Below are 121,896 nucleotides of genomic sequence, written 5' to 3' on the forward strand. Positions count from 1 at the left end.
TCACATTAACAAACGTATCTAAATCTATGAGGCTCAGACCTATGTCCTAACTCCTAACTAAAAGGATATAGAGCTACTCTTTTTTTTTTCTTTCCCTCCAAATAAAAACAGCTCGACAAAATGTATCTGTATTTCCTTTTCAAAAAAAAAATATATGTATTTGATATATTCAAATTTCTTCTTTACCTTTGTTATTTGTCACACTTATCAGCAATCATATAAGTATCAGTCGAATCAATGATATTGATATGCACACCTAATCTCAAAAGCTATTCGCAAGTTGAGTCAAAGATCCAGAAATACGTACATATTGAAATCTACGGCCTTTATATAACTAACAAACCCAACAGTAATATATAGAAGAACAAAGAATGGTGATGATCAAAATCTAAATCCCGCTGATTGTGGAAAAGGTAAAAACCAACTTTCAAAAATATTAAATTTTCAAGAAGATCGCAAAATTGAATGATTTTGTTTTTGCCTTTTGTGCACATAAGAAAAAGAAAGAGAAAACAGAGAGGTGTTGGGTTGGGGGATCACCGTGGGGAGCTTGACGGGGTCAGAGAAGTTGGGGACCTTCGAGAAAGAGAAAAGAGCCAATAGCGCTATTGAGCATATGGCGCACGTTAGCACTTTCCTCACTGCCGCCAAAGTTCTCCATCTCTTCTTCTGCATCTGGGGATCTAAAGCTCAGTCATTCATTCAGAGCCATCACCCACAAATCCAAATGAAGAGAATGCGAGTAAAGATTGCGTCTGTCGGTTGTGGGCTTTTGTGGGTTTGTGGGTTTGTCCGCTGAGCTGAAGCGGTTCAGCGGAACACGCCCGTTTAATTTTTAGGTTTATAATGTTTTGCTCTGTGCTTTCTGGGTTTTTGCCGCGTTGCTCGTTAGTTTGGTCTGTTTATTACCAATGGCCACCGGCAGAGAGATAGTATTGGCATAAATAAAAAAATTCGATTCAAGAATGCTAGAGTGAATCACTCATACCTCATATGTATCAACCATTAAAAATCGACTACACGCGTCTAATCTTGAGATCATATTTAACTACAAATCATACTTCGAATGCATCAACGGTCAGAAATCACTGAATCACGGATATGAGAAATAAGAATGAGAAGAAAAGACAGAAAGAAACGTAGACATGTTTTGCGATGGGCGGACAATAAACGAAAAAAAAGGAAAAATAAGAATGAGAAGAAAAGACAGAAAGAAACGTAGACATGTTTTGCGATGGGCGGACAATAAACGAAAAAAAAGGAATGAAAACGATAACAGAAATAACAAAGCAATTCTTTCACTTTTATTGCATCGAGTGACTATGAATACATGAAGACTTCATGTTACTTTCGAGACAAACAATAAACTATTTTCGTATCCCCAATGAATCATTTTATCCAATTCTAGAAAGTGGAAACCAGGCCAACTTCGCAAAGCACATGCCTTGGTCATAAATGGAAGGCCCTGTCTCCGGCAATTCATTCCCTGACCTGCATACTCTTGCATTTTGCTCTTCTTCAACACTATGATATACCACCACCAGCAGCTATCTAAACTCAGGATATACATACTCCGCGTTCCTATCCGTACAATGGCAACACCAGCTTGTAAAGTTGGAATAAATTTCAAAGAACGATTAGTGTCACCACACTTCCGGCACAGGAATCTTTTTCAAGAGGAACAATCTTGCAAATATCTGAGGCGATTAGAGAGTTGTTTGCATTGGCAATTCCTTTTTACACAAACAATCTGGTAATGGGTTCACATAAAAGGGTTCTTCTGAACGAAACCTTTCTGAGCCCCTAGTTCCTGAAATAGGACCTTTTCTCTTCCGCGGGGAGCCTTGCCTGTGTAACCACATTGCAGACCGTTAATTATACAACGAATTTGAGAAAACTAGAAGTTGTGGATGTTTTGCAGTTACCAATAGCCAGAAATGATATATGTTGGGCTAAAAGTGATTCTCATGGAACTTTAAAGCTTTTGGTGAGAAATTGAGAAATCACATACCGTTTCCTGTGCATTTCAATAACTCTATTTGATAAATTTTTGCCATCCTTCAGAGTTCCATGCTCAAGTTTGTCAAACAGGCGAACAAGGGCTTTCCTGATGAACACACAGAAGCATAAAAACAGATTCAGTTTGCAGCATTTTATGACCATAGAATGGTATTGGGAGTAGTTCAACTCTACATATATCCAGAAATGAAATCGGCTTGCCTGTCAGGAGATATTGTTTTCCTGTGTCCAAGAAAGCGACGATGGCCTTCAACTGCCCTCGCCATGTTTCCGGAGTATGAAGGTATAAATACATCACTTTCAACTGAAACAATGTAGTCAAGGGCGGCCATTTGAGATGCATGATTGGTAAAAGGTTCAAGCTTCTCAACGGGTGCCAACGTTTCCTGAAAGTTAAGATCAATAAATGGACAAATCATCACAGCAGTATTGATAAATTAATCCATATGTTTGGATTATAGCAACCCATCCATCCCCAGAAACCATGCATATACAAATGAATTAAATATTCAAAATGGTTTTTTTTTTTAGTAACCCTCAACATTCCTCATAAATATGAATTACATAGACTAATAGATGGATGATTTGTACTTCCACAATTTTCCAAATAATTATTTGAATCTATGCTGACTTTGTCCTCATGATACTTTTAAGTAAGGATATCTCACCCTCTTCCCCTTGAAAATAACATAATCTAAATACAGTAGCAGAAGAAAGACAGCACTCACTTTCTTCATCCGTTAGCCCAGTCATACAGATCCATCACAGTCAAAAACTAACTTAAATGCCTCGTACTTATAAATGACTGACAAGCATAACACAAAGCAAAAGATCACTTAAGATTTTACGTACACTCAGCAACACCACAACCCATCACAGTTTCTTTCAGAAATGAGGTTCCTGCCGGTATTGACACCCAAAAGAAAGGCGGTGAATTTTGAAAAGATAACTTTGACTTGAAGCTTAAATTTCCACCTTCATCCTAGAGAATTGCTGCTCTGATGTCATTTCTTACATTTCTGAAAGAAATTGAGGAGTTGTGCATGTTGATCCACATGTCTCTCGATTCATATCTGTCTTATCTTTGATAACCTTCAGTGCTATATCAGCAGGTTCATACTAACATGCTACCAGTGCTCACCCCAAGAAACCCTAATCTTGAAGCCCTCACAACTTTATACATAAATTCTACTTTGGTGGTCTTTTTTCTTAATGATGTACGGCCAGAGAAAATCCTTTCATTGTACCCAGCTTTTATTAAATAATTAAAAATGTACATGAATGCTATTATGTCGGATATTATAATTGTAAGTAATTTTGGCTCCAAAGAGATTAATTGGTCCAATCAGGCCTGCCCATTATCAGATTAAAATTATAATAATGTATGTGGTCAATATATTCAATTAAATATTGTGCATGATACTTTTCCATCTATAATCTCTGTAAATTTGAATGTCGTTCAATGTTCACTTCAAGCCCAACCCCGGACATTTCAAACTTCTTATAATATTCCATTTGTCGCTCAGTTACTCAACAAAATGAAGAACATCAAGCATAAGCATCAACCATACCTTGCTCATCAGTATTGGATAACGGGATCGCAGAGCAGCCATATGAGAATCGCCCCCATATATCTTTCCAGCAGCAATATATATTGGTGTCTTTGATGGGTACCCAAGAGCGCTAAGAAAAATCCCAACCTCCTTTGGAGTTAAGGGGCAAAACCCTTTGGATCTCCGTTCTATGGGATCAATTTCCTTTTCTTTCCAGTATGAGGTGTTTTCTCTACAAGTTCCAAATGAGAAAGTCAGGCATCAAAAAAGCAAGAACTATCAATAAAATAACAGAACTCCTCGCCATATCAGCATTTCCTACCGAATGATCCTTAGTTCATCAGCTTCAGCTGGAGATAAATCCTGTGTGCATCCACTAAAGGCAAGCATGTCCTCCTCAAATCGTAAATGCAGAGCAATATAAGAACCAAAGGACCTCATCCGATCGACTAACAACTACAACATTAATGAAATAAGAAAAAACTTTAATAATGGCTATGGAGCATGACAAAAAGTTACACAAGACACTCCAGAAATCAAATGAGTGTTTGGAATTAAGTATTTACTTTTCCCATTGCTTCAATTTGAGGTGCAAAGCGTAGAGCTTCATAACAAGCACGACAGCGAAGCTTCTGTATATCTAGAGGTAGGTTGTTATTTGCCAAGCGAGAATCAGATTTGGCAGCTCGAATAACCTTAGGAAAAGAATAATGTGTTTAACAAGATGATTTTCAAAAAAGAACTTAGAAAATAGATTGCATAAACCAGAGTGTTCCAGAAACCACACCTCATATTCTTCCCAGAGGCTAGCTATCTCCTCTTGGTAATAATCCATACCAGACCAGCTTCTAAAATGCTTAACCGCTCTGGTACCAGTGGCCAGTTCCTTAGGTAGCTTTGTTATAATTTTGACATCATTAGCTAGAGCATTGATAAAATGATCTTCATCGAAAACGTCTGAGAAGTTGCTGTGTAACAAAGAAATGAAACAAGTTTTTGCATCACTGACATAAAAGCTAAGAAAAAAGAAAGAAAGAAAGACTCAGAAAGTAAAACAAACCACAATGCTACCTAGAGTCTTTCCAAAATGATCGTTTATCAAGTTCCGGAATTACAAGAGTGGCATTTATGATACGGGCTACAGCTACCATGTCACATATCTGCAATTCAAGGACAACACATTTTAGCTCCATGCAACTGTAAGATGATGATATTCATCAAATAATGGATAATTCATAATAAACTTTTCATATACATATAGTCAAACGAAACATTCTATGGCTTCTTTGTGTAGACTGAAACACACCAATCAGTTAGGCAAATACATTGGTGGCATAAAGTGTTGCTGCTACACCACAGCGCTAAAAATTGGGCGGTTTCAAGGTTTTCTGTCTGTTAAATCATGCACTTTATCTAAATATTACATAGGTACAAACATAACCTCACAAAAGTCCACCTCTGTTCAGCCAAGTCAAAAGTGTGCACCCATGAACTCCATATTTATTTTTACTACATGCACTTACAGAAAGCTATCTTAAGTGCCTCAGCCAATTAATTAATGCAATTATTTATTCTGCATAAAAATAATGGGAGAGGAGCTTAAGTGCCTTATGTGGTACGGAGAAAGAGACGAGGACAAAGGCTTATTCCAACGCTTATGGAATAAATGATAAATTGGGAACTCTACGTGACAGATTAGAGAGGACGGCTGTTGTCCAAGTTCTCTTTCCCCTATGATCTACCAATGAGAAAACCAATATAAAAGAACTTCTGTTTCCAAAACCTAAATTTTGACAGAATCAATATCTAGCTAGAAATATTCAATGAAGTAATCAATCAACATATATTTCACAGAACAAGACATATAAGAAAGGAGTGTTTACAGACCCCAGCACGCATCTGGTTGAGCCCACCATTTGTATGAACTAGCAGGTAACCACGTGACTCTGTAGGAGCTGAATAAACAACAGCAAAATAGATATTAGCAACACCAGGGATATGCCTTGGCTACATAATAGAGCTGAATTAGTGACTTACATGTATAATTGGGACTTGGCTCTACACATGGCACAAAATCTCGATTTGGTGGAGGCTTCCATAGCTTGTCAGTTTCCACAGTCCCACTTGAACCATCCAACTGTCAAGTCTAAAGGAGTGAAAACATGAAAGATGCATAACTTTTTCATATGAACAAATGTATCTAAATCTATAAGAGTCAGAACTAAGTCCTCAGTCCCAACTAAAGGGATATAGAGCATTTTCTTCCCTCCAAAAAAAATCAGCATACACAAATTAATTTATATCCTTGTTTCTTAGTATTTTATTCCCACTTGAAGTTGAGATTTTCAAAACTGTTCTTCTTTATCTTTTCTCATTCGTCACAATTATCAGTCATCAAACGCAACACATAAAGAAATCATCAATTATATAAGTTACGATCAAAAGACAAAACCTTGCGAGAAGGCAGAGGTGCTTTCAACAGATGGGGCGGGGCGAGCTCCAGTGTCCAGCTTTGCTCAGCGCTCAACTTCTGGTATTTAATATCATGTTGCTACAAAATCAGTAAAAACATATAATACAAACAAATTCAGATCAACCCACAAAATATTTTCCGGAAACAAAATGTAAAAGGCAAAAAAAAAACAGACTTTATTTTCCTCTTTCTTTTTAAGAAACAAAAACACTTATGAAAGAAACTCCCCATATGGGAATTCAATCTTAGTCAATGAGTATCCACACCTAATCCCCAATAAACATAACAAAATGAAACTAAAAACAAAAACCACTGGGATATTGAGTCAAAGATCCAGAAACACATACATGGTAATAATAAAAAAGATGATTGAAATCTACAGCCTTTAAAATAAATAAAAAAAAGAGCAAACCCAACAGTATTTTCAGCAGTACAAACAAATGGTGATGATCAAAATCTAAATCCCACTGATTGTGGAAGAGGGTACAAAGAAATTCTCAACAACAACAAGAGGAAAAAGAATTTAAAAGATCATGAAATTGAATTTTTTGCCTTTGCTTTTTCCGAAAATAAGAGAAGAAAGAAAATGAAAGAAAAAACAGAGAGGGGTTGGGTTTGGGGATCACCGTGGGGAGCTTGAAGGGGTCAGAGAAGTTAGGGACCTTTGAAGACGGGAAGACAGGTACGTGGACAGAGAAGAGAGCCACTAGCGCTATTGAGCATATGGCGCACGTTAGCACCTTCCTCAGTGCGGCCAATGCTATCCACCTTTTCTTCTGCATCTGGGTATCTAAAGCTCAGGCATTCAGAGCCATTTTTGCACACAAATCCAAACGAAGAGAAGAATGTGAATAAAAGACTGCGCCTTTGGTTTGTGGGTTTTTGTGGGGTTCGTGGGTTTGTGGGTTTTTGTGGGGTTCGTGGGTTCGTGGGTTTGTGCACTGAGCTGAAGCCGGTTCGGCTGAACTCAGCCGATTGTGTTTGGGTTTATGCTGCTTTTGCTTTGTGCTTTTCTGGGTTTTTGCCGCTTTGCTTGCTCCTGGTAGTTTGGTCTGTTTATTAGCAATGGCAAGCGGCAGAGAGAGTATCCACTCGGTTATATAAACCAAAACGAATTTAAAGAAGGAGGACAGAAACAGATGGTAATTTGAATTACTTTCAAGAAAAGATTGTTCCCCATCTAAACTTCTTCTTCTACTCTCTCTCTCTCTCTCTCTCTCTCTCTCTTTTTCTTTTTCTTTTTTCTTTTCTATAATTTATGAAAAAGAAAGGGAAGAATCTAGTAAAAGAAATTTTTTTTAAATGTTATACCACTTAAATCATAAACCCCACAAAGATTATTTCTATTTCAAATTTGATAACTTTCCCCTCAGAAATTAAATGTTTCTAATTCAAAATTAACAATTTATTTGAATTTGAGTTAAATTTTTGTTGATAGAAATTTAAATATTCTCTAATACTTTTTTCGCTAAAATATTCTCTAAGCCTTAACCACAACCAGACTAATCCCCGCTCACACCGGGTCGGCCCGTAAGTGTTGGCCAAAGTGATGACTCCATACGAGAGCGGGGATCGAACCCCTGACCTCTCTTAAGAAATGAAAGTGCCGAACCACTCATACCAACCACCTTGGTTTATTGTGTTCTATTTGAACCAACGCATACACTATTAAATTAGCCTCAAAACATTAGTTAAGTTTTAGATGATGAATATGACAATTAAAGAAATGCATACATATAGGCTAAGCAAAATTTATCTATTAACTGCAAAGGATTTGTAGATCAAGTGATTAATAGAACTACATCTAAGATATGTGTTGGGTCACTTTATTGCAAATTCATCATATTATAAGGTAAAATTGAATGCAAATGAACCACTAATGTAGTGGTTTGGAGCAATTGGTTCCCTCATAAGAAAGGTCTTGGGTTCGAGTTGTGTAGTGTGTGTGTGTGAGTTTAGTATATTATTGCTCATCTTAATAGAAAAGATCCTTAAAAAAAGAAGGTAAAATTGAGTCGAAAATAAATAAAACATAAAGAATATATAATTTAGGTGGACAATGAATTAAAATTTAATATTAATAAATATATGTGTTATAATATAAGTGGATTGTAACACTATGTGACGGAATTTCTTGAACACTAAAGTTTAAAATTAAATTTTAGACTCCAATTATATTTGGAGTGATTTATGTACGTACAAAAGTTTTTTTAACTCATATTAGTTAAGACGGCCTCAGCTAGGAATGATATGCATGTGGCATTAAAAGTGATCGCAACCAGAAAGCCATGTGTACAAGTGCTCATTGTACAAATGTTTACAAGTGATCACAAGTTCACAACTCAATCAGCAACTCCGGTAAATGCGAAAATTTGGTTATTTATAAATTACAAAAATACAAATTTGCAGCTCCAAAATTCATCCTCACCTATGTTTTTAATAATAAATAAAAATCCAGAATTAGAGACGTGCTAGTATGAAGCTTCTCTGTTTTTTCTCTTCCTAATTAGGATATTAACCGATTAAAATCATTTTAAAATTAAGTAACTCTCCCTCACCTTTGACCTGATTCTATGATATTATGCATGTACATAATTTAATCAAGATAAATATGAAAATAATTGCGTTAATTAGGTACGTTGTGAGTTTCCCCAGGTTATATAGCAAAGTCGTCTACCGACCTCAGAAAGCTGCAGGAGTGGTGGTGGGGGGGGGGGGGTGAAGTAGCGTGGCCTTGTGGATCTCAAGACGATTGAGTCAAGAGATGAGTTGCATTGATGGAGAGGATGGTCTGCATGTGCTCCCAGACACTCATAAATTATTATTTTCTCTCTCTCTCTCTCTCTCTCTCTCTCTCTCTCTAGTTGCGTGCATTGCACTCGGATCCACAACTTAACATGTAAGTATGGTTTTCACATCAAAACCTAATGCACCATAAAACTCTTTCAAGTAACGCGTTATTGTTTTGATAGAGATGTGTAGTTCATATTCACAGTCTAACTACGGTAGTATGAAAATGTGAGAAATGTCTCACATTTGAAAATTGAAAAATCTATATCAAGAATTTAAAAGGAATTGAACTTCCCCAATTGCCAATTGATTCTAGCGTAACACCTTAACTTTCTTTATGATATCATGTCAGGTTTTTTCACATGTTAGACTTGAAATGTCTTCACACATGCAAGGTCGTGTGAGAATATGAAAACAAATGCTATATATTGAAAAGTTAAGAACCCTAATAAAATCTTATAAGGAGCTATAGATATTCTACTTGTATCACATTCACGTATTTGTTTTCTTTTCCCTTTGAATTAGATTTGAAAAAAGAAAAAAATTGTGTGTACGAACATACCCACGAGACGAGAGAAGCCAAAATACATGGGTTTTTTGGCGTCTCACATGAAAATTGATGAAAAGGACTCCTCCATCCATGATTGCAGAAATATTACAAGTTATATATAGGTCGATCACAAATGTACAAAGAAAATTCATTGTCTTCACACCACGACAGGACATATCCAGAACAGGAGCCAGTACTGGATGGCGATAAAACTAGCAAAAAAGACAAAAGTCATATTTGGAAAAGCAATTTCGCATTAATCTTCGAGGCACTTTCTTTGTTCCCGTGAGTCTGACCCCCACTCCTCTCTTTCTTCACTTTGTATAATACGGTAGCTGATGAGGGGCCCTCTCATGTGACATTTTTCCATGTATAGACAAAGAATACAGTAGCTGGAAAGAAGAAGAAAATTAATTTTCCCAAAAAGGAGACATCTCACGCTCCTTTCATGCATTTTCCATTTTAGATTTTTCTGCATAAGGAAAGAAATAAACTAAAAAAAATCTTTAGTTAGAGATATCTTTCTTTTTAATAATAAATGACATGCAAATTTACGTATAGATGTACAATTTATGTCACATTCTTTCCGTATTATATATAATTCTTAAACCATATTATATATATGTTTGTGTATGTATATGGACAATACTAGTTTTTGAAACTATATGTGTGTGTATGTATATCGACCATTTTTAAATCCTCATCTCATATAGTTTAGATTATCGTTTATATTAAAAAAAATTATCTATTTATATGTGATGAGTCCATATACTAATTGTGTTTACACAAAAAATACTTTATATAGCCGATGGATATATCTATCTAGTGACGATCAAAAAATGTCATGATCTAATAAAATACATCGTAGTAGGCATCATTTTTCTGAGAATTTTTTTTTCGAGTGAACTAACTTTAGAAGCAAGATTCTTCCTCAACATTAATAATTTAATACGTGTGGTTAACCAATTGATCGAGGAAAATTACATTACGTCTCATACATATTAATCGAAAACACAAGAATTTGTTAATCAGTTTGATTACGTTGCTTAAATAAATGCATAAACATAATTTGGTAAATAAGTCCATCTCAAAGTAAATAAAAACCAAAAGATAAGTTGCAAATGCAATGCCCAAAAAAAAAGTAAATGAAAATACGCACACTGAGAAAGTAAAAACTTTGGAAATATTCACTTAAAAAGATGTGATAAAAAATCAAAACGACATAATTAAAGATAACACGTGATTAGAAATCACTTTGTAGTGTTTAGTGTTTGCGTTGCTTCCTCTTTTCGTTATTCTTTTTTGTTGCTGTGGTGGTCGGTAGAGTTCTTTTCAAAACGACCCACTTTCAACGTGGTTCCAAGGTAAGGCATCACATCTGATTACAAGGCTACGTGTCATGTGGAGACTGGTCAAGAAAAATCTATGATTTTGAATGTATTGTTTAATTTTGAAGAAAGCAACAACTTTGGTCCGAGTTCAATAATTAAAAATACAAATGGAATAATCGTACAAATACGTGGCAGAAGATCCTTGCATGAAGAATTGAAGAGCAAGTGGGTCCCTTCAATTGAAGAAGCATTTGACGTCAAGAAAAGAACCATAGCCACAAGATCTAAAACATTTTATTTTGATTTGATTAATAAACAACAACAATAATGAGCAAATGTTGTGGAGTGAACATCGATCGCCAATCTAGGCACTGATTTTATTTATCTTTTTATAATTAGTTACAGGTTTGAATTAAGTTACCCGAGTTTAATTCATCTTTTCATACATTAAAATAGTAACACATTTTTAATAGTCACAGGTATTAAATTTGAGTTATTTAAAAATTAAATCAACACATTTTTAAAAATATATATAAATATTTTGTTTGTCCTAAAGTAACACTTATTTATTTAGAATCGGCAGGATATCATATTTTAATAGTTCTTAGTGTGAACGATTAAAATAGGCTTATTAGTACTGGCGGGACATCAGAAGCTGCTTAGCATATTCGTATGAAAAACTAAAGGACAAAATTATGACCTTGGGGCATTTGTTTAACCTATGAATAAGCACATTTGGATTGATGATTAGTATAATTTACACTACATAATTAGCAGAACTGACAAAAAAAAAAGTGTATATTTTCTATAAAAAAAACAACTCCATATATACTTATTTTTTAAGTAAATTACTAAGAAGAATGTTATATATGTGTGTATTAAATTATTTTTGTAACTATATTGAAAGTTTCGTCAAACTCCGCTTCTGCTTTTGTATGTATAGATTAAACATTGTATTTTCGAAACAATTTTAACAAGAAAAGTATCAAAACTATGCAACACTGTATAATGATTTAAGAATTACTAATACCACATAATTTTTTTTAAGTAAAAACACTTCATTCTCTCGCACTTACAATTAGAATATTGACTCTAGAATAAAAGGATATACGAATGCCAAAAAGTTTTTGGTCCAAATCAATCCCCACAAGTCACGTAATGCACAGCATCATGACCAATGAAAACGAAAACATCAACATAAGAAGTGCCATTTAAATTAAGGCGTATACAAGCTTCTAAAATATTTGATTGGATAGATATATGAATATATAATATATATGGCATACGTATGAGGTACACCGTATATTGTACTCTTATACACATGCGTGTGTGTCAGTATGTGTACTTTTCAACCGTTGATTGATATGAATTTCATGTTAATAAAAAGTTAAAGAAATTGGTAAAAGTTTAGTTGAAAAACTTGATTTGGAAGTTGAGAGTTGAAAACATCTCTTTAAATGAGAATTATAACAGTATAAGTTTATCATCATAACACAAATCATCTCTATTAAAATTTCATAAATTGACTAAAAAGAAGCTCAAAAAGAAATTGTCACAATCCGTGCCCATTTTACGCTTGAACAATGACGACACAATACCTAACGAAGTGGTCTTTGTATCCATCCAAAACCTACGAGTCCACAACTAGTCTTCGACTTTCGCCCTCTTATTTTTCCAAATTAAAAAACCAAAAGGAATTAAAAATTTCTTTTATGATAGGACACACGACTTTGGATCAGGACAGAGACGCATAACAAGAAGTTAACTAGTCAAGTGTACGCGAGGTAGGAGTTGATGGCTTAGAACTCGGAAGTGGCAATCAAATCCATTAAAAAAGCTTATGATTACAGACCAAAACCAATGTTTTTTGTGCCAAAAACTTGTTGGTTTTCTTCCGAATCATAATTAGTGGTTTTTTTAAAATGGTATAACTGTTGAAGAACTCATAAATTCAAAGTCACCTACCACTATTACTCAATACAAGGAGAAAAACAAAAAGGGTTTCATTGCCAGATGGAGCATATATATAGGTGGTCTGTGGGGCTTGGTTCCTTTTCATGAAAGCTCGACATCCACTTTCTATGGGGTTGGCTGGCTGTATGCCTTGTGGATTCAATTGAAAGATCAACAAACACACTGCACTAACCCTATTTTCCGCAAGCGACAGCCAAAAAAATTACTAGGGCAACTCTCCCTCTTTATCTGATAACATAATTTTTTTCATCCCAAAAAAATTTACAAACATCTGTTTACTCAATTCATCTATCATATTATTCTCAAACTCTATGTCACCTTTTTTTCTTTTGGATTAAACTTTGTAGTAACTAGAGAGATAGGGTGTTGGTGGATATTGCCATGGGCGACAACGCCTTGTATGGCAAGCTTGTCACCCAGAGTGATCTTTTGTTTTTGTTCTTGAGAGTGATTTAACCTAAATTCAATTTGTAATAAAAATAATTTGTCTATCATCTCCTTCTCTGCTTTATAGCAAGAGAAATTATTAAAAGAGTGAGATAAGCCATTCTTATGTCGTGATGTGAGTGGAAGAGAATCTAGTGTATCTCACAATATCCACAGAAAACAATGGATGATTGTGAGCTTGACTGTGTTTATAGTTCTATGTGTCCATCAGGCTTAGTGGGCTGTCCCAAAGCATGAAATTATCCAAATGCACTCAACCATTTGATTACTACACTTCAGTAGCCAATTTTTATATATTCTATATGTGTTAGTAGGCACATGAAAAATAAAAGATCTAAATAATTCTAATACACATTCAAATTAGGTAAACATGTTAGGGATTTTTAGCTCAAGTGATTAAGAGCAGTTATCTCTGCACTTGAAGTCTTGTATTCAAATCCCCCCCTCTATTGGAACCGCTAGTTGGAAAATTAAATAAAGTCTCTCGATGAGGAACTCTGGAATGTCTTGGTGGAAGCTGTGTGGTAAATGCCCTCTACTTGAAGGTGTTTCCGGTCCCAAATTGATTGAGAGATTGTTCATTGGCATGGTCTTCTTATATGTGAAATTTTTATGCTCACTGTCGTACATTGGTTGTGCCTTATTGCAAAAAGGAGAACCCTCCTGTGAGGCTGTATTCTTGTTGTATGTATCTTGTACTTGTCCTATTCTCAATGAATTTGAAATACAATTAGGCAGGTTGTTTGCCCACAATTGATGGGCCTAACCATCTATCAAAGTGTTCAAGAATTAAAATGAATTATCGCGGACCCAGTGGGCTTTCACTATAAGACCACCTCAAGCAGCCGCTATTCATCCAGGACTTTACTTCCGCTGTCACAGAATGAAATGAAGGAACATTTTTTGACTTCAATCAAAACAATCAACTGAAATTAGAAGCAACAATAGAACAACCAGCCAGCCGCCCACCAGAATACATACTAGAATCATAGATTCATCACCCTCAGACGATATATACAGTGTCTTGACTGCATGCATCCTCCTACATGATAATAATATAAGAGATATTCATCAAAAAACAACAGACTAAATCTACCGTGGATGATGGTGGAATATTGGGTGGAACATGCAGCTCTGGCAATTTATTAATTATTTTTTACATATATACAGATATGTATATAAAAGTGCTCTCGACAAGTAACACTTGAGCGCTTTTATATATATATATATATATCATTACTATTTGGCTTTTTCAAGGAAAAAGGAAGGAAATCCATTTTCTTATTCATGTGGTATATAATGGGTAGTTTATCTGCTCCATCATTAGGGTCACCATGTTTCCTTGTTGGGGCTTCTCTCTCTCTTTCTACTTTCTGCGATCTTTCTTCGTTTTTTTAAAATTGATCAATTATGTGACAGAAGATGAAAATATGATTTGCTTTATTCGATTTTTTATTGGTGTTATACAAAGTCTACATTAATACATACACTCTATATCTGTGAGATCCCACATCGACAAATGGAGAGTGGGTGATGTGCCTTATATGTACACACCCGTATCCATATAGCACGAGGTCTTTTGGGAGCTCACTGGCTTCGGAGTCGTAGGGACTCCGAAGTTAAGCGAGTTGGGGGCCAGAGCAATCCCAGGGGTAGTGAGCTCCCAAAAACAAAACCGTGAGGGCCAGAGAGGGGGGGCTCAAAGCGGACAATATCGTGCTACGGCGGAGCCGATCCGGGATGTGACAATATTTGCCCGCCTTGAATAATTTCCTCGAGTTTTGACCAAGACAAAAAAAATTCTCGAATAAAAAACAACAGAAGAAAATTAAAATAAACCACCAATTTCTAACACACACACAATTGATCGAGTGGTAAGAGTACTATTAGGAAATTGCCGAGTGGTAAGAGTACTATTAGGAATCCTTAAATTTAAATACAATTTGTTAATAATGTCCTCTTGCTGCCAGCTTAACAATTTGAACTTTACAACCCACTGTGGAATTTGGAAATTGCCACGAATTTGGACCGCCGCAGGTCATGCTTTACTCGCGAAGGCTTTTCCATTTGCGCTTTTTTTTATTTATTAAAGGAGAAGGAAAATATGGATCAAATCAACCCTAAAGAGTAAAGACCGTGGGCAGCTGACTGTTGAATTTATAACCTGAGGAAATTTCTTGGATGGAGTTTCTGTGAACTAACAACCAAAAGTCATGCCAGTTTGTTTCTTTGTTGTTTTGTTACATATGAAATTTGTCTTATCTTTATGCTGCAGACACAACACAATATTCACCAACTTCGATATGAACTGCATAACAACAAAATAGAAATATTATGGAGAATCAGATCTAAAATACTTGCATCAATACAAAATTAAAGTCATATAATATATACAAAAATGATCTTTTGCCAGATTATGTGACTAATAAGATGCTTATGTTGCAAGTCCTGTGAATATTAACATTTACCAAGTTGATTTTCATTCGAACGTATATATGATTTATGTATTTATGAAACTATAAACTTCCGTCTCACAACACAAATTTCTCAAGAGAATGTTGCTATATGTAAATGTTAAATGAGCATCCCAAACCTTCTAGTGTTTGAAATTCAAGTCATCTTACGTCTTTCTGTTATATGTTTTTTGGGATAAAAGAATAATAATATTTTATTGATAAAATAAACAAAAATAAGTACAAAGACAATGTTTATTCTGCGAATTAAATCTTAAATCCTAAACCTAAACAATAGCGTTTCGATAAAAATTGAAGCACTGTTAATGTCCTGTAGTTGGATTCAAATGACCTGTATGTATGATTGCAGGATACATAGTTGTACAAAAACACTGGTATTACACAAATAGTACAAATCTTTAATTTCCTTTTGTCAGTTTTCTGATGTAAAATTGTGATCAGAAATCTGCTACGTACACTCTAATCTATATCAAGAACAACTACAAAAAATAATAATAATAAAAATATTAACAACTTGGCCTTCAAAACACCCGATTAGGCACCCTGATCTCTCTCACAGTCCTAGAATGCACCAAACTCTCTTCCCTCCGCTTACTTCTAGGACGAAGCAACTTCGACCAAAACCTACTTTTCTTCTTCTCCTCGTTGCCTTCCTTCCCTCTCATTCTCCTCGGAAAATAATTAACCAGCGACCTACTTTTAGTGAGCACATTATTGTCACCACTCAGAAACCAAGAAATGGAGCCCTTTTGCTCATATCCCGGTCCCGGAGACGACAAAGAAGAACCCGAAGAGGATGAGTAATACGAAGATAAAGACGACGTCGTCGAAGGAGAAGTGTTAGACAAGGTTCTACGTAGTAGAAGTGGCGAGCCAGAATAAGTTGACAGCTTTTGAGCAAGCCGTTCTAGCTTTTCTCTCAAGCACAAGCTGCAAACGCCGGGCGTTTGTTGGTGCTTTGGGTGCTTCTTGCACCGGGCAATATCGGGCTTGCTTTTTTTGGATGATCTCCTCAGCTTCTCCATTTTTGGTCATGTGAGCTGCTGTTTGGGCTTGTTTGTGTCAAAATATATAGAGAGATATTATGGTTTGGTGTGTTTCCATGTTAGTTCATGCGAGCTTCTTTGGGTTTTCTTTAAAATACCTTTTTTGACGGGTTGGAGAAATTGAAAAAAGTTGGATACGGAGGACCAAGTGGAGGGCTGTGATTTGATGGGAGGGTGTGTGGGGTCCACTTGGGATTAGAAGTCGGTGGCTGTGATGCTTGTGCGGAGGATAACTGAGTGTGGAAATGGCCATTGGGGATAAAAAATAAAGAGTGGAAATTTCCAAGCATTCTCTCTGGGGGCGGCGTGGAAAAAGGATAAAGCGCGAGCGTGGACGGGATCAAAGTAGGAGACGACGACGTTTCGATGTAGGGAATGTGCGGAAGTATATTAAAAGGACGTTGGTCGTGACGTATATATGGTTTGTTTTTTTTATAAGAAAAGGAAAATTCTTGTTTACAATTTTGTTTTTCCATTACAAAATTCGTGTTTGTTACTCAAATGTCAAAACACATGCCATTGACCAAATGATAATGTTGGAAATGTATATGGCAAAAAGATTAGCAGTAATAGTATAAGTAAATAAATAAGTGCTAGTTATTTATAATTAATCTTAATGGTTGGTTCAGGTTGGTGATCCCTAAAGACTAACACATGGGTTCAAATGAGGTGGTTGTTGTATGTAATTTCACAAGAATAAAAGAAAGAAAAATCCATCTATTCTCGTGCATTTGGACATATTAAAAATGTGATCAACAAAACAATAGTGGTTAGTTGGTCTTTTGGTTGGGTTTTGTTTTCTTTTTTCTTGTGGTACAATTAAAAGGTGTAATCTGAGCAAGTTTTGTGAGCTTTTCCAACTCCATCTATGTCGTCAAATGTTCCAACTCCATCCAATCGCTTGTACTAAAAAATATTGCCTAGCTAATAGTAGCTACTAGCAAAGGTTCTTTGATCCCTTTTTCCATGTCCACTTCAGTCCCAAGTGGAAACGCAGCACTAGAAACCAGCTTGGCAGATTGACAACCCCCCCAAAAAAAGAAAAAAAAAGTTATATATATATATATATATATATATAAAATAAAAAAAGCTTAGCTGTTGCTCGGAAAATAATATAACATGTGCATATTGGTTGAGAGTTGAGAGACTAGAAATAATGACAATAATATTGAAAAAGTGGGCCAAGAATGAATATGAACAGTGTGAACCGAAGTATGACAAAATGGTCAAACAAGGCTATAAATACAACCAAGGTTTGGCGCGTTGGTGTGTTGGCGAGGGCATCAGTTTTTGGTCTACCAATCTGATGACAGTGATTTTTCTTTCATTAAATAGCACGCGGAAAACCAGGTCCTTGACAGTGGGATTGGATTCCTTCCAGCGCGTTGGTGTGTTATGCTTCTTCTTCATCCACACCTTTTTTTAAAAAATAAACATGCAATGCAAGCAGAAGCTCTCATCTCATCTCTCTCACGGCATTGGCTTTAGGGAAATAAACTTGTATATTTTGTCTGTCCTTTACACTCCCAGCTGGTCCCTGCAATTCCTGCAATTCATTATTCAGCCAAATGACCACTTTGCTGGCATCTGGCACTGGCAAGGGCTCTTCTTAACGCGCATGCCTCAGAATTTGATTATTTATATCTGTCATTCTTTCTGTTTGCTCTAAATTCAAGCAATCGAGGTCAAAATAGCCCTTTAAAATATGGTTCATTGGGCCAACCTTTTGTTTTATTGCAGAGTAAAAGTGGAAGGCCCAATGGGAAACACAAGTTAACGAGAATGAACGACATTGGGCCCAAAAAAACAAGAATCGGTTGCAACATAAGTGGTGTGAAAATCCCTTGGTGAACGTGAATGTTCACTTTAAGATAAATCATTAGAAATCTTGTTGGAATCTTACAAATTACAGAATGTAAATTTTAGCCCAACCCATTTTGAAATCCTGAATCCGTTCATGAAAGAGAAGATAGTAGAGGGGAGTAGTAAAGGGATGAAGGCCACTGACCCTGAATGGGGGCGTCTGTGGCTGAAACTTTTCTCACCTTAGGGTTTTCTCTCGAGGCTGGTGGCTAAAACTTTTCTCAAGGTCTCCCCAATGGGGTTTGTATCTAAGGCACAACCACCATAGGGCTGGACAAAATAGAGCCCATGCACAAAAACCCATCCCCAATAAAACATTTTGGGTCTCTAAAACCCCCAGTCCACCGGAGTGCTGCATTCATGTCCATAAATATATGGACTCGGCTACAGCTCACCTTGATGCAATAGGGCACCCCACTTCAGCTCCAGGCACCAGCAACTTGTTTTTAATTTTTTTTGAGCTAGTATTTATAGGAGTCTCCAGTCAAGTACCTTCGAATTAAACTGTAGAGGGAAATTGCAATAGTTAATATTAATTCAAATAATACTCGAGTATATATTCTGCAATCCAATCCGATGAAGTTATGGTTATTAGTTGAGTCAATATAAAGCAATGCTTAAACCAAGAAGAAAGGTTTATCATCAACTTACAGTCTTCCATCCTAACTCACAGTTCAAGGTATGAAACTGCCAAACAAGAACCTCACCAACTCAGTCTTACATCCTACTCAAAAATATATGAACACGAACTTAATTCGCAATTACAACAATAAACGAACAGATCTGATGCTTGTCGTTTAGCCTGGTTATTTAATTGATTCAGCAGACTCACTAGTCTTGACCTCTCTGGGGCACTGGGATACATACGGTTTGAGCTGCAAGCAAGAAGAAGAAAAGTAATTCAGAACTACATGTATGCTTATAAGAGTGAGGGGTAGTTTGCTTAGTTAAAACTTCAAATGCATCAATTTAAGTAAGAATAGTTTGAAGTGTGCGATAGCAGAGCCGCAGCATGCATCTTCCAATTTCCATTTGGAACCTCTAATTTACAGATAAAAACTATAAACGCTAAATGCAACAAAAGAATGAAGAAGAAAGAAACAAAGAAATATGTTCACCTTGAAGTCAGTTAAATCAGGGACTACATAGTTAGGTAATTTCTCCTGCTGCACAACATACTTAGCTGCAAAAAATTTGGGCAATTTGGATATCATGTCAAGTAGTAATTCCTACCCTAAAAAAATTTGATTGAGACCCTTGTCAAAATTGCAAAAATGGAAATTGGGCAAACCTTTTCGGGTGTGGAAACCAATGGGCTTGCAATTCTTCCCCTTGTAGTAATCCCTTGGGGCACGTTTGGAGGAAAGAATGTCAAGCGATGATGTGCGCTTTCGACGAAATGCCCTTCCTAACCCTAGTATTAGTCCCAATGCCATTTCTTCACTTCTTCTAACAATGAATTAAATTAAAACCAATTATAAAACATGCTTGAAACCATAAATACATGCTATATAATCAACAAAGATATCAGCGAGAGCGAGAGAGAGGCATTTCCTATTCAAAAAGGGCCAAGAAAACTGTGGTGAAACCAAGAATTTATCTCAAGACAATAAACGCCACGGTTTTAACATTGATACTTTCATTAAGGATGAAGACAATATTACCAAGTCATAACTACATTCAACAAGTTTTTATACCTCATTGTCTATACAATCCAGGTATGTTAGATTCTAAGAAAATATTAGCAGCATAGCATTTCTATGACATAACAAACTAATAAATATATAAATATATCCTAAGTTTTAACAAATTCACTCGATTTAACTAACACACTAATCCTATGGGAATAGGAAAAAGACATATGATTGCAATATCCTTGTCTTCATACTAATTCTTTAGCTATAACAATTACACAGTAAGTTAAACGTAACTCTCTGCTCGGGCATAACCTGTATCACTCAAACAGACACACAGACAAACACCTTCAGCTCATCCCCACAAGCAAGTAAACTTGTCCTGTTGATTTTATTTTTGATTCATGTCACTACGTACTGGCAATCAAATTACTGATAACATTCAAAGTTCTAACCAAGCCTGGACCCAATTCAAAAAAAACTTTGGTTTCCAAGGAAAAAAATCCAAAAAAGCTATGAGATTCAAGCATTTTCATTCCTAAGGGCAAGACCCAGTTCATGATTTTGGCTTAGGCTAAAGAAAGCCTCTTCATTTTCCCTCAAAGATTCATAGAGTAAACAATATTATTCAACAAATTTCACGAATCATGAGCAGATTAAACGAAAAAAATATAGAAAAAATGGCAATGATAGATAGCAGATGATACCTGAACAATGAGAAGTGAGGTTCTGATGTCGACGATGTCGTGCAGATGATGATTCTGGGTTTTGGGGTCTGGCTCTGTCACTGCAGAGGGTTTAGGGCTTTTCTGCTGAAAAATAATTGGGTAAAGCGAGCAAGTACATATGGGCCAAGGCCCATAACCCAGGTGGGTTGGGTTTGTTGGACTAAATGATTATACTATCAAAGAGACTTTCTTTTTCTTTTACTGTTTTTTTAATGGAAAAAAGATAAGGAGACTTTTAATGTCCTAATTTCAATTTTAAAAAAATACTAATGATGTTTTATTTTCTAAATGTAATGATTTTTTTGGTCGACAAAAATATAAAGGAAGTTTAGGAATCCAGCTTTTTCACAACAAATTTTGAATTCTTTGACATTCCAACTCATTTGAGAGAGCTGAAAGGGAAAAACAAATTCAAAAGGGTCAAATATTGAAGTCTTTTTCCAAAAATAAAAGAAGGTAAGAAAATAAGAGTGAATATGAAAATAAAATAAAAAGAATGTTATTGGCATATCATTTTCTGAGTTCGTTAGTTTAGAAGTAAACAATTTACTTCACATTCACGACAAGAGTTTGGCTCTCGCTCTTCTCAACTTTTTATTATTTAAATTCAACAATTGATATCTAACTTCTGATAAAACCCCATTATTATTTTTTGTTGTTATAACAGGTTTGTGATAGATTAGAACCCATGATTATTCATACATCTTCTTTCCAAGGAAAAGGAAGAAGGCCTATAATCCTTTTTATTTTCATTCAATCACCAACTTCGAGAAAGCTAAGCTTTTTCAAAAGTGAAGTAAAATTTCTGGTTCCTTTTTCACCGGTTTTCCAACGGGCACATCTCCCCAGACAGTAGTGACTGTGAATCAGATGGCAACACTGTTTTTCAACAGCAGACTCATTCAGAGGACAAAAACCAGAGGACCACTTAACGAATTGCAGAGAAATGAAAGAGGCTTTAAGTGCTTTCAGTCTTAATGATGACTTGATCTTGAAGACAACAGGGCTTGTTTTGTTCCTAAAACATCCTTCTCTTCCTGCGTGGCCATAGTTCATTGTTGTGGACATCTTCCTCAATGTTCCAGAACAAAAAAATTTCCCCTAGATAGGAACCTCTGATGTTTTGTTATCGTTAACCCCCATCACAAGCTTTCAGTTTTTCCACCCCATGTCACATCTTCAAGCTCATCCAATTTAGCAATTAATCTTCCAACCCCACAGAGAAAAGGCCCTTAACTTTCACCCAACCAATAGGGTTCTTTTTGAAATTGAATGGCATTACCTAAACTAAAGTAATAAATTAATGAAAATAATAATCTAACTGTTCTGGAAAAAAAGTAGATATACTTCGGCTTTAAAGATTAAGTTAGTGTATGGACTCCTTGCCATTACCACAACTCATCTGCCTTTAAGCTCTCTTTCAAGACCAAAATTCTCGTCAAGTTCTTTGCAAGTACAAGCAGTTTATACCCGTGAACAAAAAAAAACACTTACATGTTCTCCGGTTCTCTTTTAAAGCCAAAATTCTCGTCAAGTTGTTTCCAAGTATGTGTATTCTAAAATCATGAACACAAAAAGCTTGTAATCATGAATTCATTATTCAATTAGTGATAAAGCATTTGGAAATTCCATCAAGTGCACCAATTTAGCAACAATTTATATCTCAAAGCAAAGATTTCAAAAGGATAATGCAAGTGAAAATGAGGATTACGAGGCTCGAATTGTTCCAATGGTGGGGTGCCCCATTTGCATGATTAATTTACATGGGACCCTTTTCTATTGCATGTCACAGCTGCACAGAAATCAAGGAAAGGTTTTTGGTGGTTTTATAGGGATCACCACACACTACTGTCATATGGGAAGGGAAAGGGCTTTTGGCTAGATTCCATAGGGCATTAACAGTCAAAGATGGATGACGCATAGGGCCCACCTCTGACATGAGCGAGACATGGAGGAGGAGCTAAGAGTCGCTGCAGCTTTTTGGTCTGTCTCTTTCCCACCTAAAGTGAGAGCAAAAGTGGAAAACGACTTGTGTATTCTCCACCTCCATGAGTTTTTGAAATGAAAAACCTACTCTCCAAAGGAAAATCAAATCTACCATTCAATGAACTTTGTTGCATGCTTGGAGTATGGCCCTTGTAAATTAAATTCCGTCATGCGCTCTCATTTGGTTTGAGTTTGTACAAAAGTACAGATTTTTTTACGCAAGAAGAGTGACTAGTGGACATGGGACTAAATATCTGGGTCAGGAAAGTGAGCTTACATGTATCAACGATGAAATGATCATTACTCACAATAAACTCACATACACCAACGACTAGAAATTAATTCTGGGCGCAGTTCACTAGCATTTTCTTGAATGATAATACATTTTTGTCAATGTTCTGAGAAGTCTCCTCTCTCTTTAGGAAGTGGTACCACTTGTAGAAACCTAGAGAGAGGGGCTCTTGTTGCACTAGTCTTGCAGTTCCATGTGTTAGCTATTGATCAGGATAATACTTTTTCACCAACCACATGGGGGTTGATAGTTTCCCATCAGAAATCCAAACAGAGAAAAAGAGAGAGAGCTTGAAAGATGGGGCCATCTAGATAGAACATATTGCTGTTTTACACACCACTAAATGGAACCTACAAGTTTTCTCTGCTGCAAAAAAGAAAGAAAGAAAAAGAAGGGGTTGGAGGGGAGCTATCAGTATCAGCTATATCTATAGAGACCCAACTTTGTGCTTTGGCTCCTACTTTAAAAAGCTCTTGTCAAATCCTAAAGTTAGTGAGCTGCAGAAGCATATTGAAATGAAAAATTGACAACTGAATGCGTAGTTTGTAAAACCTCCTTGTATGATGCATCATATTGCAAATAGTTTGTGCTTTGTAGCTTTGTGACTTGTTTTTACAGTCACACAGTTGCAAGCTCCTGTGAGGAACTTTTAGCTTTTCGTAAAATTAACCAGAAAATACCATGATATTTATGATGTGGCCAACAAAGCTTAGATTTTTGACATTCTTGCTTCTAGATTACAAAATTCAATAAGATCCATTTTTATTAGATCATTCAAAAAAACTTAGAAAAGTCCAACTAGTTATTTTTACTGCTCAGCAGAGTACCAATGGAGAGAGGGAGCTTGATCAACTGAGAAGAAATTGCAGGATTCTTCTGTGCTAAACAAACTTTGCTCTTCCATCCTCACAGGCTGAGTCTGGAACCCTTTACCAGCTACTGATCTAGAGTCTGATAATTGAAACCAGTTTACCATTGAATTTGAAGACAATGATGAATGGCCATTGTTATAGCCAAGAGAAGAATTTCCATTGCTCTCTTCCTTCATAACTCCATTTGAGTCACTATCTGATGATCCATCTTTGGATTTCAAATTCTTAAACAAATTCACCTCTGCATTGTCTCCATTGTCACTGAAATCTTGGTGTCTGCTTTGCTCCATGACACTGCTCTTGCACATTGAAATTGGTGATTCTTCTTTAGCTGAACCATTGCTTTCTGCACTATCTCTGCACAGCTTTGCTTTTAAGTGCCTTAGCTGCAATTGTCACAAAGAAACAGACTCAATTACAAAGGAGAAAAAAAAAGACCCCATCTAGAAAAAGATGCAAACAAAAAATGTTTCACCAATATGAACCTTTTCAGCCAGAGCTTTATTCTGCCTCTCAAGACTATCAAAGTTGAGCTTTAAGCCATCATAATCAGCTTTGAGAATGCCGTAGTCTCTCTCCAATTGCTTAGTCTTCCACCGGGCGCGGCGGTTTTGGAACCAAATAGCTACTTGTCTTGGTTGCAGGCCTAACTCCTCAGCTAATTTGGCCTTCCTCTCTGGCTCTAACTTGTTCTCAACCTCAAAGTTTCTCTCCAAGGCCTTGACCTGCTCTGAGCTTAAGCGCCTTTTCTTCCCTGTCATTTCTTCCCCACAGTCTTCTTGGTCTAAAGAATCTAACATTGCCTGAAACTCCTTGCTATAACCGTAGTTGTCCTTTCCATGCTTCTCCTCCTCTGCATTAACAAGTAGTGAAAGAAATTTGAGTCTCAGCTGAGGAACTAAACTAATCTTTGAGATATAAAAACCCATCAACAAAAATACCAAAACTTGACAAATACCAAGTTGGATTTGTTTTTTCTGTTTTGTTTACCTTTTGGTGGGAAATTGGACACCAACACACCCAATGAATCTGAGCTGCTGCTGAACCTCTTCATAATTCAAAAGAACACCCCCAAGAACCTTCAATGTATTTGCTTCAAATCTTTCTGAGATTTGTGCAAGCTCTCAAAGAGGGTTCAAAGGAAAGCTTTTGGGTTGAATTACCAAAGTGGGAAATGCTGTGAGACTATGCTACAAAACAGCTAGAGGTTCACTTGCCTTTAAATTGTAAAGACTATGGTTTGTAGCAGAAAACCAGACCCCTTCAAAGAAACAAAAAAAGTGCCAAGTACACCTCATAAACAAAAACCCTTTCTCCTACTTAATCATTATATAATCATCAACATATATATATCTAGCTAGAGTTAGAGAGAGAGAGGGAGAGAGAGCTTTACTGCAACTGGATGGAAGCAGCTCTCAACCACAGCTAGATTGCATTGCTTTACTACACTCTGCTGCAATATATACATTGAATTGATGTGAATGGTCTGATTTGACTCACAATTCTTTTTTCCTTTTTCACTTTTTTGGATGAAGGATACTGAGTCACGGTATGGGACTCAAAAAAGCTGGATTCACTTTGTTACATTTTTCTCTGCCCAAGTGGAGGCTGCATTCAACCATTTTTTTCACACCCTGCAAAGATTGCTTTTTTTCACTTTGACAAGAAAGGATTTTCTATTTTTGTCCTATGCTTCAAATTTTAGAACAATATTTGGCTCTCGTTTCTCACGTGTTAACATTTCCCTTTCTTTTTTGTTTTTTTTTCACAAAGGGAAGTTGGACTTTCAGTACATTAATTTTTGTTTTCAATTTGTAAAATAAGTAGAGATAACTTATATCACTTGATGATGTTAAACAATTGTCGTTAATAACAATTTAATTTGGTCCTACCACTTTTATTAATTCATGTCATACATCAACACGAGCAGAACGTTAATAAATTCTTGAGAGAAATCAAGCAATGTACAGCATTTCTCATCATACCACATTGATATCAAATCTTTGAACTTTAAACGACATTCATCTATACAAGTGAGTCTTACTTCTATTATAAATGTGATACAAACAATGACCCGAAAATTTAATCGTGCGAGTTGACCCACTAATTTTCATGTGGGTTTTAAGTCGTGTTGGAAATTGTCACCCTAGGACTCAAATTCGATATGGAATTTGAATGAATCATGTTCTATTTAGGGGTAAAGTTCATACTCCCGCATCTCTCACAGGTAATGTTCTTTTCACTCTCAAAACAGGACTAAAAGTACTGTTCTTGTTGTTCCTAAGCATCCTTGAAGCTCTTCTCTATATTCACAGCCATTGGCGGACCCAATGAAGGACTACTGTGGGTACTTGCCCACACTTACAGAAAAGTTGCAGATGTACAATCCCACCCAAACTCATATTTTTTAATTTTTTTAAGGTCCTTTTTAGGTGGAGCCCCCACATGGCCTATCAAATACGTACACTTTAAGCCCAAAGCTTATATTAAAAGGAAAAACCCTATGTTATAAAAGAATAATAGAGATCCCAGCAAGTGCACTCATTCTGTAATTTTGTGGAGAATTCAGCCACCAAGTTCACTTTAAGCCAAAATATTTTTTTTTTGGCTATACATCGTTTGGATTTTTTTTAAGCCCCCAGATGAACGAAAGTCTGGGTTCGCCACTGTTCACAACTAACCAGGAGTATCATAAGGTCATTAAAAGACGCAACAATGGTAGCACACACCCAATGCTCAAAATATTTCTACATTTAAGTGTAGGGATTAAAAAAAAAAATCTCATAAAATTAAGGACAAGCAAGGGACTTGTAGCTCATGTGGTTAAAAGTAGTTAATCCGAGATCTTGTGTTGTGTTCGAATTACCCATCCCTCAATATAGTTTAAAATAAAAATAAAAATAAAAATAATTAAGGCCAAACGACGGGGAGGGCAGCTATGACTTTCTCAAAATAGTTCCTCATACTTTTGCTGGCCATAGAGGCACCCATTTATAGCAAATGGAATCACATTCTATCTCTTAGTTTCAATGGATTTAGGTAGGAGTGTAGGTAGTTTTTTTTATTTTTTCACAGCTAAAATCAAAGGCTCAAATAGACCTCACCTTTCCCTTTAAGGAGTCTGGTTTTGTTTGCCTTGCAAGATTGGAGTTGCCCTAACATGCCAACAAGAAAGAACAGGTTACTTGTGGGACTCTATTTGTGTGACTCTACCACAGGTCTTGAGATGAAGGGCATTTGGTCTCCATGCCTCATGTCCACTTACCTAACTTTGCATATAACTTTGCCTTTTTTTTTTTCTTTTTTTTCGTACTTTTATCTTTCTCTTTCGGTGAACCCAAAGTTAATAGTGAGAAAGGAACATGAACCCTAGAGAGAAGCTAGCTTTTATTTGTATGCTCTCATACGTTCGTTTCAGAAAAGGGTAATTTATTGAAACGAAAGGGCATAGGATCATCGTACGGATGGTTTGAAAAGAAGGTTTGGATAAAGACTACAAAGGGTAGGCTAGGATTGAAATGTGCTTGCACTATTTTGAACTTCAATGTTGGATTTCAACATTTCACAATTTGTACATGCCACAGAGTCAAGTTAGCAAAACTCAATCTAGAATTTATATGAAGTCTGCCCTTATTGTGTTTTAAATATCTCTACTTTGCAAGAGGCTTGTAGCTCAAGTAGTTAAGAGCATTTACCTATGCTTGAGGTCCTAAGTTCGATTCTCCCCTCCTCAATATCACTTATATACAAATATATATATATATATATATATATATCTCCACTCTATGTCCGACACGGAAGAACACTACATAACATCTGAAATGAAATTCTAAAAAAATATATAAAAAATTGAGCAATAAATCCACCTGATAATGTGTATGTATGTCAATGGGTCAGACAACAGTACACGAAAGAAGAATTTTAAATTTCACAATACAAGCTATAGTAATTTGTTAACTGCATTTGATTTTGTATTGTTTAAGTTACAAGCAGTGAAGACAGGGAACATAAATCGAAAGATAATCTTTGTTGGATCCTATTCTAAAGCAAATTGATAAAACTGGAGGATAAGATCATCCTAAAATTGATAACACTCTATCTCTTGCAGCTAAAGCTGCAATGTGTTTAATCAATCAATAGAGACAAAACTGGCGGATAAGATCATCCTATAATTTCTAGTGATACAAAATAAGGACAACAAAAATTTATGTTGCCCTTACCTAGTCTACATTTCCTCAATGTCAACCTCTTGTGTCAAAATTTGTATAAGCCAAACCTGTGTTGGGTGTACATTCGTATTTCCTAATCTTGGGGTGATGAAAATGGAGTGCAGCAGGAAGAGATATCGATTCCAGCAACCTCCATGGCATTGCAGACCCATTCAGGGACATCACCTTTCGGAAACTACAAGACAATAAGAATGTGAAGCATTTCAAAGCTAAGTTGTAGATACTGCACCAAGTCGCTCCTTAAAGAATCGAAAAGCTTACAAAGCAAACAACAGCAAAAAGGAAAGAAAGAATCATTTAAGGCACATATCTCTCTAATTTACGATGGCAGTCAAATTTGTTAGCGGCAGTGGTACCAGTTGCTAATGGCACAGCAGACAACTAGAAGATCTTACTAATGTAGTAATTTTTGATAAGAGGCAAATTTGTCAGTGGCCAAACATTTTTATTTTAAAGATGTAGCAGAAGACCAAAAGAGACTCTAATAGCATAATAGTTTTCTCCTTTTCCTTTAAGATCACTCATATGAACATTGCATTGTGTTAAAAGTTGGGTGCACTGTGGATATGCATGATTTAGATTGCAGTACTGTCCACCCAACCGCAACCATTTATTTCCCCCCCACCCCAGAGAGAGAGAAAGAGAGAGGTCACACAGCCATAATAGAACTTCAGACGCACAGAGAGAAAAGGAGGAAGGGCATCTAAAGGAAATACCATGGTTTGCAGAAATTCACGTACAAACCTGCAACAAGATTAACAAAATGTTACATGAGTAACAACCAGAACAAGTGAGAAAATCACTTGAAAAAGCAATGTCAACAGGATAAAGTCCCTACAGTTACCCATAATAACATGTTTTTCTGGAAAGAACTTCGTTAAAAAACAAAAATAATAACAGCATGTATATCACATAATCACACAAACAATACAAGACTAAGGTTGAGAAGGGTAAAGCAGAGGCAAACATACTCTGGAAACCTTCCCTTGATTATTGATGAGTGCAGATTTCTACTTAGCTGCATTTAAGGGGAAAAAAGAGAGATTTTTGGTTATATAATATATACGAAAACAATATAGGGAAAATAATTTAATAACTTTTGTGTTAGAACCTTCAACATGTAATACAAATTGTGATATGACAGAAGCTGAGATCCCATAGCATCTTTTGTAACCAGGCAATGAATGTAAGCTCTAGTATAATTTTTGCAGACCTGCATTTGAAGATAGAATGAAGCAGTTATACATCCTTGCACCACCTTATGCATTGATATTTCAAGCTAAAAATTAGTCCATTTATACGTACAATACAATCACATGTAGGATCAATGGGACGGGTATCATCAGCCATCGCTTTGTGTTTGAGTTTGAGCACTCCCTGAAATATATAAACATCACACCGAAAATGAGAGGGAATCTTTTTCCTCTGGTTGAATTATGCATCCACATGTAAAAAGAATATTGGGACCCCTTTTTATAAAAACCGTATGAAGGCACCCAATAAAAGTGCAACTGCACTGGCTATATCCACATAAATATTGCACGACAGTAGGCGCATCCAAACATGAAACATCAACTGGAAAATTTGAAGAAACCCCAACTCATTTCAAGTATGAGCACTATGAAGAAAAGAGATGATTGAGAAGCTATGAAAAGAAACAACCGTATTTGTGACATTCGTATATCAACAAATTTAATGAGGACAACTAGCTTAGCAGCTGATAGAAGAAGCAAGCCCAAAATTTGTATCTGATAATAAATTATTCCCCCCATTCAAATTAAAAAAGACACAAGAGTGATAAATGAAGTTCAAAGTTCAAACAAATAACCTGATCAAATAACACAATTAATTGCAAACTGTTTTGGAACTTACAGAGGTGCCAAGTTGAATACTAAAGAAGGACATGAGGCTTTATCAGAAATCTAATTTTATCATTCAAGCGTTCAAATATAGGACTTGATGCAAGAAAAGTGATTTCAAATTGATTACTCCAAGTGATAACTATACAAGAAACCCTCTTTTGAAATGGGATTAATTTAGTAACTTTGAGGCAGTGTCAGAAAATTTGGCCACTACATGTGTATTTCTAATGCATATGTATATAACCATTCATATAAAAATCTTTAGTACACAGTAGTTCACACAAAAAGAAATGATAAATACATACACGCAGAGAGGGACTCTCGTAAGCAACTAAAAAAAATAAACAATCATTCAAATGTTTTCATCCTAACGAAAGTAGTGTTACAATCATAGATGTAATGATTCAAGATTAGCTGCTTGAGATGCTAACCAATGGCCTGCATACATAGATATATTCAATAAAGATGTAAAAGTGTCGATCACATTGTTGAAGTCATCACCTCGGGTACAAGAGCTGTACCAAAGCGAGCAGTACGTGTAGGATAAACACAGTCATACATGTCAGCACCTAGAGCACTGCAAACTACAATATCCAGTGGATAACCAACACCCTGAAAGAAGTGCAAGCAAATATCATGACTGAGAAAAAATAAAAAGAAGATCTAAAGGAGATTAGTTAAAATGGTAAGTCTCTAGCACCATAACATATCGTGGTTTCTCTTCAGGCAATGAAGCAGTGCACTGTGCAACAACACGCCAAAATGAATCCTTACTTTCACCACCAGCAAGACCACCAATAGCATAGCTGTCACAGAAGTAAAATTTGTTAACTGAACTCCTTCAGTGGAAACTTTCCAAATCCCCTTGAATATTAGAACTGTAAACAAGTTGCTAATTCTGCAGAGAGTACGAATCAATAAACTTGAAGTTAAGGAATACAGAGAAAAGCTTGTTTTAAGTTTTAACCCTTCAGGGGAGAAAAGGATAGTTTTAAATGCTTTCTTCCACACTTTTAGAACACTATTGACCAAAAATAAATGATTGGCAGTATTGTCTCAGCTATTAAAAGGGGAAAATTGAAATAAGCTTTAGCTTTCAAAGACACTAATATAAATGAGCAGAAATTTTAAATATGCAGAGCACATTTATGATGTTTTTGTGACATAGGCTACACTTATTGTCTAAGTGATTCATCACAGTTCATGTGTGCAACTATTTATTATAAAATACATTGAAACCCAACAACTATCTTTACTGGTTAACTTCAAAATCTAGAAAATGAAGTATTAATGTGTTAAATAAAGTGTTTTAAGTGTTTAATCTAGAATGAATCAGCCAGAAAAGAAAACACATACCCAGGTAAATTCCGATCCACCAAGCCTCTAACACATATATCTCTGTTCCCCACAAGTTATGACATAAAGCAATGTGTTATTACAAAGATATTAGTATGAGGAGCAGAAGAACAATAAAAAAAATGCATAAAACAATCAACACAAAGCAGGAAGAATACACGTTCAGTTGAAATTCACCTTAGTACAGGATCTAAGCCACCTTGTACAATACCAAATAAGTTCTGCTCATTTGGTCTCTTATGAGCTGTTTATAAAAGTCAAAGCAATAAGAACGTTGCTAAGCAGCCAACTCAAGAGCATTAAAACTGATAAGATAAAAGAATATAAGAAATGGCATGGAAGTTGCCAAATGAAGCTAGCTTAATAACAGGAAAAAGGTATATGCCAATCAAAGAATCTATAGGACTATTATGGATGACTTGGGGATCTAGGGCAAGAAGGAACAGCTCAATACATATGCATAATGAAACAGTTGGCATCTTGATGTTGTAAATGTAAGAAACTCGCTAGTTAACCATTATTGGACCTTCAAAACAGGCTTTCACCTAATCAAACAAATTTAGAAGTGCACAGTAGCCGAAGCTCTAAAGCCTGAGGAATGATCTTCTACGTAATCTAGGCACTTATGGCAGATTGTCAGCATGGCTTTATCAAATCTTGAGTTGATTATATATCAGTACACATACATACATACATACATACATATACATATATCTACTTAGAAGTATATATTCAAGAAACTTCAGTGAGAATCACTGCTACATATCCTAGATTACCTTCAATACATCTGTCTATCCATCGTATAGTGCGATACGTGGCCTCCTCAATTCTTGGACCAGTTATGGTGGTTTTGACTACATCATCAAGGGCCATAATAATATCTGCTCCAATTCTGTTCTGCACAAGTCATTGACAGTACAGAAGGGAAGATAGAGGGGAAGCACATGGTCAGAAAATTAATGCTTCATCTGGACTCAATATCTTGAAAGCTTTACTCTATGCTATGAGTGCACTACTTTATATTGCAAATAAATTATGGAAATTTACAGTGACCAGGAAAAGTTGGAACGAGTCATTCTTTTTTATTTAGACAAAAAGAGAGGTGCAGATCTAAGGAACTAATCATTCTGCATTGAGCATATATTTTGCTCCTATGAATGCCATTATGCAATTATCTTGCTGAACACATATATTTTTAATGTATTCTTTTATTGCTTATAAAATTTTAATTATATTTTGGTTCGCCTAGATAATGGGCTTTGTTTTAAGAGTTCAGACTTTGATACTCCATTTTTCTTTCCTTTCTCTCTCTTTCTTCTATAATTCCATATCTCCCAGTGCTACATCAGCATCGTTATAACATCTTGATGTAGGGGGCACTCAATGACATAGTATAACTCAAACAAATCCAGTCAAAGACCTCGGTAACTAACAGAAAAAAAAATGCCCCTAGATTACCAAAAACGAAATGAAATAGATGTACGTACTTGGATTTGAATTGACTCTTCAGGTGTCAAGAGCATTGGCTTCCCATCAACTGGTGACTGATGTAGGAGAATAATCATTTATGAACACCCAAATAACAATATTCTTCAATAGTCATAAAAGAAACAGCATGAATCAACGAAGTACTAAATGAAAAAGTTATATAGCATTGACAATAAATAAAGCATCAACTTCTATATAGAAGAAATGACATCACTCGAATATGTTTGTCAACATGAGATCAAAAGATATAAGAAAAATTATTTTTAATTTTTAAAAAGCTTAGATTACAACAGCTTTCAAAATTTTGAAACAATAATCTTAGGATAAATTGTGTTCACTGGCAACACAAAATGATACCAAAAGTAACACTTATCTGTTTACTACCCTATAGCATCATGGACCGAACAAAATAGTTCTCTCTCTTTTCCTAAAACCCAAATCTTTAGGAAGTTTATTATGAGTATGACATATAGGCCCTTAAAAATGAGGACAAAATAGTCAACTGATTAACAATTAAGGACAAAACAGATTAAGCATAGGGGTATCTCCATCCCCTCTTCTGTTCTATTCACTTCTCTCCCAGTACACCACATCAAACATGAAGCCACGTCACCCTTCCAGCCTTCCCATGTCCATCGATTCCTACTTTTTATTTCAACTTAACCAAATTTGGTGCTTTAATCTTTTTCCCTTATTTCATAGAAGAAGAGTATTGGAGACAACTTGCTTGTGATGTTGAAAAATTTCCACAGCTTCATCCGGTGATGAATAATAGCTCAACATGAGGTGAACTAAACAATAATGATTCAACAACACCTAAACAACAATATGCTTTGCCAAAATAAGATATTACCTGAAATGTTACACCCTCTTCAGTGATGTCAGCTAAATGCAATAATGAAACCTGAAAAACATTAACGAAATGAATTTTAAGATTTAACTAGATGTATTATTATTAAACCAGAAAAACAATGTCCATGCAAGGAACATTAAGGAACTAACCAACAAAACAACCACAAAGTCAATAGCATGAGTTCATCAATCAAAGCTAACAAATAATTATCAAAACTAGGCTAGAAGTTTCTGAAAGAAAACCCCTTTAACTTCTACCTTAGCATATATTAGAAAGTAAGCTGGTTAGTAACCACATCACCGTTAGCACACCATATTTGATATGGCATTTAGTATGTTAGTAATTGAATGCAGTAAGAAAGCAAGTCACTGGAACAGTAGATACAGTAGACTTGTTCCCTTGCCTCCTAGACAAACGCGGCATACTTAAATGAGGGAAAGCTTAACTCTATTAACATATATTACAAGTTAACTAGTAAGAATGCATAGATACACAAATTACGACAACTTGGATAATCAATATGTAAAATGGATGGGCAGGAGGTGGAGGGATTGAGGACAAGAAAATTCACCAAAATGCCCAATTATTGGTTGGATTTGTTGCATAAATAGTTCCAAACGAGAAAATATGAATTCATGTTTGGTGGAATTATGTAAATAGCAGTCTATGCAAGCAATAAGGACATCAACCAAACCCCTAGAGATGAAAACAATTTAAAAGGAAAAACAACAATAATCTGATCAAATTTAGCACATAGTGCAGTATTGAGGGAAAATAACCATCTGAAAGCCACCAGAATCAGTAAGCAATGCTCTTGGCCAGTTCATAAATTTGTGGAGACCTCCCAAATCATCAATAAGCTCAGAGGTAGGACGAAGTGCCAAATGATATGTATTCCCCAGTATTATTTGGCAACCAATCTCTTCAAGCTGTTCAGTTGTCAACCCTTTTATAGTTCCTGAAACCGTGAAAACCTTATCCATATCATCGATGACTAAATACAACAAAGCCTAGGGCATTATGGTTTTACACATGTGCACATGAACATCTATATGAACCCAGAAAACGTTATCAACACATAGAATATTGGATAAAATATAAGTGAAATGAGTGTGCACGCTTGCACGATTCTGCCAGCCAACCTTACCCATGAGCAATTAAAGCTAGCCCCAAGAATATGTATTCTCTCAATGCCTAAGTTGACATATCACATATCCCACATCAATTGAATTGAAAGCAAATTAGCAACAGAGCTTGTGGTTCTCCAAAACAAATAACATTGATATTTGACAGGTAGAATCTGATAATCTATATAGTTATATTTATAGATTGAATTTGGTGGGCTAGTTAAAGCAACAACCTTGTGTTCCCACTGGCATGAAAAGAGGCGTCTGACACACGAAGTGAGGGAGGGTCAGTCTAGCTGCTCGAGCACGGTTAAACCTCCCTAAAACCTGAATTACAAAACACAAAACCAACTTCCCATATCAGTAAACATAAAAAAAAACCCAAAAAAAGGAAAACATAAACAATAACACTCCATTGGTTCATGAGCTTATGAATCTTTCATGCATATTCTTATGCAAAAATAAGAACAAAATAAAAAATATATATATTGGCATGAGAAAGTTTGGCCTAGAGTTCAAAACCCTACCTCAAAACGAAGTGCCATTCGAAAAAGTTTATCTATGACTGCAGCAGCCTTAGCCTGTATGCCAAAACCTTAACTTGTAATGTAATGGGTTTACAGGGTACCAACTATAATATATGTAAAAAGCAAAGGCAAAGAGAAGAAGAAGAAGGAGAAGGTTGTAATATGAGCCAATGATTCAATGAAGAAGAGTGGGTGGCGGCTGAGTTTTGTGTGTGCCGCCGCTGCCGGCTACGAAGCCTTTGTGTTGTGTTCTGTTATGTTTGGTTTCCACTCTTGGAAAGCCGCGGATTAGGGGATTCTCGGTTTTACATAGGATTGAATTTTGGGAAATTGGCGGCTATGTCCCCGGAAACAATGTTTTATTCAATAATGTCCCTATTTTTGAAACTCATTCAAAAACATCCCCTCTAAAAGCTCCCTATTGCCCGCTTATCGCCCCTACTTCACTTTGTTTTTTGGTCGTTCTGATCTTGAGCTCTCTCAAATCATCTTCTCTCTGGTCTTCTTCTCTTCTTCTTCCTTCTGCAAAACATCAGAGAAAATCCACATCAACCATCGACCTCATCTCGCCTAATTCCCCTCTCTCCTCCTTCTGCATCTTGTGCGTTTCATTGGTCTCTCCCTCTCACCCACATCGGCGACGGCAACTGTCACCTCCTCAGAAACCCTAACCCACATCAGCGACGGCGACCTCACCCTCTCTCTCTCGGTCGCCGTTCTCCACCTTCATCTCTCACTCTCCATCACCTCTTTCGACCACCGTTCTTCCTCTCCGTTTCAACAAATTTCTCAATTTTCCTCAGCTTTCCTGAAATCCATATACCCAGAGATGGCGTCGCAGGTATCCAGCTCAGCTTTTCTCCTTTACTTTCATACCCATCTGTTATTTGGGTTTTCTTCTGCTTGTTTCAATTTCATATCTGGTTTGGGATTTTTGGTGCTAGTCAAATTTGAGTGAGATTGTACATAAATTTGTTGAAACATAATTGTGGGTTTAATTTAAAATTTTACTCTCTCTCTTTACAAATAATATTTTCAGCTTATGTAGAGAATGTTATTTCAGTTCGATTATACAAAAACTTTTTGAACCAAAATTTTGGGATTGTGCAACAAATATTTCTCAGTTTGTCTTGAGGAATATTATGCTTGAAGCTTGAAGCTTGTCCAGGCTACAATGATTTTGAAGTTTTTCTTCTGTTTATTGAATTTTATCACTGAGTTAGGTTTTTATTATGACCAAAAACAATTGAAGAAACACAGCTATTTGGTTCAATGGTCTCTTGGTTTTATTGAATTTTATCACTTGAAAGCGTTCTGCACCTTCAAGAATCTATTATGGTATGAATTTGTTTTGTTCTGTTTTGGGATGTGTTTTTTGAATGAATTGCATAAATTGAGAGAAAGAACAGAAATTGATTATGTCTTGAGGTGGAGGACACCTCCAAAAGTGATTGGAGAGTTTGTAATTTTCATGAGAATGCCAATATTTTAAAATAAGTTTGATACTGTGAAGGCTGTGTTGGTGCCGTGAAAAGGGTTCTTGGAAAACTTGAAGGTTTGTTGAGAGCTCCTGCATTTATCTAGTTCAATTGTCTTGTTCTTCTTCTTCTCTGAGACTTTGCTTCTTTTATCGTTTGTAATATACTATAAGAATAGTAGAGTCCATACTTAAGTTGATTTCATATTATCTTGATAATTATGGGATATGTTCTTTCTTATCATCTTCAGGCGTAGAATCATATGACATTGATTTTGATGCACAGAAAAGTGACGGTGAAAAGCAATTTACCACCTGAGACAGTCCTTCAAACCGTTTCCAAAACTGGCAAGAAGACTGCCTATTAGGAAGCAGAAGCACCAACAAAGCCTGAAGCAAAGCCTGCAGAAGCGGTGGCTGCTGCTTAGTCTTGGCCTATTTAACGTGGAAGTAGTCTTTACCAGGTATGGTGTCTTGTAAACAATCAAGTACTCGTTCAACTTTTCCTTTTCTTTCTAAAAAAGAATAAATAAATAGTATACCCGAGCGGCTATACCCGGGACTCCTTTTAAATTTTTTAAAAATAAATAGTATAGCCGCGCGGCTCTACTATTTATATATTTGAATATTTTAACAGTACAGCCGTTCGGCTATACTCGTGGAAAAAAAGGGCAACCAGACGCAAGACGGGTCCTTTTCTTAAAAAAATAATAAATAGTATAGCCGAGTGGCTATAGTGGGGTCACTCTTAAAATGTTTTTAACAAATTGTATAGCCGGGCTATACTCTTTAAATATATTTGAATATTTTAAACGTACAGCCGGGCGGCTATACTCCTGGCAAAAAAACTGCCACCCAGGCGCAAGACGGGTCCTTTTCTTTTTTTAAAACCCAAATACTATAGCCGCGCGGCTATACTGCGGTCCCTTGCTTAATTTTTTGGGTATACTAGTGATTTGTCTCCTGAACTTGTACCCAACTTTTGATTGACCCCTTATCATTTTTTTAAAGAAAATTAAGGATGTGAACTTTTTGTTTTTGTCAATTTCCCCCCTACTGTCTAAATTCTCAACATTTCATCCAATTTTCAGTTAAATTTTTTTTTTTTTTTTTCTGTGGAAACAATTGAAGAAAAAGAGTAAACCTGATGCCAACCCCTTCCATCTCCTCCCTTCCTCCTCCCATTCCTCCATGACCACCATCCTTTACTCCCAGACCAATCCCCCACCTCCCGCTTCTGAATTTTCATCCCCCAAACCCAGCCCACCCCTCCTCTCCTCCGGGTTTTTCTTCTCCTCCCATTGCCCCATGAGCTCACGGGCCAAATGATGAGGCCTAACCACCCTCCACTCCCAAACCAATCCCCCACAAACCCCTGCCCTCGCCTCCTCCCTTCTATTTTTGTACCCCTTCCCCCAGTCCACCACCCCCCTCCCCATTGGGTTTTCTTCATCTACACCTGCAAAAGAGAGAGAGAGAGAGAGAGAGAGAGAGAAAGTATTGTTTTAATTTTATGGTTTTTACTTTATTTTTCATTTATTTTTAATGTATAAAATGACCATTTTGGCCTCATATTTAACGGCAAATTGGATGAAATATTGCAATTTAGACGGCAGGGGGCAAATTGGCGAAAACAATAAGTTTATATCTTTAATTTTTTTTTTAAAAAAAGGGGGTCAATAGAAAGTTAGGTATAAGTTCAGGGGGCAAATCACTATTATACCCTTTTTTATTAAAAAAAAACGTATAGCCGGGCGGCTAAACTCTTTAAATATATACTAATATTTTAAATATTTACACGTCTTAAATACTCGATAAAATACATATTTTTTTAAATTCAAACATACAATACACGTATTGTACACTTAAAAATAAAATAAATATTATCGCTTCGCCACTCGGCTATACCTGGGAACCTTTTTTAAATATTTTTTAATAAATAGTGTAGCCGCACTCGCCGGAAAAAAAGGCACGATAAATACATAAATAGTATAGCCGCTCGGCTATACACATTAAATATATTTGAATATTTTAAAAGTATAGACGAGCGGCGATACTCTTTGAATATATACTAATATTTTAACAGTATAGACAAGCGGCTATACTGTTTAAATGTTCAAATATTTAAACAGTATAGCCGCTTGTCTATACTGTTAAGTTATATCTTAACCTTTTTCAATTACTTAAATTAGTAATTATCTTTAAATTTTTATTTATTTAGTGAATAATTAGTATTTAAATGTTTACTAATTTCATAAATTACTTAATAAATAGTAATTAATTATTTTATGGACTTTGTTTTTTAATTTGTTTTATACGAAATTAATTTGTTTAGCTTAATATTTCCAATTAAGTAATATCTTAGCCTTATTTAATTATAATAATTATTATTTATGTTTTAATTATTCCTTATTTAATGTATAATTGGTATTTAAGTATTTTTATTAATTTCATAAATTACGTAATAAATACTAATTAATTATATTTACTTGTCTTAAATAATTTTGTGGACTTTCAAATTATTTTAATTTCCTAATGTATTTTAGAAAGAGTTTCAATTATTATAAAATTATTTTAGTATTCCAAAAATGGATTTAAGCCTCCAAATGCTAAATCCAAGTCTCAAACCCTAACCACAAGACTACTATGGGGCACTTATGACTCAATTAGGTTTGGATACTCACATAACTCGACCTAGGATTTTACGATTACAGTTTCGATCTCAATATACTGTTAGTACGATATAACTGGACCTAACCCTAGTTAGTTGAGTGCACCTTGATGTAGATTTTACCAAATGCATTTGGTCAGTTAAACATTGAAGAGTATATTTAAAGAGCTTTTCCTCATTTTAAGAACGTTTTTGGTGTTTGGATTTTGAATTTCGTATTGGGTTCACATTGGGTCAAATATTTTGTTAGGGCGGATAAATGAGTGAGGATTCTAATAGGTTAAAGATCGATTATTTTCAATGCAAAATCAAAATTAAAAAAATTGTCTTCATTTGCAAATTTTCAACTTCTCTTATCTCCTATGGAATATATGGAAAGAAAATCAGTCCAAAGGTACAAAATTGTCCATTGAGTATGAGCAGGAAAGAAAATCCTCGCCTAGTCAGCTATTAATTAGGTGCAGATGATGTCGAATCATGTGGCCAATAACGCTATGATAAGTGTTTTCGGTGTTTGGATTTTGAATTTCGTATTGGGTTCACATTGGGTCAAATATTCGAGTAGGTGGATAAATGAGTGAGGATCCTAATAGGTTAAAGATCTTATTATTTTCAATGCAAAAAAGAAAAAAAAAAATTGTCTTCACTAGCAAATTTTCAACTTCTCTTCTCTCTTATGGAATATGTGAAGCAGTTATTCAAGCCCCAATAATACGTGGACGTAAACCGGTCCAAATGAACAAAATTGTCCCTTGGGTATGAGCGGGAGAGAAAATCCTCGCCTAATTAAGCATTAATTAGGTGCAGATGATATCGAATCATGTGGCCAATAACGCTATGACAAACGTGATAACACTTCCACTTAGCATATCATTATTAGTTGGGATAGCAAACTATCCCCATTGTAACTAAGTTTTTCTCCGCTGGCGAGGGATGCTTCCCCTACTAGGGTAAAGTGAGGCTTAGGCCCATCACATGTCCAAAAGCCTAGAAAGGTAAAAGGTCAAACAAGACTAACTAAGGGAAGTCTAGTAGGATCCATTCTTGGTCAATAAGCATCCGATAAGTTAGTTACAATCACATATTTCCATATCCATCACGACTAGTGAACCAAAGATCACACATATCCAAATTAAGTGATTAGCCTACGTTCCTAAGTTAAACAAGTAATTGACTTGATGTGTGGTCTTAATATACCAAATCAACGCACGACAAGTTGTCTCTCACGGCAATAAATCAACTAAGTTAACATCCATCTCATGGAGAAGGTTACTGTTCCTTGAACTAAGAACCCTACTACTTGCTTAGACTGCTTTTGCAAAGACTTGCGCATAAAATGTTTTTTTGACTCACACCACACCGTTGTGTTCAAATACTTTGAACGTATTTTCTTCTTGGTTTCAGGGCGCAAAGGTCCATTCAAATGACCAGAAAATTTATGTCCTTCATAATATTATAGTCTGGGTGATGAGAAATTGGATTGAAGATGAGTCAAAATCTGGATTTACATTGACGTTGTTTACTAAACTATATAAGTAAAAATGATATTGATTTCATGTAAGGTGGTGTTTCCTAATTTACTTGAATCGAAATTGAAATGAATTGAGTTACTAAAATTTCATTGTTGTTCAAAATTATATAGGGAGGGGATGGAGGAGGCAAAGCCGACCCAGTCCTTGTCCCATTGCCAACTCTTCTACTTACTATAATAACCTTAATCTTAAATAAATTATTTAAATAGTTTAGTATAATAATAGTTAACATTTTCCTATTTGTTTTTTTTTTTTTTTCACAAATAGGTTCATTCTAATATAACATTTTATACCAAAATCCTTGATGTGTTACTTATCATTTTCTAATTGGTTTTTAATATGTTATAATTTTATAAGAACCATTATAAAATGACAAGTCGCTAATTGGCTTCAGACAACTAAATAGCAAGGGAATACAGAAAGTTTAATTTTCCTTTTTTACATAGAAATTAGAGTTGCATGATTACATCATATGCGGAATACGACGCCGTGCTGCGTTTCTGTAGAAAAAGAAAACCAGATATTGGCCCGACCCGCATCAGCCCAACATTCATTTCCAGCGTAGCGAGACATGAAATCCGGGTCAGCTGTTCCGGGTCGGTAACCCAACGTGAGTAACGACCACAGTAATGAAAACAGGTCATACCTGTCATAATGGAGAGTGAAATTTCAGAAAATTGGACATCGCAATTTCCTCAGATCTTCGCAGCTGAACGCAGCAAATTGAAACCCTAGTTTTACTAATCCACCATAGTCATCTTCATCAGGTACCTACAATCTTCATTTTTCAGTTAATTCACTTTTAGAATCCACTAATCCGTCACTGGCATTACTAATTTCCATTCTCTAATCCGAAGCTCCGAAATGTGATTCGTTTTATGTTTACCAAATACCGACTTGTTCTACTTATTGTCGCCATTGTTGATTTCAACAGCATGATGTTAAGAAATTCTTAAAAAACAACTTAATTTGTGAAAAATAGCTGAATTTGATTTTCCTGGATCTATTTTTTATTTGTTTGTTTATTATAGTTTGGGGTTTATTGCATGGTATGGCAGGGTTTTGATGATTTGAATTGTTTGAATATGTTAGTGATTAATTTTCACTTGATTAGGAAATTGAGTGGAAATGCAGCACGCTCCAGCGACGATCGAGGAACAGTTGTTACTAAAAGCAATCAAAGAAGAATGTCCGTGGGAGAATCTCCCAAAACGGCTTCAAGTGACATTGTCTTCGAAAGAAGAATGGCATAGAAGGTTAGAGTAGCTGTTGTTTTTGCCACTGCTCTCTTTATTTGTTTAGTTCTACTTCTCAAAGAAATGTCTATAGAGGGTGGTTAAGTACTTCGGACTGTGAATGGATCGATATTCAGTTTCATGGTTTAATTTTATGTACTGGAAATGGAAGGACTTAAATTCATGCTTCATTGAAAAGTTTTGAATAATGTCTTAGAAGACAAATAAAAGTTAGATTAATGGGGTTTCATCCTTGGTTTCTGATGTTGGTTTGAATATGCTAACTCCGTGCAGGGTAATTGAGCATTGCATAAAGAAAAGACTCCCATGGAGCACTTGTTTTGCTCGAAAAGTATGCAAAGAAAGTGAATATTATGAAGACATGATGCGGTACTTGAGAAAGAATTTAGCGGTTCGTTTCTTACTTGGGAAGTTCATCAGAAGTCCTTTCCTTGAATTAGTCTGTGTTGCAGTGCATTGATAGTTTACATTCTACGGGAAGCCTCTTTCTTCTTGATAAGGAAAGAAGTACGCTAACTTTAGTTTTTTGGAGGCCAACTGGAGAAGCTGAACATTTTTAATATTCTTACTCTCTTCTCACTGTTTTGCATTTAATTTGGTAAAACTGTATTTGGGATATAACACCGTGAATTGGTAAGATTGTTCTTGTTGAACAACTAGGGTGACATCGCTGCTTAGCTTCATCCTTTCATTTTCATATGAAGTGAATTCAGCCATCTAAGCAATACAGCTTTTTTGACTTACAGCCTTATGTCATCTTATACCTCATATAGGTTTCTTATGTCATCTAAGCAATACATGTTAATTTCATTACTTGCAGCTATTTCCCTATCACCTTGCGGAGTATGTTTGCCGTGTAATGCGGGTATCGCCTTTCAGATATTACTGTGATATGATTTTTGAGGTTATGAAAAATGGTAATTTACCAAATCCTTTCTGCATATGTTGAAATCTGCTGCTATTTTACTGTTCTTACTGTGATTAGTATGAAAGTTTCTCTTAGAAAGTAGGCATGTTAGCTATTTTTCAATTTGCAACACTCTTATTAGTTAGAATAATTGTCTGATTGAAGGTATAGTTTGCGGACTCGGTCTGCAGGAGGAACGATGTGTATAAGTTTGTATTGGAACTACAAATTATTCTCTAATAATGCTTTCAAAGATTTAACATCCTGCATGTGCTGCTTATGTAGCATCAACTTAAATTATTGGAGAACTGAGGTTCAAACCTAACACAAGTTATAGGTCCCTTTTTAATGCATACTGGTTGTACTTTTTAGCTTCTATGTTGGAAAATTAAAAGCAGAAACTTGTCGTAAGGGTGTGAATTCGGCTGGAAGATGCTGCTTAAATGTGTATTAAGATCGTTTGTTCACTTGTTTTAATTAAATTACAAGTCTATGTATATGTAATTATATAGGTATATGAAAGGAATGGTATTACTTTAGTAACTAGGATTTGAAGTATCGGATACGTATCCAGAAAGTATCTGGGGGAGTATCTGTGCCTCATAGGGAATCAGATGAGGGAAAGTTGTCCGGAGATGATTGCAGTAGAGATGTAAAAAATGCAGTGGATGAGTTAAGATACGTTGAAAGAATGAAAGGTTCTTAGGGCCGATTGCATGGTATGTGGGTAAAAGTTGCAACAAAACATTAATATATTTTCTTATTAGAAGTCCAGGATTTCACTGTGAATATACCCTTCAATTACATTGAATTGAAAAAAAAAAGAAAAAAGGAAAAGAGATTCTGAACAATTACATTAAGAGTTTCTTTTCTGTAAACAAATTATGCATTGAGACGCTCACATATACTTTTAGCAGCTTATCCTCATTCTCATGCATATCACATTATTTGCAGAACAACCTTATGACAGCATCCCCAATTTTAGCGCTGCAGATGCCTTGCGGCTTACAGGGATAGGGAGAAACGAATTTATTGATATAATGAATAAGTGCAGATCTAAGGTATTAATCAAATTTGCTTGTTTCTTTATGGGTCATTTACTTGTTTATGGGCCACATTAAGGTGCACACATACCTGGTATGTGGATACAAATATTGCATGGCTACCTAGATACCCATAGAAGGTATCATGGTTTTCTAACAAATATCTGGAAAAGATTCCATACAAAGTCAAAATTTATGAATTCTTTGGCATATTTTAGAGCAACTACAGCCGGTAATTTAAGTCCTATTTATGCTAGACATACTGCTTCTTGGATTCTGTTTTATAACCTTATGATGGAAATGCAAATCCTTTACCTTCAAGATTGCTTTAAGGCCATGGTTAAGCTTACTTTATAAAGGGTAACTTTGTATTGTCTTACCTGCTGTTTACTTTATTTTGAGCTATCCAGAAAATTATGTGGAAGCTGAACAAGTCAATTGCAAAAGAGCTTTTACCTACACAACCCGTGGATTTTGCAATTGATCCATGGTGGGGAATTTGTCTTGTGAATTTCACACTGGAAGAATTTAAGGTGAGATTTGAGAACCCAAATTACAGTGAATGCTTAACAGTGTCATCCTATTGAAAAATTGCCAAACGGCAAATAACACTAGTGATGTGCTTTTTGGCCAACCTTACAGTAACTCACTGTCTTTGTAGAAACTCTCGGAGGAAGAAATGGCAACAATAGATAAAATATGTAAAGAGGAAGCAAATTCATATATCCTGTTCGATCCTGATATTGTCAAGGGTCTTCACCAACGAGGATTAATATACTTTGATGTCCCTGTTTATCCTGATGATCGTTTCAAAGGTGAGTTGTATGGATGAACAGTTGACTTGCAAATTCTAGTGTCTCTGATTTTATCTTTGTTTACTGCCTTGTTTCAAATGCTTTTGAGCCCCCTGTTTCAAACACTTTTACCTTCTGAAACATACACCGATGGTTTATGGTCATGGATCAACTTTTTTTTTTTAAACTTTTAAATTTTGTGTTGCCATTATATTCTTCGTTTTTCGAGTCTCTTTACAATCATATATACTAATTGTTGTGTCTGTTTGAAGTTCATATAAATCCTGCACTTCTCCGATACTTACATTTTATCTTTACAAGTACTTGGTGAAGCCCAAAATTTTGACCAAATCTAATTCAAGTTTTACCAACATTTTTACAAGTACTAGATGAAATATTAACAATTTTTGTGGTCCAGTTTCCAGGCTTGAAGGGTTTGTTTCCAACAGGGAGCAGTCTTACGAAGATCCTATAGAGGAGTAAGGCAGTTGTTTAGTACGAAGATGCCTTTTAATTGTCAATTTGTTATTTGAATTTTGTTTACTGGCTGTGAAACCAGGATCTTAATACTCTAAATTCTATTATTCAGGTTACTATATGCAGTTTTTGTTGTTTCAAGTGAGCATGCAACTGTTGCCGAACTGGCAACAACATTACAGGCTGACCTTGCACAACTGCAGGCTGCTGCGTCTTTTGCATGTCGATTGGGATGGGCAGTAAAAGTATTTGATCCAGCATCTGTTCTTCGAGATACAAGTTTACCTGGATCTCCTAGAAACAGTCTCAGTGATGAAGATGCTTCTCGTCGTAGTATAAGCTCAGCAAATATGTTTGCTGATGGTGATGCTAGTCTACAAGGAGATGTTTCAGGGACAGAAAACTATGGCCTAAGTTCTTTGCATGATCGCGTTGCGTTTGTTGTTGATGCTAACATAACATCCTATCTTATGATGGGGTCTGTTTCACCAGGTTTGTTTCTTCTTCTGAAGGCCAAATTTGTTTATTATGTTGCATATCATCAACTTCTGATCTGCAACCTGAATCTTGCTGACATAGTAGTCACTTGGATGAAATAGATAAGGAGGCTTGTATCTGCAGTTGTTATTGAAACTTTACCTTAAGACAGATATCAATGTCAAGAAGAAGTACCGGCATATTGGATGCAGTAGGCCACAAATACATAAAATAACGAGAATATGATCTAGAACCTCTTCTTTACAGATGCTCTACCAGTTCCATAGGAGCTCTCAGCCGCTACAGTGCCCCTTACAATTTCTCTTTTATGTACTGGTTTACCTTGCAGTGGCACTACAACTTTCACAAAATCCTTTTTTTTGGGTCCTAAACTTTATTGAAAAATTACCATAGAGGTGATAGTCTTTCACAAGCTCCAATAATCTGGTCGGCTTCTCAAGCAAAAGAGGTGGAGGTTATTCTCCTTTAGATGGACTGTGCTTAAGTTAGGAAGTGATATAGACTTCTCCCAGAACCTGCTTACACATGGGGAGACAGGCTTTCTGGAACTTAACTATAATTTTTGCTCGATCAGCTTCCTAAAAGTATTTATATACTGTTCAGATCGATGCTTGAACATTTTAGCAGCATTCTGCAATTGTTTCAAACTTGAATCTTTTACATGAGTCTTATATTTATTTTGTTTTCTCAAATTTTCTTCTAGGTTTGAAATCTCATGCTGTAACGCTTTATGAAGCGGGAAAGTTGGGTCATGCTAGCATTACGGATCTTTGTAAGGATCTGAGTACACTAGAGGGAACAAAATTTGAAGGAGAACTACAGGAATTTGCAAATCATGCATTTAGCCTCCGTTGTGTTCTGGAATGCCTTCAATCAGGAGGAGTTGCAACTGATGTGAAAACAGATGAAGTTTGCAATAACATGGATATGATAGCTTCAAACAACGATGAGGCCACACTCATAGCTGATGTAACTTTGACTGAAAAATCAGGTCACTTGACTGGGCAAGAAGTTGGGTTCGATGATGATGTTTCTGTGAAATCAGGGATGCCCCAGGAAGGTTCTGTTTTGGCTGAACCTGTTAGTGATAGAAGTGATGAAATAATAATTGGTACTTCATCAGAAGATAGCACCAGCTTAACTGAAGTCCCTAAATCAGACTTGAATCCGCAGAGTAATGAGAAACAGGTGCGTGATGAAGGGTCAGATGTTGGAAAAGAAATGTTAAAGAGGAAAAATAAATTCCGAGTGGATATCCTTCGCTGTGAAAGCTTGGCGTCTCTTGCACCAGCAACTTTAGATCGGTTGTTTCGTCGCGACTATGATATTGTTGTGTCTATGATTCCTCTTCCACCTTTGTCAGTACTTCCTGGACCAGCAGGTCCTTTTAATTTTGGTCCTCCCTCTTATTCATGCATGACACCTTGGATGAAATTAGTATTGTACTCAACTGTGGCCTGTGGACCTCTATCAGTTATTCTGATGAAAGGACAATGTTTACGCTTGCTTCCTGCCCCACTGGCTGGTTGTGAGAAAGCCCTTTTGTGGTCTTGGGATGGTTCTACAATTGGAGGTTTGGGAGGCAAGTTTGAAGGAAATCTGGTAAAGGGAAGCATACTTTTACATTGTTTAAATTCACTTCTTAAATACTCTGCCGTACTAGTGCAGCCCCTCAGTAAGTATGACCTTGATGAATCTGGAAGAATCATCACTATGGATATTCCATTACCCCTAAAGAACTCTGATGGTTCAGTTGCTTGCATAGGGAAGGAATTGGACATGTGCGAGAAGGAAAGTTCAAAACTGAATTCTCTGTTAGTTGATTTGACAAGCAAGATAGAGTTGTGGACAGTTGGCTATATTCGCTTGTTGAAACTTTTTAAAGAAAGAGATTCAGAGCACTTTGCACCTGATGATGAGAAGTTTGAATGGGTCCCATTGAGTGTAGAATTTGGGATGCCACTGTTTAGTCCAAAATTATGCAATAATATATGTAAAAGAGTGGTCTCATCGCAATTACTTCAAAAAGATTTACTCACTGAACATCACGATGCAATGCAAAGCTTACGGAAAAGGTTGCGTGATGTTTGTGCAGAGTACCAAGCAACAGGTCCTGCTGCTAAACTTATTTACCAGAAAGAGCAATCAAAGGACTTTTCACGACATCTCATGAATTATGCAAGTGGAAGGTGGAATCCACTTGTCGATTCTTCTTCTCCCATTTCAGGAGCCTCGAGTGAGCATCAGAGACTCAAACTTGCTAACCGACATCGTTCCCGAACTGAAGTTTTGAGCTTTGATGGAAGCATTCTAAGGTCTATGTCAAGCTTCTCTATTCTCCTTTTGCATCCCATTTCCTTTCCCTAACATCTATTTGTTTACTATTTCAACCAGATTTTTGTTTTTACAGTATTTACTTTTTACTATATGAACAATGTAACTTTCACTGGATAATGCATTTTTATGTTTGTGTGTTTTTTTGGACACATAGATGCTTCTCACTTACACGTCTCTTAAAAGTAATGGATTTACCCTTATAAGGAATAATAAATTATCTACTTGTTTATTAATAGTATTCAGATGATATTCTCTATCTTCTTTGTATATGATTGTGTTCAATTTGTTGGCTTTAAATTCTTAATTACTGCTGTTCAGATCATATGCTCTAGCTTCTTTGTATATGATGGTATTCACAGAACTTGCTCTAATCCCTTTGTATTTACTGGTATTTAGATCATATGCTCTATCTCCTGTTTATGAGGCTGCCACAAGGCCTGTTGAAGAAGCCCCTCCAGTTAGCACTACAAAAGTTGAGCAAGAAGAAGCTGACAGCAGAGAAGTAGTCCTTCCTGGTGTTAATCTTGTTTTTGATGCCTCTGAGTTGCACCCCTTCGAGATAGGTGCTTGTCTACAGGCTCGTCAACCAGTCTCATTAATAGCAGAGGCAGCAGCTGCCTCTGCAGTTATTCAACAAAGTAGGGCTTCATGATAGAATCTTGCTTGGATGGCATATATAGAAGAATTCATCACGTTACTAGTGAGTAACAATTAGGAATTGTCATGTCCTTCACGCTTGTTTTATTCTGATTAGTTGGCTCGTCTGCTCATCTTTGAGGTTGGTCAATGCGCATCAGCTACAGCTTTGTTCAAAGGTAAATACCAGGAGTTTCTTATTGATTAATGTAATTAATTTAATGACTAGTAATCTTTCCAGATGAGTTCCAATAAAATAAAATAAAATAAAAATCTCTGCAGGTATCTCTTTAATTCCTGATTGTGCTTGACATAACTGTCACAAATGACCTGTGTAGTTAGTATTCTTGTAGAATCACGATTTTATTTTCAAACCTTAAATTACTTTTTTTTCTTCTTTTGGGACAAAATGACAGCTTCAGTAGTCAAATCTGATCTATCTTCAATCTACTTGGATTGCTTTGACAAGGACCATTTTTTGTTTTGCTTTTTAAAAGAAGTTAAAGGCGTTGACCTGTGCTACTTTAAAGATACAGGCTTTAAAATTAGTTTCCTGATTCCATGTTCTGGCTCTTTTTAGCTGCCTAGTAAAAGACCTAAACTGAGTAGTTTGGTGATGAGGTAAGAACATCTGATTGTATTGCCCCTCAAATTTATTTGCAGACTTTGTGAGACTTTGTGAGACAACTTTATGTTGAAGTGCATGGGCCCTCATTTGAAAAAAAAGAAGATTAAATTAAAATTCTTTGCTGTCATCAAGTGCAAAGCTCTTGAGTTGAGCATCTGAAAACATTATTTTTTGTCTATGAAGTAGTACTGACTGGAAAGGTTTTCCTTTCTGAAACTGACTACCTCTGTAAGTTTTCCCCTCTTGCTTTGCCCAATATTGATTCATATTTTATTACGTCTCATAAATCCTCCTTTCCTAGGTCTATTGTCTTTTTGTTTCTATTATAATTTCACTTTCTTGATACCTGTTATATTAATGCAGGAAGGCGTTTTCGTACAAAACTTTGTCAGATTATGGATACACCCCGGGTTTGTAACTACAGTGAAAAGAATATATGGTTTTGCTTAAATATATACTTAATTGGACATGGTGCTTAGATCCTGGTGATTTATACCCACCAATTAAACAATACACACTTTTGTTTCATATTACTTTCCTTTATTCTTTGTTCTTTTAGGGAGGTGGGGATAAAAAATGATGCACATTTATTTCTGCAATTTTCATTAATACATGAAAGTATTCTTGAGGAAAGAAAAGAAAAAGGCATTGTGTGGTAAAATTGCTCTCGACTTCTTATGTGAGTTTTTCACTGTGATAAGTTCACACAAGTCACACTTGTAGACAAAATGATGTGGTGAAAAATGATGAAGAATGTCTTTTCCTTTTTTATTTTTGGAAGAAGTTCACTCATGGACCTCTTCTTTCAAGTGGGGCGAAAATGGAAAATTGATGTTAGCTAATTATGGTTGGAAAAATGTTTATTTATTTGGATGAATTCGTGGTAGAAATAAATGTATATATTTTATTGTTATGCTTGTAAGTAACACCAAATAATACCAGCCTGTGTGTTTTGTTTATTTTGGAAAGATGACAATTAAGCAGAAAAATTGTTTCTTAAGGTTATTTCTAGGGTGATTTATAGTTTGTAATAGTTCAACTCATCATACGATTTAGCATCTATTTTTGTTTTTATTATTTTCTTATGTTTTTCTAGATGGCTTCAATTTCCTGCAAAAAGGTATTGTCAAGTGAGTAGGGTCTGAGTCCTCTTCCAAGAACATGGTGTTCTGTTCTTACCGTAACATGTTCAATTGTCTTCTATGGAGGTTCTATAGTTTGAAGTCTAAAAGATTGACATCCCACGCTAAACAGCGTTTTGTAGACAATGAGCTTGAGCTACATGTTTCGTTTTTGCTCCCGATTGCCTTGCCATTGATCCATTATGCCATGCATCAAAGAAGATGAGGATGATCATATGTTAGGCTTCAATTGTTGATTAGCAAATCCGAAAGAATCTGTTTTAGTGCTTGATGAGGGAGCTTGTATAACGAGGGGCTATGTTGAGGGGTTACAATGAGGGGTTTAATCCAATAGTCCAATAATAACTCTGCATTGGATTGGATGGCTATTAAGGACCCCCTCATTCTAACCTTTCTAGCTTATTCTAACCTTTCTAGCTTAATGATTACATCATTACGCATGAGGGAAAGCTCTTTAATTTTAGTCATCAAATGAAACGATAGGGTATTACTTGGACATAAATGAGGTTAACAGAGAGACTAAATGTGAATAAATGAAAGGTGACATCTTTTTGGTATCCGTACTTTTGAGATTTGTTTGGGCATTTCTAGCATTAAGCAGTTCAATAATTCTCTTTTTAACGTGAAAAGATGTCACAAATCCGAATTCCTTGGTGTCGGTAAGTACTTTTCAATCGCATAACTAGCTAATCAGCACAAACAAACAAGAAGATATTAAGAAGAAAGACCATCAAATCACAGTGGCAGGGCCGTCGATCGAACCAGATCCACGAGGGGGATGTGATATCTTAACTAAAGATTATGAAACACGTGTCCCGCGCAGCATCAAACTTGACCCAACTCTCTCGTATCCGTTCACGTGGCAGACGTGAAAAGGCATCGCGCTTCTATGCCGCACTTGGTAGTTGTACTTTATCCCCATACACTCCTCATTAACCAGAAAGCGTAAAAATACAAACTCTCACTTTCGCTTCCAGACTTTCCACTCTTCCACTTCCAGCTTCCATTCCATGTAGCTGAAAAAACGCTTAAAGGTCCTCCCTTTTTGGTTCTTACCTTCTCAAGCCACCATCTTTCTCTGGAATTCGATTCCCTTTGGGTTCAATATTCTTTCAGAATTTCAGAACTTTTATCATCATCAGTCCATAAAGATCACAAAATGCTTAGAACCCCACATTGGTACGATTCACATGTTGCTAAGTTCCCTCTCTTTGCATCACCCTTCTCATCGCACAATGGCTCTTCATGTACTGTAGCTTCTCCTGTCCCTGACATGGGGTAATTTTTCTCTACATCTCTGTTTTCTTCTTTTTGTGTATTGTTTCCTCTCATTGTAGTCTAACAGGTTCTTAATGATGCACATGATTGAATTTTCAGTTTAATGGTTTGGATTTCCATTTCTGCTCCTTATTAAGTTCTTGGAGTCCGTTTTAAGGAATAAACTTTGGTGGGTTTTTGTTTTAACTTAATAAATTTGAGTACTTTCAATTTTCAAGTTTAAAAATATCATGGAATTCTACCAAAATGTATTTGCAGCAGTGAAACTCTGCGTATTTTAGTAGTATACTGTATAGTGATAATAAATGATAGGACATGGTGAAAGTGTTGTCTTCTAAGCTGGAATGACTAGTTTGATGTTATGGTGCTATTTTGATTTGTGAAGAACCAATTGGATTATTGTTGATTTGTTTGTTAATGTTTTATTAGATTGAAGTTGAGTAAACAAGTATCGGGTAGCAATCAGCAAGGAATTGCCAGAAAGGCACGTTTATCTTTCTATAATGCAATGAAATCAACCTTCATATTTTAGTTTTTCACTCTTATTGATTATATGGTTGTACTTTTGGCATAGGTTAGACCCGGGATTGTGTCAATCATAGAACAGCTAATGCTTACGGTCAGCGTGCTCAAGAACGTGTACTTGAGGTAATTCTTATCATGTAGGATCATATGTTTTACCTTATTTATTTTCTGACTGAAACTTCCAGATTATGTAAGAAATTAGTAGACTGTAGACATAATTAATTACATTCACAAACGCCATAAGACCTCTACCATTCAGTGGTGGTTTCCATCTAAATGTCAGATCAAGAAAATGATCAATGATTTATTCCGTAATCTCCTTTTTCTTACCATACCGGAATGGGAGCATTCAACGTTTTCATGTGTTCACCATTTGTGATTATAGGACGAGGCCCCCCAAATGTCAGAGACTAGTCCATCATGGAAAACTTTTCCAGGTCAAGCTTTTCCGCTGGGTGTATCAGAAGTTGACAGTGGGACTAATTTTGCTATATTTTCACAGCATGCAACTGCTGTCACACTTTGCTTATCACTTCCAGAGAGGTGACACTGTATTTCCATTTAGTTAATTGGTTAATATTCAATTGTTGACAGTCATATATGTGTGTGTGTGTGTGTGTGTGTGTATAAATGTATTCAGGGCATATTCTCTTGTCATAGATCAGGTATGCTATTGTAGAGAAAGGTTTTTTAGGCGCCCTTGAAAATACTTATCTTTGGATATTTCTTCTCTCTCTCAGTTTCCAAAATTTGTGGTTTGGACTGGGGCTAAAATAGGACTGGGAGGTGTTTGGTACTGTGAATCATCATCTCTCTTAAACGAAAAAAAAAGTACAGAATCATCTTTTCAATCTTTGCCCTCCTTATTTATATGGATTTAGCTCTGATTCATAAGGCAGCCATTTCTTCCCTTGCTTCCTGTTCAAATCATTGAGACATTTCTTAAATTAACTTTTTGAAGGAACTAGAGTGATGGAGATTCTGAAAAATTTTCAGATGATTTTTCACAAAACGACAAATTCTCCTTGAATCTGAGCCAGTCTGATACAAGATATTCGTCTGTTCATGCTTTTGGGACATTTTCTGTGAATCCTTTTTTCATTATATGGTAGAAGATACTTCTTCTCAAGTTTTCGAGTCATATAAGATGATTTGAAAGGTTGGTGTACTCAACAAAGGGCCAATTCTTGCATGGTTGGTGGCTACTTGTGAGTCTGTGACCTGCTCCAAAAATGAAGACCCTTTCTGTATCTCCACGTTGTGTTGTGTAAAGCAGAGGAGGAGAGTGCTCTTCATTATATATATTGTATACTGTTTTTTTGTGCATTGTCCATCAACTTCGTCCACAACGAAAATCTGGGTTAGGTTCATGCATATTTGTAGTGGTCTGGCTTTGGCCTAGAAATTTGTTGGTGGAATATTACTTAATATAGGGGCTAACAAAAGGACAATCATCGTTCGGTGTAGTTCGGAGTCAGTCACAATGTGGGTGTTTGGTGAAGAAAAAAAATAGTGCAATTGATAATAAGGTGGATGAAGTTTGCCTTTATTTGGAACTAACATGTTTTTTTTAAACTTCACCTGGGCATCTTTGTCTTGATTAGAGGGAGCTTTGACCTGAGTGCAATTTAGTTTCTTGTTTAAGTTCAGACTGTAGTTTCGTTTTAGATGGACATCATCTCCACCCTTTTTGTAGACACTCTTTCTTTATTTTTAATAAAGTTTTGTTTCATATAAAAGAAAGTCTGTCTTTCTAATGCTCAATTTGTTGTACTAGCTATACTTCAGTACTAGCTGTAAATACTACTTGTCAATTCTCATACCTGTAATTAATTGATGTGAAGGTTTTCAAGTTTATTGTTCTTGTGATCTTTTCATTTTTTTTGTTTGAAGTTTTCCCCAGACTCATGCTCTCATGAATATAATTTTTGTCAAGGAAAGGCTTGGAAGGGTGGATGGTGGAATGATGGAGTTCTCTTTGGATCGTAATGTAAACAAGACAGGTGATATTTGGCACATATGTATCAAGGTAATATTTGATTTGGGTTGTAACTGATTTTTTATTTATAATTTTTTATTTATTTATTTAGGTTGCTCAAATCACTACCTTTCATTGTGCTGTCTTTTGTTTAAAGATCTCTTTTTACTCTACATGCTAGCAACTTTGTGCGTGTCATCATTGCTCAATCCTTCTTTGAGATGGTCTCCAAGAGCTGAAGCTAAATCAGACCTGCATATGGACTTTTACTTCCCGTACTGTCACATTCTCAAGCCTTCATAATAACCTGCATGGTTCAAAACACATCATAATTTTGAATTAAAACTACTAGAAATAAGAACCCAAGATTATTAAGTTAAAGAAACTGAATGAGGACAACTAAATCCTTTAGAGGCCAAAAGCCTAGCTGCCTATCATTCACCAATGATCAAAAGACGGCATGTCTGAACTTTCCTTTCTGGGACAAAATCTTTCTTTGTCTCCCTCTCCCTCTCTCTCTTCTTTGAAAATGGCAATATATCTCCTGATGTAGTTGTCATCACTCATGATAATGAAATTATATCTTTACAGGATTTGCCCCGGAGCAATGTTCTCTATGGTTATTGTATGGATGGGCCACGAGGTTGGCATGAGGGGCATCGATTTGACAGCAGAGTTGTGCTTATAGATCCGTACGCGAAGCTAGTTGATGGCCGCCGGTTTTTTGGAGATAGCAGCAAAAAGTTTTCTAAGTTTCTTGGAACTTATGATTTCGATAGCTTGCCTTTTGCTTGGGGAGACAACTACAAGCTCCCAAATATACCTGAGGTAAATAAGTTTCTATATATGTTTGTCATGCAGTAAATAGGATAAATTGTTGTCTTGACACATTTGTTCAATCAGATTGGAATTCTCTCTCTCTCTCTCTCTCTCTCTTCGACATCACATCTTATGGTTGATACGAAAACTCATAACTGAATATATAAATATATTGTGTTATTTTTACCATATGCGTCCATGTACTCATGGGTGATAGGAGTTAATTCTCGTTTTTAAAATTATTTTCCTTTGTTTTTTTGGGCCAAATAAAAATTTGATGCTTTATCTTGTTACATCTTAACCTGTATGTTTCCTGCTGCATTTTTCAGAAGGATCTTGTTATATATGAAATGAACGTTCGTGCATTTACGGCCTCTGAATCCAGTGGTCTGGATCCAGATATTCGTGGTAGCTACCTTGGTGTCATTGAGAAGGTAATAGTAGATTCTAGCAAGATGAATGACAATATAGCATCTGCTGATACAAAAGTCCAATATTTTTGGTCAATTATCTGAATACTCCCTTCAACTCTATTCTTCTTTATCTTGGTTTTATAACAATTTTGGATGTGTTTCTAGCAATTTCAATTGTTTTTATTTTATTTTCAAGCAACACTTCAGAATTGTCAGAAAACTAGAACCGGTTGATGGTAGGGAGCTACCTCTGGAAACACATATATGGATTTCTTAGGTTTTTATTTACTACCTCATAACTGCTTGTTTAATCATTAGGGTAACTGCTCTTTTAATCATCAAAAACTTAGGATTTGGTTTAAATATTATAGTTGATTGAAGTGATGCCCAATTACCCATAGGTGCAGGCAATAAAAATTTAGTTTCTTGCTAAATTGTTCTGGCTGGACACAGTTTCCATGAGACAAGACTAGTGAACTTCTATCCCTTCAGATGAAATGGTCTAAGGGGGCTTGGACTCTAATGTTCTGAAAGAAATAATTTACAATGTGAATGCATCTAGTGCTTTCTCACATGAAATGATGTGTGGCAAGTTGAAGACAAATCATGAATAATGACAATCATTTAACATTCTTTGAATAGAATAATAGCTATTTAATTGTTTTGATATGATGGACTTCTCTGACGTTTTTCCCTCCATTTTAATTCTAAGATTCCACACCTTCAAGAGCTTGGCATAAATGCAGTGGAGTTGCTGCCTGTCTTTGAATTTGATGAGTTTGAGTTTCAGAGGCGACCAAATCCTAGAGATCACATGGTAACTAAACCAATTGCTCCTGTTTTCAACTGAAATGTTTATATAAAACACGTAACAGTAATTATTTCGATTGAGCTCTGAAAAAGCCGAGTGATCTAATTTACCAATGTCTCTGAAGATAAATACATGGGGCTACTCAACAATAAATTTCTTTGCTCCTATGAGCCGCTATGCAAGTGATGGTGGAGGACCCCTTAAAGCTTCCCAGGAATTTAAACAAATGGTTAAAGCCTTGCATGGTGCTGGGATAGAGGTAAATTACATCTTTTTACAAGGTTCCTGTTATTGCAGTTTTGAAACCATATTCTTTATTGTACAGGTCATTTTGGATGTTGTCTATAATCATACTAATGAAGCTGATGACGCCAACCCTTATACCACTTCATTTCGTGGCATAGATAATAAGGTGATGCTTAATTATTGTGCTTTTTAGGGCAGAGTTTAGTATGGCTTTAAATCTTTTATTTAATTACAACTTCTTTAAAACACTGGGATTTTATTTTTCAAAATAAAATTTTGTATGAATAAATATTAGATTTTTCTTTATAAATGACGCATCCTGCATCTACAGGTTTATTACATGCTGGACCTAAACAACAATGGCCAATTACTGAACTTCTCTGGTTGTGGTAATTCAATCGTCTTTCCTGACTGTCTTCTCACCCCTTATCTCTTCTTCTAAAGATATATATTAAGTGAATTTCCTACTCCCTTCTATCAATTGTCTATCTTGTATGAAAATGCTGATGGTGCTTTCCATCCATTTCTTACAAATGAAGTATGTTTCGTCTTTTATTGCTGGTATGTTTATTTTGCATGAAGTGAGGAAAAGTTTATGGGATGGTTATATAAGCTGTACTGGTATGTTTATTTCTTATATGATATGAAAATGGATATGTCAATGAAGAAGGGAAGGTATATGTATTTTACTATAAATGAAACTTAATAGAGAACAAACTTTTTGGACTTTACTGCTGGATTCTGGAAGCAAAACAGGATTGGTTTTTCTCTAAAATGAAGGTTAAAACTATTATTGTTAGCATATGAAGGTCTAAGGTTTTTTCTGCTGGTTTTCAGGGAACACATTAAACTGTAACCATCCTGTTGTCATGGAGCTCATAATGGATAGCTTAAGACACTGGTAAGGACACGATTCATACATTGTCTTTATTTGTTAATTTAAGTGATGAATAGATAGTTCATATCAAGCTTCATACTTCCTCTTTTGTTACCATTTTCAGGGTCACTGAATATCATGTGGATGGATTTAGATTTGACCTTGCCAGTGTTCTTTGTCGAGGAGCGGATGGAAGTCCGCTTAGTGCACCACCAGTTATTAGGGTAAGCTAAGAAGCATGGATACGCCAATTTAGTGGCGTATCCCGTATCGGATACTTGTTTGGATACGATAGTCCGATACGCATTGGATACGTATCGCAGTCAACGGATACGTTAGTTGACTAACGGATACGCGTATCTGACATTCCAGACACGAGTATCTGACTTTTCGGACACGTTCCTCCGGGCGAAGTTTGCCGTTGAGGGGCTGGGCGCTGAGTGTGAAGAGGGAGAGAGAGAGAGAGAGAGAGAGAGAGAGAGAGAGCGGTGCGCACGAGGAAGAAGAAGATGTCGACTGACCTAATTTCTATTGTCTCAAGTGACGACGTCGTTTGCTAATACAGGATTTGTAATATATATATTTTTCATAGATCTGTTTATGGGTTTGGGTCTTAAGCAATAGGATTAAAATGGGCTTTGGGTGGGTGAAAAAAGCTATACATGCCTAAAAATATAAAGAATCAGTAAAGAGCCCAAAATGCTACACTATATTTATAATTTATAATTTTTTATTTATTTAAAATTTTGTTTTAAGTTATATATATTTATTAATATATATTTTTAATAACCGTATCCATGACGTATCGTATCCTAGTTTTTGGAAATTTACCATATCCCCGTGTCGTATCGTATCGCCGTATCCGTATCTGTGTCCGTGCTTCTTAGAGGGTAAGTCATTAATGTTTTTGTTTGGATGGTTGACAGTAGTTTGATTTATCTAGCGTAGTGTGCATACATTCTCTCTATGTATCTAATTGCAAAATCAAGATCTTGGTTATTATGAATTTCTAAAGATATCCGTTGTTACTCATACACTTACAAGTTTGTGGTCAATGGTCATTGATATGATGCATTACCTGTGAGTTGTGAATTATGTTCTCGCGTAAAGATTCTAGAAGTTCAGTTGTGTGAGGATTGACTTAGTGTTCTTTGTTGGACCAGGCTATTGCAAAAGATTCCATCCTATCAAGATGTAAAATTATTTCCGAACCTTGGGACTGTGGGGGCCTTTATCTCGTTGGAAGATTTCCAAATTGGGACAGGTAATCTATGCTACAAGTTTACATTTCATCGTAGTGATATGGGAGAGACTGTTAGCCTGTTATTGAATGATATTTATCGTTAATAAAAGTTATTTCCCTTCTAAAAGAAAAGGGGACATGCCGCTATTCTAGCCTCTTTTAGACTTAACCTCTGATTTTGTGCTTTTTGTCTTCCTGTCTCTTTTGGGAATTATCTGACTTGTCAGGAAAGAGTTATAATTCATCATCTCCATCAAAAGGATGATTCTTATTGAACAATATGACAATCTAATATAATTAAAAGAAAATAAGGATACTCGTTGCATCACTTAACAAGTCTGTAAAACTGGATGGGAGCATATGATTCTATAAATAAAGTTCTTGTTTTTTATCTGACTGATTTTATAAATAAACTAGGATTCTAAGTAATGGAGTAGTTAAAAGATGACATGTAATCAAGTAACATTGGAAGGCTTGCTCCTGTGGAAGTTTGGATTGTTCAACTCCATTACTTATGAGATTCCTTTAAATGCAGGTGGGCAGAATGGAATGGGAAATACCGTGATGACTTAAGGAGATTTATAAAGGTATTTCCATGAGATGATAATTGTATTGCTTAGATGGGTCTATAACTTATTCACACTGTTAACCTTAATGCAAAGTAAAAGAACCGATGTAAAAGCAAACATTGAAGTCTGTGTATAGACTATGGTTCACAGGAATCTCCTCTGTATCCAAAAAAGGGCTGAATTTGATGATGAAGGGTGTGCATAAATGTGAATAGGTTTTCAGTTAATTAGGTCAATGGATATTGTTTGAAGCTTTGTTATAAACTGATGCAATTGGATGAATTTCGGTAAGATAAAATTCTATTCAGTGTCTTGATATTTCAATAAGACGAGGTTGTTAGTTGATTCTTTCTCTCGAGTCTTGACTAATATCAACTTTCTTTGAGCATTGCATTTATAGCGTGCCTCTTTTTCCTGGCATGATCTTAACCTTTTTATTATTGTTATTATTTCAACCTTCTCAGTTCCACTTTCTTGATTCTAATTGTGTGGTTTAGCGGAACTAAAGCACATTTAGATTTTAAATTCCATAAATGCACACAGATATACGTATATGTACGTCTATATAATATATATAAATATGTATTCCTGTTTTTCAGATCTTTGGTTAAATTTTCTTTATACAGGGCGACTCTGGTATGAAAGGAAGTTTTGCAACTCGTGTTTCTGGATCTGCTGATCTTTTCAAAGTAAGCATTAGTTTTTTCATTAATATGGCTGTATCGTGACTATTGACCATTTAATCCCATTTCCGTGTTTTTTGACTATCAATTTGGTATTATTGATGTCCGCCATGCAAACTTGTTAAGCAGGCCTCATTGTACATATTTTTATTTCCAACTGGGTTAATACTCCCAGCTTAGAAAATAAACTAAGTTGAACTTGGAGATGGTTTACTTGGTTTGAGAACTTATTGCTCAAGTTCGACTGGAATAACCCAATTACAATCAAAAGGATCGAATGCCTTATATTTCATGTTTAGGTAGCCCTGCATCTTTCTTGTTTGTACAGTAACCCAAAACCCTCATGTCTTATGATGGTACCTGTCAATATCATAATCTGGATCTTGAATTATTTTACTTGGTCCTGATCAAAATCTGTGAAATATTTTTGGCTTCTCTTGAATGTACTATTATCCGGTAACAAACATCTAGCTTCCATCTTATTCTTTATTATTAGCAATATGTTTGGCTGAAAGTCTGTATCAGTGTTTTACCTCTTTTTTGGTAAATACAATTTGTTGTTCTTAGTAATCTGTGCTGCTGCTACATTCAATGGAAGCTCTAGTTTCATGCTCTCATAATTTTCACTCACTCCACAGGTGAATAAGCGCAAGCCTTATCACAGTGTTAATTTTGTTATCGCGCATGATGGGTTCACACTATATGATCTTGTTTCATACAATTTCAAGGTACTTTAACATTTTTAAGCCATCAGTTTGTCATTTATTGAAGCCTGTGTCATGCAGTCTTTCCCTTGATTGTTGGTTTTGTAGCACAACGATGCTAATGGAGAAGGAGGAAATGATGGAAGTAATGATAATTTGAGCTGGAATTGTGGTTACGAAGGTAGGGCTAAACTTTGATGCTTGCTCCTTGATATATTTTGTAATAATTCTAGCTTTAATGTACAAATTACAAGCACTGTATTGCATGAGATAACAGTTCTTTCAGACATGCTATCAAGGATCCTTACTGAATAACTTATGTGTTATCTCTTAGTCTGTTACATCATACTGTTCTCCACTTTGTCATCTTGACTCCTTACTGAATAACTTATGTGTTATCTCTTAGTCTGTTACATCATACTGTTCTCCACTTTGTCATCTTGACTAATATGGTGTATCAAGTTGTGAAAATCAAGTAAATGCACAAAACTGTTAGTGTCTTTCTATTTCTATCTGCAAAGACTTGTAGTGCTGGTTCTACATCTGACAAAAAGTCTGTGTGCTATCTCTTTGGTCTATCAAAGCCCTAGATCTGCTGTTGTTTGTCATCTTCGCTAACTTCCTGAATTCCTAGGTAGTGTAAGTTTTAGTGTCATAACTCGGAAATGAAATAAAATTTATACGAACTACAGTGATAGTATCAAGTAGTGATGAACTTTCCATGTTTATGTATATTTATGTAAAACCACAGCAAACAAAAGATGGTGCAAGTGCAATATCAAGTGTTGTGCATTTATTGTTCAAGTGGAGACAAACTTACTCCTGCAGATGGGACATGGACAGTTCTTTAGCACAATTTGCCATGTAGGATATGAATGGGTACAGCTTAAGTAAAGAAAAATCTGCCATATGCTCTCTCTCTCTCTCTCTCTCTCTCCCTGCCATTTGATCTTATCTACACTTATTCGACAGGAGAAACTGATGATTCTACTGTTAAAGCTATACGCTCCCGACAAATGAAAAATTTTCATTTGGCATTAATGATATCTCAGGTACACTCATTAAAAATTTAATTTCATGTGTCATATCATCATATCCATGCATACTTTTCATGTGAGCTATTATAGTTAAGAAATTATATTGAACTTGTTGAGTTCAGATATATGGTTTCAAAGTTCAGGTTTTACTTGAGATTATCCATGAGTCTTCTTTCTTTGTGTTGACTGACAGTAAATAGTTTTTGACCCTTCTGTCTGATAAGTACTCTTGCTAGAACATTACTTTTGGAATTCTGACTGCATTTGATATCCCCAAAAGACTTCACTTGTAATATAACACTAGTGAACATTTAGTGCTGATGAATTTTTTTGAATGTATATATAACCAGGGGACACCAATGATGCTGATGGGGGATGAATATGGGCATAGTCGAAATGGAAATAACAACAGCTATGGACATGATACCGCTATTAACCATTTCCAGTGGGGACTGGTAAATTACTTTTTGTTATGGCTTTCATTCAGCTTTAATCTAGATGACTAGCATGGAATAATCTTTTGTCCTGGCAGTTGGAGGCACGCAACAGCAATCACTTCAGGTTTTTCAAAGAGGTGATAAAATTTCGACGAACACGTCGTGTATTTGGTCGTGATACATTTCTTGAGAAAGTAATCTCCTTTTGCCTTTGTCCTATTTCCACTTCTTTCATGCTTTAAATTTAACTTTAAGCATCCACTTCTTCTAAGACTCATTGGACACTTGTGCAGAATGACGTGACATGGCATGAAGACAACTGGCACAATTTTGAAAGCAAATTCCTTGCATTTACGTAAGGAATTACACCTATCTTCTTAGTATAATATAGATATTTGAGATACCATAAATCTGAATTTTCTTTCAAGATATTGCAAGTGGGGGCTGCGACAGTATTTTTAGTGTTCAGTGGCCTCGACATCATGATCTTGCTCATTGAATTACAAAAACAAATTCTTGAGTAATTTAGCAAGTGATCATGCTTGCTTTAAGTAGTCCATGCTTTACTTAGATGGCCATTGGTTACTGATATGGTTTGGACTTGTATGGCTGTTCCTTTTCATGATCATACATGTTTGTCTGAGCATGGGTACTTACCACATAGAAAAGCATCTGATCCTTTTCCCCTTTCTGCCAACAACACAGTGTTGGGCGTTTTTACATGACAGCTGCATAACATTTCGTGTTTTTAGCTTTTGTTGTTACAATTTCTTTTTATTTTTCTTTTCTTTCTTCCTTTGGATAAAGGCTTTTTATAATGTCCTTAAGGCAGTGAGATGCTACTTTTGCTTTTCCCTGGATTAGTTCCATACAACAATTATGAGCAGGTTTCAACAAGTGTCCTGCCATAAGATGGTGTTGAAGACCACCTTGATTGGAACTGAGGGGATACATGAAATTAGCTATGGTTTAATTGGAGTAGCCTATTATTATATTAGATTATCGATTGTCAGTCCTTATGTTCTTAGGCTTCCTTGTTGATCCAGAATCTCACTGGGATGGATCACTTTCATGCTAATTTAATTAGATCAAAATCTGTATGATTTTGTTCACAGAAGTTGACTGGCAAAAAAAATATATATATTATGATAAATCTTTGGAGATGCAGTAAGAGAAGAGGATACAAATTGACTCAACGATACTAAAAAAAGTTGGATCGATTAGAAACATGGACCTGAACTGCAAGGTTTTGAATTTGAACATGTGAAACGGATCTAAAATACGTCTGCTGAAATATTTGTTTTGCAGGTTTCATGACAATAATGGAGGAGACGTCTATATGGCATTCAATGCTCATGACTATTTTATTAAAGTTCCAATACCCGCAGCACCAGTAAAGAGGAGATGGTTTCGTGTGGTTAGTTCTTTCCCACTTCTATAGTACATAATCCCTTGTTTGCTAGATTTTGTTCACTGATAACCTGCATAGTTTGCAATGTAGAGCTTTTAAAAATCACTATAGATTGGCATTTCCGTTCAATTGAATGGAGCATATCTGTTCATTTCTTCAACTCCATCATTGTTACCCATTTCCAAACAACTCCACTAACAACAAGCCTTGTTGAATTGCAGGTGGACACTAATCTTGAGTCTCCCAATGACTTCGTGCTTGATGGCGTCCCAGGCATCAAAAGCACATATAACATGGCCCCCTACTCCTCAATTCTTCTTGAAGCAAAATGATGACATAACTTCAGAAGCTGCTTTTTTCAGATGGCTTGGATTATCTGGAAGATGACTGAAAGATCCGGCTGGTTTCAAACTAAAACAAGATTTATATTTATATTTTTGAAGTCCTTGAGCTGTACAAATGCATGTTCATGTCAATGGGACTAGTAAAGTAGTTTTGAATTTAGAGTAGATCACCATGATTCCCCACCAATAAGAACAGCCAGCCTCAACCATGTATATGCAGGGAGCTATGAAAGCATGTAATTACTTCAATAATTGCAGAGAGCCCCTATGCTTAACAAACATGCTAAAGGGATCATAATATTTCTTAAGTTGTAGTCTGATATGACAGATTACATGATGATAGTGACTTACTAGAAATAAATGAGGTTCATAGTGAAACTAAATATGAACAAAATGAAGTACTTGTAACTCATTATCCGAAACTTTTTCGAATTTATTTTGGTGTATATGTAGATTACTCTAATTATCAAAGTATTGGAATAAAAGCATCTTTTTATTATTGCACCTCCCTGCTTAACTGTTGCTGACAAAAAATGAAATTTTTTTGTTTTTTTTAAGCATTATTATTATTTTGGGTTCATATATGTGATATAAGTTTGGTCTTCCACGTTGGTTTCAGATAAGAAATAATGGTGGAGGTATTTTACTGCTTCTCCTTTTTCATGATTGTAATTGATATGCATGGTGATATTGGTGGATAAAGTACCAGACAATTAGACAAGCCATCTTCATCAAGAACACTGAAGAGAGAGAATTGTCTGCTTATATTCAGAGCCAAGAATTCACTCACTCTCAGATTATGATGACAAGGTGACCATATCACCATAACGGAAACTTCTTTGTTACAGTCTACAGATACATACACTCGGCATTTTATGTGTTAATCGCTCTTATAACGTGTAATTTCTTTTTTTTTCGATGAAGAATATATACCGTGTTTCATAAGAGAGATATAGAATATACACTCTGTTTACAGCTCTCATCACGTGTATTACATAATATGAGAGAGAGAGAGAGAGAGAGAGAGAGAGAGAGAGAGAGAGAGAGAGAGAGAGGCAAAGCCAAAGGTTTGTAAGTTTCCCATTTGCACCATTGATCAAATTAGTCCGTAAAACTTACATTGACGTGTAAGGCTCGTAAAGATGAGTCTTCAGTCCTGCTCTCCTGCCTTAGTAAAATATTTGATCTTTCACGAAAATCTCAAAAAAGTACACAAATTTGGGTCCACATTGTGACATGCCAACTAAGCTTTTTGACGATGATGTGCCTCCTTTGGTCCCCTACTTACCTTATACCCAAAAAAAATAATTAATTAAAAAAAATATATCAAACCCTACTTCCATGAACTTCTTTTCATGTAGCTAAAGCAGCTACTAGGGTTCTATACTTTTTGTTTTTTATAGAAAAAAAGGTCACCAAAGCCTTTTTCTACGTTTTAAAAGCGTCATATGACAGATTGACATGGGCTACAGCTCCAAATTATGTTGTTGCCAGACAAGCTTATTTTCGATGAGTGGCTCTTCTTCTTTGGCTAAGAATGATTCTTCATATATACTACTACCTTTTGATGCGCCGATGTAAATATTAGTTGCTTGCTAAGCTTAAATAGTTAATAATTTCAATTCAAAATGTTTGCATTAACTAAGGGTATTTTACGGTATTTTGAATATTTTATCATTCTCTACCTTTTTATGAACTGATGGGACATTGGGGGCGTTTCATTTTCCAAATCGGAATGTTGCTTTAGTTGTTAATTAGTGTGATACGTGGATGCCGGAAACCATCAAACCTTTCTAATTGGGAATCTAATGGAACATGTACGAGGATGGTGGCCACGTACTCAAAACCCAAACAAAGCAGTTTGGTTGCATTATTGTTAGTTGCCTCGCGACATTATCATATCATGCATAATGGCATACGTTGAAATGAAACCATATTTATACAAATTGTGAACTTTATGAGACGACGACCATAGAAGGAAATTAACTAGGGTTTACAAGACTTTGCTTTGGTTTGCCCGGGCCGTCCCATTTTATAGACCTACAATTTGGTAAAACATGATTAACATAAATACTTAAGTTGTTTTTATTCTTTAATTGATCTTAATTTGATTGTAATTAATTAGATAAGGGTTTTGAGTTGAGTGTTTACGCTATGTCTCATGCATAGTTTGGTCCAAAGTCCATATAAAGTTACCAAGGTTTGACATTACTTAATCCTCATACGAATTATTCCTCCTCTTTCTTTTTAATCTCTCAACCATAAAACTCTTTTTGCCCAAAAAAAAAACCAAAGACAAAGAACCAAAAAAACTCTCTTGGATGGCGAACACTTTAAAGAGCGGAAATAATGCTCCTCCAAAAATTAATTAAGAAGTTGAAGGAAGCCTAAAAAAGAAAAGAAAAGGAAATTGTATCGCCATTTTCAGCTAATAAAAGTAAGGTGAAAAACATAGTTACATAATGATTTGGGATTGGCATCGCCATTTTTAACAAACGGTTTTCTAAAAATTCCTGAATGTGGACGGCTGGGATTTGAGCTCCCCCATAATTTGGGCAGAAGCCCGTTTTTCGTTACACATGTACGGTGGCGCTTACACCGTCAACCGACTAACCACAAACCCCAAACCAAACCCTCCCTATATATACTCCTACTCCTCTCTTTCCCTTTCAACCCGTCTTTGTCCAAATCCCAAACCCTCCTCTCTCTCTCTCTCTCTCTATCTCTCTCTCTCTCCTTCTCACCAGCTTCACAATGGCCATGGCTCGCTCTGCTTTCGTCTTGTTCATGGTCCTGGCTCTCGTCGCCGGCTCGGCTCTGGCTCAGCAGCAGCCGCAGAACCAGGCTCAGGCTCCAACCCCAGCTAAGAACCAGGCTCAGGCTCCAACCCCAGCTAAGAACCAGGCTCAGGCTCAGGCTCCCTCGGCCACCCCAACCTCCTCTACTACCCAACCACCAACCTCTGCCAACGCCCAGTCACCAACCGCCAAGTCCCCAACCGCCACCCCACCAACCTCCACCCCACCCCCAGCTGCCAAGACCCCAACCGCCACCCCCGCCGCCACTCCCTCGGCTTCCACCCAGGCGCCTAAGGCCTCCTCTCCTTCCTCCTCTCCAACCACCTCATCCTCCGCCCCCACCACCTCCTCCTCCGCCCCCACCACCTCGACCTCCGCCCCATCCTCCGACTCTCCATCCGGAGGCTCTCCCCCGGCACCACCCACTTCCTCGACATCGGCTTCCAGTCCGACCACCACCGACGCCACCGCCCCGGCCGGCGCGGCTACCACTCCGGCTGAGGCCCCGGCATCGCCCTCTGGAGCAGTCATGAACAGAGTCTACGCTGCCGGATATGTGGCCGCGGCCGTCATTGCGACGTCGTTTTTGGTCTAGAGAGAAAGGCCTTTTTTCACGTAACCGGGAGAGAGTTGCGGCGGGCGGATCTTGAGCTTCGTTTATATTAGCGGGTAGAAAAAGAAATTTATCTAATTTTACTATTTTTGGTTTTTGATTCGAGGATGATGGTTTCATTGGTGATATTGGACGGTGTTGATTGGATGGGATGGTGGATCTAACGGCTGATTGTGATGTGATCGGCCTTATTAATCATTATTATTAATTATTAATTACTATCATTGTCATGATTGTTGTTGATGATGATGATTATGGATCAAATTCTTTTGTTATGATCTGATTCTAATCATATATATTTAATTACAGTTCGTGACTTTTTAATGTTTTCAATTAATGATTCTTGTTTTTATTCATTTGATTACGGACACCTGGAGTCAAACAGCGTTGACTCGTTAATTATTATTTTTCTGGCATTGGTTTGGTTTTGTCGTTTGGTGAACCAAAAGTAGAGCAAAGCTTCGTAGACCCACCCAACCCAAGTGCTTTGCGACATAGAGCTTTTTAAAAAGTAGAAAGAGAAAGTAGTGTTTGTCAAAAAAAATTTGCAAACAAAAGATACTTGTAGTTTGCTAGGGTTTTTTATTTGGTTCATTTAGTTTTAAACGCTCAATTAAGCCAAATTCTTGTTCAAATTCTATGAAATTTAAATTTTTATTTATTTATTTATTTAGGGTTTTGATACGTTGCATGTTTTTAGTTATAGGAAAAATTTGTAACCCTAGCAAATTACATGGACAAAACATGTTCTTCCTCATTCTTAGGATCTTAATTGCGGGTTTGATCCTAATTTTGTTGCTTAAATTTAGACCCATGCCATAAAAATTTCCACCAAATTCTGGAAAGCAAACCACAATGGGGTTTTTGTTTTGAGTAATGCTATTTAGACACACAACATAAACAGCACAAAGAATTTATTTCTTCTTTTTTGGTCAAAAGAAAAAAATCCTCAAAGATTCATTGATGGGTGAAAAAGGACAACAGGTGTTGTACCAGAACAAAAGAAAAATCAGCTCAAGAAAAACAGAAACAAGAAAAAAAGGCAATGGGTGAAATAACAAGACAACTGGACCCACGTACAATTTGGAGAGGACAGGAAAACACAAGATTGAGCTACAAAAGCGAAAGGGATAAAGATCCGGCTTTTTCCTTTGGCACTGAAACATCAGTTCCATCCAACTTCCGTCCACATCCCAAACTCTCAGTTTGGGGGACCACCATCAGACCAACGAAAACCTTGTCCAGCGAAAAGATGGAGGTAGGTGTCTTCCACCGATTTGAGATGTGAAAGTAAGAGACTTAATTAATCCCAATTGGGTTCAAACCAGAAAAAGAAAATCTCAATTGGGTCTATGGGTCCATTGGGCTTTAGCTCGAGCTTGGTGAGTTACAATTGGGTCCGGCCCACTTGGGTCGTGTTAGCTTTCCTAATATGACAGCCGGCACCTAATATGATGATTGTTAATGTTAGTGAAAAACACTTGAGGATGTTGTGTTGGGTACGAAAGCTTGGTGGTAATTGGAATGTTATCCTAAATTGGGCCAATAATGTCTGGTCCAATGAAGAAAGGCCTCGATTTGCAGACAACTCCCATGACACTTTGACAGTGTGAAAAAACTCCATCCCCATTCCTAATAGACAGGTTTTTAGGGGCAAGTTACTGATTTTTTTTTCTTCTTCTTCAAAACGGTTTAGACTAGGAAATAGAGTTTTTTTATTATTGGAAAAGATGCTTTATTAAAACACCATAAGAGTATACAATGGAGATGATGAAAACATCCAAAATCCAACGTGAAAGCCAAGAACCAGAGTGTGATTTTAAAAAGATTCGCGGCCTGAAATAATCACGACGAAACAAATAAAAAGAAAAAAAGAAGACTACTGCCCAAAACAATACATGAGGGACAAAAAGAACGGCTTATTTGTGAAGAATCGATCCATTCAGCCTATTTTTCTGTACTCAATCTTTTGTTATTTTTCTTTTCTTTTTCTCTTATACCCTCATGCAAAGTACAAACTAATTTAATCGACCCACAGTAATTTCAAATGCAAAGTGCATATTATTAACATCAATCAGGCTACATATATATATATATTATGAACCCTAATTTTTTTTTGGTCTTTTTAAAATTGGAAAAAATAATTATAACATAAGAAACTCAAATCACCGCTAATAAAACAGGGAGAAAATAGCACTGCCTCTATCCTGGCAATATTTAGAGCAATCACCAGCCTGCCAAACTTATGAAAGAACCAACACACAAATAGCAACCCAAGTAACACAAATGCTCCACAAAGCCACAACCGGAGAGGTAGATAGACTGTTGTCTACGCCTGTTGATGAGGGTGTGGTAACTGCAGGGCTGGTAACTGCAGGGCTGGTAACTGTAGAGTTACTGCCGGAAGTAGCCGGTGAGGGTGAACCCTTGGTAGATGGTGCTGCTGTTGATCCTGACCCTACTACATTCACAGAAAGCTTCATCCCCATCCCACAATGCCCAACCACAGCACAAATGAAGTAACGAGTCCCAGCAGCCTTGAGAGGGATGGTGGTGGCTCCACTGCTATCACTTGTGATTGAATTGCCCACTGTGCATGTCTTGTAGTCACTTCCACTCACTTCATCCACTGTGTGCCCACTTCCATAGTTGAACGCTACCATGTAAAGAGAATTTGGGAAATTAGATGCGAGTCCAAAATATAAATCGAAGTAGCCAGGTAATTCTGTTTTTCCGGATATGTGACATGTTGTGTTACTAGATTGTACACATCGATCGAAACAAGAATTCACATAATCAATAAGTTACATTGACCATTTTTAATTCTCACAGCACAAATAAAAACAAGAATTCACTTGATTAATTGTCAAAAGTGACAATCTAACAACATATACATTGAAACAAGAGCTCACCTAATGAATAGACTAAATTGACCGTCTAACAAGAATTCACTTAATCAGTGATCTAGATTCACAATCTGGCAACACCAACATATGTGTTGTCTAACAAAAATTCATTTAATTAGTGATATAGATCCACAATCTGGCAACACCAACATATGTGTTGTCTAACAAGAATTCATTTAATCAGTGATCTAGATTCACAATCTGGCAACACCAACATATGTGTTGTTGATGAAGCATGTACACATGACAATTATTCTATTTTATTTTTGTTAAATGTGCATCTACAATACATGGAAGAAAATAATTAAAAGATAATTAGGATTTACCTAGGCTATCACCAACTGCAAAGGTCTTGCCACTAGTCCAAGTGCTATAATCAACACCACTAGTCCAGCCAGAGGAGTCTCCAACAGTGTAGACAGTGGCTAAGCAGCTTGGCATCATGACCATGGAAAGTACAAGGAACATGCCCACAATTGCAGCCCATGTGCCTGCCATTTTGATGAGCTAGCAACTATGAGAGATAGAGAGAGAAGAAGAAGCCTTTTGTGATAATAAAACTATAGAGTTGGAATTGCCTTATATAATGGCATGAAGGGGTTGGAGTAAGTAGAGTTTGGTCCACTTAATTCCATTGAAATGCAAAACTTCTCTCAAGAAACTCATTGCATACGGATGACTTCGGTTAGACTTCATACCTAATATGCTTGTGATAATGTGACCTTTTTTCTCTTTTCCTTCTTTTTGAATTTTTAATCTCTCCTAATAAATTAAGCTTCAAAAGTAAGAAATATGATAAATAAGGCTATCATGTAGGTAGTTATGATAGTGTTCTGTCTTTCAAACCATTGTTTAAGCACAAAGTGGACCAAATTAAAGACATGATCAAAAGGGTTGGCTTGTGAATTAAGAAAGAAGCAAAATTATACTTATAAGAGATTTTGTTTCCTCATAATCTTAGCACTATCTTTGGTTGGTTGCTCTTACATTTTGTTGTTTAGGTTAGAAAATTAGACTTTAGATTGATGCCAAAGGGAATCCAATGACCATCATAATTAGTCACCAAATGTAAACATGAAAATCTAACCCATCTTTGAATCTTTTGTTTTTCCCTTTTCAATCTTCAAGTAGAGTCCCTGTATTCATGTAGAGAGAGGATGCAATCACAATGCCACAAGCCAAAGTTAAATTGTAAAATTTTTGTGAAGTTTGAAAATTACATCAAAAGTTTCAACAAAGAAAACATTAAAGACATTTTTTTTAGTTCAATTTCATGCGTTCTCCCTTATTTCATTCTTCTCATATCATGATATATTTTTCTCTCAAACTGAAAACTACAAATAAAAAGGTTACCAAATGAAATTACAACTAGGCGGGCTTATAAAAGCTTTTTTTCAGGCAATTATCGGCTGAGTGGTGACATGAAGTGTAATATGACCTTATAAGTGAAAAATAAAGTGATCATTAATTTTTACCAATGCAAATTTACTTCGGTGACATTTGGCCTTTATTTTGTTAGAGAAGGCTTCGAAATAATATTTGATGAACGAAAACTTGTTGAGTGGTTCGATTGATGATAAAGAAAGAGAATTTTTGATACACAGAAGTGAAACATTAATTTCATTTTTAAAGGAAAAAGAAGTTGTACATACATACATGCCACATTTTAGTTAACATGAAAAGAACGTAGACCTTATTAATGTTCTTTACTTATGTTTTGTCTTTTTAATTCTTCTAGAACTGTGCAAGTACAAATAAATTCTCAAGTGAGAATGAGACCCCTGGATAGTTTAAAGTGGGTGTGGAGATGGGAAGTCACATTCTATGAGCAAAACGGGTCACCTAACAACTGAGTAGAAGTCGTCATGTGCATGATTTTCTGTTTCTTCATGACTCATGACCCAAATGAACCCTGTGGGACCGTCTCACCACACCCCATACTTTTCCAGAGGCATGGCTTCGCAGTCTATCAGTTTGGATCTGGGTTTTGAATTGATGACTTTGGGTTTGGTAAGGGTTGTTGGGGTCCTTTGGGTTCCAACAACTGCCCTTGACAGGCACACAACTTTCGATCTGGCAAGTTCCATTCCTCACTGGAAAAGGTTAGCAAGTTCAAGAGGATCTAATCAAAGGCCTGCCATGTTTTAGTAGTTGGGACTAAACTAGAATATTTTAATTAAATTATGCAAGTTTTTGTCTGCTGTTTGGTGAATTTATAAATGCCGAAATTAAATTTATTAAATTGGATAATAATTCAACATATTATGTCTTACAAGTCTTATTTAGAGGATTAAGACTCATAAAGACGGGTTTGGACTCAACCTCAATCCAGTTCAAGCCGAGCCACAAGACGAAATCTAAAACTCTAAAATCCATATCATTCCACACAGATCCGTAAACTCTTAAATCTTAGACTCGAAGAAAGAGTGAGTCATCTGCTTTTCTTTGTTACAAACTTCAGACCTCAGTTCTGGAGAACAGTTGCCCTTAGCCAAACTTATTTATTTATTTATTTCTAGAATCACGTTGCAAGTATACTTTCAGCATGGCGTAAGAAATAGAGTAAAGTGGACAAATTCCAAAACACATCCAGAAAATTCTCTTCAGTTCAATGGCATCATTCATGGATACCTAATTCTTTGGTAAAATCTCAACGTCAATAGCACTCAGCCCTTCATTTGGTTTTTAACCTTTTCATTTTTACCACAAGGCCCATTGGATAGCTCACACTGTAATAATGTCTGCAAAAATTACACAATTCCTTTTATAGGCAAGAGGGAATTTTTTTTTTTTTTTGTGTGTGGTGATCATTCGCCTAAGTTTTTGTATATGGATAATCTACTGCCTAAAAGCCATTTTCTTTTCTAACCAAGACTACATAAGAAATAAGATCCCAAAAAGGACAAAAATTAGCACTTAACCTAAAGTTTTAAACCATTCGGTGACAAGAAACAAATGATAATTACATCAAAATCATTAAGATTAACTCTAACTCAAGTTGCACTGGCATTAAAGATGAAATGACAAGGAATAAAACTAAGGTCTAAACCGTCTAATATAACTTCCACGCACGAAAAATTCATCGATCCGTATTCCATTCCTGAATTTTTTTTTTTTTTGTGATTTTAATTTTCCATTTGCATGCAAGCACTTTCATATTGTATCATAGTCAAGACATTGAAATAAATTTGTAATACATTTAGCTCAATTTATCCAAACTTGTAGCCTACGTACATAACCAGCCTCTAGAACCCCAGCAACCTTGTACAAGTACCAAAGTCATGGAATGCCCCTAAATATTAGCCCCTCAAAAGAAGGTGAGAATCTCACCAAGTGTGCATGGAAAGGAAAGTCGAAGTGAGCATACACAAATGTTCCTGCAAATGAGAGGGAGGTAGAGAGAGAATATTTAAATACTACGATGGTATCACAAAGCACAGATATCTGTTTAACAAAAATGAATGTTGCAGCTAACAAGTACTAGCATATATCATGACTGATCCTAATTATTGCAAGTTAACTGCCAAAGAATTCGACACCACTCTCCAGGTAAATCTACGAAGTTCACAAAATCATTCTTCACCCTTGTTTTCATAAGTTTGTCTACCACTATCTAGCAAGCAAATTCTTTTAGAAGATCAAGGAAATCCTATTTCTTAACTTCACTTTTCCTGAATTGCTCACCAGAGGTCCAGAACATGTCACAGCTTTCCTGTTGGTGTGGTTAACAGTTTGGAAATCCAAAGCAGAGGGATATTCTGATCTAATAAGCTTTAAGATGCACAGAGGAAGGGTAAGATGAGGTTAGCTAATATATGGCTTGGACCAGTGCAGCACTGAAGATCAACAACTAAACCAGTCAAGATGTCCTCAGATAACCTATGAAAACGTGAGAAATGCCCAAGAAAATAAAGTAATGGCATTGATAAAGGCTAAATGCGACGACCTCCATTCAACTTTGGGTCATTTACAAGTATACAATTTTACTTTCAATCTATGCAATTAAACTTTGTGGATGAAAACATTTGTTTGTTAGAGCTATCAATTTACAGTACATGTGTAATTTGTGGTAGTTTAAAGTATGCAGCAGTTACTGCAGAAATTGGGAAACATATTACAATGCATATTCTTGTGAACCAACAACTAACGCTCCAGATCACCCAAAGACCTAATTGTCCGACTAACAAAATGTTTATTAAAAAGTTACAAAATTAAAATTAAAACAGACATACCACATAAATAGCTATATTAGTTTCAAACATGAACATGACTTTAAGAGAGGACATACCTAGACAAACATGATGTGAAGAAAACACAGAAATTTCACTGTGCCCTACATTCACTTTGTATCATTGACATCTGTGTTCACTTGCTCGACAGTAGAATTCAATTCAGTAGATTCATCACCCAACTGTGAACTCTCTTCTTTTGGTACTTTAACAAATTGTTTACCACGTGCCACACGAATTCGTCTTCCCATAAGCAACTGCAGGACAAAAACATTTCTAAGGGAAATCTTCATTTCAAAATAGCCTACTGTAAATCTGTACAGAATGCAGTTGAGAAAATTACCTTCCCATGGAAAGCAGAAAGGGCTGCCTCAGCCTCTTTCTTGGATTTGAAGCCCACAAATCCATATCCTGCGGACCTTCTCGGATTACCTTGGAATACAACTTCCGCGGTAACAACACTACAATCCTCTGAATTAAAAAGCTCCTTCAGATCTTTAGACCTTGCTTCGTATGGCAAATTTTCCACATACAAATTGAAAGTTACTGGCTTGGGTTGCGAAGAAGGAGGGGGAATCTTTGTCTTTTTCGGCTTGGCATAAGCCATCTTTATAATACGACCCTCCATTTCCTATGAAGCATTCCAAATATGAGGAGATCCTTTACAATACAATATGGAAAGGAAGCAACACAAGTAATCATACATTTTCTTGCTCAAATTATAGTTGAAAAAATATAAAATTAACTTTTGTTTTCTTTATCTAGCACATTTCCAAAATTGAAAAGGCCAACATATTAACTTTTGTTTTACGTTGGTTCTTGAACTTCAAAGCTAGACACTTAACCCCTTAAACTATGATTGGTCCTTATTGTAACTTCTGTAATTTTGATTTTTTTTAAACAGTAGTGAAGAGAGTACTCACTCAGTAGCATAATGGTCAAGGGCATTATGGTCATCTTGTTCTCTAAGATTGAGCCAACAGTGGCAGCACTACCACCACTGCCTTCTTCCCTCTCCCTTTCCCTAAACCTCTTCTCACCTGCACCACTGCTATCGCTCCATTCAAACACATACCTCTTTTCATCTCCCCAAAACCTCATACAAATCTCTCCCCTTCCCTTTCTTTGCTCCTCTCTTGCTTTCTCCTCTTTTGACAATGTTCCACTCTTCATCACTCTCCTCCTAGCACTAAAGGCTCTTTACAAAAAGAAGAACAAACCCAATGGGTACCTATTTTTTATAAGGATGCAATTGACAACCAACAAGCTTCTCAGTATTTATTCATTACATTCTTTTATAAAGATTCTGGTTGTTAAGTCCATATCCATTTCTGGTTTTTACCACTCGGCAATATGCATGTCTTATGTGGTGATTACTCATAACAAACAAAAATTTTACACGAATTTTCCCCGACCAAATATAAATTTTCTTCCAATTCCAAGCCCAAACAGTTGCTAGTGCCCCCCAATAAGTTCATATTGTCATTTGACAGGGCACCTTCACAGCCTCCGGAACAACTACAAAATTAAAATTTGCATGGTAGAAGTACAGTATACCATAGTTTCAGCTCAACCCCTTGTTCCATCAAGGCCTCCACAACTCCAACCCTTAAGCTAGAGTAGCTCTGCTTGTCAAACAAAATTTAAGGAATGTCCAACAAAAGTATGAAGATCACAAACCAATGGCAGAGGTGGAAGAAGGAAAATAAGAAAGTGAGTGAATGAGAGGCTATGGTGCTAAAGCATGCTGCCATGAGAAAGAATGATGGCACATAGATGTTTTGGCATGATGATGATAATGGAGTTAAATGGGTGTTTCCAGATGCACTAGAAGCCTCTAAGGCATTGCCATTTATGTTCTCTTGGTGACTGATTGAATGACTTTTATCCTTTACAAAGGGAGATAAGAAACAACAGATCACAATCTCAAGGAATAGGATAACAATTATGCCCTTAAATAAGTAGTCATGTTCTACTCCCATAAGATGACAGTTTAAAGTCATGCACTCAGGATACTAGTGAGTTTCTCCAATAAATTCAGCTCCAAAGCTCATACACACGGGAAATGCAATAAACATACACAAAACAAAGAACAAAATTGTTCTCTTTATAGTTTTAGAAAGCAATAAACTTTCAACACCAACAAAGCAACACAAAACAGTCATGTAGATAAGTAGAATACTAGGTCTCACTTCAGAAGAAGTACTTAATTTACTCAGGTCTTATATAGTGATAAATTTATAAAATTCACAAATTTGAACTGCTTTACCAATTAGTAGTCTTTCTCATGGACGAAACCAAGCATAAAACTCAACTTACAACAATACAAACATTCACAGAAGATAACAGAACCCAATATACTCACAGAAGATTCGAGATTGTTGAGAGCCGCAAGAGCCTCCTCCGGTGAACCCATTGTTACAAATGCCAAACCCCTGTTTCTGGTCTTGTTATACATGGCAAGCTTATCCACCACAGCAAAGAACAAACAAAAATAATCAAAACCCATCAAATAAAATCACAAATTATTAATACTCAATAACAAACAGAGGCTTCAAAGTAAAGAACAATGGAAAATGAAAACCTCAACGTCAACGACGGTGCCGTACTTCTCGAACAGAGTACGAATGTCTTCTGGAGTACAAGTCCAAGGCACATTTTGGGCAAGCAATCTTGTATCAGAGAACTCTTCGGGCTCTGCCTCCAGCACTGGGCTTTCATCAAGAGCTTGTTCTTGAGCAGTAGAGGAGAATTGTAAAACGAAGTTGCCCAGCCTTTTGGTCCGAGTTATGGAAGATGAGCGAGTGTGGTTGTGCGGGAGAGAAAGAGAGAGTGAGGAAAGAGACCCAGAAAGAGAGAGAGTGGTTGGTGTGTGCTTGGAGAGATGTTGTGGGTTTTGCAGAGAAAGTAGAGGCGTTAGATGGACTTGTTCTGTGAGGAAACAAGGATAACGAAGCAAAGCCATTGCTGTTGAGCTTTGTGACTGTTGAGCCCGAACTTTGAAGTAGGGGGGGAGTGTGCGTGTGAGTGGGGTTTTGGATAAGCGCAGTCTTTGGATTGTCAAGTGAGGAAAAAATCTGGCAGGGTGGGTGAGAACGGTGTCGTTTTAGTATCATATGATGTGTTATTTCTTTTTATTTTTTTAGGTTAAACTGTAGCAATGATCTCTCAAGTATTACCCTATTGACATTTTTCAAATTGAATTTCAATATTATGCGGTCCTTAGATTAGGATCTCCCAAGTATTATCCTATTGACATTATGCTAAATTCTTTATACGGATAATAACTCTGAAAAAGTAAAAACTCAAAAGGGGACAATAGAGACCCGGGTAGTGGCCTAATAGTAATGGATAATGCTCTAAACTACTCTTATCGATAAACAAAAATCGAAGAAAAACAATTATAAAAAAAAAAGATCACAATATCCATAAAAAGAGTATAGTCGCGCGACTATACTATTTAAAACAGAAGAATTAAAAAACGACCCCAGTAAAGCCGCCCGGCTATACTATTTTTAAATAAAAAAATCCGGAGTATAGCCGCACGGCTATACTATTTACAAAAGAATTAAAAAGACCCCAGTAAAGCCGTGCGGCTATACTCGTTTTTATTTAAAAAAATCCGAAGAATGGCCGCACGGCTGTACTATTTATTTTTAAAAAAACCCGCCTCGCCCCTAGCGCATGTTTTGCTGAAAAGAGTATAGCCGCGGCTACACTCTATAAATAGAATATTGCAACAGTATAGCCGCTCGGCTATACCCATTGAATAGCATAATCTGAATTTCTCTTTTTTAATTACTTTAATTAGTAGTTATGTTTTGATTATTATTTACTTAATGCATAATTAGTATTTAAATATGACTGGATTTGTTAGGAAATCGAGCGATTGATATCTTATAACAACTGCAAATAATATAATATAAACGCGATTGAGAACATGAAAACAAACAATCGCACACGAGTCACCGGATTTAACGTTGTTCTCGCAATTTTGAGCTACGTTTGGAAGTTGCAGAGCCGCCTAATCTCCACTTGTATCTCGCTTGAAAGTAGAAAACACCTAACCTGTTACTTCAAGCGAGAATACCAATGTCCTGACTCCTGAGTCAAATCCCATCTTCTTTGTTGAATCTTCTCCACAATTCAAACAATTCCCACTTGGAGATTGATCCGACACATAAAAAAAACCAACCAACTTTCAAGCGCTTCAAACAGAATGGAAATACGTCCAAAGCAACCTCCGTCGCCATTTTCAAGCTAGGAGACCAAACTGAAGTTGAAAACAACTTCAGTTTGTCAATAGTTGCATGATTATGAGTTCCTTGGATCTTTGTGGATCCTCTGTCTTTACGTCTCTTTCAGTCTCTCATCAAGTCCCAAAGAATCCAACTGTTATACCCATTTCTTTTGAGCAACAACACAACTAGTTCACTGGTTGTTCCTCATCAACCACTCCAATTAACCTCTCAAAACCTTTCACACTCACACCTCCATTGTCGTCTTTGTTACTTTTCCAAATCCTAGATATTTTTTTTGTTTTTCCTTCTTACATTCCTTCATACATGTTTTGCTATTTTGCTTGTTCGTTTCTAATTTATTTTATTTTATTGTTGATGATGTACATGTTAAAGAGGCACTAAGAGCATCTCCAGCGCAGGAGAAGAACCGGGCAAAAGGCCCCCCTTGCAAGCCCAAGCAGCTCCAGCGCTGCAGCCTGCAGCCTGGTTTGGCGTGGGTCCCACCAGCCCGGGCAAGCCCAAGGGCAGGTTTTGCCTGGGCTTCAAACCGAGTTTTGTGACGTCATGCTGACGTCACGCTGACGTCAGCGACCAAAAAAATATTTAAAAAAATTCAAAAAATATCCAAAAAATTTTCAAATTTTTTTTTAAAAATACCAAAAAATTATAGATGCTTTCCCTATAAATACATAACAATTTTATTTACTTTCTAAATTGTTTATATTTTGTTGCATAATATTTTTTTCCTTTCTTGCCTTAGACTTGCCCTAGACTTAGCCCTTGTGGGTGGAACCACAAATGCAAAGGCTGACACTATTCACGTGAATAGTGGCAGCCCTTGCTTGCCATTGCCTTAGACTTAGCCCTTGTGGGTGGAGATGCTCTAATGCCTAACAAAACGCCAGTCATAGATGTTTTACTGTCGTCAATATACCCGTCATGCTCTTAAAGCATATATTCTTTCTAGTTTAGAATTTGGCAATAACCAAAAAGCTACCCTGTATACATGCTTGTGTCTGTGTGTATTCTCTCTTGCTAGTGTAGAAGGATGCCAATAACCAAAATGGTAAAATATATGTGTGTATGTGGGTAACTATATTGGATTCCAGAACAAGATGAAGCCAAGACACAAACAACCATATAACAAGTTAGAAAACAACTGATATTTGCCACTTCATAGTATAGTTATAAATCTCTTTCCACAATCACTTCACAAAAGGAAACCATTCCTATTTCTGTTTTCTATGCAGTAGAAAAACAACACAAAAAAGAAAAAGAAAAAGGAAACTTGTCTTGTCTACTTTATATCCAAGCGGCAAGTCTTAAAACGATGATGGAAGCTTTCCAGAGTACTGTGGCAATGAGCATGGGAAGAACCTGTACATCTTTCCCCACTTCAACTCCTCAATGGAAATATGTTGTCTTCCCAAGTTTTCAAGGTGATCATACCAGAAAGCATTTCACAGCTTCCCATACATCTTTCCCCCCTTCATTACAATAGACAGAGGAACAAAAGTTGTGCATACTGTCATTACAATAGACAGAGGAACATCCCCTTGAGCAATTAAGGTAGGCTATTTCATAAAAAGCATTGAATGGAGTTGAATAAATGGGCTAGGCGGTCTAGGCGGTGCTGGCGCCTAGAAGAAAAAAAGGTCATTTTGGAACGCCGAGGTCTGAGATGACGATGGTGCTATGAGGCGAGAGAGAGAGAGAAACGAAGATTGAAGAAGAAGGGAGGTTATGTTTAGGGTTTAGAAAAGGGCCTGGGCGAGAGAAAACCGAGTACAGCCGACCGGCTATACTATTTTTACCTAAAAAATCAGAAAAAACCGAATATTGTCGTGTGGTTATACTGTTTAAATTTTTTTTGTAACAATCCCCAGTTGGATTGTTTTCCCTAGTACATGATGTGCATCATCATATGTATCTCCCCTTGGATACTGATACATGGACACAGTGGATATGGATAAGTGGATATGACGGAACCTGGGGCATACCTTAACGGGGTGTCGCTGTAGACCCTTAATTGGGTAGTCTGCGCGCGTAGGGCTGTTCCAAGCGTACGGGTCTTGATTCTTCGTTCGTATGTGCTGGGTTAGAGTGTCAGTCCCCCAGTTGGACGGCTCATCCCTAGCCACATGGTCTTTGAGGGCGGTTTACATGTGGTTAGTCAACAATCCCCTGTTGGATTGTTGTCCCATGGTACATGATGATATATATACAGTCCCGATCTCTTGGACCACAGGAGTCCAAGAGATTGTGGTCATCCACCGTTGGATATTAATCCAATGGTTTAAAAAAGTTTCTTAAAAGGAGTGCAAGAGTGAGTGAACCGTTGAATTTATATCCAACGGTGAGTGACCACAAATCTCTTGGACCCCTGTAGTCCAAGAGATCAGGACTGTATATATATTCATTTATAGGCATACATATTTCGTATATGTGTAGGTGGTTTTGATTCTGGATTGAGATTCGTGAGATTGTACTTTGTGAGTACCCTGTACTTGTATGAACGTTTAAGTCGTGGATTGGAAAGTGTTACAGCAACATACGCCTTGGATAGGGTATGGTTGCGAGATTGAACGGTTATAAAGGGAAGAAATTGATAATGTGTTCAATGCACATACGCCTTGGATATGGTATGGTTGCGGGATTGAACTGATATAAAGGAAGAGATTGAGAATGTGTTCATTGTGTTTTGTCGAATTGGAATTGTGATAGATCTGAAATGTATCGTTGGTTGTATTTTAAATAATTTGTATATTATCGGGGTTGTGACTGTTGAGATAAGAACTACGTGTGGCTTGATCCCTTGTCCTAGGGTACGTAGGTAGCCTGGGGTCTCACCTAGGTGCAGCTACGAAATATACTATGTTTACAAAGTTTGATCAATTCTGAGTTTGAGTATTGATTTTGAGGTGGTTATTGGATGTGAGTCCTAATTATTATTGTTGGGTTCGGTTTTGAAAATGTTGGTATGCCTGAAGCTTGATTTAAGCTTGAGTGAGATCAAATGCTTGTTTATTCCTCATTTATCACTTGAATGAATTCTATTAAACAGTGTACATGGTTCTGACAGGTCTAAGGACCTTTTCGAAGTAAACGATTTGATTTTTAGGTTCGGGTATTTTGTATAACTGCTAGTGGTTTTGCCTTGATTTTATTTGGAGGTTGGATGCCTATTCCGTAACTGTGTGCATTACTTTGTGTGTGCTGCCTGTTGGGATATAAACTGTGATTCTTTTTTAGGTTAAAAATTTGGGAAAAGTCAAATTTACAGGGGAGACTCTGCCAAATTTTTGGCAGAAAGTCTCGGTTCTTAGTAAGTGGGTCCGGAATCAGTATGATGTCGGAATTTCCACAGGACTCGTCTCGGGTTCCGAGGAATTCGGGGCGGGTCCTGTCATAAATAAATAAGAAAAAACTGTCTATAGCCACAAAAAGAGGCCCTCTTTACAACTTAAAAGTTAGATCACTATATTCTCTCAAAAAAAAGTTAGATCACTATATAATATTTTAATATTTATTATTTGTATAATACGTTAATTTTGTGTCTTATTGAAACTTTTGTTAAAAATACGTGTATTCCATATAAAAATGCGTACGTACATGCACACTATTAAACGTAAAAGTGCTAAATTCTTTGTATGGATAATTACTCTGGATGTCTAAACTACTCTTATCGATAAATGAAAATTGGGGAAAAATATTCAAAAGAAAAAAAGGATCCCAGTAAAGTACTTATTATCGTTTGGGCGTCTTAACTAAATTTCTCCACATCCCAAGAGCCCCAAGGAAAAAAGGAATGCCTTGCGCCCAATCAGAAGGGTATAGCCGCCCGGCTGTACTAGTTTTTTATAATAAAAAACCGTAGTATAGCCGTGTGGCTATACCATTTATTAAAAAAACACCTTTCTATTTGCATTAGTTTATACTTCATAGATATTAATTTGCTAGCTTCGATATATATACTTTATAGATTTAAATTTTTTAATATATTTTTCCCATACATCTTTCCCCCCTTCAACTCAATGGAAATATGATGTCTTTTTGAGTTTTAGAGGTCATGACACCCCGAAGTGTCTCAGAGCTTCCTGTACATCTTCCTTCCCTTCCAATCATCAATGGAAATATGATGTCTTTGTTGCGTAGATACAGCTGCACCAAAATGGATTCAGCTGCATCCTCAACTTGTGATACTCGCAAGTGCACGAGCCGTTCGGTAGTATAGCGTATGTAAGTGCGAGGTCGATCCCACGAGGATTGGTGATTGAATGATTCAATTCATTTTCCCTACACAAAACAGAAATGAAAAAGAAGGGAAATAAATAAAACAAGGAAGAAAGAAAATAACTAACTCAAGCAGATAAGTTTCCAAGTTCAATTAGATTAACGGATTGATTCTAGCTAATGTATGATTAAGCCATGGTGTGTGGTCATAACCTTGTGTTCCTAATTCCCTAATTTGATCATTTGTTGTCTAACCTAAAATTAAGCATTAGGAACCCATTAAGCATAGAAGAACAATTTAAACAACCAAGCATGTATCTAATCCCTGTTGTCGAATGTCCATACATACTCTTCCTATTCATAGTTCAATTCGAATTAAAGCATGGTGTATACTCTTAATTCAAACCAAGATAGCTAACATGCAAGCCTTAATGGTGATCAATCATTCAAACTAGCATATTAACTTATAAGCATAATGAATAAGAACATGAACCATAATTGAAACTTGGAAACTAATCAAACTTGAGACTAAAGAAAAGAATTTACATAATGAAAAGTAAAGTGGAACTAAGAAAAACTTAAGGAAAATTTCAACACAAAAGATTTCATTACAACAATTGAAAACTAGAAAGAGAAACTAAGAGAATTTGAGGGAGAGAAGGGAAGGGAGCTCTAGAGAAGTGTTTGAGAGCTCCCCCCCTTGGGGTGTGTTTACAAGCTTGGGAAACCTCACTATATATAGGCCTAAGGAAGCTGAAAATCTGAATTAAGTATGGCTAATGCATACAACACTTGTTTTATAAAATCTGAAATGGTTGATGCACTTCACTAATGCATACAACACTTCCATTATAAAATCTGAAATGGTTGATGCACTTCACTAATAAATCCCACCAGCAGCCCTAGCTCATCTTCATGTCACCATGACCAAGCTTCCAACCAGAAATAATAGCTCATCCTGAGGTCAGCATGACCAACAACTTCAAGGGCTTACGAATTGGGCTTCCCTTAAGCAAATTAAGACTTTAAGCACTCAAACTTGAAGTTCAGAATGTCTTCTTTCCAGCCATATATCATTTGGGCCAATCCAAGGTCGGAGGAGGAAGTTAAGGCCAAAACAAATTGCTAACTCATTTTGCGCGCTGATAAAATCCATCCTGAGCATGGCTCTGTGTTTGCTAGGTAACAGACTCCATATTTATCCAATGGGGCTGAATTTTGGATATGTTATATTACACACCCATTGGAACAACTTTCATGAAGAATGTGGCCTCATCCGAGCTATGTAGGTTGCTGAAACAAAGCTTGCAATATGACCTACGAAACTGGGCTGGCAGGGGACTGTAGCCAAAATTGAGTTTGTCTTTAAGCTCTTCATCCATTCATCCAAATTAGGCCCTAACATGCATGGATTGCATCATTTACTATCCAAAGCCCTCATTATTACCTAAAGCTCAATGAACTGAAAGATAAACACAAAAAGGATTAAAAGCACAAGTTTAACTCAAAAACATAACCAAATCATAAGCTAGAAGGGTACAAAATGATATGTAAATATGCACCGATCAAATACCCCCAAACCTAGATTTTGCTAGTCCTCGAGCAAAACAAAAGGAAAACAGAGATAAAAACAAACAAGAAGTTAACTAGACCACTTTCGTAGGTAACTCGATTGCATTGAGCATATGCAACAAGCCTTTAAACCTCTAGGCATCCCTAGTAGGAGGAGTTGTGTCTCCTGAGGGTTTAACAGATACGATACCCACAAACGTTTTACTGACTCTGTAAAACAAGGTAATTAGAAAACTTAAAAGATTGTTAGTCCTTAAGCAAAATAAAAAACAAAAACAAAAAAAAATAATTACATTAACAAAAACAAAACAAAAAAAACAAAAAAAAACAAAACAAAACAAAAAAAATTACAAAAATAAAAAGAACTCAAAACAATCTTTCCGAACATTTTCTGAAGAGAAATGACTCATGCACATGACTCAAAAGTTTTAACAATAAAAGCTCAATTTTAAACATTATTCACAAAGCGGCAAAGTTCAAAACATAATATGCTCAAAGTGTGGTAGTGTGATAGCCAAATGCAACAAATTCCCCAATCTTAGTTTTCACACAATTTCAAAAATCATACAAAGCACAAGTTCAACTTCAAATCTCACCAAAGTTGTCCTCTCACAAAGGAATCACTCGGAAGAGGGCTATAATGCAACACTCAGTTATAAACATGAGATTAGAGTTAAACCATAAAGACTTAACTCGAAATAGAAAGATGAAGAACTTGCATTAATATGATCTCAAGAAGGATGCCAAACACTTAAAAGTAGAAAAATGAATGCAATTCAACCACATGACATTTAAGATCAATTTAGGTCTTTAACATAGGTTGTAATGGGGCCAAGGGTGTAAGGTGAGTAAGAAATGAAAGGTATGGATAAAACAAAGTCCAAGGAACTCAAAATATAAGAGCATAAAACAATTGTTTACAAGACTTCGAATCATCACAATGAGAATTTATTTTTCTTTTACATGATCAAAACTCCTTATACCTTCATTTACATTGATTCACTCCTTTCCTTAAACACCAATTTATTTTGAAGGCCCAAAAATGAAACCCAAAAATGAAATTTCATTCAACCACCACTTAATCACAACTTTTCTCTTTTCTTTCACCAATTGTGTGATTTTTTTTTTTCCTTCAAAATGTAACACCAATTCCGAAACTTAGTATGAAAAACACATCCCAATTAAAGCTCATGAGTTCCTTAGAAAGGTAAATATTTGTTTTTCAGGCTAAGGCGAGGAAATATAATTGGTAAATGAAAGAAAAGGTTTACATGTAGGCTCAAAATGGTTAACAATGGAAAATCATGCTTAAGCATGCATAAGGTTAGCTTGAAAGGTACAAACGATCCAAAGAGGGCCTAATATCATTTCTTAAATGTCATGAAATCGAATTGCAAAAGAATGAATGACTTTTAAGTATTCAACCAAATCAATGAATAATGAGATCAAACAACAACTTTGATGACAAGAAAATAAGAGTATGTGTATAACACTCATGAAATGAAGCACAAGGCTCAAAAGCTCACATTTATGGTTATATAAGTCTAATTTATGCTTGATACAATTCTTTGGGTCATGCAAATCCTTTAATTGGAGAATTATGAAACAAATGGCAAGTGCAAAGAAGGTTTCGAACATATCATGCTAGAACGATGCCAAATTAATCAATTAATTAAATTTTTTTTTTTTACAATAAAAATTTACAAGGAAAAAAAATAAATAATAAATAAAATTCAATTTTCATTTAAGTCATGCAAACATTTATCACAATCTCATCAAATGTGTTCGGAAAGTGAATAAAATCAAAATCAAAATAAAAGCAAGACTTAACAAAATAAAATAAAAATAAAAACAAGCAAATAAAAAAAAATTAAATAAAATTAAGGAAAAACCAATTTTACATGCTAAACTCCAATACCCCCAAACCTAGAAATGAACATTGTCCTCAATGTTTAAAAATTAGGAACAAGCAATGTCATAATAAGAAATGAAATGTACTAAAGTAAATATAAACCACACAAAAAAAAAAAAAAAACACAAATAAAATAATTACAAAAATAAAAATTACAAAACAAACAAACAAATAAATAAAAAAGAAAAAAAATGAAACAGTAAAACACTCGAAACAGAAAGCCCTAAACAGACAAAACAGTAAGCCCTAAACAGACAGTCTTACGCAAACCAAAACCCAAACAATTGAAAGCCCAACCCAAAAGAAAGTTAACCCACCTTGAAACCTAAACAACGGTGAAAACCCGACCCACAATGAAATCCGAAGCCCACACGTTTTTTTATTATTATTTTTTATTTTTAAGAGAACATGGGTCATGATGTCTCGGTTTAGTGTAAGGGACCAACTGACAGGGCGAGACACGTGTTGACGCGTAGAGGCGCCGCAGACTCCACAAGCAAAAATTACGGGCTCATGGAAAGGCGCGAAGACTTTACTGAACGCGTTCGTTCAGAAAAGACACGTCGTGATAAATGAGTTGGGTATGGTTGGAAGGCGAGAAGGTTGTGGGACTCAAGGAATGCTGGAGATTCAGAAAATGCTCAGATGCTGTAATGGCTAGGGTTTGTCAAAGACTAAGTCTATAAGAAAGGGTGAAAAAAAAACGAAAACTCAGAAACACACAAAAGAGAAAAGAAAGAAAGAAGAAAAGAGAGTGAGAAATCAAATGGCCTCTAACTACCCATTTTCGTTGGATCTCAACCTAGCTCCACCGACTCAGACACGAGGCCAAGCAGCGGCACCAGTATGGATGCCCTACTTTGCTTCCGCACGGGGGCCTGTGACAGTAACTGACTCAATACTCCTGGACAACGATGTTGCCATTGGAGTGGCTAGAAATTTAGTGACTCCTAAAGATATACGTGTTCTGGGGACAAGGGATGACAACCGGGTCGTGAGCGATGCCCTGGCACTGAGCGTGCAGAGTACAGCAACAGTCGCAAGTTTGGGTCATCGCCTACTTGCGAAGTCCCATGAGGTAGAGGTGCTCAAAGCTCAGTTGGCGGCGGAGCGAAGTATGGTTGAAGATTGTCAGAGTGCTATAAAAAGCTTGAAAAGGGAAAGGTCAAGGATAGTGGAGGTGAATCGACACCAGCTAGAAGTATTGCGGGACGAGAATAAAAACCTATCAAAGATGGTAGAGTTGTATTCTCGCGACATGCGAAAGCAGCTGGAGGACCTAGACCGACCGGGTAAACGCAAACAAGCAGATCGCGAGAGTAGTTACGCTCAAGCTAAGATTGCGATCTTTGGGAGCTCAAGTGATGAGCCCCAAGAAGCTGTGCGTGAAGCCCCGGAAGAGGACAGCCAGAGGGCCAAACTCAAAGCTCCAATGGTCGAGACACCAAGCATCGAGAAGAAATGATTTCCTACTGCATTATTGTTGTTTTTATTTTATTTTGTTGTTTTTGTATTTTCGTTATTTTGTTTCGGAAATAAAAGAGTAAGGTTGCAGAAAGAAAAAGAAAAAGAAAAAGAAAAAAGAAAAAAAAACGACAAACGGAAAAGAAAACACATTTCCCTAACTAAAATAAGATAAAGATGATAGCCGAAAGGGAAAAGCAAAAACACAAAGCTCTAGAAAATGAAAGTAACGGGCAAAAACATTAAACACCAGAAAACACGGAAAAAAGAAAAGTAAAGTAAAAGTAAAGGTGCTGCCTCTTGAAGCGATTAGGTCGAGCATGCCCGGGAAATCCGAAATGGTGTTGGCTCTCTCTCATCAGCATATGTCTATTTAAACCACACCTCTGCAAGCGGATGATACCCAGCATTTCTTCCTGCAAACTCAAGGAAAAACATCAAAAAATTTAGAAGCAAAACAAATGGCATCCTCATGCACTCACCTTGATGATCTCAACCTTGATCTCTCACTTGCACCACCAAATGCCCAGACAAGGGCTCCTCCAACTCCTGTCTTCCCAAACTCCACATATCATCACGGTACGGCCTCAAACTTTGCTGAGATAATACCGAACTTTTCTGAGGCAATGCCGAACAGAGCAGCGCTGCTGGGAGGCATGATTGGTAACAAGCTCACACCGACAGATCATCTGCATGTGGCACAGAGGTCTGACAAGGCAGCGGTGGAGGAGTCCCACAATTTAACTGTACTCCACGCGGTCTCGGCTACCAATTTGGGCATGCGATTGCTGGCGAGAACACGGGAGTGTGCCGCGATGAGCGAGGAAATAACTTCCTTGAAGGCTATGGTGGCGGACTTGCAGAAGCGGCTCTATTGTGCCAATCAGCACGTGGAAGCACTGCAGAGAAAAAATGAGGACCATGTGGAGCTGCTGCAGATTCTGCAAGTAAGAGAAAACAGAGGCATGCCATGAAGATGAAGATGAAGATGAAGAAGTTGTTTTTATTTTTAATTTACTTGAATGTTTTTTTTTTTTGGTTTTGTTTTTTGTTTTTGTTTTTTTTTAAAACTTTTTATCTTTTTGAATGCAATGTTTGAATAAAAATGTGTTTTTAACACTCAGAAATAAACTAATTAACCACACCACGTAAATAAATAAACTAACCTAATAAAACAACAAAAAAAACATAAAAGAAAACAAAGAAGTTCCAAATTGCAATTTACAAGGAAAAATAAAAACCCAAATTTCAATTTTCAATTTTTTTTTATTTTTATATTTATTATTATTGTTTTTAAAACACACAAATATACAAGCAACTCACGGATGACCAGTTAAGGGCCTCAGAAAACACAGCCAGGGGATCCGGGAAGGTTGGAGGGGTCACAATGGTCCCGCTTAAAACCCAAACTTCTTAGACACCGAAGGTGTCGCCTATAGAACTCCTAGACACTGTATTGACGGAAGTGCTCACTGGAGTTACCATAAGTCAGCTCATATGAAAAATCTTTTTAAAATTTTTAAGATAAGAAACAAAAACAAATTAAGATAAAATGGAACAACAAACCATAAACGAAAATGAACTAAGTACTCTAAACAAATTCAAACAAACAACATAAATTGTTGTACTAAAAGAAACAAACCAAGAAACCAAAGAAAAAAAAAACAAACAGCACTTTCTATCACCCGTTTATCACAATTTGGACAGATTCGTTTCTATGTTTTTCAGCTTCGACCTCTGTTCAGTTTTTAGGCTATAACTTTCCAACCGTAAGTCCAAATTTCACGTTCTTTATATGGTTGGATTCAGCACAGAAAAACAAAGAACTCAACGCGTACCAAAAGGTAAAAACAATGACGGAAATAAACATAATTCCACAGGACTCGTCTCGGGTTCCGAGGAATTCGGGGCGGGTCCTGTCATAAATAAATAAGAAAAAACTGTCTATAGCCACAAAAAGAGGCCCTCTTTACAACTTAAAAGTTAGATCACTATATTCTCTCAAAAAAAAGTTAGATCACTATATAATATTTTAATATTTATTATTTGTATAATACGTTAATTTTGTGTCTTATTGAAACTTTTGTTAAAAATACGTGTATTCCATATAAAAATGCGTACGTACATGCACACTATTAAACGTAAAAGTGCTAAATTCTTTGTATGGATAATTACTCTGGGTGTCTAAACTACTCTTATCGATAAATGAAAATTGGGGAAAAATATTCAAAAGAAAAAAAGGATCCCAGTAAAGTACTTATTATCGTTTGGGCGTCTTAACTAAATTTCTCCACATCCCAAGAGCCCCAAGGAAAAAAGGAATGCCTTGTGCCCAATCAGAAGGGTATAGCCGCCCGGCTGTACTAGTTTTTTATAATAAAAAACCGTAGTATAGCCGTGTGGCTATACCATTTATTAAAAAAACACCTTTCTATTTGCATTAGTTTATACTTCATAGATATTAATTTGCTAGCTTCGATATATATACTTTATAGATTTAAATTTTTTAATATATTTTTCCCATACATCTTTCCCCCCTTCAACTCAATGGAAATATGATGTCTTTTTGAGTTTTAGAGGTCATGACACCCCGAAGTGTCTCAGAGCTTCCTGTACATCTTCCTTCCCTTCCAATCATCAATGGAAATATGATGTCTTTGTTGCGTAGATACAGCTGCACCAAAATGGATTCAGCTGCATCCTCAACTTGTGATACTCGCAAGTGCACGAGCCGTTCGGTAGTATAGCGTATGTAAGTGCGAGGTCGATCCCACGAGGATTGGTGATTGAATGATTCAATTCATTTTCCCTACACAAAACAGAAATGAAAAAGAAGGGAAATAAATAAAACAAGGAAGAAAGAAAATAACTAACTCAAGCAGATAAGTTTCCAAGTTCAATTAGATTAACGGATTGATTCTAGCTAATGTATGATTAAGCCATGGTGTGTGGTCATAACCTTGTGTTCCTAATTCCCTAATTTGATCATTTGTTGTCTAACCTAAAATTAAGCATTAGGAACCCATTAAGCATAGAAGAACAATTTAAACAACCAAGCATGTATCTAATCCCTGTTGTCGAATGTCCATACATACTCTTCCTATTCATAGTTCAATTCGAATTAAAGCATGGTGTATACTCTTAATTCAAACCAAGATAGCTAACATGCAAGCCTTAATGGTGATCAATCATTCAAACTAGCATATTAACTTATAAGCATAATGAATAAGAACATGAACCATAATTGAAACTTGGAAACTAATCAAACTTGAGACTAAAGAAAAGAATTTACATAATGAAAAGTAAAGTGGAACTAAGAAAAACTTAAGGAAAATTTCAACACAAAAGATTTCATTACAACAATTGAAAACTAGAAAGAGAAACTAAGAGAATTTGAGGGAGAGAAGGGAAGGGAGCTCTAGAGAAGTGTTTGAGAGCTCCCCCCCTTGGGGTGTGTTTACAAGCTTGGGAAACCTCACTATATATAGGCCTAAGGAAGCTGAAAATCTGAATTAAGTATGGCTAATGCATACAACACTTGTTTTATAAAATCTGAAATGGTTGATGCACTTCACTAATGCATACAACACTTCCATTATAAAATCTGAAATGGTTGATGCACTTCACTAATAAATCCCACCAGCAGCCCTAGCTCATCTTCATGTCACCATGACCAAGCTTCCAACCAGAAATAATAGCTCATCCTGAGGTCAGCATGACCAACAACTTCAAGGGCTTACGAATTGGGCTTCCCTTAAGCAAATTAAGACTTTAAGCACTCAAACTTGAAGTTCAGAATGTCTTCTTTCCAGCCATATATCATTTGGGCCAATCCAAGGTCGGAGGAGGAAGTTAAGGCCAAAACAAATTGCTAACTCATTTTGCGCGCTGATAAAATCCATCCTGAGCATGGCTCTGTGTTTGCTAGGTAACAGACTCCATATTTATCCAATGGGGCTGAATTTTGGATATGTTATATTACACACCCATTGGAACAACTTTCATGAAGAATGTGGCCTCATCCGAGCTATGTAGGTTGCTGAAACAAAGCTTGCAATATGACCTACGAAACTGGGCTGGCAGGGGACTGTAGCCAAAATTGAGTTTGTCTTTAAGCTCTTCATCCATTCATCCAAATTAGGCCCTAACATGCATGGATTGCATCATTTACTATCCAAAGCCCTCATTATTACCTAAAGCTCAATGAACTGAAAGATAAACACAAAAAGGATTAAAAGCACAAGTTTAACTCAAAAACATAACCAAATCATAAGCTAGAAGGGTACAAAATGATATGTAAATATGCACCGATCAGTCTTTCAATCATCAATGGAAATATGATGTCTTTCTGAGTTTTTAGAGGTGATGACACCCGGAAGCGATTCACAAACCACTTATATACTGCATTGGAAAGTCATGGAATAATAACTTTCAAGGATGACCCTGAACTTCAAAAAAGGAAACCTATTTCTCCACAACTGTTTAGTGCAATTGAAGAATCGAGGTTTGCACTCATTGTTCTATCAGAAAATTATGCATCGTCAACATGGTGTTTGGATGAACTTTTGCATATTCTTGAATTCATGGAAGCAAGAGAAACAGTGCTACCAATTTTCTACAATGTCGATCCCTCTGATGTGCGAAAGCAAACAGGGAGTTTGACACAAGCCTTCATTACACATGAAGAAAAATTTAAGGATGACAAAAAGAAGGTGCAAAGATAGAGATATGGTTTAACAAAAGTGGCAAATTTTTCTGGATGGGATTCAAAGGGCTGGTAACATTTCACGTTTTGATTTTGTTTTCAACGTCCGTTTTCTTATTTGATGATTTATATATACACATAGTTAGTGTGACTTCTGTTTGAGGAAAGGAAATAGACCCAATTATATTTGCAAGTTTAAGTGCAAGAACTACGAATGGTTGCTAAATTGCATAACTTAACAATAGCTGTTTTTCTTTTTGGTAAATATTATAATACAAGTAACAAGGGACATAGGAAATATGACCCACCTGCAGCTATAAATGCCATTCGAAACAATTCAAACTCTAGCTTCATATTAAAATGCACAGCATACATTGATGTGTAATTAATGAGCTTTGGCTTGATTAAGGTCCCATGAGATAACTAGTGAAATGTATCACATATTTTGTTTTGGGAACTGTTATTGGCACTCCAGAAAGGTCATCGTGCAGTCATCCCTTATATTTTTAGAAAGGAGGAAAATGAGTGCATGTTGAATTTTTCGCCCAACATTATTAAGTCTTGTGGATGACTTTGTTGGAATTGATTCAAGATTGAAACCAATTATCAATTTGTGTTTAGATGCAAGGGTGGATGACGTTTGCTTCATTGGGATATGGGGGATGGGCGGTATTGGCAAGACAACTATTGTGAGATCTATTTACGAGAGAATCTCTTATGAATTTGAATTCAAAATATTTCTTGCCAATGTTAACCACACTTACCAAACCATTATAGTGCTTTGTTTATAAACACCTTTATAAGAGTGAATTTTCAATGTGGGATTTTCACAAAGGGCACCTCAGAAGATAAGCCTACAGAGAAATCCATATTTTTTTATTTTTTATTTTTTGGATGAAAAGAGAAATCCATATTTTGATTGTTGGTGCAATGTGGAAATATGTTTAAAGAGTATAGCCGCATGACTATACTGTTTGAATAGAAAATTTTAATTACTATTTATTGAGTAATATAATTCACGTGTTATATAACTAAGGGAAAATTGTAGAGAGAATTGGAAAGAAGAGAAAGACAATATAAATTGTTCAATCAACTTGTATCTCTCATCTTGATAAGACCTCTTATTTATAGGCTTATAATGGTAAGACCTTAACAACTCATAAGTTACAAGCCCATTACTATGGTATTTAGTATATAGGTTACATAGAATTAGAAAGGGTGAATGCTAAGAGGTATGGTGGTCATCCACCAACTCATGCATTTACAACACTCCCCCTTGGATGTCTACCATACAATTGACATAGTTGCCTCATTAAAAACCTTGCTTGGAAAACACAGTGGGACAAAACCTAAGCAAAGGGAAAAAGAGTGCAACATTCTTATGGATCATTGATATGGTGTTGGACGCGCTTATACTGCCTCGTTAAAACCTTGATAGGAAAAACCCGGTGGGAAAAAAAACTTAGTCCAAGGAAAAAAAGTACAGCGCGCATATGTCCTATATGTAGAAAATTGTAGAATCCTCCACCTGATGAATTACTCCCCCTGATGAGGACAAACTTGAATTTTTTTCAAGATACAACACAAATATATTGATATCTCATTTTCCTCCGACAAAGCAAGCTTTGGTAATGCTTTGTATAAAAACTTCTTAAATATCATCACTGGAGGATGTATGTGTGTCATTCCTTTGGATCCTTGTTGAGATTAGAGTAATACCAAAAATATCTAGACTATTTTCACAAATCCTTTCACATAACATCATATTCTATAATACCATCAAAATAATAATATAAGCAAACTCATACGTTACCGTTACGAGGACAAGAGTATAAAATTGCATGATGTAATAAGCTATTCATATAAATTTTTGTATACTATGCTAGCATGTCATAGGCTCTTCAAGAGACCTAAATATTTTGATAACATCTTTAAAAATTTGAATACGTTGCAACGATATTGAACTTGATCTCGAACTCATACTTCAATCAAAGTACCCACTGAGGCAATTAGATCACTTTCATTTCAAGACATTTGAATACATACATTGAGCTTCGGGCTCATTAACTTCTTAGAAATTTTCTTTCAATAATTTAAATAATGTATGACATTTTACATCTTTCAGAATTTATTCCTATGTATTATTCCCGCAAACAGCTGCTGATATATACCTGCAAATTAAGACTCTCCTTGATCAAAAAAGACTCCTCAAATTGCACATTTGCACCGCAAAAACTGCAAAACAAACTAAACAAACAGGCCCAGCCCCACAACCTTAAAGAATATTTGTACGAGTGCAAACTCTGCCAACAATGCTCGTATACAAAACTAGCTTCTATCTTCATATGTCAAATTCAAATCCACAGAGACAAAGAAGATTGAATATATACTTTCTTACTGCAATAGCTTTTATGGCTATTAAGTCATAATGACAGCAAACTATAGTTTCTCAACTGTTGCTTACAAATTATGAATACTTCGTTTTTTCAAAGTATAGTTAACTTCACTCTATAATTTATATATCAAACTTGACAGAAGCTAAATCAAACAGCAATAATACACTAATACAAGGCTACACTACACCAGAACATATCATTTACGGCGCACAAAGCACGCCGTAAAGTGTCATTCGCGACGCAAGGCTGCAAGCAGTAAAAGCCCTCGTCGTAAATGATGTTCCTCAATTACGACATGTTTTTCCAGTCGCAAATAATCTCACGAAAAACACGCCGTAAACCTTATTAAGGCGTGCATATAACGTCGTTATAATTACTTTAGACGGCTTGCATAGTGAGCCGTAATTCAGTAGAAGTAATTACGACATGCAGTGTTTGTCGTAAATGAAGACTATTGATTAGCAATTACGGCTTATTATGTATGCCGTGATAGGATTTTTTTTTTTTTTTTTTTTCTTTCTAATAATAAATCTCATGTTGATTTTATCATGTCATTCAATACCTGTTACCTGTTAAAACACTCAAAATTTATAAAACCATTGCCATCTAACCCAGTATTAAAGAAATAGATATCGAACAAGAATGAGATTAATGAAGGCATTAAACTCCATGTGCTTGGATTAATCAATAGAAATTTTCAAATACAAAAACATAACATTTGATTGATGAACTGAAGCACCTAATGTCAATAGAGCCATACAAAAAAGACCAAGCAATTTCCATAGATGCTAAGCAGCAGCGAGTGCAGAGGCTAACGCTCCCAGCCCTAGTGTTAGTAGTTGATCATTTCCTCTCAACAAACCAGCTTCTTGCTGAAACATCACCCAGAAAAAATAATGAAAATACATGAGTAAATGCACTCGAAAATTACTGAGCAATCTGTTAGTAGTTGACCATTACTAAGCAATCTGCTATTCTTAATCCATAAAAAAAAAAAAAAAAGGTAAGCAAATTCATACTTACAAAGATCAGCAAAACATCAACAACATAATGATTACCTCCATCAACAGCTAGTCGAAGGTGATGAACTTGATTGGCCATGCAGGGTCTTGCATCCATAGCTACTCTTTCAATGGCAGCAAATCCATCTGCCTGTGGAATAGGAAGAAAGAAAGTTTGATAAAACTCGCTTAGATTCAGAAACCACTAGTACTTGCAAATGAAGCTCGGCAGGAACTATTGGATAGAATATATGTAAAGCCAATATAAGATTAGTAGATGGATAATAGTAGGAACTGACTTAATCAGAAAGTTAGAGGTGCAAGTAAAGTAGGGCATAAGAGTCGAGGCTTAATGCGTAAGAAAAAATGGAAACAACAAGAAATAGAAAGTAACTGTGAAAATAAAATAATTATAACTCAATTGGAGATGTCTTCGAACCATAGCTGCATCAGTAATACACATGTCAGATCCCCAAAACATTCATAACCATCTGACTATCCAAACTGAAAGATAACAAAAGCAGCAAGTCTGTGTTAGGCGAGATGCAGTTGAATGACTCGAGGCTAATTTGGGTTTCCTATGCTCATTTTAAAAACAGATATCTTTAAAGAAATCGTGTTGCTCACTTTTTTGCTCTGCTAATCGGCCTTGTTGAATCACCCAGGCATCAAGAGCAAGCTTTTTTATAAGCCCTCTCAATCACTTTCTCCTCAATAGTATATATACTGTTTGAAAATGAAAATCATGGTTTGATGAAGAACTACATAATGCCAGCAATGCATAGCTGGAAACGTATCATCTCAGGGCACAATTAATACCAATCACTATCATAAAGAATGACAATATCTGCAGTAGCAAGATTAATACCAAGTCCTCCAGCTACTGCCCCAAGAGTTGTGCATACCGTTATTACAATAGACAGAGGAACATCCCCAATTAAGGTCACCTGAAAGGCGCTATTTCATAAAGAGCATTGAACGGAGTTGAATAAATGGCCTAGGCGGGCGCTAGGCGGGCTAGGCGGGGGCTAGGCGGTCTAGGCGGGCGCTGGCGCCTAGAAGAAAAAAAATGGTCATTTTGGAACTCCAAGGTCTGCGACGAGATGACGACGGCGCTAGGCGGGCTAGGCGGGGGCTAGGCGGGCTAGGCGGTCGCTGGCGCCTAGAAGAAAAAAAATCGTCATTTTGGAACTCCAAGGTCTGCGACGAGATGACGATGGTGCTATGAGGAGAGAGAGAGAGAGAGAGAGAGAGAGAGAGAGAGAAACGAGGATTGAAGAAGAAGAGAGGCTGCGAGTTATGTTTAGGGTTTAGAAATGGGCCTGGGCGAGAGAAAACCGAGTACAGCCGACCGGCTATACTATTTTCACCTAAAAAATCAGAAAATACCGAATCTAGCCGTGCGGCTATACTGTTTTGTTTTGTTTTTTTGTTTTTAAATGAAAAAACTGAGTATAGCTGCAAAAAGAGGACCTCTTTACAACTTAAAAGTTAGATCACTATATAATATTTTAATATCATAGTGCTTTGTTTATAAATACCTTTATAGGAGTGTGGATTTTCGATGTGGGATTTTCGCAATGGGCAACTCAAAAGATAAACCTACCGAGAAATCCATATTTTTATTGTTGGTGCAATGTGGAAATATATTTAAAGAGTTAGCCGAAGCTTCCATCTATTATATGCTCTGTCAGTGCTTGTAACTGTAATTCTTTGGAAACATCTGATCTAGGCATGGTTAAACTTTTTGCCAAAAGTTTCAAACATGTGGAGAAGCAACGCAGCTATACGAGTCCGGAATTTACTGGTCCAAGATGTGACGTTGGTTAGGTCCGCCACAAGAACAGCCAAATAAGATGTGAATTTGCATTTCCTGGAAATGAAATTCCAGAGTGGTGGCCGTCCAATGATGAAAGCAGAGTGGGAATTTCGTCAGTAAGTGTAAAGCTGCATCCAGGTTGGTTTACTGATCCTAAGTGGTGGGATTTGCACTCTGTGTTGTCGTTGCACGCTCGGATCATTATATTTTCCGTGGCTTTCTGAGATTAAATGGAAGATCTGAAAGAGGGTACTTTTTCAGCAATGTTAAAGTTGAGTCAGGCCACGTTTGATGAGTGGCTGAATATGTGCACCGAGCTTGAATTTTCATTTTACGTCATATACGCAGAGATGAACATGTTTGGGGTCCGTGTCGTATACAAGGAAGATAAGGAGCAGAGCAGCACCTGCATCAACGTTGGCATCTGTTAATAGCTTGTGAAAGAAATAGTTCATATGTTGTTTACAGAGCCGGTCCATTGATTTTGGAGGCCCTGTGCAAATATGGATGTTGAGGCCCTACATATACAAGTAGGAAAAAAAAATCCATATAGAAACAAAATTTTTTGACACGGGAGGACACCTTCGGAAAGAGCTTCCCAGAAAAATTTCTTTAGTCACTCTTCCAAATCACAGAGCTGATAAATTGATTTTCCAATTTCAATGCTCGGTGAATTCTCATGTGAATGAGGGAGGGAGAAAAGAACTGTGATTTTGGGGAAAGGGCTAAAGCTTGGGTTTTTACAATCCAAAATTTGATGGAAGAGGGTGGTACACTGGTACTGAAGAGAAATGGATTTATTTTGATGGAGGAGAGTGAGAGAGACTCACTGAAAGAGAAAAGAATATTATAATGGTTTTGCAGCGCGAGAGTTGGGAAGAAGAAAACATAGGTTTCAAACCATAATAAATAAATAAAAAGAAGAGTTGCAGCGTGAGAGAGAGACTCTCTAAGTCGTGGAAGTTGTTGATAATTAATATTCAATTCAATTTTGGTTTTGGTTTTGGGGCCTTGCATGTGGCGTTGTGGGGTGATATTTAATATTTCATTTTTATTTTCATGTTTTAATTAATTGAATGCATTGACTCGGAAAAATTTGGGGCCCTTAAATTTTGGGGGCCCTGTGCGGTCGCAGAGCTCGCACACCCCATGGGCCGCCTCTGGTTGTTTACATTTATCTTGTTAGAGTTCAGCTACGTGTATAATTAAAAAGTAATAAATAAAAATTTTAACAAAACCAAACCATGTTGGTACGCAGATTTTTCAGATGAGATGCCCACCCCTAGAGATGGCAACGGGGCAGGCCGCGACCAAATATTTCATTCCTATCTGCAGATCAACAAGGACCCCTATCGGGTAAATGGTGCTCCAATAACTATTTTCTTCATCTTAATAAAATAAATGAATGAAAATTATAACTTCGTACATGTAATGTAAGGTGCGAGAACACAAAAATTTCAACAGGATAATGCATGAGATGAACATGCTTGAGAGCTAGATGAACACATATACCATACAAATCTAAGCTGAGCTTTTCCCTTCATATCACCTAGGCTGTTGCGCTTTCAGTCTGTTCCTCTGCACTTGCTGCGTGCGCTATGAATGGTGGAGCGGCAACCTCTCTCGTCTTATCTTCTGTTTATTCCCCGTAAATCTCCTCTTCTTATCTTTTATCGACATCGTATAGAAAATTAATAGAACAGTTTCTCTTGCTTCCATGCATTCAAGAATCTGCAAAAGTTCAGCCAAGCACCATTTTGATGATGCATAATTTTCTGAGAGCACAATGAGAGCAAACCTCGATTCTTCAATTGCAGTAAAAAGTTCTGGAGAAATAGCTTTCCCTTTTTGAAGTTCAGGCTCATCCGTGAAACTTTTTATTCCATGAAGTTCCAGTGCAGTGTGTAAGTGATCTGTAAAACGCTTTCGAGTGTCATCACCTCTAAAACTTCAAAGGACATCATATTTCCATTGAGAAGTGAAAGATGAAAATGTGGCTTCCATGGTCATGGCCACGTAAACCTACTTTCTAGCGCGTTTATGACAATTTATTGGGGATTCTGTCATAGGACCACAATCCAGGATGATGATAGTCGTTATTTCTTTTTTGACAATACATCACCAACAGTAACATTATAAACGGTTGAGCAAAAATATGTTCATAACCTTCAGGGCACGTTTGGCTGTTGGCATTCGGATTTTAATTGAGATTTCAAATGTTGGGTGAAGGGATTGATAGTTGGGTTGGAATATGTTTTTTGCCGGAACAATAGTCACCGGCGATGTGAAATAGGAGCTCCGAGAGAGATTTCACCGGAAGAGCTTAAAATCCTATCAAAGCTTGAAATCCTAAATACTTTGCAGATTTGACTTGTTTGCCCAACCAATCAAATTATTTGTCTGTTTATCATCATGCGCATGTCGCTGCTGCATTCGTGATCAAATATCATACATGCCTTTCAAAGTCAAATTTCAGATGATCTTAAAAATATTTATGTGAAATATGTTCCTTCCAAAGACTGCCTCCTATGCATTGTCGTCTTTCTAAGAATTTTAAAAAAGAAAAACCACAAACAATACAAGAAGTGAAAAGAAAAGGAGAACAATGCCCATCCATTCACTAAAAAGACTTAGCAAATGATTCTTACCCAAAAAAAAAAATTGTTAGTCGTTCCAAATTCTGTAATCTCAAGTCATATGCTATCCTCAATACACAAAAGGTACAAATCAGACTGTTGGAAAAAATTTCTTTTACTTCTTATGGTTTCTAGAGTTAGGCGAGTTACAACGCAAGGGTGAAAGGGGCTGTCTTGCTGGTTCTTGGTCACTGAAATCAATCTTCGCTTGAATCGGGCTGCTCATCTTCGAGCTTGATTTTCGCTTATTCGACTGCAAAGAAGAAACCATAATATTAGTTAGATCCAACAATCATGATGAGCTTCTCAGAGAATTGTATATATATACACTATAAACTTAACATACAAATCAAAGCTAATTTTTTTCCCTTCGTCTCACCTTTGCTGATGCACTGTCATTATGTTTTCCGCCTGAACCAGACTGGTTTCTTTCCTTGTGGTACTGCCTCAGTAATCTTTTGTTCTCCACATCTAGCACTTTGTTCTCTTCAAAAAGCAATTTGACCTACGTACATAAAAAATGCGGGATATCATTTACCCAATATAGGGTCTGTGGCATCTTGAAGACAGAGATAAAGGACAGAACAGGGGGAAAAAAACAAAGTTTTCTCACCTCTTCTTCAGCAGTACAAAGATTCATCGTTAGATGTTCCTTATCCTTCTCAAGTGTCTTTACCTTGGCCACCAGTGACAGAACTTTTTGAGTCGATGGCCTCAAGCTACCACATAGACGAGGAAATATTTAAGTCATGGCTCAATTTAGAAATCAGAGATTAACATTCAGATACAGGCAGTTACTCTCAATCTAGAGTCTGCTAAAAAATACATTCTAATTCTAACCAACAACTCCACCATCTCGGTATAAACTCACCGGTTCCACATTTTTAGCAACATTTGACATGACTCGTTTCCACTATTGGCCTCCAGAAATGCAGGTGCAGGCACAGCTTCATCTTTACTGATCAATGTTGCTAAAACAGACTCCAGTAGTTTCTCTCCAATGGTTGTGTCATCAGAAGATGAATCAACCTTCAACATCAAAATGTTTATCAGCATTCAAAACATAATTACATAAATGTACTGTACTATTGTTCTTCCACATGCTTCAAAAGAACTGACCAAGATAAAACCAAAAATCACAAGTTCTATTCACACTTTCTGTAGGTGGAATGTGTGCACATGTATGTGTGATTAAGATTCACTTAATCGCTGCAAAAGTAACATTTTCACCCACCTTGTCTCCTTGGATACAAAACTAAATGATGGCATCAGCCATAATTAAACTTTTTGGATGCATAAAGCTGGAAAAATATTAACCAGAAAAAGGAAAACTAACTAAGGTAACGGGCTATTCACACCATAAATCCCATTCCCCACAAATACGCAAATGCACTTGCAAGTCTCACAAACCCATCATAGTACAAGTCTAAAAAATAATGAATATTAACCAGAAAAGGCCCAAATTCATTTTCTTTCAATTCATCAAAAGTAAATAACATAACAAAAACTAAAACGGTTGAAGAAATTACCGAATGCATCTCTAATTTGTGCTTGTGGAACCCCAATTCATCCCTTAACTCTTTGACTTCGTTCTCCAACTCTTGAACACGAATCTCAGCCTCCTTGGCACGCTGGTCAGCCTCGTTCCCAAAATCCATCAAAGCCTCCCGGTCGTGATCGTAGAGCGAACACTCTCTCTCCCATTTGTTGCACTGAGTCACTAGATGCGCGCACTCTGACGCCAATCTCTGATTCTCCTCAACGAACTTCCTCAAAGCTTGTGCATTCATACTCGCTTCAGCCTAATAACGAAACCATAAAAAAACCAAAAACGCAAAAAGAAAACAATTATCGATACAATTATACGAATATGTAAATACACGAACCCTAGCGCGCTCGAGGACTTGATCTTTCTCCTTCATTTTTGCGAGTAGAACAGAGTACTGGTTCTGAAGCCGCTGCTTCGATTCTTCCGAGCATCGAAGCTTCAATTCGAGCGTGTGCGTGGACACAGGGAGGCCCAAGGAGTGATCGATCGATTCTTTGATATAATCGTCGATTTTTTGCGGAAGATCCATTCTTTTTTGGTTGCTCGATCTTAGAAAATCCTAGACTGGCGAATCCCCTAGGAAATGCAAAAAAATTCAGATTTGTTTTAGGGTTTGATTGAAGGATCAGAGCGCGGGTACTGGTAATCAATCTGGACTCGAATTGAAACCCTAGAAATGCTGATAGAGATTCGAATTCGCGAGGCGTGGGGATTTGGGATTTTGGTCTGAAATGGAGAGGAGGGGTTTATCTGGGCTGTCTTTCGCTTCTTTCTGCTTTCTTTTGGCTTTTCGAATTTTAGTCTGCAAGATTTCAAATTTAAGGGCGCTATCCGTTAGAGCTTGTTTATACAGGAAGGGCACCAAATAAGTGGCGCCCCTGATGGATCCACGTGGCAAACGAAACGGAAACTACATATCAATCCCCCAAAAAAGGATGCAACACCATGAATATGATGGTGTCACCATCCATATTTCTAAAGCCACCTTCAATTTTCATTTACACACCCATTCCAAAATTTGTTATTCAAATCTTTCAATTTTTCATTTAATTAAAATTATTTTAAAATAGATAAACTAAGCAAAGAAAAAGAAAAATAATGTAATGTGCCGACCTCTTTGCAACTCACTCTCCATCCTTCCCCACTCAAACTCACACCCAAGGAATCATATTTTGTATGATTAACTTGGGAGCACCGATATTGCCGAATTGGGATGTGAGATGAGGGATTTACCATATCCGAAGGGAAAAAAAAAAAAACTTTTTTGATAATCGGGCACCATTGCTGGTGCCAAGTTGAGGTGGAGGGACTCTTAAATGGTGTCAAGTGTGAGATGGAAAAAAAAAAATGGTGTGATTGTAAACCTCAATATATGTTATTATACGGGTGATCGTTAGGTTTCTAAATTAGACTGGTATAGTATAGGTGATATCACGTGGCAATGTTAATTGTTAAGAACACATGGAGCAAATTTCTCACAATAATGCAAGGTGTTGGGAAGTTTCAAAGTTAACCCAACCCATTTGAGGAAATCCAAACTCATTCCTATATAAATCCAATTGGGCTTATTTCCCTATCGAGCTCAATTTCATCTTATATATTATTGTTAAGAGAAGTACCACTAAAAAAAGTTTATATAATTTACAAAACTAACTAGAATTTATATTTCATCAACATATAATCTTAAATATAGGTACAGTAATTCTTAAACCTTAATTCCTCATAACACGATTAGTTTAATAACATAATAAAAATAAATAAAATACAAGAATTGTTGTTACATTGAGCCACAAGCTGCCTCAGGGTTTAATTGTCTCCTTTTTTATATCATTTGCTTTTTTGATCTCTGTTATCTTACTTTTGATATCAGTGGCGTCTTTGATTTTTGATGTCTCCTTTTCAGTATCGTTAGATGCTTTGATTTTCTCATTGGCCTGATCAATGATAGAATCCAACTCCTTATCTACATCCTCAACCTGCAATTTTGTAATGGCAATCATCAATCACATGTATGCCCTAAATTCTTTCTATAGAAAACTTCCTTCTGCTTGACAATAACTTATCACAATTTTCTTCTTTTGAAAATAGAAGCTATGTCTTAATAACGTGCATACGAAAACAAAGTTACTTACATACAAAGACAGAGTAATTTGTCTTAGGATGAACTTGTCGATCTAACAGTTACAACCGCATTCGTACTAAATACGAATTGGTTAGTACCATTAAAATTTCCTAGTTAGGGGGTGTATATACATATATGCATCTGAAGCTATTAAGTTAATGTGATAGGGACATGTGGGAAGCAGAAAGCTAGAGCTCTTTAGAAATGACGAGATTAGCTTCATTTCCTCGATATTCTTACATAACCACGACACAGAGACACATACAAAGACAGAAAGATTTGTTTACCTAAAACCAGTTATCAAACAGTTAACCTCAGCATCAATCACATGGACGCAATTTTGTTCTAATTAAGTTTCGTGTCAGACTTATCATACGACAGCAGCAGTCCTATCTATTTTCCGTTAAAACCCCAGAGACTAAGATGTATCTTTTGTGAGTTCAGATCAAACCAGAAAATTTAACTAGACTCTTCCTTGCTGCATAAGTTTATAAAACTAGTCCTCTGTTTTGCTTCCCTTCTCTGTTTTAATTTCTTCATCAATATGCCAAATGTTGACAACCACTAAACATGGAGCTTAAACATGTGACCCTCGCCCGTTAATTATGAAATAAAATATTTAATTAGTACTAACTACTAACGAGATAATGTTATTATAATATGGTGGGTCGCTTTCAAACATAGAATTTAAGAATTAAAAACAAGGGAATTAGGTGAAGATTAAAGACCTTCTCAATGAGATCGTCAGCTAGCGACGCACCCTTGCCTGCTTCTCTTGCCACATTCTCAACAAACCTTGCTGCCTTTTGAAGATCTCCCTGAGGAAGATGATCAGCAATGTCGTCGGCTACCTTCTCCACTTGCCCGGCCACCTTCTCCACCATTTCTGCCACATCTTCTACTGAATCCAGCGTCGTTTCGACTTGCTCTGCACATAACCCAATTAAATTATAAATATTTAATGATGCATCAACTAGTTCTTAGTTTAATGGTATCTCTTTCTAATATACGAGAAAAAGTCTCAACTTTTCGAATCTCTCCTTCCGAGATCAAAAGGAAAAAAAATGACGACGACTGTGATGACGATAATGATATTAATAACTTTTGATTCCTTACCTCTGAACTTTAGCAATGGCCACCATTTGTTCTTCCAAAAGGGTATAGCTACTGAGAAAAGTATCCCCACAAGCCATAATTTCCTGCATATACAGTGTACAACAAAGTAAATTAAAAGGCATATATAGGAAATTAATTATACAAAAAATATTCAAACAGATCAAGTGGATGATCATCAATCGGACGTACCAAGAAGTCCCAGAAGAAGGATCAGAAGGCATAGGAGTTCCTGGTTCAACACCATTGACAACCACATCCCTGCATATATCATCACATTAAGTTCATCTCAAAAAAAAAAAAAAAATAGTTGTTCATCTCATCAGAGCTGCAAAAGGGTTGTCAAATTTAATCTGAATTTCATGGAATTGAAGATAGCTAGGATTTACTTACATCTTTATCTTGGTGCCATTTTGGACCTTCAAAATGGACTGCAAGAAGCTTCTGTTTCCAAGAAAATGGCATCTGTCCCTGCGATTTGTACTGAGACAACTAGGACCAAAACTTGAAGCCTGCAGATGCCTAGAGCTGCTGCAAGGAGCAACTGCTGTTGTTATGCTTATTGTGTTTCTAATCAACATGGCCATGGCCTCTGCGTAACAATCCAAGTTTGTATTGAGATGGGTTTTTGCTGAAGACTAAGAAAACGAGGTTAGAAAGGTAAATATCAAGTTGTCTAGAACCTGCTTGTAAAAAGCAATATGTCCAGAGAGAAGAAAATGGCTTGTAGGGTTACAGGGATTGGACGAACTGGCTTAGAGATTTTCAAACTAATGTTTTGCTTGACACGTTATTTTTTGTGGATTTGGAGTAAAGCTAATATTATATATAAGTTACTCAAAGTCAATGATCATTACCGCCCTCCTTTTCATTCGCTCCACGTTTTCTGATACGCTCTGTATTGTAGTTTCACATTTGGTGGAACTTTCCTGTCTAATTTTCATGAGGTGCCCGTCGTGTGGATAAAATAATAGTCCATTTCGGTGGCATTGAAGAAAAAAACTTGTGAAAAATCAAACAGCATACTATTACCACTAACCATGGGCCCACCTCGATTGATGCCTACTTGTTGATATATATTCCAATCTTTGTATTTTTTTTTTCTTCATAAAGTATTGAATTCGGGTGCTCCTGCAACAAGATGAAAGGAAAATGAGATTATACTAAATCAATGGTCATTAGCGATCAATTGCAGTCGTTAAATATGCAATGGCGGAACCATGAATTTTTCTAGAGGTGTGCTAAAATTTTAATTTTAATTTTTTTGTATAGAAGATCTATATAAACACTGAGAACCAATTTTTTTATTTTTTTTGGGTATGCTAATTGATACAATAAGAACCAAGTGGGAATCAGAAACTGAAACTGTGGGAAGCAGAAACACGAACAAAAGTACAATTCATAGCAGTAGCATATCCAAAAAATGTACACAGAGGCATAAACACAAAAGCTTTGTTGCACTTGTAGATCTAAATGCTAACCTGTAAATCGGAAGAAGAAGAAAAGAGAAGAAACAATGGTTCCCACTCACGTGGCCTCCAAACCACAAATATATTGCAAGTATGTGACTTTGTGGGCCAACTAGCTTAACAAATGGTGGACTAATATTCGTGGGGAGTAGGAAATATCTTATAAAATTTGCACCAAATTAGTATTTTATTAAATCTTGCACCAGACTGAAGCCCACTCTAGTCTACATGTAGTTCCGCCCTTGTAAATATGTATCTATCATGACTAAATATATGTAATATGTGTATACACCAACTTAGGTTAGGTTTTTAAAACATTTCCGACTTGGTTATAGTTACAGCAAAGTGATTACGTTAACGGAGCGGGAAATACGAACTTAAGAACTCTTTCAAGGTTAGGAAGATATGTACTGCTAAACTATTTGCTAGTTAGTATTATTGTATCATGACTTCATATATGTAATATGTGTACAATAACTTTTTTTTTAGGACCTTTCCTATTGAGAGGGGAGATAATATATTAAACTCACACACATAACACGGATGCTAACTAAGACTCGAACCCAGAACCTTGGCGGATGAGCAATTACTTCAAACTACTACACATGTCCTTTGCGTGTGTATACAACAACTTGATTAGATTTTTAAAACATTTCCAAATTGGTTATAATTACAATAAAGTGGAAATACGAACATAAGAACTCTTCCAATGTTAAAGAAGATATGTACTACTAAACTATTTGAAGTTAGGAGCATGCAATGCAACTTCTAAGAATATTATTGGTGTTGACCCATGAATTGAAGTCCTATTGATCATAATGCAAGTGGGGCAACTAAGGCATGAAGTTAGGTAGATATCTATTCATTCCACGACAAAAAAATGTGAAGAAGTTGGGCAGTACGTTACGTATCCTTCAGCTGGACCACTTGCGAGGAATAAATTTAATTCACCATGTTCTTTAATTTAGTTGATGTAGTTGACACGTTCTAGAAAAGCAGAAACCATTTTCTCTGGTTTTTTCCCTTTTGAAAGCTTGATTTGAAACATTCAATCTCATAAAAACTGCTATAATATTTATAATATTCAGTTTAGATTAATTATGCAAAAATTTGGTCCTAATTTTGTTCCAATCTGATTATCTGAGATTCTGCTGTGGACAAATAGCTCAAAACACGTGCATACTGAATTTGCTGACTCAGGAACCCTACACTTTTGGGGAAAGCCTATATCATCACTGTCCCTACGTTGGTGGGAGCAGTTCAACTCATAACATAAAGGCTTTTTATCACAAAATGTCCCTGACGTTTGCGAAACTATCACATTGCATCCTTAAAATTATTTTGTATCACTCATGGTCCCTAACGTTAATATAGGTACTCTTAAATAGTCCTTCTGTCAAAAAAACTGTTAAATCCAGGGATATAATCATCAAATTAATCTAAAATGATAAAATATATATAAAAAATCAATCCAAAATTATAAAATATATATAAAAATTTAGTTTCCAGCCAATTCCAAGTGGCCACTGGGATTTTAGGCCGTGGAGTTGATCTCGTGGAGTTGATTTTAAGCATGCCAAATTCCATGAAAGAGTATGTCCATCAGATTGGTAGGGCATCTAGGCTGGGAGAAGAGGGTGTAGCAATTGTGTTTGTAAGTGAGGAGAATAAGAACTTGTTTCCAGATTTGGTTGAGAGTCTAAGATCTTCTAGTGCAGCTATACCTCGGGAGCTTGTTAATTCATGGTATATGACAGTGACACGCCCATACTCCAATGGCGGAGGCCAGAAAAAGAGGAAGCATGAATGAAAGGGAATAACATAAAGGTGAGCACTGAAAATGGAATGGAATAACATAAACAAATTGAACTATAAAAACCCAGCTGCTGTTTTGCCCATAAATTTGAAGCTTTTTCGTCACGAAAAGTTTTTAGCAACAGATGTTCATCACATTTTTCGTGGCTAAACATTTTCTGCGACAGTGTTCTTCAGATTTTTCGTCACTAAAAGTCAAATTTCCAGATCAACTTCAAACTTATATACAAGGGTAAGTTCCAGGTTTCTATCTTTAGTTTAGTCGTTTCCTGATTTTATTTGCAGGCTGTTTCACAAATTAGACGAGAATAATAACACAGACATATCATCACATGAGCTGAGAGCATTGATCCTAGGAATACAAATAGAAGAAGTAGGTCCGGATGACGATGACTGTGCAGCAAAAGTGATGGAGGAATTTGATATCTCTGGTGATTCTCAAATAGTTGAGACACAGTTTGTCAATGAAATCTCAAAATGGATTAATCCAGCTAAGCCCTCTGCCAACGATAACAGTCATTAACATAAATAAATAAATAAATATAAATATAAATATATATATATATATATATATATATATATATTAATTTTAGATTGATTTGACGATTATATCCCTGGATTTAACAGTTTTTTTGACAGAGGGACTATTTAAGAGCACCTATATTAACGTTAGGGACCATGAGTGATACAAAAAAACTTTAAGGATGCAATCTGATAGTTTCGCAAACGTCAGGGATGTTTTGTGATAAAAAGCCTAACATAAATAACACAATACAACATTTCAAATGCTATATCATAAAAAGGTTATTTGCAGCAAGGGGCTTTTATAGCTTAATAAGTGATTAAAAGAAATAATCTTACACCCGAAGTCATGTGTTCGAATTCCATATTTTTTGATACTATTTGTATAAATAATAAATAGGTAAAGCTCGTTTGCTATGTTGTTTCATCTAATACTTTATATAAGTGCGAATAGCCCTCCACGGTCAAATGCGTGTTGTGTTGACAACTTGACTATTCTTGTGCCATAATTTTGTACAAACAAAATTATTAATTATGACTTCATTTTAATATTTATATTTCACAATCACAACTTGACTTGACAAAATACAAAGAGAAAAGTGTGCCACACGGCATGTCCCCCTCATCAATAATACAGGGGCATAATTGATAAAATTCTCCAGAGAGAGAGAGAGAGAGAGAGTGAGCATTTCTACCAAAAAGAAAGTTTGTGATTTGCATATCATAACAGTCCTTTTACATTTTTCATGTGCACTGAAAGAAAAATGTGAAAATCTTCTTTAAAATGCATATTATCATTTTCAAACAGAAGAAAAAGTGATTGAATGCTTCATATTTTGGTTTAGGGTGGTTTGAGAAAAATTCGAAAATTTTAATTTTTGTTTGGACTAATCAAACTTGGCATGACGAACCCCAGTGTCAAATGCTCCTACCATACCTGCAATGCCAAATATATATATATATATATATATTGTAATGAGGATATCATTGTTTTGCTATCTCTAGCCAATAACACAATGACACATGAAAAAGTTATCTCACGTGTCATTGTGTTATTGATCGGGGATAGCAAAAAGTGTTATCCCTATGGCATAAGAGTTTCTCTCCTACTCCTACAATGCAAGCCAACCCTTCTAATGTTGAATTACCACCTAACCCTGCATTATGTGTTATTTTTTTATTATTGAGTAAATTACGTTTTACCCCTTAATCTATAGGAGTCCTTTCTAATGTTGAATTACCACCTAACCATGCTAAACTAATGAACTTTAGCATGATATGTAAGTGTGTGTGACGTTCAAACTTTGAATTCCTTTAATTACAATTATTGTCCACTTGCCATGTTTGTGTCATTTTTTATTGGCCCAATCATTGACTGAGCCCAAAGCCCAACCACCAAGCCCAAGCCAGTGGCCAATCATAAAAGCTCAGGGCCGTCTGACCCAAGTCTAGGTCAGGTCAAACATTGGTTTTTTTTTTTTTTTTTCAAAGTTTGCAAGGATGAGGGGAGGTGTCATTAGGGTTCGAACCTGAGACCACTGACCTACATGCAAATGCTCTTACCATTGTGCTATTGAAAATTAATGTGCACACTAGTGTTTCCAAAGGGGGCTGATTATATGTAGACATAAAGGTTTAGCAATTACAAGCTGAGTCAGAACACAAGAACAGAAGGTAAACCTTCTAAATTATAAGGCAGCAGATACTCTGTCCATTTCATTTGATGAGACTTTTTACTTCTTTTCCTTTTGCTTCTAAGAGGATTTAAAACCTAAACATACCTTTCACTTTACCCTTATACAATCTGAGTTAGGCATGGTCAACAAAATTTCAACAAGGTGACCTCAGGATATAATTAGTACCAAACTTATGTTATACGGTCTATAAATTATATGAATTTCATGACTTTTACACTGCGTCATTAATTTTTGTCTGAGTTTTTTTAGCCCCATTTTTGTTCTAGGGATTTTTTTTTAAAGGTTTAACATGCTCTTAAAAATACATTGATTTCAAATGATTCATTGCATCTAAGTCGTTTCAAATTCAATGATATTAGATTTTCTATAAGTACATTCATAAGAGTTACTCAAAGCATTGTAGGTCAAAAATGAGAATTTGAATCCCAATATGCCTAAGAAGAAGACGCATACGAAAAATGCAGTCAAAAAATTACTAGTTGTAGCAAAAGAATTTGTAAGCCCATGCAGGGCCATGGAGGCATGGACTTTCCCTGACTTTGCACAAAAAAAAATACCAAACACACTCTCCTACTAAACCTTGAAAGAGATGTGTTTTGATTCTTTACCTTATTTACTTCATTTCTTCTCTTCTAATTCACACAAAAGAAAAAAAACAAAGTGACAGCTTACCTCACTCCCTCTTTGTCTCTCATCTTCTTTTTCAATTCTCTCTGCTTCATGATTTCCTCAGCACAGACTTCTTTAATGGCAGTGATCAAGCACAGAAAACTCTTCCCAGCTGCACCAGTTTCCACAAACCAAACTGCCTGTCCAGAATTTTGTGGCCCAGATTGTGCATATGGCTGCTACCCTTATGCAGGTTTCTACATCCCACCACCCCCACCATTTTCTGCAATTGATCAAAATGACCAAAACCACCATATCTCACCATATGTGGTGCTCTTAGTGTCTTTGCTAGCCAGTCTTTTGCTCCTTATTGGCTACTATGTTATTGTGGTAAAGTCTTACACAAGTTTGTGCAGTTACAGAGGCAATGGATCTTCTCTCTCCCAATCTGGCAGCACAGATGAGGAGTTTCTTGCAGAGAACCAAGTAGACCATCCAGTGTGGCTCATCTCCACCGTTGGATTGCAACAGTCAATCATAAATTCAATCACAGTTTGTAAGTACAAGAAAGATGAGGGCTTGATTGAAGGAGCCGAGTGTTCGGTTTGTTTGAATGAGTTTCAGGAAGATGAGACCCTCAGGCTGTTGCCCAAGTGCAGCCATGCTTTTCACGTCTCTTGTATTGATACTTGGTTGAGGTCTCACACGAATTGCCCGCTGTGCCGAGCTAATATTCTGAGGCCTCCAAATTTGGCTTCTATGGACACAAATGAAGAGACCCAAGTGGAAAATTCTGAGAGTGAAATTGAATTGGGTGTGGATAATCAACAGGGATATGATGAGGTTTGTGAAAGCAGAGCTGAAACAGAGGATGAAGGTGAAGAAGAACACCAAGTTGGTATTGAAAATACATCAAAGGAGGCAACAAACTCTAATGGGAATTGCATTCTTGAACTTATAAGGAGGTCCTGGTCTTTTGATTCTTCCTTGGCTGCAAACAAGTTAGTCATCAAATTGAAGAATGCTGAGAAATTGCATTCGGATGTTGCTCGAAAGCGACATTCTTCAATTGGTCAATCTCTACATTTAAGCCCTGTTTTGATGAAGAGGTCTTTGAGACGTAAGTGGAGCATGATTTATATTCTTCCCCAGTAAAGGTTGTGACGTTTGTTTGAGTGTTCGAGGTGAGATGTTTGTACTATAAAATAGAGATTTCTCATGTGCTCTCAATAAGCTGAGGGTGCTTAAGTTCTGCTTCTGTGGCATGCAAAGTGACACATGATTTGAAATTATGAGTTGTGAGGAAAAGAGATTTAAGTCTTTTATTACTGCATATGCAGCATTCAATTGATGTCTGCATAACAATGCTACATGCATATATATACATACTAAACATATTGTACACTAATCTATAACAGGCATGTTGACTTATCCATAAAATATTGAAGATGCTCTCCATAAAATGATTAGTAAAGACGATAGAAGTAGTTTCATTGAGGCTTTCTTGGTGTCGATACAAGCGATATTGGAAGAATACTAGAATCGAACGCATGGCTTCGATGCAGATAAATGCTGTCAAGTCTTGAACTTCGAGCCTCTTGCATAAGTTTATTGATATGCATTTACTTACCATGTTAATGATGTCATCATGCCATTGTTACTCTTATTTTGGTTATGCAGATAAAGTTTTTGATGAACCAATTGCCATGGGATTTGATTTCCCAGGAATCTTTTAGCCCTTTGGCTTGTCCAAATTTTCTAACCCTTCGATTGTTCAATACGGTATTGTAAGGATAGGGTTTGTTAGAAGACAATAATCTAAATTACGCTTAAAATGTCACCTAACGCTTGAAATATTGGTCAGCCTGGTTTGGTGTGGATTGGAGAATAATCGCTGGATAAAGACCATCTTTGCAAGAAAACGAGTTTCTGGGAGAATGCAACTTGGGCAAGTTAGCTCCACTTGACCAGAGTCAGTCGAAGATCTTTTTCTCTTCTCTGATGTAGAAACCTCCTATGTTAGGTCAAAGAAAAAGCAAGTACAACCGAGGGAATGGAATACTGTTGTTGACACAAAGTAGCACTAGACAATTAATGTAACAAATTTACCACCGGATTAGCAACTAAATGAATTGGCTTCACGATACATATAATGCAAGGAATGCTCGAGTTCGAAATCAGAGACGGAGCCACATATAAGTCTGAAATCGCCATAACCCGATGTCTCGAGGATCTCCTTCAAATCTTAAATTCAATATAAAAGTATATGGAATTGTTTGAATCTTCTTAAATGATAATGTTCTGTTGGGTGTGCCTCAAGCAAACAATCTCAAATGCCCATTAGTTTGAATAGTTTCTGCTACCAGAACATCTGCATATCCAAGGTTCCGAGCAGCATCATAATTTCACAAAGCCCAGCTGCAGCCTATTTACTTCTATAAACAGATCGTCAGAATTACTTTTATTTAAAAAATTCATCGGAAAAATTCAACGGATAAAAAGAAGGAAATTTGTTTCTTGATACTAAAGAATAACCAAAGGAAGAAAGGACATTTGTCTTGTTTTGTCGGCTAAGTTTTACACGCAGAGGTAGCCATTGGCAACAGTGTGTAAAGCTAACTTTTTATCTTTTCATTGGCCCCAGTCATTTCTCTTTATACACTCATTATAACGTGCCAAAAACAGAACAACTTTAATTTGAATTGCCATAATTTCATTCACGAAACTTCTTCGCTCTTTTTTCTTTTGGTAAATGAAACTTCTTCGTTTTTGCTCAGAACTTGGACTTAACATGTTTATCAAAAAAACTCTTCATGACTAATCCAATAGCTTTTACTTTCTATCGCAACTTCTTTATTCCCGAAACTTCTTGCTCACAAGGCAACTTCCTACCAAAACGCATTATCTAAAGTGCTCTGGTAGTCAATTAAAAAATATAAAGCAAATAAGATAGGTATAATTCATGTACATTCTATTTGAATGAAAATTAAATTGACCAAAAAAAAATCTCATGTGCATTTGGTGCATGTGGGAATGTTAGAAGAAAAATTGTATGTATAGTTACCCACGCGATTGTGGTTATATGTGGCATACTTGTTTTTGCTATGTGACACTACAATTCAGTTAAAAGTGGGTACGCGTATGAAATAAAACTTAGTCAATGAAGTCAGCCACATGAACAACTCCAATTCAATCCAAGCTGATCGCCCAGTTAGTTTGTCATTGCACATGCACAAGCTAACATCTGGCCCAATAACCCATGAGGATTCTGTAAAAAGGTTTGCTACTCTCACCAAAAATAAGGAATGAACATCCCATTTCGGGACTTCATGTCAATTGAGACACCAACCTTATTCTCTAGGTATTGTCCTTTGTAACTTGTAACAACAACCTTAAAATTAAGAAAACCTTAAAATTTTAAGTTGAGTAAACTGGTTTTATACTTTGATTAATTAGCATCAGATATATTTTTTTTAATTTAGGGTTGGCATCAGACTTCATCCTCCTCTTGGCACATAATCGTCATATATAATCTCTCTCACAACATGTACACGAAACACACATGAAACTCAAATGCATGTCGTGAAAAAGGAATTAATCCATGTGCAAGTTAATCTCAACTAGGAGAAACTTACGATAAGATTCATGCATTATTCAAAGGACTATGAGTAAATATTCGATTGTACAATGAGGGCCCTACCCTTAATTGTACGAATTGGCCACTTTCGGTCCTTCCATAGCTCAAACTGTTGGACTCTCAATGGAACGAATATTCCCCCAGATTTATGTTAAATTATAGCAAATAAGTAATGATAGAGAAAGAAGGCACTTAATATATATTTTCTGTCTATTTTGCTGGTTTTAGGGTTAATGGAAAGATGCTGTGTTGGAGGGATTATTTCAATCATTGTGGCTTCTCTGTAGAGACTTAGATTAGTTCTTTCTCAATACGCAAACATACACCTTCTTAGAACAGAGAAAAAAAGATGAAGAAAAACACAAAATAAAAAGGAAAGAGAGCGAAGAAAAATTGATCCACTGAGAGAAAATAATTCAGCTTTCAGCTAAAACCACCTTCTTGAATTCTGCTCAGCATTTGATTAACAGCTGCTGCTATTTCATCCACTGTATTTAGCAAGCACCCTTCTTCAATCTGTCCCAATTCACAAAAACAAAAAGACATTGGTTTTTCTGTAACTGAAAACCATAGTGAATTTGGTAAGAGAATAATTGCTAGTGTATTTTCACTTTTCAGAGAATTTTTCGTTGTAGTACATGAATTGCATCTTTCACATCACACCGACTTTATGCAAAATAACCTTGTACGAAATAGAGATAACACTATTTTGTTATTCCCTATCAATCATAGACTGCAACGTGAAAAAGTTCTTAGCATGACATGTCGTGATTGGCCGAATATAGTAAAATAATGCAAAAGGCAAATGAAAAAAATGTGGTGCGCAAATAATATAATAGTAAGAGGTTATAAACTGAATATTAGTCGGTAAAGTTGATTAAAAGTCTTAGATGTCCCTATTTACTCCTTTCATTGTTCTTTAATAAAATTTTAAATTATAATTAAGTTCACCTTTTTCTTTTTCAAATTCCTAAAAGCAGCAAACACATTAAAAGAATAAAAACAGAGTTTGCCAAGTGTGGGATTGCTTAACAATAATTAGACTGAGGAAAGTGGGAATTAATTGTGAAAAGGCAAAGCAATCATTTGAAAAGACTTTTACTGTAAAACTACTGTAAAACCTACCTTGACACTAACAGAGTAGAGGACCATTTCATCAACTGTGGTCACATTCAGGTGAAGAACACTGAGCCTGAGACTTTGAAACCCAGCCACCATCTTCAACAGCTGCCTAGGCCTTTTCTTGGAGAGTATCTTAAGGTTGGCATGGCTATCCACCATGGTCACTTCTATGTCTGCTGCTGCCCACTGGTTGCTGTTGCTCTGAGCCATGTTTGGCTCGTTTGCTTGGAGCCCAGCTGAGTTGTTGTTGCTCTGAGTCGCACGAGTTGAGAATTGTGGGAAGGTGAAGAACTCAGCCAAAGGTTGTTGCTTGCTCGTTTTGTTGCTGTCCATGGACTGCAAAAGCTGCTCTAGCTCCTTCACAAAATTAATGGCACCCCCAATAATTGATGCTTGGTCACCCTGTAACATTTTTTTACCACATGAATTTTGGTCAGTCCAAAAAACATTCAATTTATTGGTTAGAAACCCAATTATGAATTTGATTTTTGTGATAAAAAAATAATCAAACTGACCCTTTGAGCATAAGACTGTGGCATCAATGATCTGAGGACAGCAAGGTACTCATTCATTTGCTTGCGCCTGTTGCGCTCCACAACAATGTGAGTCATCCTCTGGTTCTCAATTTCCTCCTTGTTCTTGCTACTTCTGGTACGACGTCGTTTACGCCGGTTTGTCGTTGTTGTTGTTGGCGGTGGTGGTGGTGGTGGTGGTGTTTCCATGGCAGAGAGGTGTCCTGGAGGGACAGATTGGTCTGCTGTGCAGGCCTCAGGTGAGGAATTGGGATCCCATTCTTTCACATTTTGCAAAAGTGAAGGAGATGAGGAGCAATAGTCCCAATTTTCATTGAGAAAATGTTGCTCTATGTGGTTGTTTTGACCCTCTTGTGAGATAAAGTCACATCCCCAAGAAGCTCCTCCTCCATTGAAAGAGTAGAAATCTTTGCAACCAAAGCCAAATGGATACTCTTTTGGGTAAACCACAGCTTCTAATGCCATGCTTTTCCCCTGCAAAATCACTTTTTCTAACAGCAGCTCTGTTTTAGTTGGTATATTGAATTTTCAGAGCTCTTTCAGATAGTGTGTGAGGAGCTATTGTGTGGCTCTGAAAGGAAGGGAGGGTTTAAAGGGTGAGAAGCTTTTTTGCTCTAAAAGAAAACCCAAATCAGAGAAATTGTATTAGGCTTCAAGTCCAAAGCACTACACCCAAAAGACCAAGTAACAAACTCACCCTTTTATCGTCCCCAAATAAGAAAGCCTGGTTCCTTTTAAAGAGCCTTTAGCATAACAAACAAAAAGCTACATTGTGTTGCACGTGAGATTTCATGTAGACCAGTCACTAGATCAAAGATTATAGAGAGATTCTCTTTTGGTTCTCCCAAAGATAGCAATAATATACTAGTCGACTAAGCAAATGATAGTAACGTTATTTTTACTCTATTTATTGATCGTATTATTGATAACATCTTTTTTACAATGATGCGATTCGCTTGTAAGAACACTACTATAGTCAATCTTCTACACAAGTATCGATAATTTGTAATCGTTAATGCATCGTGAACTTCACATACATCAACAAATTACTAGTAACACTACTCTCACTTGCATAAAAGATAACCATTGTGTAACACATGGAGAAATAGTTTTATTCAACAAATTAACTCTTAAACACCTATAATCGGCCGACTATTAATTAATTAAAATTGTAGGTAGATAATCCAATAGTGGGACCCTTTGGAGGAGACATTTCCTTGGTGTGGGCCCAAGAGCATATCCCAATGTCATGAACAGTACCATTTTAACTGTGAGGACGGTCATCTCCCTGTTCATCCCACCATTATGGTATGCTAATGGAAGGGCCAATTTGGTCTTTTCAACAGATCAGTGTTTACTCTCTTTCATAATTTTCTGATTTGGGGAGGTGACCATTAGTTTCATTTGGCAATAATACGGTCGGGACACTTGGACATAGAAAAAGAGAAAGATGACGAAAAGCTGGTGGATGTCTCAGAGATTCTGATGAAGATCTATGAACAGAGAGAGAAAGTGAGAGACAGAAAAAAGAGAGAAGAAAACAAGACACACCAGCTTCGTTCAGAGGAAAGCCATGTGACCTCACAAACGGCCACTCTGTAATCATCTCCGATGAGGACTTATTATGTGTCCATCTCCCTTTCCCAAGACCCTCTGCACCACTTTACTGTTTTCCTTTGTTTCCCTGTGAATTTTTTTCTCTTATATAATACAATGGTGTTAGTGTGTTACTTCTACCAATAAGTTTTTTGTAGGAACGATATAACACATTCAATCTTTGAGGGCTGGGGGTTGGATTTACTTGTTCTCTTGTAAAAAATTACAAAAACAACAATAGAGTTACGATTCCGTGCATTATTGATCCCTTTATCAGTCTGACCAACACGTTTTTTAGACAAAAATAGAATTTATTAATAACCAAAGAATATTGCAAACAAAGTAATCGATATGTTAACAGTGGCCTCGTTAAAATTTTCTTAAAGAAAGAGTACCACACATGCTACAAACTAACAAAAGAGTCAAAATCAAGAATACAAAATAGGACAAACCATCTCTAGAATAATTATACCCAACAAGTTAAATGTTATTTTTTGATGTAGAACTCGGTAGATCCATTCTTTGCTTACATAGTCGTGAACTCAATATCACTTGGATTAGCATATGTCACATGGACATCAAATAAGAATTTGTTTTAAATAGAACCCTAACCTTCGAGAGACGGAGAGATTATTTCTAGAAAAAAAAAAAGAAAAAACAGCTGTTCATATATGTACAAAATGATCGATTGTTACGTCCAAAAAGAGCAACGAAAATGATAGCCAAATGAACGAATGAGCCAATACTATAACAATTTCAAACCTCATGGTTGTTTTTACTAATTTTTAAAAGATATGGACCAAATTACTTCACACTCCAAACTAGGAGGGTGCAAAATATAATTAGTCATATGTTTTAATACTAATGAAACCCAATTTCAATAAGACATTCTCTAGGGCTTCTCTTGTGTCCCTTCCATGGAATTTTGCTAACACCATGGTACTATTTTAATTTTGTTTCCCATTTTAATATTGCTGCATTATTGAATTGTTTTTCGAGTTATTCCATTCATTGGTTTTAATTACAATTTTACCGTCCTTCGATCTATTAAAAAAATGAGCAAAATCCATACCAACCTGGCATTCCCTTGAATGGATCACGACTAGTTGTAGTTCATAAGATTCGACGACCAATTAAGTCTTGAATAGAATGCAACTTGGTTGGTGTCATTTTGTTTTTTTTTGTAAACTCAGTGTTTTCTTCCATAATTAAGATCACTTTGAAAAACAATATACCTAGCTATTTTAGAGTATTGTTGATCTGATATCTACTAAATTATCAGTTGAGTAAGGATTGCTACCAACTTATTGTATGAAGCATCACATTAAGTTTTTCCTCTTTTTTTTGTTCTCTTTTCTTTTCACATTAGGATTGCTACCAGCTGATGTGGTAGCACAGTATCATTCTATAATTTCTCCTCTTTTCAAGTAATTTTAAGTGATTTTGAGAATGTCGACCTATACTTGAAATATTGTTTTCGATTCTCTCTTCGGTTATCGCATTTCTATCATTAATAAAAAGACTACTTCATTAACTCTTTATTTATCCAAGCATACCTATTTGATCCTCCTAATCAGTAGGAATAGATCTGAATCGAAGGGTTTCAGAAATCTAAACAGAGGGCTATTGTGAAATAGCACGCCAACACTACAACCCTACCTTTTCATGTCTAACTATATATTAGGTTTTGTCAATTGTGGAATGCAGTGGAAACCTATAGAGGGTCCTTATTAGCACAACTCATCACCTAATAAAACACTGATTTTAATCCAGATTGTGTCTATTATCATAATCTGTTCCCTAATGGCATGTGCTTCATGCGCGAAGTACGCTTAGCAGAACCTTTTAGCTTACGCAAGTTGGCACAATGTACAAAATAGGTTTATATATTAATTGACTCTCTGTGGTGTTTTAATCACAACTTTCTTGGCCAGATATCTGGTTTATTAAATTCTAAAACCTATTAGAATAGTTGTTTGTTGACTTGTTCATGAAACCATGGAATTGTGACCACAAATTCTGGGAACCTGCTAATTGTTCTTTTTCCAGCTTTGGGTTTTATTTTCTGATTCCAGCAATATTAGTTGGATGAATATATATAGAGAGAGAGCTTTAGTTGAGGGATCCATCAAATAAACTTATTTAAATGACACCCTTATGGGGCCCATTCCGAATTGTATTTCACTAATCTAGACCCTCTATTTTATAGATATTCATTCAAAAATTATCTATACAAAAAATCACTTCAATCCGATATCATTTAACCACTCAATTAAATAATTGTAATTTTAGTGCGTTCTTGAAGCATCGTGTTCATCGGATTTGTTGGACACAAGACAACTAGATGTTGAAACGGTTTCCAATTTGTCTCATTTTTTGCAAAGATGATCTAGAGTGATATCAACTAATTAATTTAAGTTCATTTATATACAGGGTTAAAATTTCAGTCTGTATTACGACTTAAATAAATCTACATCATCCTCTTCAATATGATTTACACGGGAACTTTTTTTTTTTCTTACCAAAATATATTGGATACTTGCAACATGTAAGACTCAGTGATCAACGACTCATATACTCACTTACTGATCATGCTGTATTTAGCAAATTTCTTTACCAAATTTTGAAATCGTCTTTTTTCTATGATTGTTTTCTATGTGGCTGAGCATATACTTATTTGTCAAAGCATCTGCCATCAAATTTACTTCACGTAAGGTTTTGTTTTGCCATTGGAGCGTTTCCCTCCAATAATTTTTACTTTTTAAAGTTTGCCAAATGTCAAACTCATCTTCGATCTTGTGTGATCTATGCATTACAAAGGCCGAACGTGTCTCCAATTGATCAGATGACATGGACTAAGATTGTTCCGGAAAGATACGTAAAGAAGTTGTTTATGATCGTGTTTGGGAGTGCCTTTTCACACCAACTTAAAAACTATTTTAACTTAAAAAGGGTTTTCCCTAGTGTTTGGTTAAAATAGACAGTGATCATGTGAAGGATTTCATCCTCTACAAGCTCTGGTTAGCTGTATATCATCAATAAATCTAGTCTAGATAGGCTGGCCTATCTACACTTGTTTTCCAATTCATCTAAACAAATTTCTGATTGCTAAAAAAATGAAGACAGTCCATGGAATGAATTTACAAGTTGGAGGTAAGATAATCTGCAAAATCTTGAAAACTAAGTATCAATTTAAAGTACCTTATACATTATCGATATTTTATTGAGAATGTAAGTTGATATTGTCGATAAAATATCGAAAATGTACAAAATACTACTCGCAACCAACTAATCGCTCTCCTTAAAAATAATTACGCGTAAAATGGATTAATTTGAGGTC

General features: G+C 36.3%; 15 protein-coding genes and 1 long non-coding RNA gene across 34 annotated transcripts in view; 4 read left to right on the forward strand and 12 right to left on the reverse strand.

Moving 5' to 3' along the window:
• Positions 1 to 981, reverse strand: part of LOC110751952 (O-fucosyltransferase 7-like) — a 4,185-nt gene extending 3,204 nt beyond the window's left edge. The window contains exon 1 of one of the 3 annotated variants that reach the window (XM_088246986.1): positions 541 to 981. In XM_088246986.1, coding sequence (XP_088103112.1) covers positions 541 to 675 — 135 coding nt within the window. In that variant the 5' untranslated portion in view covers positions 676 to 981. The remainder of the gene's footprint in view (positions 1 to 540) is intronic. The other 2 variants (XM_021952524.2, XM_088246987.1) reach the window with 2 other exon arrangements.
• Positions 982 to 1,282: 301 nt separating this feature from the next.
• LOC110751949 (O-fucosyltransferase 7) lies at positions 1,283 to 7,251 on the reverse strand. 4 transcript variants are annotated; one of them, XM_021952520.2, is made up of 12 exons: positions 6,708 to 7,251; positions 6,025 to 6,123; positions 5,610 to 5,709; positions 5,460 to 5,527; positions 4,644 to 4,732; positions 4,360 to 4,540; positions 4,139 to 4,267; positions 3,895 to 4,028; positions 3,591 to 3,804; positions 2,221 to 2,405; positions 2,012 to 2,107; positions 1,283 to 1,848 (listed from the first exon to the last, which is right to left on the reverse strand). In XM_021952520.2, the coding sequence occupies exons 1-12, from the start codon at positions 6,825 to 6,827 to the stop codon at positions 1,707 to 1,709; spliced, it is 1,557 nt and encodes a 518-aa protein (XP_021808212.1). In that variant the 5' UTR covers positions 6,828 to 7,251; the 3' UTR covers positions 1,283 to 1,706. The 4 variants fall into 4 exon arrangements, with proteins under 4 accessions (XP_021808212.1, XP_021808211.1, XP_088103111.1 ...); XM_021952519.2 differs by having other exon boundaries at positions 6,025 to 6,102; positions 6,672 to 7,250; XM_088246985.1 differs by having other exon boundaries at positions 6,025 to 6,120; positions 6,672 to 7,250.
• Positions 7,252 to 15,787: 8,536 nt separating this feature from the next.
• Positions 15,788 to 16,673, reverse strand: LOC110751918 (uncharacterized). The gene has a single exon (XM_021952471.2). The coding sequence runs from the start codon at positions 16,634 to 16,636 to the stop codon at positions 16,133 to 16,135; it is 504 nt and encodes a 167-aa protein (XP_021808163.1). The 5' UTR covers positions 16,637 to 16,673; the 3' UTR covers positions 15,788 to 16,132.
• Positions 16,674 to 19,052: 2,379 nt separating this feature from the next.
• LOC110751899 (Mitochondrial ribosomal protein L27) lies at positions 19,053 to 20,978 on the reverse strand. 2 transcript variants are annotated; one of them, XM_021952439.2, is made up of 4 exons: positions 20,862 to 20,978; positions 19,812 to 19,969; positions 19,639 to 19,703; positions 19,053 to 19,395 (listed from the first exon to the last, which is right to left on the reverse strand). In XM_021952439.2, exons 2-4 carry the CDS (start codon positions 19,954 to 19,956, stop codon positions 19,327 to 19,329), a joined length of 279 nt encoding a protein of 92 aa, XP_021808131.1. In that variant the 5' UTR covers positions 19,957 to 19,969; positions 20,862 to 20,978; the 3' UTR covers positions 19,053 to 19,326. The 2 variants fall into 2 exon arrangements, with proteins under 2 accessions (XP_021808131.1, XP_021808132.1); XM_021952440.2 differs by having other exon boundaries at positions 19,812 to 19,966; positions 20,862 to 20,956.
• A 2,847-nt stretch (positions 20,979 to 23,825) lies between these two features.
• LOC110752009 (homeobox-leucine zipper protein ATHB-16) lies at positions 23,826 to 25,638 on the reverse strand. The gene is made up of 3 exons (XM_021952583.2): positions 25,023 to 25,638; positions 24,518 to 24,885; positions 23,826 to 24,418 (listed from the first exon to the last, which is right to left on the reverse strand). Exons 1-3 carry the CDS (start codon positions 25,084 to 25,086, stop codon positions 23,969 to 23,971), a joined length of 882 nt encoding a protein of 293 aa, XP_021808275.1. The 5' UTR covers positions 25,087 to 25,638; the 3' UTR covers positions 23,826 to 23,968.
• Positions 25,639 to 27,938: 2,300 nt separating this feature from the next.
• On the reverse strand, positions 27,939 to 35,883 carry LOC110751923 (uncharacterized). Of its 2 annotated transcripts, XM_021952477.2 has the most exons (15): positions 35,475 to 35,883; positions 35,181 to 35,274; positions 34,600 to 34,778; positions 33,821 to 33,871; positions 32,967 to 33,023; positions 32,256 to 32,376; positions 31,657 to 31,723; positions 31,480 to 31,521; positions 30,824 to 30,929; positions 30,625 to 30,735; positions 29,567 to 29,638; positions 29,373 to 29,474; positions 29,233 to 29,279; positions 28,978 to 29,005; positions 27,939 to 28,436 (listed from the first exon to the last, which is right to left on the reverse strand). In XM_021952477.2, the coding sequence occupies exons 1-15, from the start codon at positions 35,490 to 35,492 to the stop codon at positions 28,335 to 28,337; spliced, it is 1,197 nt and encodes a 398-aa protein (XP_021808169.1). In that variant the 5' UTR covers positions 35,493 to 35,883; the 3' UTR covers positions 27,939 to 28,334. The 2 variants fall into 2 exon arrangements, with proteins under 2 accessions (XP_021808169.1, XP_088101750.1); XM_088245624.1 differs by lacking the exons at positions 35,181 to 35,274; positions 35,475 to 35,883 and adding an exon at positions 34,968 to 35,114.
• A 5,880-nt stretch (positions 35,884 to 41,763) lies between these two features.
• On the forward strand, positions 41,764 to 50,263 carry LOC110751922 (FAM91 carboxy-terminus protein). Of its 5 annotated transcripts, none has more exons than XM_088245574.1 (13): positions 41,764 to 41,921; positions 42,269 to 42,410; positions 42,684 to 42,801; positions 43,231 to 43,327; positions 44,272 to 44,378; positions 44,771 to 44,893; positions 45,022 to 45,175; positions 45,573 to 45,633; positions 45,744 to 46,123; positions 46,833 to 48,444; positions 48,863 to 49,281; positions 49,766 to 49,958; positions 50,094 to 50,263. In XM_088245574.1, the coding sequence occupies exons 2-11, from the start codon at positions 42,283 to 42,285 to the stop codon at positions 49,116 to 49,118; spliced, it is 3,036 nt and encodes a 1,011-aa protein (XP_088101700.1). In that variant the 5' UTR covers positions 41,764 to 41,921; positions 42,269 to 42,282; the 3' UTR covers positions 49,119 to 49,281; positions 49,766 to 49,958; positions 50,094 to 50,263. The 5 variants fall into 5 exon arrangements, with proteins under 5 accessions (XP_088101700.1, XP_088101702.1, XP_088101697.1 ...); XM_088245576.1 differs by having other exon boundaries at positions 49,776 to 49,958; XM_088245571.1 differs by lacking the exon at positions 49,766 to 49,958.
• Positions 50,264 to 51,800: 1,537 nt separating this feature from the next.
• On the forward strand, positions 51,801 to 64,751 carry ISA3 (isoamylase 3). Of its 8 annotated transcripts, none has more exons than XM_088245606.1 (25): positions 51,803 to 52,150; positions 52,250 to 52,319; positions 52,580 to 52,634; positions 52,725 to 52,798; positions 53,061 to 53,218; positions 54,569 to 54,704; positions 55,245 to 55,481; positions 55,802 to 55,906; positions 56,598 to 56,702; positions 56,821 to 56,955; positions 57,022 to 57,108; positions 57,274 to 57,331; positions 57,780 to 57,843; positions 57,944 to 58,043; positions 58,983 to 59,083; positions 59,598 to 59,649; positions 60,258 to 60,320; positions 60,953 to 61,042; positions 61,127 to 61,199; positions 61,991 to 62,070; positions 62,406 to 62,510; positions 62,588 to 62,686; positions 62,765 to 62,847; positions 63,801 to 63,909; positions 64,125 to 64,751. In XM_088245606.1, the coding sequence occupies exons 5-25, from the start codon at positions 53,076 to 53,078 to the stop codon at positions 64,233 to 64,235; spliced, it is 2,136 nt and encodes a 711-aa protein (XP_088101732.1). In that variant the 5' UTR covers positions 51,803 to 52,150; positions 52,250 to 52,319; positions 52,580 to 52,634; positions 52,725 to 52,798; positions 53,061 to 53,075; the 3' UTR covers positions 64,236 to 64,751. The 8 variants fall into 8 exon arrangements, with proteins under 8 accessions (XP_088101741.1, XP_088101744.1, XP_021808234.1 ...); XM_088245600.1 differs by having other exon boundaries at positions 52,730 to 52,798; XM_021952542.2 differs by lacking the exon at positions 52,250 to 52,319 and having other exon boundaries at positions 51,802 to 52,150; positions 52,730 to 52,798.
• A 1,985-nt stretch (positions 64,752 to 66,736) lies between these two features.
• LOC148298065 (uncharacterized) lies at positions 66,737 to 67,974 on the forward strand. Its single transcript, XM_088252802.1, has one exon. The coding sequence runs from the start codon at positions 67,002 to 67,004 to the stop codon at positions 67,638 to 67,640; it is 639 nt and encodes a 212-aa protein (XP_088108928.1). The 5' UTR covers positions 66,737 to 67,001; the 3' UTR covers positions 67,641 to 67,974.
• A 1,725-nt stretch (positions 67,975 to 69,699) lies between these two features.
• LOC110751970 (blue copper protein-like) lies at positions 69,700 to 71,135 on the reverse strand. The gene is made up of 2 exons (XM_021952547.2): positions 70,891 to 71,135; positions 69,700 to 70,314 (listed from the first exon to the last, which is right to left on the reverse strand). The coding sequence occupies exons 1-2, from the start codon at positions 71,060 to 71,062 to the stop codon at positions 69,902 to 69,904; spliced, it is 585 nt and encodes a 194-aa protein (XP_021808239.1). The 5' UTR covers positions 71,063 to 71,135; the 3' UTR covers positions 69,700 to 69,901.
• A 2,487-nt stretch (positions 71,136 to 73,622) lies between these two features.
• Positions 73,623 to 77,835, reverse strand: LOC110751971 (RNA-binding (RRM/RBD/RNP motifs) family protein). Its single transcript, XM_021952549.2, has 5 exons — positions 77,378 to 77,835; positions 77,159 to 77,257; positions 75,137 to 75,424; positions 74,853 to 75,050; positions 73,623 to 73,941 (listed from the first exon to the last, which is right to left on the reverse strand). The coding sequence occupies exons 1-4, from the start codon at positions 77,756 to 77,758 to the stop codon at positions 74,904 to 74,906; spliced, it is 915 nt and encodes a 304-aa protein (XP_021808241.1). The 5' UTR covers positions 77,759 to 77,835; the 3' UTR covers positions 73,623 to 73,941; positions 74,853 to 74,903.
• Positions 77,836 to 95,964: 18,129 nt separating this feature from the next.
• Positions 95,965 to 97,625, reverse strand: LOC110751903 (uncharacterized). Its single transcript, XR_002525925.2, has 2 exons — positions 96,375 to 97,625; positions 95,965 to 96,188 (listed from the first exon to the last, which is right to left on the reverse strand). It is a non-coding gene; the product is annotated as an uncharacterized LOC110751903 (long non-coding RNA).
• Positions 97,626 to 100,728: 3,103 nt separating this feature from the next.
• LOC110751958 (uncharacterized) lies at positions 100,729 to 103,184 on the reverse strand. Its single transcript, XM_021952531.2, has 6 exons — positions 102,659 to 103,184; positions 102,302 to 102,574; positions 101,644 to 101,801; positions 101,386 to 101,491; positions 101,152 to 101,277; positions 100,729 to 101,025 (listed from the first exon to the last, which is right to left on the reverse strand). Exons 1-6 carry the CDS (start codon positions 102,848 to 102,850, stop codon positions 100,888 to 100,890), a joined length of 993 nt encoding a protein of 330 aa, XP_021808223.2. The 5' UTR covers positions 102,851 to 103,184; the 3' UTR covers positions 100,729 to 100,887.
• Positions 103,185 to 103,961: 777 nt separating this feature from the next.
• On the reverse strand, positions 103,962 to 106,373 carry LOC110751959 (uncharacterized). The gene is made up of 5 exons (XM_021952532.2): positions 105,950 to 106,373; positions 105,749 to 105,817; positions 105,560 to 105,642; positions 105,172 to 105,371; positions 103,962 to 104,297 (listed from the first exon to the last, which is right to left on the reverse strand). The coding sequence occupies exons 1-5, from the start codon at positions 106,141 to 106,143 to the stop codon at positions 104,121 to 104,123; spliced, it is 723 nt and encodes a 240-aa protein (XP_021808224.2). The 5' UTR covers positions 106,144 to 106,373; the 3' UTR covers positions 103,962 to 104,120.
• A 5,331-nt stretch (positions 106,374 to 111,704) lies between these two features.
• On the forward strand, positions 111,705 to 113,356 carry LOC110751907 (RING-H2 finger protein ATL54-like). The gene has a single exon (XM_021952449.2). The coding sequence runs from the start codon at positions 111,780 to 111,782 to the stop codon at positions 112,821 to 112,823; it is 1,044 nt and encodes a 347-aa protein (XP_021808141.2). The 5' UTR covers positions 111,705 to 111,779; the 3' UTR covers positions 112,824 to 113,356.
• Positions 113,357 to 115,563: 2,207 nt separating this feature from the next.
• Positions 115,564 to 117,679, reverse strand: LOC110752022 (transcription factor bHLH96). Its single transcript, XM_021952599.2, has 3 exons — positions 116,943 to 117,679; positions 116,431 to 116,829; positions 115,564 to 115,821 (listed from the first exon to the last, which is right to left on the reverse strand). The coding sequence occupies exons 1-3, from the start codon at positions 117,423 to 117,425 to the stop codon at positions 115,729 to 115,731; spliced, it is 975 nt and encodes a 324-aa protein (XP_021808291.2). The 5' UTR covers positions 117,426 to 117,679; the 3' UTR covers positions 115,564 to 115,728.
• Between the last annotated feature and the right edge of the window lie 4,217 nt (positions 117,680 to 121,896).

Source organism: Prunus avium, chromosome 1, assembly GCF_965620075.1.
Source record: "Prunus avium chromosome 1, drPruAviu1.hap1.1, whole genome shotgun sequence".
Lineage (NCBI taxonomy): Eukaryota > Viridiplantae > Streptophyta > Magnoliopsida > Rosales > Rosaceae > Prunus > Prunus avium.

Excerpts from the sequence above, each read along its gene's own strand:
- LOC110751949 (XM_021952518.2), bottom strand. The coding sequence starts at position 6,827 with ATGCAGAAGAAAAGGTGGATAGCATTGGCCGCACTGAGGAAGGTGCTA. Across the intron at positions 6,124-6,671 it reads ACCCCTTCAAGCTCCCCACG|CAACATGATATTAAATACCA; the intron begins GTGATCCCCAAA and ends CTGATTTTGTAG. Across the intron at positions 5,528-5,609 it reads GCCAAGTCCCAATTATACAT|CTCCTACAGAGTCACGTGGT; the intron begins GTAAGTCACTAA and ends TTGTTTATTCAG.
- LOC110751918 (XM_021952471.2), bottom strand. The coding sequence starts at position 16,636 with ATGGAGAAGCTGAGGAGATCATCCAAAAAAAGCAAGCCCGATATTGCC.
- LOC110751899 (XM_021952439.2), bottom strand. The coding sequence starts at position 19,956 with ATGGCATTGGGACTAATACTAGGGTTAGGAAGGGCATTTCGTCGAAAG. Across the intron at positions 19,704-19,811 it reads TGGTTTCCACACCCGAAAAG|CTAAGTATGTTGTGCAGCAG; the intron begins GTTTGCCCAATT and ends AATTTTTTGCAG. Across the intron at positions 19,396-19,638 it reads CTGATTTAACTGACTTCAAG|CTCAAACCGTATGTATCCCA; the intron begins GTGAACATATTT and ends TCTTGCTTGCAG.
- LOC110752009 (XM_021952583.2), bottom strand. The coding sequence starts at position 25,086 with ATGAAGAGGTTCAGCAGCAGCTCAGATTCATTGGGTGTGTTGGTGTCC. Across the intron at positions 24,886-25,022 it reads GTCCAATTTCCCACCAAAAG|AGGAGGAGAAGCATGGAAAG; the intron begins GTAAACAAAACA and ends TTGTTAATGCAG. Across the intron at positions 24,419-24,517 it reads ATAAAGCTCTGGCTGAAAAG|CTAAGGCACTTAAAAGCAAA; the intron begins GTTCATATTGGT and ends TGACAATTGCAG.
- LOC110751923 (XM_021952477.2), bottom strand. Across the intron at positions 31,724-32,255 it reads GATAGACAGATGTATTGAAG|CTCATAAGAGACCAAATGAG; the intron begins GTAATCTAGGAT and ends TTTTATAAACAG. Across the intron at positions 30,930-31,479 it reads GTGGATCGGAATTTACCTGG|CTATGCTATTGGTGGTCTTG; the intron begins GTATGTGTTTTC and ends CTTCTGTGACAG.
- LOC110751922 (XM_088245574.1), top strand. The coding sequence starts at position 42,283 with ATGCAGCACGCTCCAGCGACGATCGAGGAACAGTTGTTACTAAAAGCA. Across the intron at positions 44,894-45,021 it reads TCACACTGGAAGAATTTAAG|AAACTCTCGGAGGAAGAAAT; the intron begins GTGAGATTTGAG and ends CTGTCTTTGTAG. Across the intron at positions 46,124-46,832 it reads GATGGGGTCTGTTTCACCAG|GTTTGAAATCTCATGCTGTA; the intron begins GTTTGTTTCTTC and ends ATTTTCTTCTAG.
- ISA3 (XM_021952542.2), top strand. The coding sequence starts at position 52,032 with ATGCTTAGAACCCCACATTGGTACGATTCACATGTTGCTAAGTTCCCT. Across the intron at positions 53,219-54,568 it reads TGCTTATCACTTCCAGAGAG|TTTTCCCCAGACTCATGCTC; the intron begins GTGACACTGTAT and ends TTTTGTTTGAAG. Across the intron at positions 59,084-59,597 it reads AGATTTCCAAATTGGGACAG|GTGGGCAGAATGGAATGGGA; the intron begins GTAATCTATGCT and ends CTTTAAATGCAG.
- LOC148298065 (XM_088252802.1), top strand. The coding sequence starts at position 67,002 with ATGGCCATGGCTCGCTCTGCTTTCGTCTTGTTCATGGTCCTGGCTCTC.
- LOC110751970 (XM_021952547.2), bottom strand. The coding sequence starts at position 71,062 with ATGGCAGGCACATGGGCTGCAATTGTGGGCATGTTCCTTGTACTTTCC. Across the intron at positions 70,315-70,890 it reads TGCAGTTGGTGATAGCCTAG|CGTTCAACTATGGAAGTGGG; the intron begins GTAAATCCTAAT and ends TTTACATGGTAG.
- LOC110751971 (XM_021952549.2), bottom strand. The coding sequence starts at position 77,758 with ATGGCTTTGCTTCGTTATCCTTGTTTCCTCACAGAACAAGTCCATCTA. Across the intron at positions 77,258-77,377 it reads GCACCGTCGTTGACGTTGAG|CTTGCCATGTATAACAAGAC; the intron begins GTTTTCATTTTC and ends GTGGTGGATAAG. Across the intron at positions 75,051-75,136 it reads TTTCTGCTTTCCATGGGAAG|TTGCTTATGGGAAGACGAAT; the intron begins GTAATTTTCTCA and ends TTTGTCCTGCAG.
- LOC110751958 (XM_021952531.2), bottom strand. The coding sequence starts at position 102,850 with ATGGATCTTCCGCAAAAAATCGACGATTATATCAAAGAATCGATCGAT. Across the intron at positions 101,802-102,301 it reads ACAAATTAGAGATGCATTCG|GTTGATTCATCTTCTGATGA; the intron begins GTAATTTCTTCA and ends TTGATGTTGAAG. Across the intron at positions 101,026-101,151 it reads ATGACAGTGCATCAGCAAAG|TCGAATAAGCGAAAATCAAG; the intron begins GTGAGACGAAGG and ends TCTTCTTTGCAG.
- LOC110751959 (XM_021952532.2), bottom strand. The coding sequence starts at position 106,143 with ATGGCCATGTTGATTAGAAACACAATAAGCATAACAACAGCAGTTGCT. Across the intron at positions 105,643-105,748 it reads CCTTCTTCTGGGACTTCTTG|GAAATTATGGCTTGTGGGGA; the intron begins GTACGTCCGATT and ends CTGTATATGCAG. Across the intron at positions 104,298-105,171 it reads CTGACGATCTCATTGAGAAG|GTTGAGGATGTAGATAAGGA; the intron begins GTCTTTAATCTT and ends ACAAAATTGCAG.
- LOC110751907 (XM_021952449.2), top strand. The coding sequence starts at position 111,780 with ATGATTTCCTCAGCACAGACTTCTTTAATGGCAGTGATCAAGCACAGA.
- LOC110752022 (XM_021952599.2), bottom strand. The coding sequence starts at position 117,425 with ATGGCATTAGAAGCTGTGGTTTACCCAAAAGAGTATCCATTTGGCTTT. Across the intron at positions 116,830-116,942 it reads CACAGTCTTATGCTCAAAGG|GGTGACCAAGCATCAATTAT; the intron begins GTCAGTTTGATT and ends AAAATGTTACAG. Across the intron at positions 115,822-116,430 it reads TCTACTCTGTTAGTGTCAAG|ATTGAAGAAGGGTGCTTGCT; the intron begins GTAGGTTTTACA and ends GAATTGGGACAG.